The sequence below is a fragment of the Chelonia mydas genome, chromosome 5 (assembly GCF_015237465.2).
Source record: "Chelonia mydas isolate rCheMyd1 chromosome 5, rCheMyd1.pri.v2, whole genome shotgun sequence".
Taxonomy (NCBI): domain Eukaryota; kingdom Metazoa; phylum Chordata; order Testudines; family Cheloniidae; genus Chelonia; species Chelonia mydas.
This window is the reverse complement of record NC_051245.2, coordinates 42,571,159-42,715,337: the sequence shown is the minus strand read 5'-3', so window position 1 is coordinate 42,715,337 and position 144,179 is coordinate 42,571,159. Positions and strand designations below refer to the sequence as shown.

At 41.1% G+C, this 144,179-nt stretch overlaps 1 protein-coding gene across 4 annotated transcripts; it reads right to left on the bottom strand.

Moving 5' to 3' along the window:
• Window positions 1-43,228: 43,228 nt before the first annotated feature.
• On the bottom strand, window positions 43,229-123,023 carry PIK3R1 (phosphoinositide-3-kinase regulatory subunit 1). Of its 4 annotated transcripts, XM_037902934.2 has the most exons (16): window positions 122,904-123,023; window positions 117,369-118,065; window positions 74,692-74,784; window positions 72,652-72,726; window positions 69,463-69,594; window positions 68,366-68,567; window positions 68,115-68,194; window positions 57,440-57,542; window positions 56,652-56,750; window positions 56,347-56,527; window positions 55,744-55,869; window positions 54,673-54,815; window positions 54,251-54,427; window positions 54,083-54,151; window positions 48,132-48,302; window positions 43,229-47,617 (listed from the first exon to the last, which is right to left on the bottom strand). In XM_037902934.2, exons 2-16 carry the CDS (start codon window positions 117,700-117,702, stop codon window positions 47,428-47,430), a joined length of 2,175 nt encoding a protein of 724 aa, XP_037758862.1. In that variant the 5' UTR covers window positions 117,703-118,065; window positions 122,904-123,023; the 3' UTR covers window positions 43,229-47,427. The 4 variants fall into 4 exon arrangements, with proteins under 4 accessions (XP_037758862.1, XP_043402500.1, XP_037758864.1 ...); XM_043546565.1 differs by lacking the exons at window positions 117,369-118,065; window positions 122,904-123,023 and adding an exon at window positions 80,216-80,549; XM_037902936.2 differs by lacking the exons at window positions 68,115-68,194; window positions 68,366-68,567; window positions 69,463-69,594; ... (2 more) ...; window positions 117,369-118,065; window positions 122,904-123,023 and adding an exon at window positions 61,070-61,653.
• Window positions 123,024-144,179: the final 21,156 nt, after the last annotated feature.

Below are 144,179 nucleotides of genomic sequence, written 5' to 3'. Positions count from 1 at the left end.
GGTACGCGACCCCTGGGTTGGCCCTAGACCCCACCTCTACTCCACCCCTTCCTCCAAGGCCCCTTCCTGCCCCCACTCCACACTCATCCCACATCTTCTGCCCCTTTCAGCCCCCTCTCCCCAGTGCGCCAGACCCTCACTCCTCCCAAAGCCTCCTGCACACCGCGAAACAGCTGATTGCAGTGGGCAGGAGGCACCGGGAGGGAAGGGGAGGTGCTGATCAGCGGGGCCGCTGGCAGGTGACAAACACTGTGGGGCAGGGGGGAGCTAATGGGGGGCTGCCGGTGGATGCTCAGCACGCACTATTTTTTCTCCATGCCCCAGAAATGACCAGGCAGTGAATAATTGGCAATTTGAATATTTTTATATGGGCTGGGATTGTCTTTAGCAAAAAGAAGGGAACAAGTTTCCAAAACTCTTTTCCAGGGTTCTGGTACACAAACAATTAAGGCCCTGATCCTGCAAATTAATGTGTATGGGGGGAGCCTCACTGCAACAAATGTAGATCTGCAGGGATAAATGTGCATTATTTTGCAGGACTGGAGCCTTCATGAAACCATGAAGAATCTTCTCACTGGACCCTTTGCAGTTAAGACTGTAGTTCACAGGCAAGTTCTTTGGTGTACAGAGAATGAGAGAAAATTTCATTTAAACTCTTCATACAGCTAATAGATCTCACTACATCTTAACTGTTCTTGGAATGAATCCTTAGCTGAGGGGACTTCGTGGCCCACAAGGGAAAAAATGTCAGATTTCATAATCCTTTTTATCTGCTACTATTCCCTCCTTCCTGAGAAAGTCAAAGCTTCTTCAAACTCCCCTCCTGGTGATGATGATTATGGATTATGCTCATCCAATCAGGGAACAGAAATAATAGCACATGGCCAATTGCAACTAACCAGCATAGATCGCATTTTGCAATCCAATGGCAGCACAGACAAGGAGGCTTAGGGGTAGCAATGAATAAGATTATGTTCCTGAGAATGGGGGTGAGGGACTGTGAGGAGGTACATGGAGGGTGAAAGGGGAACAGACAAAGGGAGTGCTGTTCAGTGGGGGAGTGAGTCATAGAGGAAAATCAGACTTGCAAAATACTTTTTCAGTAAATTCAAATAAAGAATAAATGAGAGGGAATCATGGTCCATGTATGAGTATTCTGTAAGCAGATGAATAGGCTAAATTAATTGGGTCAATTATTAACTGTGCATTATGCACTTGGCCCCAGGATTTAGCAGCATGGTTTATTCTGTTAGTCTATTTTGTATTTCTTTACAGAGCTGTCAGGTAGATGCAGGATATTGTTAGTTAGGTAAGCCTTTTCCATAAAAGACCGAGGTGCACTAGTCAGTTTGCTTACAGTGGCTCCCTGCCCAAGGGCACTTTACAGAGATTACATTACACAAAGACACAATTCAGATATGGCTCTGCAACGACGGCATGGTTTAGAACTCAGCCTTTGCTAGTTAGTATCCTTGTTAATCGTTTACATGTAAATAAAAAGCATGCATTTAATTTTGGCAGGAAGGAAGCTGATATATTCTCCTTGACCTGTTCGCAGAAGGCAGTGTTTAAAACATGTACAAAAAAGTAACACCTGCAGAGACCAGAAGTTTTGCCATTGTCAATTTGAGTTGCAGTCACACACGCAGTGGCACTTTTACTGTACTGTCACACTGGAGATGGACAGCACTAGGTGCCTCTCTCACTGGCTAAAAATATTTCATAAAGATATGGTGAGGAAAGAAAAGCGATGCATCTGGACATTACTACAAATTGTGCAGTGCCTCTTTGGTGCAGGCCCTTACCTGGAGTAAGGATAGGAATAAGCCAAACAAACTGGTTCAGAAAAAACAAGAACCAAAATTCAGTTTGAATCTCAAACTAAAATCCCAATTTGTTCTAGCTTTGAAAAGTTTAGAATTGTCACCTCTTTTCTTTCTGACCCTGTGTAGCCTCTTACCAACCTGACACTGAAAGCCAGTTTGGGGTCACGGTGAGGCTTCTCGTCTGGCTGTTCTCTTGTGTGGGAGCAATGATTCTAGGTCCTCAGACCCAGAAATCCCAGATCTCAGGGAATTCAAGTAAATTAGCCAGCCACAGCCAACAGAGAGTGCTAGATCTGACCTCTCACTCAACACACACCAAGGCATATCCCCGAAGAGAGGGAGCCATTTGGGGCATGGAAAGAGAGTTCCGTGAAGTGGGAGAGCCCACTGGGGAAAAGGGAATCATGATCAGGGAGAAGCTACAGGGTGGTGGTGATGGGGTGCCATGTCAGGCAGAGGTAGCTGAGTCTTAGGAGAATCATTGAAAACAGAAGTTAGGGGAGAAAGAAAGCTCATTAAGAGTCAGGATGAAAGAGTTTAGGTGATTAGATAAAGAGAAAATGAAGAAGAACGATAAATCTGGCTGGGATGAGAGAAACAGGAGGAAAGGCAAACAGACATCAGGAGGATCAGAAAAGCATCCCAATATTTTAAGTGTTTACCTGAAGCAAACCTCTTACGTTTCATCAACATGTAGTTGATGAGCAACCTGAGTGCTCCCACCTCCTTCACTTAACCTTCTGAGTCCTTTCACTGGCACCTGACATGTGCTATATCGAATTCTAACTCCTCTGCCTTACAATGAAGGCTCTGCACAGCTCCACGCGTTTACATTTCATCCCTCATCTTCCACCCTACAGCTGGCCACTTTCCTTCATACTTCTTTTGTATCCTCCCACAAACACTTTTGCCTCTTTCTCCCATGCTGTCCTCTGCTCCTATGCATGGCAAGACCTCACTGATCCTGTATACAATACCTCACTGATCCTGTATACAATACAACATCCTTCTTCTCTTGCAAATCCCTCCTTAAAACTCACTTCTTCGACCATGTTCTCAATATTGATCCAAACTCCTGTTCCAACTTGATGAAAGAAATGCACAAAACCAGGCCTACACTCAAGTAAGGGCACTGTACTCTTTTGCTATAGAACAAATTTCATAAGGTCTAATTCTTTCCCTAGAGAACCATCGATTCAGCTATTATTCCTTATTTCTAATTAACCTTTGAAGTCTTTGCAAGAAAAGATTTTTATGAAAATTGGCAAGGAATTTGCACTCCCCTTCCAAATTGCTGTACAGGCTGATTCCTTCTGGAATTGTGTGTTTCTTCCTGTGCTGAAGGTACTTTCGGCGATACTTCACACACAAACCGTTGTCCAGCAGTTCAGTGCTCGTTCCCATCCTGTGCATTTCTCATTTCTCCTCCCTCCATCATAACAACTACTGTTGGTTAGCATGCTAGTCTTATTTTCCTGGTCCCCAATCACATTTCTTCAGTTTCCCAGCTCTTTTGGCATATATCAGTCTCAGCCCTAGTAAGATTTCTTATCTGGTTATCAAATTATTTAGCATCATACCAAAGGTGCATGACATACGAAGGATGAAGATGACTGCCAATGACTTCTCTATTCTCTAAACTCCTGCCTCCTTGCTTCTCTGTCTCTGTTTCCATTATGCTTCCATCTCTGGTTCTTTATGATCGTTATTATTTATTACCATGGCACCCAGAGTACCCCCATCAGGAACAGCGCCCTGTTGTGCTAGGTACCATATAAAAAAAAGAGGTAGACATAGTCTTTTCCCTGAAGGCCTCTTGAATCCCTTTCTTACTCACAGGTGAAATATTTTCCTTCAGACTTGAACTCTGATGACTATTCTGATTTAGTATTACTGGATTGTGACGGGTTTGCTACATACTACTCAGAAGCGACAGAAAGGCCTAAACTCTGAAGGGGGTTTTCCAATGGGACTCCTGTACCTAAGAATGAGGCTGGTACTTTCCCATGAAGTCAGGCTGTAGTTATGTTTTACATACACTCTTGGAATCTAGAAAGAAGCAGAACCCTTTACTAGGGGAGTCTCTACCATAAAGCTCCGGCTTTCTCTCATTGCCTGTAACTAATATATTTAAGCTCATTCTTGGTAAAGAAGTGGCACTAAGCAATGATGTACTGCAGATCAGAAAGACCATTTTTTCCTCATGCATAGTTTGTTGGAATGTATTTGATTCTGGGGACAACGTATTAGAAAGATTCTTTTCATGTGCCATACCAGGACACTGGATAAACCAAAGCTAAAAAATATCTGAGGCTCCAAGAAATTCTTCCCACATTTCACAGAAGATCTAGTGCATGCTGGGACCAGACTTCCTGTTACTGTAGTTACTGTTGTATATGTGAACCCAAATGGATTGTATTTAATAATATTATTTGTATTGCCATAGTGCTTAGGATCTCTAGTCATGGAGCAGGACTCCATTGTGTTTGGTGCTGTACAAAAACAGAACAAAAAGACGGTCCAAATTTACTACCTCTCATTTACAGAATTAGTGACTTAATTCAAGGTTCCCAGAAATCTGAAACATACAATCTAACTCTCCGTGGCTTACAAGGAAGCAGGTGTATATTGTGCCATTAAATATTTGGGGCATTGCAGTACAGGCAATTTGAGGTGCTATAGGTGGCAGATACCAGTTGGCACAAAGGAGTTTCTAGACAAAAACTGGGTTTGGGGCATGCCATCAAGTTCTAAATCAAATTGTTGCTATTAGAGATTTGAGAGTTTATGGGTGTGGAGCTGTCTGTCATCTTAAAAAAAATATTACGCCAACTTATTGCACTGCCTTTCCTACTGTTGGTTGAGAACAAATTAACCTTGAAAACAAATTAACTTTCTTTAAATGTCACTTTTTGCTTCCAGACATTCTTTAACCATCTTCTCAGCAACACTGAATTATTTTTGCATTGAAATAAGACACAGAAGCATATCTGAAAAGGGTGTTTAGATGGTTATGGTGGGTAAGATGCCTGAGACTCGGAAGATCTGGGGTCAGTTTCCAGATCTGTTACAGACTTCTTGGATGACTGTGAGCAAGTCCCTTAGAAAAATCCGCAGCACCAAGTCTCGGAGCCTCACCGAGTTTTGGAGCCTGGGCTCCAACTCAAGTAGGAACATCTACACTTCTATTTTTAGCCCTGCAAGTCCAAATTAATTGACTTGAGCTCTGAGACTTATCGGCAAGGGTTTTTCTTTGCAGTACAGACATACTCCAGTCTCTTTGTGTCCCATTTCCCCATCTGTAAAATATTAAACAAGATTGTTGTGAGGATAAATTAATTCATATTTAAGTTGGTCAGATACAATAGTGATGGGAGTCATATGTATCTGGAGTTGGATGGGAGCCTGTGGAAAACTGACCAGGTCCGCACAACTATAGACAAATTAGTAGGGTTGTCAATTAATCGCAGTTAACACATACGATTAACTCAAAAAATTAATCCCAATTTAAAAAAGTAATCTCGATTACTCGCACTGTTAAACAGTAGAATACCAATTGAAATTTGTTAAATATTTTTGATGTTTTTTTACATTTTCAAATATATTGATTTCAATTACAACGGAATACAAAGTGTACCATGCTCAATTTATATTATTTATTACAAATATTCGCACTGTCAAAATGATAAACAAAAGAAATAGTATTTTTCAATTCACTTCATACAAGTATTGTAGTGCAATCTCTTTATCATGAAAGTGCAACTTACAAATGTAGATTTTTTTTGTTACATAACTGCGCTCAAAAACAAAACACTGTAAAACTGTAGAGCCTATGTGTCCATTCAGTCCTACTTCTTGTTCAGCCAAGCACTCAGAAAAACAAGTTTGTTTACATTTATGGGAGGTAATGCTTCATACTTATTATTTACAGTGTTACCTGAAAGTGAGAACAGTCGTTCGCATGGCACTTTTGTAATTGGCATTGCAAGGTATTTACATGCCAAGTATGCTAAACATTTGTATGCCCCTACAGCCACAATTCCAGAGGCTATGTTTTCATGCTGATGATGCTTGTTTAAAAAAAACAAACAAACCACGTGATAATTAAATTTGTGACTGAACTCCTTGGGGGAGAATTGCATGTCTCCTGCTCTGTTTTACCTGCATTCTGCCATATATTTCATGTTACTGCAGTCTCGGATGATAATCCAGCACATGTTGTTGTTTATTTTAAGAACACTTCCACTGCAGATTTGACAAAACACAAAGAAGGTACCAATGTGAGATTTCTAAAGATAGCTACAGCACTCAACCCAAGGTTTAAGAATCTGAAGTGCCTTCTAAAATCTGAGGGGGACGAGGTGTGGAGAATGCTTTCAGAAGAGTTAAAAGAGCAACACTCCGATGCGGAAACTACAGAACCCGAACCACCAAAAAAGACAATAAACCTTCTGCTGGTGGCATCTGATTCAGATAATGAAAATGAATTTACTTCAGTCTGCACTGCTTTGGATAGTTACCAAGCAGAACCCATCATCAGCATGGATACATGTCCTCTGGAATGATGGTTGAAGCCTGAAGGGACATAGGAATCTTTAGTGCATCTGGCACGTAAATATCTTGTGACACCAGCAGTGCCATGTGAATGCCTGTTCTTACTTTCAGGTGACATTTTAACCAAGAAGTGGGCAGCATTAGCTCCTGCAAATGTAAACAAACTTGTTTGCCTGAGTAATTGGCTGACCAAGAAGTAGGACTGACTGGACTTGTAGGCTCTACAGTTTTAGGTTTTATTTTTGAGTGCAGGGTTTTTTGGTACATAATTCCACATTTGTCAGTTCAACTTTCATGATAAAGAGATTGCACTACAGTACTTGTATTAGGTGAATTGAAAAATACTATTTTTTTTATAGTGCAAATATTTGTAATAAAAAATAATAAAAAGTGAGCACTAGATGTATTCTGTGTTGTAATTGGAATTAATATATTTGAAAATGTAGGAAATATCCACAAAATATTTAAATTATATTCTATTATTGTTTAACAGTGTGATTAATCGCAATTAATATTTTTAATCGCTTGACAGCCCTACTAATTAGAAACATGTTGATATTTCCTCAACAAATGGGTGGGAGAGGACAGGATTAGTGTCTCTGGAAACATTTTGGCATTTATCAGTCCAGAGCCCTTTTAACACTCATTTTGTTATTAATTTATGCAATATCTATATCTATCTACCTACCTACCACATATATGTAAACTTTTGTCAAATGGTTAAAAAGCAGCAATTAGAACTAATAAAGGCTCAATATGTCTAAAGTCCTTCCTGAAAACTAACAAAACTGGCTCAAAGCCCACCCAGAATTCTGGGGAGCATAAATCAATCCTTCTCTGTTTGCCCTTAGCAGGCAGGCTGCCCATTGTCACACCCCCATCTCCCCAAAACACACCCAAATAGAGGGAATCTGTTTTTCGGGAAACAGAGACATAGAATCTGGGAAAACTCAGTGTGACAGATTTGCAGCTGCCTTGTCATGATTGATTAATACTGTATGTTGATCTGGATGTTGGGATTGTTTATTGTAGGAATATATTGCTTTAGTTCAGTGGGAACTGTCTGAAAAAACAGGCAGGAAGGAAAAGAATGGCTCAAGATAGCCATCTCTCAGCAAACACTTGAGAGTTGTTAAGGGACAATGGCAGAACGATTAGCTTTGATGGTTTTGCCTCTACCTTCAGTTAGCCTACAAAACTGGTTTCAACCAGGCAAAGAACACAGCAGAATAAAATAATTCTGGTACAATTCTGAAGGAACCTTCTCTCAAGAGACAGGCTGTAGTTCTTCAGGGGAACCACACTGAGACACAGGGACCTGTTGCAGTAGTTAGCATAGCTAGGCCTGTCTATGTTACCATAACGGGGCTTTAGGTGAGACAGGCATGAGTGTAAACTGTTTATTGTAAAATCCTTTCCCCCTAAATGCTTTGTTCCTACTGTTAAACAAACAAACTTTGGTTTTAAGAAGGCTGTGTGACAGACTCCTGAAGGGAAGAGCCACAGGTGCATGAACTCAGTCGGATTGGCAGGATAAGAATGAGTGTTACATGGGGTATTGTAGCCCAGGGACTAAGAGTGGGAAAACTGTGATATGCTGCCCCATGAAAGGTAAAGGCATGAGACCTAAGACCTGAGGAGGTGTGCTCAGAGAGACCAGAAGGGAGACAGTGGTACAGGTAGCCCTGTAACTTGTGATGCTCCGAAATATCAGATTCAAAGAAAGATTAGAACAATCAGTAAGTCTGCAGCAGTCCATGCACCTTCCTTCCCACCAGTCTCTGAATCCCTAACAGGGATGATTCCTCAGATACGTCACACCACCCACTACAAAGCCCACTCACAGTGCAGGTCCGTATGTTATAGTGTTCCGGGCACCTAAAAGAAATGCTCTCTGCAGACCTGCCTTTGTTAAAGCTGGGTGCTCACCTTGAGGTTCCACCACCTGATCCAGCTTTGTGATTCAGCTCAGTTTCAATGCGGGGTAATAGGGATCTCACTGAAATCTCAGATTTGTTACTGCCCTGCTGGTCTCTTCTCCCTCAACAGAGGGAAGCAAATTGCATTTAGGACTCTGGAGCAGAGTCCTTGCTACTTAGAGATGAGCTTCTCACCATAAGAAGAGAGTCCTTTGCCCTTTTTTCACAGAGCTCAAACTTCATCTCCCTACCACATTCTAAGTATGAGTCAGTTACGGGGATTCCAAGTGCAACTGGAATTGTGGGTATGTAACATATGTAAATGAAGCTCACGACAGCTGTTCTTTTACATTTCCACCAACAGCGTGAGCAGAGAGCTCCTCCTACTCTGGACCTTCTGACTATAGGCCTAATTCCAAAATATAACAAGCTCAGTCAATTGTGTTAATGTATCCTTTTAGACAAACAATGACAAGTGGGAAAATTATAAGAGGCTCCCCCGCCCTCAAGCTCTGCATTCATATAGTTATTTCATTCTTTAGGAATGTTTGTTGGACCCATCACCTTGGTATCTAATGACATTTAAATGAAATCTATAGTCCTAATGCCTGCTGTCCTTCAGGCAACAGCCAATTCCATAATAATACGAAAATAAACATAAAAACGTCCATACTGGGTCAGACAAAAGGTCCATCTCATCCAGTATCCTGTCTTCCAAGAGTGGCCAGTGCCAGGTGCTTCAGAGGGAATGAACAGAAAAGGTAATCATCATGTGATCCATCGCCTGTTGCCCATTCCCAGCTTCTGGCAAACAGAAGCTAGAGACACTTCAGAGCATGGTTTTGCATCCCTGCCCATCCTGGTTAATAGCCATTGATGGACCTATCCTCCATAAACTTATCTAGTTCTTTTTTGAACCCTGTTACAATTTTGGCCTTCACTACATCCTCTGGCAAAGAGTTCCACAGGTTGACTGTGCATTGTGTGAGGAAATATTTCCTTTTGTTTGTTTTTAAACCTGCTGCCTATTCATTTCATTTGGTGGCCCCCATTTCTTGTGTTATGAGAAGGAGTGAATAACACTTTCTTATTTACTTTCTCCACACCAGTCATGATTTTATAGACCTCTATCATGTCCCCCCTTAGTCTTCTCTTTTCCAAGCTGAAAAGTCCAGTCTTATTAATTTCTCCTCATATGGAAGTTGTTCCATACCCCTAATCATTTTTAATGCCCTTTTCGGTACCTTTTCCACTTCCAGTATATCTTTCTTGAGATGGGGAGACCAAATCTGCATGCAGTATTCAAGATGTGGGCATACCATGGATTTATATAGAGGTAGATATTTTCGGTCTTATTATCTATCCCTTTCTTAATGATTCCCAACAGTCTGTTCACTTTTTTGACTGCTGCTGCACAACCACAATGACTCCAAGATCTCTTTCTTGAGTGGTAACAGCTAATTTAGACCCCATCATTTTATATGTATAGTTCAGATTGTTTTCCAATGTGCATTACTTTGCATTAATCAACATTAAATTTCATCTGCCATTTTGTTGCCCAGTCACTCAGTTTTGTGAGATCCCTTTATAACTCTTTGCAGTCTGCCTGGGACTTAACTATCTTGAGTAGTTTTGTATCATCTGCAAATTTTGCCACCTCACTGTTTATCCCTTTTTCCAGATCATTTATGAACATGCTGAACAGTAGTGGTCTCAGTACAGATCCCTGGAGGACCCTCCCATTTACTTCTTTTAATTCTGAAAACTGACCACTTATTCCTACCCTTTGTTTCCGATCTTTTAACCAGTTACTGATCCATGAGAGGATCTTCCCTCTTCTCCCATGAAAGCCTTTGGTGAGGGACTTTGTCAAAAGCTTTCTAAAAATCTCGGTATACTATCTCCACTGGATTACCCTTGTCCACATGTTTGCTGACCTCCTCAAATAATTCTAGCAGATTGGTGAGGCATGATTTCCTTTTACAAAAACCACGTTGACGCTTCCCCAACAAATTGTGTTCATCTCTGTGTCTGATAATTTTGTTCTTTACTATAGTTTCAACCAATTTGCCTGATACTGAAGTTAGGCTTACTGGCCTGTAATTGACAGGATTGCCTCTGGAGCATTTTTTAAAAATTGGCAGCACATTATCCTCACGTCATCTGGTACAGAAGCTGATCTAAATGATAGGTTATATACCACAATTAGTAGTTTTGCAATTTCACATTTGAGTTCCTTCAGAACTCTTGGGTGAATACCATCTGGTTCTGGTGACGTATTGCTGTTTAATTTATCAATTTGTTCCAAAACCTTTTCTTTTGACACCTCAATCTGGGACAACTCTTCAGATTTGTCACCTAAAAAGAATGGCTCAGGTTTGGGAATCTCCCTCACATCCTCAGATGTGAAGACCGACGCAAAGTATTCATTTTGTTTCCCCTCAATGGCCTTATCTTCCCTGAGTGCTCCTTTAGCATCTCCATTGTCTAGTGGCCCAACTGGTTGCTTAGCAGGCTTCCTGCTTCTGATGTACTTAATTGTTTTGCTGTTACTTGTTGTCTTTGGTTAGTTGTTCTTCAAATTCTTTTTTGGCCTTCCTAATTATATTTTTACACTTCACTTGCCAGTAGGGTGACCAGACTGTCACGATTTTTAGTTCTTTTGTCCCGCGTCCCGACCGATGCACGGTCGGGACGCCATTTGTCCCAATATTGCGGTTTTGGCCGCTCCAGTGGTTGTTTTTTGTTGTTTTTTTTGCTTCCCCCATGTGTCCCGATATTTTGTCCATTTCATCTGGTCACCCTACTTGCCAGAGTTTGTTCCTTTCTATTCTCCTCACTAGGATTTAACTTCCGCTTTTTAAAGGATGCCTTTTTGCAACTAACTGCTTCTTTTACTTTGTTGTTTATCCAGAGTGGCACTTTTTTTGGTCCTCTTACTATGTTTTTTAATTTGGGGTATACATTTAAATTGAGTCTCTATTATGGTGTCTTTAAAAAGTTTTCATGCAGTGTGCAGGGATTTCACTTTTGGCCCTGTACCTTTTAATTTCTGTTTAACTTCCTCATTTTTTTATAGTTCTCTTTTCTGAAATTAAATGCTACCATAGTGGGCTGTTTTGATGTTTCCTCCCCCACAGGGATGTTAAATTTTTTTATGTTATGGTCAGTATAACCAAGCAGTTCAGCTATATTCACCTCTTGGACCAGATCCTGTGCTCCGCTTAGGACTAAATCAAGAATTGTCTCTCCTCTTATGAGTTCCAGGACTAACTGCTCCAAGAAGCAGTCATTTAAGGTGTCAAGAAAACTTTATCTCTGCACCCTGTCCTGAGGTGACATGTACTCAGTCAATATGGGGATAGTTGAAATCCCCCATTATTACTTAGTTTTCTATTTTTATAACCTCCCTAATATCCCTTCGCAGTCACTATCACCATCCTGGTCAGGTGGTCAGTAGTATATCCCTACTGCTATATTCTTATTATTCAAGCACGAATATCCATTGAGAGTCTATTGTACAGTTCGGTTCATTTAAGATTTTTACTTCATTTGCCTCTACGCTTTCTTTCAGAAATGTTATAAGGACATTCCCAAATACCCACTGATACATTGCACTGTTTATTGCAATGGACTGCAGTGCAATGGATTGTTAAATGAGTCTTTTCTTGCAGGCAACACCATTCAAGGTAATAGTAAAATAAAAGTCAAACCTGGAGTTCTGTAAGAAATTGCCTCTACTCACCTTTTATTTATGCCACTTTAATAAATATTCATTTTTTTCAGCCACCCTCACCAGGCCATTACTGATCAGTTTGTTTGCTGTTCTACCAGCTAATATGTACTGATTTCCCCAGATTATTTACTGGGTTTTTAAGACTCACATCCCATTTGCTGCGCCATTGGTTTCAATACCTGTTGGCAACATTTTGTACAAGAGCTGTGCAGGAGATCACCCAGTCCCAAAGCCAGGGTACTGATGGCTTTGGTCAATTTTTCCTTACTTTCCTCTTGGTGCTCAGCGAATGCTTTAAGTGTTGCTGCACTTGCTGCATAGGGCTAAGATCAGGTGACCTGGAATGGGGAGAGCAAACTGATAGTTGAGTAACGAGTGGGGGGCGGGGGAGAGGGAGAGGTTGTTTGTTACTAACTCCAAATAAACATTTTCTCAGCCTGTACGCAGAGACAGCCCGGTACTTGAACTTTTCCTTAACAAACCTTCCCTACCATCCATCTTCCCAGACCCACAGGTGTTGTGGGGAAAGTTTATTATGCTGCAAACTTCAAATAAATACTGCCTTAGCTTTCCCCAGATGCTCGCTATTGAACTGAGAGTTCACAGCTTGATCAAGGTAACTTAGAGAGGTTAGAAACATTAAGGGTAATGTAGAGAGACTAGAAACACAGAGAGAGAGAAACCCATCAAGCTGCTTTTACTTCTACTCATGCTGCAGAGGCTTTGTCACATTATGTACCTCTCTTCTCAATAAATGCAGTGGCTGGACTATTCTTTGAATGATCATCTACATGTAAATGGAGGGAGTAGGGGCTAAGGGTGCCCATTCCTAAAAAAGAATTATGGAGCATATTGCTAGGCATCACAGAATATAAAGTGTTAAAATATATTGAAGGTAGATGTAGAGGGTATTGGCCTACAAGGGATGATTTTAATGTGTATTATAGTGTCTTTGAAAATAGGTTTGAATAGGTGCACAAAACGTACAGCAGTTGCCTTAATTATTTCCCTCTCAGAAGTCCTGCTTCACAATCCCTGGAAAATAAGTGAAAAAAGTTTTCCCAAATGCTTCCAATCACACACCAGAAGAATCTCTTGTCCAGGCATCCTCAGCAGTGGCAATTGAGTTGAAAGGACATCCAAGCAGCACTGTTACTAGCAATAATTCCAGCAGCACTGATTCTCCATCCACAGGTAAAGAAGATCATATGGTCAGGGCTTTGAAATGTGGTCAGTAACCCAGTGTCACACTCCTAGAATCCTAAACTATTTCAGGTGTCAAGATAACCCTGAGCACAATCCTTCGATGGACTGTTCACATTCTGTATGTTTCTCGGTACCCTGGCTTCTAGTGAAATGGCTGAGAGCCAAAGGCAATTTTCATATAATAGGAAATGGCCTTAAGAAAGCCCTCATTACTAATGATATCTACAACCTATTGGCAAAACAAGTTCATTTGGATTGTATCTGTGAGATTAAAGGCTGTCCTCTAAATGTCATGCTAAAGATAATGAATTGAGTGGAGCAAAGAGTGATAAACCTAGCCAACATAGCTTGTCAAAATGTTGTGAAGTAAAGATATTTCATTGAAAAAACGGCCTACTATAAAGATGAAAATGGTCATGAAAACATTGTAATTTTCTCAAAATTCACCAGTTTTGAACAACGTTAGTTGTTGATTGGGATTTGGTGGTATTCATTGCCATTTTCAATTGGTTATCTTAGTCACATGGTGGGAATTCCCTGACCCTGGGGGCTCCCCACAAAAGTACTATGGATGCAAGGATAAGGTACTTCCAGCCTCCCCCACCATATGCAGTGGAATTTGTCCAGGGCACCTGCCCAGCAACATCTGATCTCACCAGCAGGAGCAGCTGACAGGAGTCTTCACAACCTTCTGACATCATGATTCACTAAACTCTGCACCTTGGACTCTGAATGTTCTTTTTTCAGTTGCTCTGCAGCCATTAGCTGTTGGTTCTGCCCATCTTTTACTTCAGCTACCCACCTTAGTATCCCTGCCAAAATGTGCTCCATGCCCTACTTATTTTCTTCCTGACTGCTCTCCTTTCTACCTTCCTCTCCCTTCCGCTATCCCATTTCTATTCCAGTGAATGCTCCTTGAAACATTATTAGAATATAAATATACCCAGTGTATAGATACACAAAGAGCACAACCTATCATAGAACTAACATGATGTGGCTACTTGAAACCCTAACCACTTTATATATATATATATATGAATGAATGACTCACACACACACACACACACACACACCTTTCCTCTGCTCTCCCCCACCTCCCAACTCTTGTCTTTTTAGCCAGAACTGTATGTCCTTTTAGGTTTGCACAGTATCTAATAGACTGTTGGCACGACCATAAGAATAGTAGTAATGAACAGTAATGATGATGACAGTGGTTTTGGATCTAACATGTCACAAGAAAATCAAATCAGGCTGCCATGAACAAAACAAACTGTCATGATTTTGGAACTCTCTGTTAGTTTTGTATCCAAATCGTTAGTTGATTACAACAACTACAATGACTGAATTATCACAGTCTGTATGCTTTTCAGTGCCTCAGCAGTGGTCCTTTCAAATGGACCAAATTAATTTTTGCCAGAAGTAGTATAATTACATAAATGACCTGGCAGGCTTGGTTGGCACACAAATGTCCACTGACTGTTTGAGAACATGCATATCGCCCACTGCCACTAATACAAGCCCTGACAACACGTGTTCGTAAGAGAACAAGGATATTTTTGTAATCCCCTTTACGAAATACTGTGATGTGCTTTCTTTAAAATCCAGTGTCCCCTGTACAGCATTAAGGATGCCAGCTATTCAGTTTGTGCTTATGATCAGTAATAAAAATAAAAATTAGAAAAAAAAGCTCTTGAGATTTGGTTCTGGCCTATCTAACCTCTCTATTCTCATAGGAATCATTAGCTTTTACACTGTAACAATGAGGTAGGAAATATGGCCTTCCTGCCAATAAATAGGAAGACTAAGAGGTGAAGGTGCAGGGGACCAACAGGAAAATTATCTTTGAAAGTCAAGTTGCCGTCAAGTAGATTTAGGTCCAAAATGTAGGTTTTTATAAAATCAAGAGATTAGATTAGACTGCTAGATATAGTACGAAGAAGGGCTGGTAACCATGTTAACAGAGGGAGGCACCTTGAAAGATTTCAATCACTGGGGGGAATATCATCAGTGTGCTCAGTGTGGTTTTGAAGGTTATTTTTTCAGTGCAATCTTAACCTAAATACACTCTCCCTGCTGTTGTAATCTGTATTTGTTGGCCACAGATCCTTCAGTGAAAGAAGATGGAACACTGTTCTCGCCTACATTTCACATTTATTAAAAGATTTCATCTTCTCCTGTGTAATGTTTGCATCACAACACAAATCATCAGCTTGCTTTGACCCTGACACCATTTTATAGGCTTAATAATAATAAATCTATGTCCTGAAATAGTTTCTGCAGATTACAGCAATCAATCAAAATTCAGGGAGCCTTAAACTATTAATGTCATCGGCAATGATCCAGCACCCTGGGAATCCATCTAAATCAGCCATTATTACTGAAAACGCTGCTTAAGATAAAGATAGTATTTGGGAGCATAAATTGCAGTTCTGTATTTATCAGCCATTAAGGGATGATTTTCACAGTTACTTTTTGTATCTGTTTAGAACAAGATGTTGCTGAAACAATACCTTGTCTTGCTACATGCTGCTATTAATATTGTAATAGAAAAATACTTTGACTATATGTTGATGCTTGGAATACTTGTATTAAAATGAGATTAAGTATTTTGTATCTAGAATAGTCTGTAAATCTGTTGAAGGAAAGGGGTAAGGGCCATGAATCCAAGTCCCCCAACTCCAGCTCTGGTATACAAGAACATTTTGAGTTCAAGGCCATGCTCCAAGGAGATGCTGTGCTACTGATGTTTACAGTTTAGAACAGGTTAGGAGTTGTGGATTTGGATAATCATCATAGAGGGCCCAGTGCAAATAAAACTTTCACAACTTTTTGCTGAGTGACAAGTTTATAGGGGACCTTATCCAACATTTCTCTAATCCATATAGGTCTCTATCTATTTTAGAGGTTTATACTGCCACCCATCACCAGTGTATCTGAGTGCCCTCCCCATTAAAAAAAAAAGTCAATAAAAATAGCACAGACCCCCATAGATTTAAAGTCTCTGGTCCTTCTCCCCCAAGCAAAGCTTAACCCTGAAAAGGGAGAATTTGTTGATTTGACTGTTTTAGGTTTTATTAATTTACTTTGGTTTTCGGTTGATTTGTTTCAGGGGTTTCTGGTCAATTGGGTCTTTTTGCACAGAAGAGGTATAAGTGTTGTAAGCGTCATTTGTATGGTGGAAAGTCCTTTTTCAAAGAGAGAGGTTTTGGAGTGTTTCCTAAAGATGGTCAGACTGCATTCACCTTATCTCCTTTGGAAGATTGTTGCATGGCTCCTTGACGGAGAATGCTTTGAACCTAGCTCTCACATGCATTGTCTCAGAGGAGCGCATCTGTCATGGTGGTTCATAGTTCAAAGTTCTATCTTTAATGTAACAAGGGCTTGATCCAGTAATTGCTTTGAAGATTAGAACCAAAGACTTAAATGGCTTTGGAAGCTGACTGGGAGCAGGTGGAAGTACTTGAGCAAGGGCCTGAGGTGCTGGAGACAGCCTAAACCATGGAGAAGACAGGCAGCTGCGTTCTATACTAGCTGGAGTCTCTACATCACTGTCAGGTACAGTGAATTACAGTAATCCAGCCAGGAGGTGACCAGTGCATGCTAGCAAACTGGAAGTGACATAAGGCCATTTTAGATACTGATGCCACCATGATCCTGATGTCCAGCAGGAAATGTAAACCATTTAATTGATCTATGCACTTCTAATGCATTCACCATTGCATGGAAGTTAGCAATGAAGTTCAACATGAAAAATTGCATCGCTTATCCACAGATGCAGTTACAGTCTGCTATTTTTGGTCATGTGTTTTCATAGACAGAGCAAACATGTACTTACTGTCTGGATAAGGTGTCAGATGAAAAGAATCAAAGAAAAGAATACATGCAAAGCGTGCATGAGAGAGTACCGTCTGTGACACTCCCCGCATAGCAGCAGCTGTCTTGAACTAACTCATTGGCAGACAGGCTATTTTACAAATGAGCATGGTCTACATAGGAAAAGAACTGTATGATTCCATAGTAACATTCTTGTCTTACCTGGTGTTACTATATTTCTGAAGTTACTACCGTTCCATGAAGAGTCTGGCTGGTGTTCTGTGAGCATTTTTTCAGTAAGGCTTGTATACAAATTGTCTCTTGCATTGTGCTGTGAAGATGACCAGGTTCAGGGTAGGTCTACACTGCAAAAAGGTGCTTTATTACTTGGGTTAATTAAAATAGCAGTGAAGAGACAGCAACTTGGCCTTTACCAAAGGTACGCTGCTCAAGTTCAAACCCAGGCTCCCATATAGGTTTTAACTAGAGCTGCTAATGTGAAGAATTTCCACAGCTGAGAACCCCCACAGGGTTTAGCGCTTTCTCACTGATTCCAGAAGTTTCTTCCTGGGTTCTGTCCACATTGATCCATATGTTCACCACCTGAAGATCAGTTTATTGAAACTCACTTAGCATGGGGCTGACTGTCAAGACCATACAGAAACTGCAGCTGATACAGCATGCAGTAGCTCACCTCTTGGACAAGGAAGACCCAAGACAGCTCACCATTCTTTCATTAAAGGAAAAAGCAATACCATTTACGGGCGAGAAATGAGCAGGTGCCCCTTTTCTCATTAGTAATGTGAATTAATACCAGGATAACATATGTAAAATCATAATAAAAAAACATGCATCTAAATTATTACATCTTCTCCTCCCCCTCCTGTCTGGCCATTTTCTAAACTGGCACACCTGACCCTTCTTGCCTTTTATATTTGACAGCTAGACTGATATCTTTCAAAAAGAGACACAGAGTTGTGACCTCGGCAATGTCAAATCCTTTTATATACCATGAGATGCACTGTCCTACTACTGCTCTAGCTGAACAATGTGACTGTTAATGGGGTCTACCGCTGTGATCGGCAGTGCAATGAGCTGTAAATGTACTCTTTTATTTTAGTTTTTACTACGTAGGTAAAACCAGTTACTGTAAAAGCTTAGAGCTGTTTGAGAAAATGTGTGACAAAACCATCTGTGAATGATGTGGGCCTTATTGTGGCCGCAGTCTTGCTGTCAAAATGACATTTAAAGAATTGCTCGGTTAACTGGGGGGGCAGGGGAGCAGACCCAGGCCTTAGGAGTTTGGAATGGATAACTAGCTCATGTACCGTATGGAGCGGAACGGCAAGGACTAGCAGCAACGTTCCTATTAAGCTGTCTTTGCGGAAAGTCTTCCAGACTTGCTGAAGCTGAATTGAATTGAAGAGAGAGTGCACACACAAGCAAAGGACTCTCTTCCCATCCACATCTGGCCTGGTTTCATTCTCAAATAAGAATTATGATAACAGTATTTTCGTTTCGGGAGGTAACATGGTCCAGTGGGTAGGGCCCTGGACCAGGAGACCTGGATTCTGTTCCGGCCTCTGCTGCTGATGTGCTATGTGACCTTGAGCAAGTCACCCAGCCTCTCTGCTTATTTATCCCCCTCCCATCGGTAGTCTGTCTTGTCTATTTAGACTGTAAGCGCTTCAGGGGAAAGACTGTCTCACACTGTGCACTTGTGTGGTGTCTAGTGTAAGGAGACCCTGATCTCAATTGGGGGCTTTAGGCATTATTGAAATACAAAGAATAATAATAATATTAAAAGCACTCTAGTGCCTACGAAGGTGCTTGAGATGTTACAGATAGTTAACCTGCAACATAAAGCAGAACACCTCCCACTATCATAGGAAAATGGGCCAGGAGGGAAGTTTGATTCTACACAGGCACCAAAAAAATCAACTAAAATAGAAAATACCTTTGAAAAAAATCAATGTTCAATCCTCTCTTACAAGATGGGCTGAGGTAGAATTCTAGTGGGAGTGAGATCCTTATCTGCAGGTCACCACCGCATAGTTTTGGTGCCCTGGTGATCTATGTGCAATCACGAAACCCCTAAAATATGGGCAGTGTCAGAGATCTGCCAGATAAAAACCTAATCCCCAAATATGGGTAAAACCAACTTCTTTCCAGGTTCCTTTTTACAGAACAAGCAAAGGTCAATGAATCCCTGAGTTCTCCCGACAAGGTTAGTGGAAATTGAATCCCCGAGAGTTTCTGGGAAGAGGAATACCTGTACTTGGAATAGCTGTGTGTGCCCAGAATCCCTGCTCTGACAGTAGGTCCCACAGGAGCATTATCTTATCTGCCCAAAGAGATAAGTGGTCATTTGCTTTGAGTGGTATTGCTATACAGTCCAAACAGGCAGAGTGTATTTCACTGTTGGGACATATCGATGTGTGGCCTGTGTGGTGTGTGGACAATTTGTAGCTCTGTACATTTAAGTCTTTCCCTTGACTTCTGAGTGCCCTGTTGGTACCTTGAGGGTTTTTTCCATTTGATCTGTGAACTCTCATCTTTCACATACGCTGTAGTCTGATACACAGACATGGACACAGTAGATGAAAGAGGCTCTTCCTGAGTGAAGCCCAAAATAAGCAGCTGCATACAGGGTGTCTACGTAGGAAGGGCACCACAACTGGATGGTGTGGTGCTGGCACATAACTTCAGACATGATGGAAATCTCTTGTGGTTCCTGTGAGATTGTACCACTTTGAATAGACTGAGGCTGCATTCAACTGAAATGATCAGTAGTGTTTTTGTTGTATGAATGACAAATGTATCACAGTACATATGTTAGGCCCCAATCCTGCAAACACTTAAACATGGTCAATAAGGAGTTCCATGGGACTCCTCAGAGGTAGTTAGGCATGTGCACAAATGGCTGCACGATTGGGGACAACTTTATAAAATGTGGGTCATCAGTGTCGGGATCAAACCTGGAACCTCTGGAGCTTAATGCATGAGCAAGTGTAGTCATTGCCACTGGGACCTTATGGGATCATGTATCGAAGTGGAGGTGGCCCTTGAAGTTGAGCACAAAAGGAGCTGTTGCCTCCATGGTTGTGTGTGGGAGAGGAGGTATCTTACGAGGCATTAAGATGTTTGAGAACCATTGGATTTGGTGTTGTGAAGATATATAGGTGAATATGGTCCCTGGTCCCAGTAATTTAATATCTAAGAAGGCAACAAGAGAAATAGGTGAGGTGAAATGGGTACTGCACAGAAGCAAGTTTCATTTTCTTTCTTTTTTTTTCAAGTTAAATTTATTGCAGATGTAACAGGGAGCAACCTCAAGAAGTTACTGTACTGAACTGTCTCAAAATTTTTGAGTCAGATAATTTAGAATGTGAAGTTTTTCCTTCTTCTAGATGAAATGTAAAGTGGAAGTGCCATCTTTTCTGCAGATGATGCATTCTGAGCTCAGTGAAGATGCAGAGTACTGTGAATTGCATACTGAAGGGTTACTGAAAACTACCCGCAGTTGTGAGACACTAACTGTATAGCATGCCTGTGCTTGGACTGACACTTGAGTTAGCTACTAGCAGAGATATAACTGAAGAAATATACCATATTCAGAATTTCCTCTCATAGGGACTGATCCTGCCAGGTGCTGAGCACCTCCTGAAAGGTGATGAGCACTCGATTCCCACTGAAGCCAATGGGGTCTGAAAGCTGCTCCGCATTCCTCAGAAGTTGTTTGGCACCTTGTAAGACCAAGTCCTCAAGCTGTTTGGCATAACTTACCAAAGAACTGCACTGGGAACCGTCCATATGACTCCCACTGACTGCAGTGGAAACCTTGAAACTGAAGTCTACAATACCACTTGCAAAATAGAGTGGCTTTTCATTTTGTTTATCTACCTGAATGGTTATAAAGCTATAGTTTTTTAAAAAGTGTTTCACTTTGTTATTTTTGCGAGTATGAGGCAGAGGGTTAGGATAGATGCCCCCAGAACTAGAGAGGAGAGTGTAAGTGGGTAGCGTTCACAGCTGGCTCCTAATACAGTAAATACAGCCTTTGTATGATTAAATCTAGAGATTTGCCAGTATGGTTTTCTTAAACAACACAAAACAATCCCCAGCTTGCTCCTGGCTGTGTGTAGAGTTTTTGCCTGCAGCACCCTTCTGTCCCTGACCCTCAGAGGCCCTCTCTTAACAGATAAAGGGTGTGTGTTTCAGTCATGTTAGCTCAAGTGAATTAGCTTAGAGTGACTGAAAAGCCCCCAATCAAGATGCAGGCAGGCTAACATGTTCAAAGGGGTGTTAGCTGGCTGGCTGTGTTTTCACCTAGTGGGGAGTCTAGGCTTTAACACCACCAGCTAACACCCCTTGAAATGTGTCTTTTGCTCACTACACATTAATATATGAGGAAACCACACAGACATAGTTGGGGTCCAAATAATCATGTTCACAAGTTTCAGAGTAACAGCCATGTTAGTCTGTATTCACAAAAAGAAAAGGAGTACTTGTGGCACCTTAGAGACTAACCAATTTATTTGAGCATAAGCTTTTGTGAGCTACAGCTCACTTCATCGGATGCATACTGTGGAAAATACAGAAGATGTTTTTATACACACAGACCATGAAAAAATGGGTGTTTATCAGTACAGAAGGTTTTCTCTCCCCCCACCCCACTCTCCGGCTGGTAGTAGCTTATCTAAAGTGATCACTCTCCTTACAATGTGTATGATAATCAAGGTGGGCCATTTCCAGCACAAATCCAGGTTTTCTCCCCACCCCACCCCCAAAACCCATTGATTCATTATAAAAAGTAACCTATTTCCCCTTGTTTATTCCTTCACCCTCCCCCCCACACTGTTCCTCAGACGTTCTTGTTAGACCCTGGATTTGTGCTGGAAATGGCCCACCTTGATTATCATACACATTGTAAGGAGAGTGATCACTTTAGATAAGCTATTACCAGCAGGAGAGTGGGGTGGGGGGAGAGAAAACCTTTTGTAGTGATAAACACCCATTTTTTCATGATCTGTGTGTGTATAAAAACATCTTCTGTATTTTCCACTGAATGCATCCGATGAAGTGAGCTGTAGCTCACGAAAGCTTATGCTCAAATAAATTGGCTAGTCTCTAAGGTGCCACAAGTACTCCTTTTCTTCATGTTCACAAGCTATATATAAATATACAAGGCCTAGCTCCATATAGACATGGCTGCTCTAGCAGAGTTCTGGTGCCTTCTGCAGTAGAAGACTAGGAAGCCCACTAGAGGTCTCAGCTCCCAGGTATTCTATCACAAGATGCAAGGTGCTAAGTACTGGTCCAGATCTACTTCAGATTTTCAGAGGACAGATTTCACATATAGCAACTTTCTAATTCAGATCCAGGCTTCCTTGAAGTACAAGTGTACTGTATTTAGATATTGATTGTGATGCCAGTCCATCTCTATTCCCAAGGCCAAAGCAGGATGAGGTTTTTTGCTTCCTCAATCTCTCAGGTAGGGGACAGGGTTCCGTGTTGTTCCCCCCCCTCGACTCCCCCATCTTGTGGTTCAGTTTCCAGCTGCAGCAAACTGCAGTGTACATCAGTGACAATGGGGCTTTTACATTCATTCAAATAATGTCTTATGGAAACAGGACAGATCCCAGTTCCACCAGTGATGTCCCCTTTCCAGCTAGAGATGTTACCATTTGTTGACACTCACTGCTTCCTACTTTTGAGCCTGTCTGTCCCTATCTATTATACCCTTGGACCATGAGTTGCTACCCCTGGCAATGAGGAATCTTATCAAATGCTGTATGAAAATCTAACTACTGAACATTCTCTACATTCCACATTTCTCCCATAGCACTAATTTTTTAAAAAAGCCAAACAATTTATTTCAAGCCAGTCCATCTCATAATTCCATGTTTCTAATCAAATTATGCTTCTGCTGGCTTTCTTTCAGTAATCCTTACAAAATTGTTTCTTAGCTAAGCTGATTTGTAACAAATTCTCCTCCATGGGATCAGTTCTGGGGCCAGAGCTCTTAGTCCCTCCCTTCCAGTTCTGAACTTTTGAGGGTCTCAATCGTTCCTCTTAATGGGGCAGAGGATTGCTTTGACTCAAATTAGACAGGCATAAGTTGTGCCATATTGCTAAGTCATTCCATATGTGAAACCTGCTTCACATGGTTTTGTTGTCAGCTTTACAACAGTACTTGGTTTTCATTTGATTCCAGAGCTCACCACTAAGGTAACTACCGAGGGAAAGACAGGCATCCCCTGTCTGGGACTGAATGTGTTGCTGCCACATATTCTCAGTTCACATTAGCCCAGGGAATGAGAGACCAGGACTAGGATTCAAACCCAGGTCTCCACATGGTACTACAGTACACTATCATTAGGCCATGGGGATTGCCTTTACTCTGTCTTTTAATGGTTCCTTCAGCAAGGCAAAGGAAGGCGTCATCATCCCTGGTTGCTGTGGGGTTTGGTAGTATCATGGGTTTGCTGAGCTTTGCAGTCAGGGCTGACGCTACGCTGTTCTTCTACAAGTGCTGTAGTGCTTGGCATGTCCCTCCTGCACTGGGGACCCCTCTAGCTGTAGCTGATATTTTAGAAGCACCAGAGTGTGTGGGAGCTTCTCCCATTAACTTTCTCATTTGTAACTTCCCATTACGTATGGACTGAGCATTTCCCTCCTCAAATCAGCCGGTGGCAGTGAGCTGAGGAGATAAGACTTTGCTGAGACAGCAAAAAAGAAGGCATGTGACTAATTGCAATGACAAGTTTGCATTGGGTAACTTATCAAGTAGTCAGATGAATTCCCTGCCCACAGCACTAGTCAGCTGTTGCAGCAAGACGCCGTACTTGAACCCACAGAAAAATTCCGGGGACAGAAAAACCCTTTAATATCTCCAAGTTCTACACTACAAACAAAAATAGGCCAAACCCACCACTCCTGTAAGCAGAGATAACTGTATTCGTCAACTGAATTGCGTCCAATTATGCCAGTAGTGAATTTGTTCCAAGATTTGTGCCGATGTTAGCTGTAGGTGTAAGGTCCCTTTTTACCAATCTGGGAGTGACTATTCTAATGATTATGTTAAGCACCTGAGCATGCCCAGTAAATGGTGTTTTTTAGAAATACATGAAGAGGGTTCTGATCTCAGTTCTCACATGGTTAACAAAATGGCTGCACCTTCTCATTAATCATCGCCCTTGAGTCATTACCCACCACTACATCTACTATTCTCTCTCTCTCTCTCTCTCACACACACACACACAACCCCCCCCCCCACCCCAAAATGGTTTGAGGCTGTCAAATGAAATTCAGGTAGCAGAGTGTTTATCAGTTTATCAAATGAAATTAAGTTGAACCACTCCCTTTTGTGATAGATCCTCAATTAATAGCCTGAATTAGTTGCCACAGCTCTCCCCATTCAGGCCACGCAAACATTTAATTGGCAGCCACCCTACTTTGAAATGGGACTAGATCGAAGCAAACTAATAAACTGTTAATACATGTCAACAGGGTGCACATGAACAGTTGGCTCCATAGCAGGCTAGTGCAGGGTAGCGTCACACCTCAGCTTGTAGACAAGCCCTTAGAAACGACCCAGAACAGTTTTGGTTGGGTCCAGATCCGATCTTTCAAAGTCTGGAGGATATTCAGTTCATGCCCAACTCGAGTCTGAAATAAATGATTAGGCAATGCCTAGAGGCTCCAGCAGAGCTTGGGCCCCACTATGCTAGGTGCTGTATGCCTAGTAAGACACAGGCCATGCCCCAAAGAGCTTAAAATCTAAACAAACAAGATAGAAGAAGGATGGGAGAAAATAAGCACCTATAGTTTGCAGATGAGGAAATGAGGTACAGGGAGATTAAGTGATTTGTCCCCTAAACTCAGACAGGAAATTTGTGACAGAACTGAGCTCTGTCTGCATCGAGTGTTCTAGCCACAAGATTAAACTTCCTTCATTGCCAGTCATTGTGCAAGAGGAACACCACCTTCTTTTCTGTCCCCTCCAGATAGTAATTTGGGCTCTCTTTCTGAAATGAATGGGAAAATCCTCCTGGAGTTTTAAGGACTGCAGGCTCAGGACAATAATAATTTTAATAGAGAATGTTATTCCCTTTCAGTTTGAGCCTTGCATACATGGGTAGGCAATTATTCATCTATTACAGGCTTCCACAGACTGGATGACAGCTACTGAACTCTTGGCTTCAGATTGTTTAGATAAAGCAATACCTTAATTCTTCTCCCCCATTCTGTTAATGGGAAGAACAGCAGCTGGGAGGAACATTTGCTGTGGGTAGTGTGTAGGCTGCATTAGGGATCAGGCATTTAAGCACACCATTTCAACATTTATGCAGAACCCATTTAGATTTCAGCTGTGAACATGTTTAATCTTGTTTAAAACCGAGCCTCTTAGAATGTAGCTGCAAAAGCTGAGAAATACTAGAAATTAAGCTTGCATTTACCTTTGAAGCAAAAGGTCACTGCAACTCAGTAAAAACACACCCTTATCTGTTTGTGCTGACAAATAGTGCATTCCTAGCACTTGTAGCTATGGTTGAGCTGGTACTTTTATTGTCTGCCCTTGCAGTCAAAAACTTGTATCTTTCTGGAAAAAATGATGTATGAGATTGAAATTCCTCATGAGCCAGAGATGGAATTTTGCCAAATAAAAAAAAGTGTGTAATTTTATTTATTTACTTATTTGTTTAGTGATGCGTTTGAACCAAAATCCTAAAGAAAACAGAACCCCAAACTTTAGAGGATTCAAAGTCTAAACAAGGACATGGATCTGAATTTTGCAGCTGACCCTAGACACACAATGGACTGAACCAAAAGCCCCTGGACTCAGGAGGAGTTCAGAATCCAGGTGTGAATTTAGCAGCTTAGACCCATCTCTAGTTTGCCGGAAGCTGGAAGTAGACAGCAGGGGATGGATCACTCGATGATTGCCTATTCTGTTCATTCCCTCTGAAGCACCTGGCATTGGCCACTGATGGAAGACAGGATACTGGAGTTGATGGACCAATGGTCCGACCCAGTATGGCCATTCTTATGCTCTTAGTTGTCACCAGTTTTATTTTAAAATTTTTAAATTAGTTCTCAACGAGCACAAGTGCCTTAGCTATATTTGAAGATGTTTGAAACACCTGAAAAATCTTAGGAATTTCTGAACCAATGTGGGTAGTACCTATATGTACACAATCCAGGGCTTCCCACAGGTTTTATGTTTGGTAAGACAACACAGTCGTGTGAAGCTCCAGAACCAGTGGGCCTGCTGTTCAGATCCTTGGAGGCTGTGAAGCAGTGAGTGAGCAATTTTTAGATATTTCCATGTACAAAATAGGTGTGCAGCTGCATGAATTTCAATTATGTATTGAATTATAAAATACACGCTATCAACATGTAAGAATCTACAATTTGTTCCTTTTTGCTAGAGGAAATGGAGACCTCCCTCTGCCCCGACCATCAACAAACCACTTCCTCCACCCACCTAGCCCCGCAAGCAGACTCTTGAGAAAGAGATAACCTTCAGCTGTAAGAAATGTTAGCCAACCTTGACTTGGTTGGGGAAAATGTAATTTGGTCACATGCTATTATAAAAACATACATTACACTAATACAGAATTGTGCATGTGAGCAAGAAGCACAAGTAACATTTGAATGAGACCAATAACTTAGGTTTCCTTACTTTCATTCATATAAAACTTCAAACATATAATATCAATACATTAACCAGAGCTAGCTGAAATACAGAAACACTTGAAAGCTTGTCTCTCTCACCAACAGAAGTTGGTCCAATAAAAAATATTACCTCACCCACCTTGGATTTATAATACTGAAAAATGTCAGTAGAATTAATATTATTGTTACTTGGCAAATACTCTGTTGGTTGAATAGTGTTTGAACAGCTGTTGCTCAAATACACCAAAAAGAGTATTAATTGAATAAAGTATTAATCTAAAAATTCATCCATCAAGCACTTTATCCAACGAATACTCTTCAAAACAATTCTACCGTCAAAGTAGGTTTCTCCATTTAGAGCTCCCATTCAAACAAATGGGAGTCAGATTGAGCCTTTAACATATTGCATATTTCTTTAAGCCTAGAAGGAAAATCGGTGGTTTCTATTACTTACGAATTTAAAATTGCAAATGCCAAGCAAAAAACCAGAAACCAACTGTAAATATATTTACCCAGAAAGTAGACAGGTAGATAAATCACTTTAATTTAACAACAATAAAAACCTTTCAAAACCTGGCTGACATCCAGCCCTGACTATAGGGACTGAAAATAATTTTTATTAGATTGTAGTACAGGGATTTAGGTGGATGCAGTAATCCCAGAGAAATTCCTGTCTCTCTCTCAGCCCCCCACCCCACTTATAATGCATATTAATCCATTTCCAGAGCATGTGTTCATACCAAAGCATATATGATGGGACCACAGGAGTCTGGCATTTTGAGTACTGTTCTCCAGCTAACATCATTAACGACCTTTGTTTTCAGATCTGGCATCTTTAAAGCAGTTTACCACAATCAGTGTTCCACACCACAAAATCCACGATTCCTGGAGCCACTGAGAAAGGCAGAATGGTCCAGAGCCTGGGACTTGTGAAATCTAGGTTCAAATGCCTGCTCTCGTACAAACTTTCCATGTGACCTTGGGCAAGTCACTTAAGCTCTCTGTGCCTCAGTTCCCCGTTTGTACAATGAGATAATAGCACTGCCCTATCTCACAGGGTTGTTTGGAGGATAAATCATAGAATCCATAGAATATCAGGGTTGGAAGGGACCTCAGGAGGTCATCTAGTCCAACCCCCTGCTCAAAGCAGGACCAACCCCAACTAAATCATCCATTAAGGGTTGTGAGATGCTCAGGTAGTAGAGAGAAGGGCCATATAAGAGTACCATGCATTCAGTGGCCTGTTTGTTACCGCTGAATACACCTGCTTTTTATTTCTGATCCAAGAGCTCTAGATATTCAGCTGCTACTTTTTGGTAAATATAAGCCAAAACCAGAACCTTGAATTTTGGTTGGGTCAAGATTCAAAGCTCCAAGTATGAGTAGTCCCTTCTAGTTTGGGTTCTGAGTTAGAATCCAGTCCGGAAGGGCTTATTTTCCTGTTCTGGGTTGGATGCAGCTGAATTCTCCCATGAAATCTCATGATTTCTGCCATCTTATGTCAAAATCTCATGAGAGAAACTGACAAGGTTATGATACCTTAGACTTCAAACCTGAACTCAAAACTGAGCCCTAATTAAATTAGATTAAATTCAGAGATGCCAGGGCCAGAAGAGACCATTGAAATAATCTAGTCTGATCTCCTGTATAGGACAGGCCACAGACGTTCCCCAAAATAATTCTTTTGAACCAGAGCAGATCTTTTAGAAAGACATCCAATTTTGATTTAAACATTTCCAATGACGGAGAATCCCACACAGCCCTTGAGAAATTGTTCCCGTGATTAATTACACTCACTGTTAAAAAAATTACACCTTATTTCCAGTCTGTTTGTTCAGCTTCAACTTCTAGCCATTGGATCATATTATATCTTTGCCTACTAGACTGAAGCGCCCCTTATCAAATATTTGTTCACCATGTAGGTACTTATAGACTGAACAAATCACCCCTTAACCTTCTTTGTGTTGAACTAGATAGACTCCAGGAGCTCAATCTGTCACTATAAGGTATGTTTTCTAATCCTTTAATCATTCTTGTGGCTCTTCCCTGAGCCCTCTCTAATTTAACAAAAACGTCCTTGTTGAATTGTGGACATCAGAACTGGACGCAGTATTCCTGCCGCAGTCACACCAGTGCCAAATACATAGCTAAAATAACCTCACTATTCCTACTCAAGATTTCCAAGGATCACATTAGCCCTTTTGGCTCCATTGTTGCATTGCAAACTCATATTCAGCTGATTATCCACCATGGCACCCAAATCTTTTTGACAGTCAATGTTTCCAAAGGCCTTGAACCTCAACATTAACCTAAAACGAATCCCGATGCAGGTACGACATCTTCAGCCATAACGTTATGTCAAAAGCCAAGGAGTCAAGTTGGTTGGAGAAGAGAATCACAGCACTTTTATTAACAGCATAAGCATACATCTCAGACTGAGCCTGCTTAGGATTTGCAATCACTAGGCCCACCCGAGGCACATTCAATGGGTAACAGAGGTACTAGCATTGTTACCCCCAGATTAGTAATAGGTAAGGCTAAAATTTTGTCACGGGTATTTTTAGTAAAAGTCACAGACAGGTCATGGGCAATAAACAATAAATCATGGGTGCCTGAACCGCATGGCCTGAGGCTGACAGCCTGAACTCGGCTGCCTGGGGCTGATGTCGCAGAGGTCACGTAAAATCATGGGATCCACGACCTCTGTCAAGGTTTCTTCCCCACTCTGAACTCTAGGGTACAGATGTGGGGACCTGCATGAAAAACCCCCTAAGCTTATTTTTACCAGCTCAGGTTAAAACTTCCCCAAGGTACAAACTATTTTACCTTTTGCCCCTGGACTTTATTGCTGACACCACCAAGCGTCTAACAAATATATAACGGGGAAAGAGCCCGCTTGGAAACGTCTTTCCCCCCCAAATCCTCCCAAACCCTACACACCCTTTCCTGGGGAAGGTTTGATAAAAATCCTCACCAATTTGTATAGGTGAACACAGACCCAAACCCTTGGATCTTAAGAACAATGAAAAAAGTAATCAGGTTCTTAAAAGAAGAATTTTAATTGAAGAAAAAGTAAAAGAATCACCTCTGTAACATCAGGATGGTAAATACCTTACAGGGTAATTAGATTCAAAACATAGAAAATCCCTCTAGGCAAAACCTTAAGTTACAAAAAGACACAAAAACAGGAATATACATTCCATTCAGCACAACTTATTTTATCAGCCATTTAAACAAAACAGAATCTAACGCATATCTAACTAGATTGCTGGTTAGCCCTTTACAGGAGTTCTAACCTGCATTCCTGCTCTGGTCCTGGCAAAGAAAAACACACAGACCGAGAGAACCCTTTGTTTTCCCCCCCTCCAGCTTTGAAAGTATCTTGTCTCCTCATTGGTCATTTTGGTCAGATGCCAGCGAGGTTATCTTTAGCTTCTTAACCCTTTACAGGTGAAAGGGTTTTTTCCTCTGGCCAGGAGGGATTTAAAGGTGGTTAGCCTTCCCTTTATATTTATGACAACCTCCGTGACCAACTCACAGCCTTAGTAATAGGATTTGTAACTTTACATCAGTTCTGTTTATCTCATCTCTATTGTTTGGTGTCCTTGATCAGAGCTGAAGTGTATTACTACAAAAAGATAGGAAGTCAGCAACCACAAGTCACTGATTATGCCAAATATTATGCCAAATATATGACTACAGAAATGTCTAATGTACAGAGTCACCTATAACTGTAAACTGATTAAAGATGGTAGTTTGTAAAACAGATCCTTAACAGAGTGTGTGTAATGACTGAGATAACTAAAAAAAAAAAATCCACTCAGACTTTATAAGACGATGTGAGCAGAAAAGTAGCAGCCTCTCCTGTGGAGTGTCCGTTCTTTGCACCCCATTCAAGCAGCTCTCACAGTACACTGAGGTGTAGAAATGGGAGACTTGAACAAAAATGGAAAGTGGAATGCATTCCAACAACTCATATCACCTTCAGTGGAGGAGAACCTTCTCAAGCCTCTAGGACCTAGCAAGATGGGAGCTGGTGGAGAGTTGGTAGGGTTGACAAATCTGTAAGGTACTTACAATCTTTCCTCTGCTGGAGAGCCCACAAATGGCCAGTTCAGTCCCAAAAGTAGATGGCCAAGGGATATGCTGATTCAGCAATTTCTAGTAACCAGAGATTAGGGCTGGAATTTTCAAAGGAGCCTGAGGAAGCTATGTGCTCAACTGCCAATGAAATTCAATGGGAGTTGGTGCGTAGCCCCCTTAGCATTCTTTGAAAACCCAGCCTGAATCTGCCCATCACTAGTGGATAGGGGAAACAGAAGGCACAGTGTGGCCTGCAGAACATTACTGATGATGAGGCATGAGTCAAAGAGAATAGTTTGACTTTTAGATCCCAGACTGAATTTGTGTGGCTGGCAATAAACTGAGAAGGACCTGAAGTGGAAGTCATAGGCATACCATACACATGGAATCCAGACATGCTGTCTCAGACTGGAACTGTACTTTAAAGTCCCTCCAACTAAAATGGCCACGAGTGCATAGATGCACTGTGCTGCTGAACAGGCCCGCGATTGCCTATTTTGCACATGTAGCTTAATCACTCCTTTGTTTAAGTGCCCTGCATTTCTTAGGATTAGAAGGCTCTGGGGTCATCAGTTTTCTTCATTAATGTTCAGCCACTTTAAGAGACAAAGTAATTTAAAAAGAAATGGTGGAAGAAATTTAAAACTTTTTATGGAGCATATTCATCTGGGGAATTTAACGCCAGGTCTAACTTTGTGTGCCCAGACCCATGCTCCTGACTCAGGCAACACTCCCCCTTACTTCAAATGCAGTGTTTCCAGCTTAGAAAGTGCTGGATCATTCCTAAAGTTGCAATCCTGAAATGAGCTCAGCATGAGCATCAATGCCAATGTGATTCTTCAGAATTACAGGAGGACCTACATTTGTTCTTTACTCTGGGGTATACAGTGTGAATGTGATCATGCTGGAGAAGAGTAAACTCTCAAGGCAACCTGAAAAGGGCAAGGGGCATCTGAAATACACTTGTACTATCTCTTGACTCTATTAGTTTTGACAAGATGGGTCTTCTTTCTTCCTGTATATAACATCTGATATTGATGCCTGGCTTATAAAGGGATATTGTTTTTGAATTCATGAAGTTGTGGGAGGTCCGAAGGAGTGAAAAATAAATTATAGGAAAATTGGTTATTTGCAAACTTCACCTGGAAAATTGTCCTCTATAGATATAGATTTTAGATCATAAGTATTTTATTATTATTTGATTTTGTACAATGCTCTTATGGATTTTCCCCACAGGACAAGACAAGAAGTAATGGTCTTAAATTGCAGAAAGGGTTAGTTAAGCACTCAACAAATTATGTAGGGAGGTTGTGGAAGCTCTGTCACTGGAAGTTTTAATAATAGGTTGGACAAAAAACTTGTCAGTGATGGTCTGGATAATACTTAGCCCTGCCTCAGTTCAGTAGACTAGACTAGATGACCTACTGCGGTCCCTTCCAGTCCTACATTTCTATGAAAATAGAAAGTACCAGGCAAGCAGTGGAAAGTAAACTAGATTGTTAAAGTATTTTCAGTTTTAATAACTTAAGGTGTTATTAATAACATAGCTCTGGACATTTAAAACACCAACACAATATAGCATTCCACTTATTAAGCCAATCTGGATTCTTTTTCTGTTTACCCTGCCTTCCTCTAACACTTCCCCCTCCATGACCTGCCCCCGCAAAGAGTTTTTTGCGTTTATCCACCTGTTGTTGTCTTGTAATATATAAACTTCTAGCACAACAGACTGGTAGCTCTAGGCACTACTGTAATACAAATAATAAAACTTGACTTTTAACATCCATTTTAAAAAAAAAGCCATTCCTCTTAATTTTTTTTAAAAAACATCGTAAATTCTTTTATCAAAGTTCAAGTATGAGAAGCCCACTCGCTCTTTTAGGCTTTAGGGATTGTTTTTATTTCAAAATTTACATGTTGCCTAGCACAAAACAATGGCAAACAACACATTCCAAGGATCTTCCACCAATAATTAAAGGAATCCTGGGACTCAAAAGTTATTAGATTTCAAGGAGCTTCAGAAAGTTCAAATTTTTCCTGTGTACACTATCCCTTATCAGTATAAGCAACAGCTGCTTGCAAAATAGCTTTGGCCTGTTTGTCTCAAGCCTTCCTAAGGAACTTCATATATTTTTTCAGTTACCACCCCAACCCCGCAATTCACTCTACCTGCACAGCACCCTGTTGAAGTCAATAAGGCTCTACATGGGCACAACAGTTAATTTCAGGACTGGGGACTTAGCTTTCATTTTACTAGTGGTTTCTTGCAAAGTGACACCCTTGCCTAATGCAATTTAAAGAGTTTTCTCTACTACAAAGTAGAGACCTGCAGCAGGACTGGGATCCCGGGGGTACTGCAGGACCCACTGCCAGAATAGCAGGAGCGGGATTAAAAAAAACAGTTCCGCGCAGGGTTCTACAAAGTGCAGTGTAATTGTAGGATGTGTGTAGTGCTACAGGACCTGCTGTCTTCTTGCATTATCTGGGTAATGGGTGCATGGGACATGTCAGGATGCCTAAGGTAGAGAACAGTCAGGCTGATTGGGGGTTTGACTGCAGAGATTTTCAACATAGTTTTATCTTCATTATCCCCCCAACCCTGTATGCCTGGCAATGGACCCTCTTGACAACAAAGGAAAGCTGGAAAAGCAAGCAGCTTACGTTCCCTTTAGCTAAGGAGGGAAACATCGATGTGGTGAGTAGCAAACTGACGTCACTAGAGAAATTCGGCAGCCTGTCTTCTCATTCATTCATCTTTCCTCAGCTAACCAGGATCACATGATTTAGCAAGAGGCTGTATTATTACTTACAGATAGGCTTGGAAGGGTTAGCTTTTTAATCAGTAAATGTTGGTAAAAATTGATTTCATTGCGCACACATACACAAACAGACAAAAAATATTTCCATTGATAATAATTGAAATTTACAGATACGCAAAGCAAGAAAAATGTTGCTTGAGAACTTAGAGTTTGATTTAAGGCTATTTCCTTTGGCTATTTTGACATGTGATGTTGACAATTTGTGTTTTAGCAGTTATAAAGCTGTGACTTTTTAAATCTCAGGATCTACTGTTATAAATAATTGTTGAACTCCCCACATTATCTCCTCCCACCATAATATCCCACAACTATGAAAATGTATATAAAAATGCTTAAAAAGAAACAGATGTTATCTGTCAGTTATAAAAATACAATTGAATGCTGCCAAGCCTACTTATAGAGCACCACAGATGTGCATGTACATTACACAACAGACAATGATAGAATCCCTGCCCCTAAAAATGTACAGTCCAAAGCCCTGATCAGACATGCCCACGATAATTCCATGGCTTGTTTTGGAATCAAGAATAGAAACAGAGCAGCAAATTCTCCCCTTACAATATTTATCTCCATTAACTTTAATGGAGTCACAGTGATATAACAATGAGGAAAATATGGTCCTGAAAGTTGCAAATATTACCTCCTTCAGCAGTGAAAAATGAACTACAAGAAACACTGATATGAAACGGGCTGACCTTCATGTCACAAACTAATCATGTCTTACACTATATTCTTCATTATAACGATATCACACAACATTTGACAGGGTTAAAGAGAAGTTAGTTTCCTATCCATCGCCACATGTCCCTGAAGTTATCCAAATTTACTGTCTTATCGAAACAAGAGAGGGGGAGAAATCTGTAGAAGTCAAATGAACAGGATTGGATTAAATTCAGACCTTATGTAAGCAGGTGCAACTCCATTTGGCATTAAGAAGAAACCATTACTAAACAGTATAATAACTATCTTTCTTTGCATTTCCAGAATATCTTTCCTCTGAAGATCTATAAGTTCTTTACAACCATTAAGCCTCACAACATGCTAGTGAAGTATGTGGGTGTTCCTCTATGCATTCTCTAGGGTAATAGGTAGGCCTTATCCATCTCTGATAAGTGATATGTCCAGGATCACACAGCAACTCAGTATTAGTCAGGCATAGACTCTTAGAAGGCCTGATTTCTCATCCCCTACTTTGAGTGCTAAACAACACTCCCTTCAGGCATGTCACTGAAACATATGACACTTAGATGATTGAGCTGCACTATTTCCATGTGACCACATCTGCAAAAGATATTGGGGGACTTGTAATGCAAAACTATCTTGATAGATGTGATGAACACAAAGTTTACTACTGTCAGGATCATGATAAGGGCTGTCAGGACTAAGGATCAGAGCAGGGTCAAACCTGAGGCTAAGAGTAGCAGAGGATTTCATAGTCAAGCTCCAGGCTAGGGTTGATACCAAGGATCCAAGTCTGAGTCAGGCTTCAGGGGCCAGAACAGGAGATGAGGTCCAAATTAAGGCAAGGTCAAAGCCAGGCATTCAAGAGCAGAAATGAATGTGGCAGCTACAGAAGATCCCTACTGCTGACTAGACACTTCCTGGATCATCCCTTGGATTTATAAAGGGCAGGGAGCCAATCAGAAGCCATGAGGCTGCTGCCTGACAAACCTCTTGCGGAGGGACATTCTGTGATTTGTGTTTGCCGTGGTCAAGACCATAGACTTGGAACACTGGCTCCCAGGACCACTTTCCTGGCCCACAGCCTTCCTCGCCTACAAGGTACCAGAGCATTTGATTTTTGAGTCCAGCATCTTGTGGACTTCATAATTGTCATGCCCTTGGGCCCACATTGGAGGGGGCAGTGAAGGGTTTTTCAATGTAGGATTTTAGCTAGGATATGTGGAACAGTAGGTGGATTTTGAGGGATCTGGGTCATTGAAGTCTCAAGGTCAGTGTGTTGATTACCTGACAGATGGAATACGGCCCGAGGTATCCGTAATCCAGTTTACAACACAGCCAGTCGATGCAGAGGTATTTGACTGAGAGCCCCACTTTGCCCAATGGTGAATCCCAGGCCTTCCCAGTGCCGGCAGTCTGTAATCTTGTAATCTTCCTTGGCCGTGTCCAGGTGTGCCTTGAGTTCTTATTGGATCTCATGAATCTGGTGCACCCGGTCGGTGGCTGCAGGATTGGTGGAGTTCATAGGTACAGCCAGGTGGAGACGGAGGTGGAAGTCACAGTTTGCATAGAACAGACTCTGCCTGGTGGAGACATGATTGGCATTGTAATAATCAAACTCTGCATGGGGTAGGAGGCTAGACCAGGTGTCCTGATGGAAATTCATGAAGCAATGTGAATATTTTCTATATTTTCTAACACTCAATTCACTCATTTGGATTGACAAGCAGTTTGTGGGTAAGTATGGACCCTGAGCAATCATTGGGTTTCACACCAAGACTGCAACACAAACTGCAGACTCCAATCAGTTGTACTCGCTTCCGGAGTCCATGGAAACAAATTACATGAGTCACCAGGGGCTGAGCCATTTCTTTCGAGGAGGGTAGGTGCACACTGTGGACAAAGTGGACCATTTTTGTCAATTGGTTGACCACAGCGAGGACTACAGTGTACCTGTTAGACACAAGGAGCTTGACTATGAAGTGCTGGGTAATGACTGACCAGGGGTCCAAATGGGCTCTCAGAAGGCGTTAGGGTGCTAAGGGTTTTTTATTCCAGCATCTTGGTGCAGGCGCATGTCCCACAGGAATCAACATACAATTGGATTGTTGTGCTCATTCAGGGCCACCAGCAGGAGCGGATGGTCACACAGAGGGTTGAGATGACCCAGATGTCCTACGAATGGTGAGTCACAACAGCGCCATAGTACCTTTAATTGAAGGAGTCCTGGCAGAACATACAAGCAACCCTTGACATGAAGAAAGCCATCCTGAATCTGGTGTTGCCTCTGGCTTGCTGCCTCAAGTTCCTTGGGAAGCGGTTCCTTCCCTGCAGCTGAGCAGATCAGTGACACGGGGTCTTGGGTAATCGTAGCATCCAGGAAGTTTCAGGGCGTAAGAATGCCTGGGGACTCAGCACGTATTGGCTGGTGAGGTATTCCCCTTTTCAGGACAAGGCACTGGTAGTCTTGTTCTGGGCCCCTGCGGGGTATGTGACGGTGAAATTGAAGCCTGTGAAGAACGGGGCCGAGCACAGTTGCCTCTGGTTCAGTGCCTTGGCTCAGTGGAGGCATTACATTTTTAGGATCTATGTAAACCCGTATTGGGTATCAAGCACCCTGTAAATAGTGGTACCAGTGGTGCCACTCTTTGAAGGCTACTTTGATAGCTAGAAGGTGAGGAGTCGAAGGGGTGTTATCTTCAGGCCATCGGGTTGCCAATTTTGGTTGGACATATTCCTAGAGGTTTCATCACATGACATAATCTTTAATTAAAAATGAATCTTTAATTCATGGAGACTCCAGGACAATCCTGGAGGGTTGGCAACCCTATCAGGCCAACCCACTCTACCAGGCCTGAGTTTCGTTTTTCCTGAACTGAGTCATGCTGGAGCTCATGATGGGCAGTTGGTGAGAGTGTGGCCAGATCCTCCACAATAGAAACAAAGTCTGTGGCAACAACATTGCTCTTTTTCCCCAGGCGGCTGGTAGTATTCAGATGCATTGGTTCAAGGTCCAGGTCAGAGATGAGAACCAAGGGGCACCAATTGGGGGTGCCCTGGACCCACTCCTCTCCTCACATCACTCTTGGAGCTTATTGTCAATGTATAGGACAAGGTCAACCAAGGCATCTAGGTTGGTTGGAGCCTCCACATGAGTTAGCTCATCCTTAATCTCCTTGTGTAGTACCCACCAGAACTTGTTGAGTAGGGCTGCTTTGTTCCAATCAGTGTCAGAGACTAGTTGCTGAAAGTGGGCAGCTTAGGAGGAGGATGGTCCCTGCCTGGCTAGAGTTTACTCAGGGATGTCTCTGCTGAATGGGCATGGGGTTGGGGAGGAATAATCAAATATGGCTCAAAAATGCCTAGAGGAAGCCATCCCAGTCAGACAGAGCCAGGTGAGGCTAATACAGAGTACTACTTTTGCTTGGTCAGTGGGGTAGGACCAGGGGGTGAAGCAGAAACAGTAGGGGGCATTGGTTAATAACTACCCCATAATTTTTGGCGGTTCCTGTTAAAATCTTCTTGGAGGTGGTCTGGGGGCCTTGATCCAGATAGGCAGCTGCAGTGTGTGCCCACATGCAGTGTTCTCATCCTGCAGCTGGGCTACCTGCTCTCACAGCATCAGGTTACCTGCCACATGCTGTGCCATTCAGGCCTGCAGTCCCATATTTTCATCACGGATTGCCAGTGAAGAGCCTAGTTCTTTGTTGTGAGTTGCAATAGTTGGGCTCGAAGAGTGGGAAACTCTTCCTGGGAGCAGGCAGTTCATTCACTTATCTCCAGTACCCTCTGGGGCATGCTGGGCAGGGAGTGGCCCACTGCCTGCCTGGTCCCCCAAGGTAGGCCTTCACCGTAAGCTAGGCAAACTGTCAGGATCCTAACAAGGGCTGTCAGAGTCAAAGAGCAGAGTCAAACAGAGGCTGAGAGTAGCAGAGTTCATGGTCAAGTTCCAGGGGCTCTAAAGATTTTCATTATTGTCACAATACACTGGGATATCTAATGTGAAAAGTTTCTGTGTCCAGCGAAAGATGCTGCAGAGTTCCCACGTCCACAGTTTAAGTGATAAGAGATGAAAATCACTGAAAATACAGCAGCTGTCTGCCCACCAACACCCAAGTGCACAGTGTATGTGTGTGAGAGACGGTTTGAGTCATGTGAGAGTGAGGAGACCTTTGATGTTAGCAATCTTATCTGTATGCGTTATCTTTCTAGATATGATAAGTGGCTGTTGAAGTAGGGGAGTGGCAGAGTTGCCTTGTGGTTGGGGGTTGGGGTTTTGACGGGTTTGCCCTGGGGGGGATGGGGATGCCAGTTTTTTTACATTTCAAAGGATAAAACAATAAGCATTTTGCCAGTTCTGAACACATTACCTGTTTTTTTCCATGATCCTGCAGCTTCAGACTAAAATTAATGACTCGGAAAAGATACATATTCTAATTAAACCTATCATTTTAATTAGCTGAATTTATGTCCAGTGTTATTGTCACTAGCCAGTTACTATGTGTTCAAATGACTAAACGTGGGAGGTTTTAGTGTGCTGCAGTGCGTTAGCCATCAGGTCTTCCTTCTGTATCTATTTGCATGTGCTTAAATTAGTGGCCTAAATTTCATCTAATAATAGGACAAATGTCATCTTGCCAAAATATAAGGAATGAGTGGTAAGAAGTGGAAGGTTCTCCTAATATTGTTCTGGCAATAGCCATGGCTGGGCACGTGCATGGTTAATATTCGTAATTTTTTGAGGAAACCTCAGTGCCTTTCTGATCAGCGGGTTGATGACATCAGTACCCAGTCGGAGAGTAAAGTGCTAGTCTCCATAAAGATCCTCCAAAGTTTGAATAGCGGCTGATCAATCAGTACAGCTGTTTACCTACGGTCAGAAGTGCCCCTGCACAGCTTCTATTTTTGGCACTCCACGTATCTGAGGGCACAGGTCCTTTGAAAGATCAAGACTCAGGACTGTTCTGTACAAGAATTTTATCCCCATCGGGCCTCAATTAATGAACTTTTTTTGTTGTGTCAATATCATTAATACAGGCCTTGTGTCTCTGGTGTGATTAAAGGCTGATTGGGGCCATGTTTAAGCCCACTCTCCTTGACCAGAGGGAATGGACGAATATTTATTGTCCTACTTCTAGCCAGAGAATCTGACAGCACCTTCCTGTATTTACTGATTTCCTTTTCTAGTAGCTTAGATTCTAAATAAGCCCCATATTTGGATGGGCTGGTGGCTACAGCAGAGTACTGAGAGTCAGGCCAGTGGGTTCTAGTCCTGGCTGTGGCACTGACATCCCCTCTGGCCTTCGGCAAGGCGTCCAGCCTCAGAGACTTTAATCCCTTCTGTTCGGTAAAGCACTTGGAGGGCTCTAAATGTACAGTTTTGGAGTAGTACATCATCCTGAGGATGTACTAGCGTGCTGTACTATACTATCATAATGGTTTCTTCTAGCCTGAACATCTATGAATCCTTTAAAGGGAACCCCTGAAATACCAAAAGCATTCCTCATCCTCACAAGGTAGAGGATCCAGGGCAGAAGAGCCAAAGTAAAGCTGTGTCTCCAGCTGAGGCACTTATCAGGCAGCTGCAATTGTATGGCAGGGCCCATAAGTAGGGGCTGTCGTAGAGTTTCCTCAGGGTTGGTCAGTTTAGAATCAGGCAGCTTGGGTTGTGGGGCCCAAAACAGGTTTAATTTACCCGCTGTGATTCGAAGAACCAAACAATCAGGGAGCTAGAAGGAAGGGTGCAGACTGGCCACAAAGAGAATGAAGCTGCTGCTGGACTCGGAGGAGAGGACTCTTCTAATTGGCAAGGAGGATGCTGGGGCGGGGGGGTCATTCCACCAAACTGGGTCTTGACAAGTGTTTAAAACCACTCAAAAAGTAGAGTAATAGCATAAAACACAAGCTGCGACTGCTGCTATCTTTTATTGCTTCCTAGCCATTGATTTCACAACCCCAATTGGCAGCAGCATGACGATGAGTCATACTTGCAGTCAGCCAGCCAGCCACTGGACTGAAGGTAAGTCACAGGTCAGACTGACTAGTGATTACTGTACTTTAAATGTGTTTCAGGAAAAGGAAGGGTGGTCGAGGTCTAACTTTGCTGTTGTGCACATGCAGTACACCCCTCCCCCCATGCTTTCTCATGTAGTCTCTACCTGTTCTTTGGTCCTTTGGCGCCAATTGTTTCGTGTGGAGTGTTGCCGTTTATCTGCACCTTGCTCAGTTGGCATAAATTGCACTATGCCTATCAGTGGCATTGCTGCTTAATGCCCAGTTGATTAATGTTGGCACTTGAGTTACTAGGTCTCTGATTTATGGACTAGAGCAACGTACTGTAGTCCCCTGGTTTTATGAACATCGATCTTATGAAGACTAGTTACATGAGCCATTTTCCTGCCACCAAAGTCATCTTTCTTCCACTGCACGTGACTTCAATCCTTCAACCACTGTTCAGGCAGTTGTACAGATTTGAAAAGAGAGACGTGATAGCAAAGAGAAGATGCAGTTCTCGCAAAGAAAAATCAGGCAGATTATAGACCTTTGTTACCATTCATTTTGTACATCTCCACTGAACAATTAATTAATGGATGCATCTATCTACTGTAATTCTGAGCTGTTCAATTTTATGAACTTTTTGATTTTATGAAGTCCTCAATTCCCAATTAGTTCCTATATAGGGGTTCTACTGTATAGGAAAGAAAATTCACTTTATTGCATCAGTGTTTGACCCATGGGCATACGCAGGTTAGTTTTAGGGAAGGAAAAATGGACAGGAAGAAGCGTTAAGGAGGAGGGACTAGTCCCACAGTATCATCCTTCAGGATGCTTTATTGAGCACGTGCAACTTCCCGAAATCACACTGTGTGTATCTTTTAATCTGAAGGCGGCAACAAATGAAGGGTTTACCGTTTCTCCCTTTTCTGGGTTCATAAACTCAGACAAAGGGACTAGCGTGGAGGACTTGTTCAAGAACCTTATTTTGCACACATTAGACGTATTTTGTGGGGGAGGTACGGTTGGCATTCCATTCAAAATGGAATGGCAACATTTTTGCAAATTTCCATTGTCCGCCAAGGACCGCATCTACACAGTCCAGAAATACACTTAACCAAAATCATTCCAATAGCGGACAATAAAATATTCTGTGGCTCAATGTAACACCATATAAGTTTACATCTTGAAGTTGGATCTTGTGGAAGTTCCTTGTTTAGAAGAGATGCTTGTGTTAACATGTTCTGGTAGAAGAGACAAGTGTGCTATGTTTTCAGCTTTAGCGGAAGGGAACTGCAGTGTGTGTAATCCAGTTTAAAAACCCAACCAGACTTGATATTGAGAGGAATACAAATTTAATAGTAGCCCATAGTAAATATTTTAAATAAGATGTTTGCGATGATTTGGGGAATCTATCTAGATGCAGCTTCTGAATTCTGGTTGACTTGATGATATTGCTGCATCACTGACTACTTCAAAGAAAACGCCCCCAACAGGAGAATAAAGGGAAAGAGATGACAAAGCAGAGGTTTAAAAAGAATAAGGAGGCTTGGGGCAAGGGAGAAGAATAGAGGAGAACCCTTTTCTCCTTTCTGATGGTAAGATCAGCTGAGGAAGTAGGACAGTGAGACAGAAACTCCCGGATTCAGTGGAGAAACAATGTGCAGGATGTGGGATCCTGAATACTCTATAGGACTCTGACCAAATCCCAAACAACCTTCAAAAGTGGAGAGGGAATTGGGGCAGGGAATGACATACAGGTGTTTTATTGTTTTGTCTAGATCCGTATATCGCTTGTGCTAACGTAGACTGTTTTAGAAACCCTTTACGTAGCCTGTGTGTTATGTGCTTCAACTATCCCGTGTCTTTGATGAGAGAAACTGTAAACCAGAGTGCCCACAAGTTTGAGCTCTGCTTAAGCTACTGGAGTGTTTTGGGGGATCACCACAGGTCACCTAGATGCCATGGGCAATTGCATTGCGAGGTATGACTTCTGCGGAGGAATAACAGTCAGTGTCTATGCCCAGGCAGTATTCCAGAGAGGCCAAAGAGATGGTTTGGGTAGGCTCCAGGACTCAGGGAAGGTTATGAGATCATGGGACCCAAACCATGGGACCCTGGTGAGTGTCCAGCAATGGGAGCTCTACTAGGGCTGTGAAAACATTAAGAACCATTATTATGTGCATGCTGTGATTTCTGGAGGCCCCAGTATGCAATTATAATTTGCACTATTTGTGCAAATTCTAGAATGGAGCATTTGCTATGTATAGAACTGGTGCCTGCCCTGCCCAGATAAGGTTATAAGCCTTCAGACGTCTGGATTTGTTTTTTTGTTAGGGGAGATGGAAAGGGAAATCTTGATTGTTTTTCCCAAGTCCACCCTCTTTTAAAAAGTGGGGACAATTAGACATTTCCCACTAGCAAAGTCTGGAAGAAAATAACATTGAGAATGACTTTTTTTTTCTTTTTTTCTCATTGTTTTTTGTAGATGATTGTGTTCATGCTGCTAGGTTAAATTTGGATACAGGGGATGAAATACTGGCCCCACGGAAGTCAATGGAAAAACCCTCATTGACGTCCGTGGAGCCAGGATTACACCTAGAGTCTGAAGTTATAGGGAACAGGCTTATAACATTACATTGATTTTGCAGTGTCACTGATCTAAGAAAACTACCATTGTTGGTGTCATTATATGCACGAGACTACTTCAGAGCTCTTCAATGGCTACTGTCACTTCACTACGTTAAACGAATAACTAAGAATGAGTATAAATCATAAGCTAACTAGCTCCCTTCACCAATATGCACCTTCAATTCTCCTCTACAAAGTGGGGAACAAGCACACTGTAGGAGTCAGTGATGTAACCTGTTGAAGTAACTTCTCAAAAAGTCCTTAGTGAGGCCTCAACAAGTAAAATGCAGTTTCAAAACAATCTTTATTCTGTTTGAAGACCTAGTACAATTTTTAAAGCAACTTAAAAACAAGACACAGCTCCATCAAATCTATAGCTTGAACAAAATTTCAAGGAGGCACATTTTTATTATTGCCTTGTAAAGGCAATTTACAACCCAGCCTACCTTCCATCTCCTCCAAGACCATTTTTTTAAACAAAGTAATTTTAATGTTTTAAAGACATTTAACAGAACAGAGTTTTATTTTTTTAAAACAAGAATACAAAAAATAGCAGCATCTTGGGCAGCTAATGCAGTCTCATAGGGACAAGTGCAATGTAACTATCAACTCACACACCAGTCCAGTTTAGCCTTCTATGATAGTAATATTTCATTTTCTTTTTTGTACAGAATGTTGCATTTTGGAACCTTGTCCCATGGGAGGCATTGTGCGTTGAGCTGCCCATTTCTAAAGTGACCCTGAAGAAAAAATAATATCAGGATTCACTTTCCCAACTGAATACCATGCATAGCAAAAGCACTGTGTTATAACCGGCAGAAGTTTTCCCAATTAGAAGCATCAGAAGGATTTCCCAAGCATTATAGTTCATTGCCAATTACAAGACAAAGCCACTCCTTTTCTACAGAACAGCTGGCATTAAACAGAAGATTTGGCTTTACAGATTTTTTGATAGATAAGTGAACCATCCAGATGAGTTGTTTTTAAAAACAGAACTACACAATCTTCTCACTTTATTTGGAAACAACTTTCACCAAAAAAGGGGTGTGTGTGTGTGTGTGTGTTTGTTTTTAAACAAAGAAATGAGTGACAGTATGTGTTTTGATTGAGCAAAAGGACTGTGTTTGGTGCAAGGTGCACCTAGATTATGATCCATTCACACACATACACACCCACCCCCTCCTGTCCCCAAATCCAAGCTTCAGTTTAAAGAAACAATAATTTGCTTTCTCTCACTTTTCTTGTGGTCACATGTACATCTACCTTTCCGCAGCCTTGTAAAAAGTACTGTGGCAGCTCAGAGACTTAAGTATTCAAAAACTTTAATCATATTAGATGGAAAAATTACCGCTGAAATGACATTAAAAGGACCATGTTTCTTCAGTTATATCAACATACCTTTGTTTCATATGAAGTTTGAGTTTCCAGGTATAGTAAAGCTGGTTTAGTTCAACCAAAGTGAGTGGATCATACAATATATAAAGGGCATAAAACTCAGCAATCAAAAAAGGTGTTTGGCAAAGCTGCAGGACTGTACAACTCACTTTGCAGGGAGCCCACACATGGCCTAGGCACCACATCAAACCAATTAAAGCCCTATTTTGAGGTTTAAATGACCCTTAAGTAGTGCATAGACCTTGTCCAGGCTAAATTTCAACTTAAGATGCCTTAATGAAAAAATCTTCTCAGCTTTGTGCTTGTTTGTCCTTATTTGTGCAAGAGAAGTCAGGGGCCTGATTCTCACATATACTAGTTTTTCTCCACTGTAAGCACAGATCCTCAGGTGGTGTAAATCGGCCTAGCACCACTTAAAGCAATGGAGCAACCCAATGTATCCCAGCTGAGAACTGGGCCCACTGACTTCTGTGGACGTGAGAGGAAAGTCAGGTCCCAAATGTCTAACTACTACATCCTTTCCTGAAAAGTTTTAAGTGACACATCAATCCAGGCTATATACATTTTGCCTAAAGAAAATAAATGTAATACTTTTCCTCCAACATCTTTAATATTTTTAATTTTTGTTTTATCCTTAGAAGGATATTTTGACATACTATGAAGCTTGCTTAATTGCTGAAAACTGGATGGATTTGAATTTCAAGCTCTGTTGAATGACATTAAAAGCAGAATAAATGGTACAGTCAAGGAAAGGCATTAGAAAAAACAAATTCAGATTGTCTCTGAGAAGTCTGCCTGGGAAGGAGAGATGAACTGTAGGCTTGTATAACTGGAAAAAAGTTCAGTTTGATTTTGAAATTGTAATTGTCCTGAGACATTAATGATGGTTGAGCTTTGCTCCCTGATATGTGAAAGATTAGGTTCTGGTAAGATAAAATACATTCCACAGAAAAGCAAAGTCAACAGGCTAAAAAACCAAAACCAAAATAAAAACAAAAACCTCACAGCATCAGAAATGAAGAGGTAATGTAGAAATAAAACACAGGTGACAAACTAATTGACTAACAGTATTTCTAAAAGGTACAGATTTCTAAATAAGTACTTAATACTTCCTTTTAAGAGATGTACATTTTTGAAAGATGGCAATAATCAGAGAACTCAATGGGATTTATTCCTTCCATTGTGCATGCAACTAACTCCCTTTAACAATAAAAGGTGTTCCACTTGTAGTTCAAAGGAAAAACAAATTCATATCTTCACCTGGACTAAAAATCTTCAAGAGTCCTCTCAGACATCACTGCCCTATTAATCTGTAAAATGTGAAGCAGCAGCATGAATTTTTCCAATGTTGTGAGTGGATAACCATGTCAGAAACCCACAGTGAATAACCCTTTACAATTTTGGTAAGCGGGACACTGACATCCTTTGTTTCTTTAACTAACAGAAATCCTGTAACTCTCTGGTACCTAAAATTTATTCTTTCAGATGACATTACCCTTCAGCAAATAAGTTTGTGAAAAACAACAAAAGTTTGTTATGGAAATCCTAATGTTACAAAAGCAAGGGTTTCTCATCTGAATTAACCCTGTCTTGTACCCTATTGTTCAGAACAAACTTGGGAGTCTTTTTCTAGTAATACAAAAAACAAACACATTTTAGAGAAACTTCCTCCTTCATATGAAATGAAAGGTAGCTTGGCATGCTGATAAAAATGATAGGTCAAGATGCTGGATTTGCTTTTTACGATGGATTTACTATGTGGATGGAGCTTGAAATCCAAATGGACTGCTCTAATATCCAGGGTTTCATTTGTTCTTCCGCAGTAATGCTCAGGAGGGGGTTACATTTTTTCCCCTTCCAAATACAAAGACAATCGGGACAGACGTTCAAAATGCGCCAAGAAGCAAATACAGCATGGTACCGTATTCTAAAGATATCCTTGAAACAATATTTTTAGACTCAGTGATACTTTGTAATGCTCATATATTTTTATTGAATAAAGCAGCTTTGAAGCTTATCAGGCACGGCCCAACAAAATATTTAGTCCAGAGGAAAAAAAAAAAAAAGGAACTTTTTAACCTTCTATACAAGGAAACCTGTAAACTATTCATAGTTTTAATTCTGAAGCCAATTTTTACTGGCGTCCTGTACATTTCTTAAAAAAACAAAACAAAACAAAACCCGAACAACAAAATGAATATTAACAAAAAATAATACTCAGGAAAAACATTTTTCAGGCAACAAAAAAAACAGGAAAAAAAGCTTATCCTGTAGGTATATTTGAAAAAGAAATACAACCAAAAGAAAATTCAGTATTGCATAGCACTGTCTAAGGATTCAGCTTTCAGCAAACAGAAAAGAGAAACTAGAAGCAGTTTGGTATTGATAGTTTCCATTGATGATAGTTAGTCATCCACTATGTACATTTTTATATACCATATGCCATTGAAAGTCCCATTCTCTTCAGTCTTAAATATGTTCTTAACACGAGATTTTAAACGTCTAAACAAAACACTTCCTGGCACTTTGCTACTACATCATTTCCTCTGAACAACATACTGTAACCGAAGTCTTTTTAAAGTGTCCCTTATAAGTGAAAGTGCCATTCTGCTACATATCATTCATCAGGAAACGAAAATCCACAATGCTCTGTGCCTGGATCCACTGAGTACAGCAACACCAAATCTGAACCTCGCCATGACCGAGAAATTCCATAAACAGAATTACACAGACCTGTTGCCCCTGGGGTCTGCAGAATCCCACATTCTAGCTGGTAAAGCTTCAAAGAGATCGTAAACAAGCACCATGGTTAAAGGCCTCTATGTTCCTGCAGGGAGATAGGTATAGCATTTCCCTCTCTTGTGTTTTTCTTTTCTCAATAAAAAAGCACTTTAGATTAGAAACATACATTCACAGCTTAATACTGTGATCTCTCCCACTGCAGTTGTCAAGAAAGCTCGAGTCCCATCTGAAGACAGACAGCTTTGATACTGCAGCTGAAATTCACAAATCAGGCTGAAAGGAACCTTCTCTCTCCAGAGGCCTCAGTGTTGTTGATTTTTTTGTTTTAAAACTGAGCATTAAGGTCTTCATCGCCTCTGCTGTGTATATACTGGATAGGCTAGTGTGACATTGAGAGAGTCATTGTGCTGCACGAGTGATGTGTGTTGGTAATGTAGCACCAGTTCTTTAAGAGAGCTGTACAAGTTATATGGCTCTGCAAATCCATACCCAGTAGGGGTTTTGTTTATGACACAGTGCTTTACTTCTCCATCCACCCTAAAGGGAAAAAAATAGAAAGGTTTTTAATTTGTCAAGAAAGCAAAGTTTACGTGTTAAAAAATGGGCTAGGGAATAGCGAATTGACAGTAAATATATAAATGTTGGTAAATATACAAAATGACAGTATTCTACATTGGAATAATTCCATACATCTTACATCTAACTAGAATTCTCAGGGTGTCATGCTTTACACACTGTTTGGGTAGGCAGAAGGTACAAAGAACTTAGTGGATCGGCAGCCAGTAGTTCTATGCTGTCATTCTCCCCCTTCACTCTAAGGTCCGTCTGTGGGAACTTCCCAGGGTTGAACTTTGCAGGAGGCAGAGGAGCAGTAATGAGGGTAGATGATCCTATGCCTGACAGCCCAGTCCCAAGCCTGCTGAAGTCACTGAGATCAGGCCCTAACAGGATTTCTTGCTCATCACCCAGGTAGACTTGCTAGCAACAATTTTTTTTAACCTCATTGTCACTTCTATGCTTTACAACCAAAGCAAAAAATCAGGATACATACACAACAGAGCAGGCATAGCAACCCTGTTTGCTGCTCTCCCGAACAAGGAATGTTCCATCCCGTTTTCCCCGCAGCAGATTTTCAGCTTGGCTTCTGTTGATATTTCCCACATTCCACGTTCGCTCATCATGATGGGGCAAATCCTCATCATCTTCAACCATAGAGTATTGGCTGTACAAATATGAAAAGGATAATCACAGAAATGTAGAGCTTGTCAGGACCTCGAGAAATCATCAAGTCCAGCCCTCAAACACAGCGTTTGCAAGGGCTTGTCCAAGACTTTTTGAACCCGGGTTCTCTCTCTCACCCCAAGCAAGAATCATATGCCTACACCAGCAAGCCACATTCAGTAATGTTACAGAGAAGAAACTAGGTACAGGCAGCAAGACTTGAAAAAACCCACTAGTAGGAAGGTGAGTACAGGGGCCCAAGCCATATAATTCTTCTGACTTCAAGTTTTCATGTAAAAATAAAAATGTTATTTCTAGCATTACTGTGCAGATACCCTTATAAGTATGAAAGAAATATAAATGGAGGCAGTGTTATCTTCCTGAGTCTTCAGAAAGTGCTTCAGTGCTTCTGCTGCTGCTCCTAATTTTGGCAAGCAGCAGGCCCAGCAAACCAAACAGCACCCTAGGTCAGTTTCATTGCTGATGGTCAGAACTCTGTGGTCAGCAGTGAAATGGTCAGGAATCAGGTCAATTTCATGCTGCTGTTTGGGAAAGTTATGTGCAAAAGCAGAGAGGGGCAAGTGAATTATTCATTTTGGGAAAGAGACCCAAAAAAATAAAAGGTCTGGAAAGGGCAGCATAATAGACTTCTCTCTCCTCTCTGCTGCAAACGGGGGGTTCTAAGAAAGGTACAGAATAGAGGCTCTTCCCTCCCCATGCCTTTCGGCAATTAGGATACAGAAAGCTTTTCTCTCTTCCATCAGCCACATGGGATGGAATTTCATAGTTATTCAGACTACTGTAGCTAGATAAAGCCTCCAACCAGGGTCAAAGGACAGCACCTCGACAGTAAACAAGCAGCTGGAGACTGTGGAGAAGTGGAATAACACTACCTCCGCACACCAAGGTATGGCTGCCAGCCTGCACTGGTGGGACCCGGGACCCTCCAAATTTGTCCATCAGTATACTTTTGGCTAGTAGATTTAGACCTCTGGCTAGTAGGTATCTGGTCAGTTTTTCAAGCACTGAGTAAATACGGCTTCTCATTCATCCCCAATTCCTTGATTCTAGTTAGCCTCAATCTGTGCTACAAACATCAGTGTCCACTGTTGGAATTCAGTTTCTTTGGAAGATTCTGGTTTCTCTCACTAATGAACACCATCTACCTTCCTTAGCCTGCCACACCCCATTGCCCTTATTTGTATTTCTACCACTTTAACTCCAGCCATCTCCTAGACAGGGATCCCAGTTGTCTGTTTATTCTCATTTTCAATGTTTATTTTGGCTATATTATTACTTCAGAAAACAATCTGAATGGCGTCAGCATAAATTTGAGCAGAAATCAGATGGCTCATTAGCAAGGAAAGACAAAATAAATAAAAGCTATTTTTTCAATATTTCATTTCATATTTGGATCCTATGTTCCCAAACTGTGGCCTTGTCTGCACTAGCCTTATTTTGGAGCAATCTCCAATTGGCTCTAGCGTTAAGAAGAAAATCACAGAGCCATAGGATTAGAAGGGACTGCACGGGTCATCTAGTCTAATCCCCCTGCCAAGATGCAGGACTAGTTGTGTCTAAATCATCTAAGACAGGTGGCTATCCAGCCTCTTCTTGAAAACCTCCAGTGACGTAGCTTCCACGACTTCCCTAGGCAGCTTCTTCCATTGTACTACTGTTCTTACAGTTAGGAAGTATTTCCTGAGATTTAATCTAAATCTGCTATGCTGTAGTTTGAGCCCATTGCCTCTTGTCCTGCCCTCTGTGACAAGAGGGCAAATTTTTTCTCCATCCTTTTCTATGGTAGCCTTTCAAGTATTTGAAGACCTCTATCATATCCCCCCTTAATCTTTTCCAAACTAAACATACCCAGTTCCTTCAGCCTTTGCCCATATGGCTTGCATTCCATCCCTTTGATCATCTTTGTCGCTTGCCTCTTGATCCTTTCCAGTTTCTCTACATCCCTTCTTTATAGCAGTGACCAAAATTGAACACAATACTCCAACTGAGGCCTAACCAGCGCTAAGTAGAGTGGCACTATCACCTCTAGTGATTTGTAGCACCTTATTGTCTTTGTTGAATTTCATTTTGTTGTCTATAGTCCAGTTCTCCAATTTATCAAGATCCCTCTGAATTTCAGTTCTGTTCTCTAAAGTGTTTGCAGGCCCCGCTCCCCCACCTTAGTGTCATCTGCAAATCTGATCAGTATGCTCTCTAGTCCTACATCCAGGTCATTAATAAAGATGTTAAATAACACCCAGAACAGATTCCTTTGGAAACCCACTTGAGATCTCCTTTCAATCTGACATCACTCTATTCATAGTTACTCTTTGTGGTTATTTAACTAATTATGTATCTGCACTTTGGTGCGGAATTCTTGTCATAACAATGATGGGAGGGCTAATGGAGACTGGCTGCCTACATTTTTACCACCTTATCTTCTACCTGTGCTCTGAAAGGTTAAACAACATGGTTGTAAAAATGCCTGTGCCCTGTCTATCCAATACTTCCACGATTGCCAATCCCAGTGGAGCTGCACCAGTTCTATAGCAATAGAAGACAACTAAGAAAAGCCAAACCACTATTTTAGACAAAGCTAGAGTGGAACCATAGAAAAACACATCACTGACCATGCTGCAGCTACCTCTGACCAAGAAAGGAAGTGTAGAAGGCAAGGACAGGAAGCAACACAGGGTGATAATGTTAAACAGAATATGAATTCCACTGACACCCCTTCTGAAATTCAGGTTTTATTTTTTTTTAAACTATTGATTCATGAAGTTACTCTTTGATTCATGAAGTTTCTGTTGGTTAGATTTGGTTTTAAAGGGAAACTAGAATCCATCACTATAGCCACCTCACCTAGCCTGGAATACTTGACAGTTACATGATCAACACTTTTCAGACCATGATCTGTGTGTGGTGATGGTCCAGTGGCCAAAGCAAGTTAAAAACCTGTATCCAACTCATTTGCTTTAATGACAGAACAATATCTGCCTCTACTCAGACAAGTCATAAACTGGAATATAAAGGCAGAGCAGATCCATGCTCTGGATCATGTCCATCTCTGGTGATGGTTGATACTATACCACCACCAATACTTTGCGCTTGTAGAGAGCCTGTCATCAGAATTTCTCAGAGTGTTTTATTAATATTAATTTTAATAATTTTAATTTTAATTTAATGTTAATTAAAATATTAATTCAGCTACATAATACCCCTCTGAGGAATGTATATCATATGATCCCCATTTTACAGACAGGAGCAGCAAGGTTAGAGTTTTAAGTTCAAGTCTTTCAAGAGGTCAGTGATGGAGTCAAGAGCCGAACCCAGAATCCTAGATTCCAATTCCTCATTATAGTCACCTGACCATATACCTCTCTTAGGGTATGTCTACACTACGGAATAAGGTCGAATTTATAGAAGTCGGTTTTTTAGAAATCGGTTTTATATATTCGAGTGTGTGTGTCCCCACAGAAGTGCATTAAGTGCATTAACTCGGCGGAGTGCTTCCACAGTACCGAGGCTAGAGTCGACTTCCAGAGCGTTGCACTGTGGGTAGCTATCCCACAGTTCCCGCAGTCTCCGCTGCCCATTGGAATTCTGGGTTGAGATCCCAATGCCTGATGGGGCTGAAACATTGTCGCGGGTGGTTCTGGGTACATATCGTCAGTCCCCCCTTCCCTCCCTCCCTCCCTCCGTGAAAGCAAGGGCAGACAATCGTTTCGCGCCTTTTTTCCTGAGTTACCTGTGCGGACGCCATACCACCGCAAGCATGGAGCCCGCTCAGGTAACCGTCACCGTATGTCTCCTGGGTGCTGGCAGACGCGGTACTGCATTGCTACACAGTAGCAGCAACCCATTGCCTTCTGGCAGCAGACGGTACAATACGACTGGTAGCCGCCCTCGTCATGTCCGAGGTGCTCCTGGCCACGTCGGCTGGGAGCGCCTGGGCAGACATGGGCGCAGGGACTAAATTTTTGGTGACTTGACCAGGTCATTCTCTTAAGTCCGGCAGTCAGTCCTATTGAACCGTCTTATGGTGAGCAGGTAGGCAATATGTCCTTCTGCACCGTCTGCTGCCAGCCAAAGATGTAAAAGATAGATGGAGTGGATCAAAACAAGAAATAGACCAGATTTGTTTTGTACTCATTTGCCTCCTCTCCTGTCTAGGGGACTCATTCCTCTAGGTCACACTGCAGTCACTCACAGAGAAGGTGCAGCGAGGTAAATCTAGCCATGTATCAATCAGAGGCCAGGCTAACCTCCTTGTTCCAATAAGAACAATAACTTAGGTGCACCATTTCTTATTGGAACCCTCCGTGAAGTCAACCCTGTAAGCCGTGTCCTCAGTCGCCCCTCCCTGCGTCAGAGCAACGGCAAACAATCGTGCATCTGAGTTGAGAGTGCTGTCCAGAGCAGTCACAATGGAGCACTCTGCTTGGGCTAAAACATTGTCGCGGGTGGTTCTGGGTACATATTGTCCGGCCCCCGTTCCCTCCCTCCCTCCGTGAAGGCAAGGGCAGACAATCGTTTCGCGCCTTTTTTCCTGAGTTACCTGTGCGGACGCCATACCACCGCAAGCATGGAGCCCGCTCGGGTAACCGTCACCATATGTCTCCTGGGTGCTGGCAGACGCGGTACTGCATTGCTACACAGTAGCAGCAACCCATTGCCTTCTGGCAGCAGACGGTGCAGTATGACTGGTAGCCGTCCTCGTCATGTCCGAGGTGCTCCTGGCCACGTCGGCTGGGAGCGCCTGGGCAAACATGGGCGCAGGGACTAAATTTTTGGTGACTTGACCAGGTCATTCTCTTTAGTCCTGCAGTCAGTCCTATTGAACCGTCTTATGGTGATCAGGCAGGCAATACGGATTGCTAGCAGTCGTATTGTACCGTCTTCTGCCGGGCAGGCAAGAGATGACGATGGCTAGCAATCGTATTGTACCATCTTCTGCCGGGCAGGCAAGAGATGAGGATGGCTAGCAGTCATATTGCACCATCTTCTGCCAGGCAGGCAAGAGATGAGGATGGCTAGCAGTCGTACTGTACCATCTTCTGCAGAGCAGCCATGAGATGTGGATGGCATGCAGTCCTTCTGCACTGTCTGCTGCCAGCCAAAGATGTAAAAGATAGATGGAGTGGATCAAAACAAGAAATAGACCAGATTTGTTTTGTACTCATTTGCCTCTTCCCCTGTCTAGGGGACTCATTCCTCTAGGTCACACTGGGTGCAGCGAGGTAAATCTAGCCATGTATCAATCAGAGGCCAGGCTAACCTCCTTGTTCCAATAAGAACAGTAACTTAGGTGCACCATTTCTTATTGGAACCCTCCATGAACTCCTGCCTGAACTACTCCTTGATTTAAAGCCACCCCCTTTGTGGATTTTAGCTCCCTGAAGCCAACCCTGTAAGCCGTGTCGTCAGTCGCCCCTCCCTCCGTCAGAGCAACGGCAGACAATCATTCCGCGCCTTTTTTCTGTGCGGACGCCATACCAAGGCAAGCATGGAGTCCGCTCAGCTCACTTTGGCAATTAGGAGCACATTAAACACCACACGCATTATCCAGCAGTATAGGTATTTATAGAAGAGCAAAGGATAAGACTGGTGCCCTTGCTAATATTCTCAGTAAAACAGGTTGTCAGGTCCAAACCAGTATCAGCTATGCTCAGATGTGCTGTGCCTGAGAGTCTTCCTACAGTCACTGAACTAAACATGCTTAAACTCATTACTGTGTAGCATTATTTGATTTCAGGAGTATTCAATTCCTTAAATACTTACTCTTCTGTATTTTCATTGCCCAGCCATTCATTCAACTTCTTTTGCCGAACACCTTTTTGAGTCAACCACCTGGAAAATAATTAAAAACAGGTTTATATATATTTTTAATCGGCAAAAGTTGGACATTATGGGAAAACTAAATTCTTTGTAATTCATATATGTACTTACATCAAGTACTGGTCTCTTGTCTTTCTCAACTGTATAAGGTCTGGTTTAATGCTGTTCATACGTTTGTCAATCTCTCTATATTCAGCTGCTTGCTTCTTTAAATCCTCTTCTAGTCTACGTCTGCTGTCCACAATTTCACTTATTCGAGACTTCAACTTCTCATAGTTGTGCATTATTCTGAAAAGAAGAATTAGGTTTGTTATACAGTTGTTAGATCCTGGTACATAATCCAGGTTTCCTATTTTCACTTGTAAACATCTAAGAGAAGATTTATTTTTCAAGATTCAGTTGCAAAATTTGTAAGCTGTCACCCACTGCATTTCAGATTTATTCTGTTGACGTTCCTTCTCATGTATGGACTTTGTATTTTTTTACTTTGTCTAAATCACACACATTTTAAACAGATAAGCACTGGTACCAACCTTTGTATTTCTTTTTCATTTCCTTCCCGTTTAAACTTTTCAATATACTCTTTGCTGTATCTTTCTTGTGTCTGGCACTGCTCTTCAAATATTTTTATTGTTTCATTAAATGCTTCAATAGCCGTTCTTTTCATTTGAATTTCCTGAAAATAAAGTAATCATCATTATAGACCCTATAAAACTGAAGGGATGATTTACTGGCCTATATTTCTGGAAAGGTTTAAGTTATTTTGTAGCAAAATGATTGTACTTTAATATCCCTGAAGCAACATGTGAGTCATCTGTAGACCCTTACAATATATGAAAAGCGAGCCTTGTACAACTTGCTACAGTGATGCTGCTTTCCAAGAAAGGCAATAACCATAGGTAGAATTATCTACTACATTTGTTTTATATATTAGTTTTATTTTTACAATGGGAGCCTTTCGAAACTGCCCTCACTTTACCCTTTGTACCCCTACAGGTATAGTTGGGACTCTTGAAATACTAAGCTGATCTGAGTGATTACTTGGTGTTTCACCCACATCTCCAGTATGTTTCAAAATTCCTATCTTTTAGGTATGTTTTTTGCAGGTTCCAGAAAGCACAGTATTCATTCTGTAACTATAAAACAGTGCCACTTCCCTGGCATTCCCAGGCTCTGCTAATTACTGGTAAATATGAGAGAGGTGGGTTGCTATTCATTCCTGCACTGTGTCTAGTTGTCACACCCACGCGCCATACATTTTGTACATGATACCTTTCTCTCGAAAGAAATTCTAAGGCATTGTAGTTTGAATTTGTGCCTTCAAGGCATGGGGATCCAGACCCTACAAATGGTCAATATGCAGAGCTGCTGCCAAGCCAAGAGGAGGGTACCAACCTATGGTTATAGTGCGCAGTGGGTAACAGTGCGCAGACATGAGTAAATGATTCCAACTTACTGAACTATCACATCAAGCAACTTTTGTCTTTTAAAAGAAGAAAAGAAAAAAGTACCTCAAAGTTAACATTAGCAATTTATGTCAATGTCCTTCTAAAACCAAATAAGAAGTCCTGCACTCGTCAAGTCCTGCTTCAAAGATAACTCACCTGAGATGTTCTGGTGTAATCTTCATAGAGTCTGTCATATTCTCGACTCTTTTCTTGGAACTGAGTGTTATATTCATGTAATTTCTTTCCCACTGCTTCAATACTGTCCTCTTTCACAACTTGATCCTGGGAGGATAAGCAGAAGGAAATATATCCAGTAAAGGAGCAGTTACACAGTACAAATTTCATAATAAAATTGGTTAAGAAAAAAGTGACCATTAGAAAGAAATACAATATAAGTTGACATTTCTCTCACAATATGGAGAAGAGATGTACTGAATGCATATAATATGCACATCTGAAATGAAATTAAGCACAAAAGACAATTTTGCACTGCCAGCATGCAGCATTATGCTGAAAATTATATATTTCATCATTAAAATTGTCATAACCTGGTAAGTTTATTTCTTAATGAACTATGTAGAGTATTTAAAGTTTGTATTGTTTGATGTACAATTTGTAGAGTTGCTTTTTTTTTTTTTTTTTTAAGTCTTAGATCCAGTTTATTCGTATCTCAAATATTAACTGAAGAGAGTTTCTCCATATTGAATGGCTCTACACGCTAATAACTTTTCTGTACATAAACAGAATAAAAAATGTTACCTGCTGGTACTTGGATACTGGATAAAGTAATTTTACATCCAGTTTCGGATTATACTGGGCTAGAGACTCATTCCGGTAGTGGTTTATTAGCTCAACCACAGAGTTGAAAGTTAATGGGTCTGAAAAGCCATACTTCCCATCTCGGTGAAATATTTTGATTAATTTGTTATTTCCTCCTTTCCTGTAAATATAGTTTGGAAAACAGTCAGCCATACTTCGGATGCTCTTGCCAAAAGAAAGTAGCATTTTTAAATGCAGCTCTGTAAGAATATATTCCAATATCAGAATCTAGCTGAGTATTTTACCTTAATGTAAGCGTGTAGTCTCCATGCATTTTGGTAGAAGCATCTCGTACCAAAAAGGTACCATCAGCAGTGTCACGAAGCTTCTCATTTACTTCTTCCCTAAAATGAAAGCAAAAGTAAACAATGACTATCTCTTACTAATTTCCTCACTGTAATCTATCATTTCTCCCTCTATCTTTCTTAAAACAGAAATACATCTTTGCTTTTTTCATCAGCCTTCTCTATCTCCTTAAGAACATTACATTAATTTCATAGTTCTACTGGTGAACAAATGGAATATAAAAATGCTGTATCCAATACCCTCCCACTGCTGGAACAGATTTATATTTCTGCAAAGTTCTTCCTACTTGTTCATACAAGCCTGCACAATTGGAGCATCCAGTGACACTCTACTACTGTACCTATATATAGTAAGGTCAAAAATGTTGCTTATACACAGCATTTTTTAGTCTGGTTTATTAACACAACAGTATTGTGCCTCAGAGTTATGGTCTTGGATGCTAGAAGGAGGAAAAATGATGGTTCTCAGTGTTGTCCTTTCATGCTAGTGTTTCATATAGAGGTCTTAAAATAATAGAACAACTTACAAAGAATTATATTTTTGGACATACTGCATTCTAACTGACTGTCAGTCACTTTTTAGTCATCTTTGCAACAAAACCATCTATGGTATGTTTGTGTTGGAAAATGTTCTGAAAATGGTTCTTAATACAACAATCATTCTTCTGTAGTTAAGTAGAAAACAAAAGAGAATATAGCAAATACATACATGCCTTTTGCTGACTTACCTTGAGATATCTCCCCAATACCATTCAGCATCTTGTAAAGACATGTTGTTATTCATACCGTTGTTAATTACAGTATTAGGTTTTGGTGGCTTAGGAGGCAGTGCTGCAGAGGAGGGGGAAAAAAGTTATTTGTAGCCCGGCTGCAAATTAAATAGTACATGCCGCAAAATTCTAATTTGTGCTATGATTTACAACAATCATTATGTTTAAAGAAAGCTAAAATGATTGCAAAACACAGGTTTCTGTTATTGGCAATCTTTGAAAGATACCAAGTAAATCAAGATATTTTACTGGCAACAAACTTAATTACACCATAAGGATGTACTACATCAAAAGATGTATGTTAGTTACTGAAGAATACATTTCAAGCAAAACACAACCAAAAAAGGCATTTTGTGGCAAAAATGTTTAAACTAAAGTTTTTCACCTTTGTCCACCTCCTACAACAAATATCCATCCTGCGATCATTACAAACAACAACACATGTCAAGTTTCATTTTTATTTTTCCTCCCATTTAATTATCCAAGAGGAATTTTGCAACTTTCTAGTACAAGCGCCTCTGTGGGTAATAAAAGCAGCAAAACCACAGCAATACTGTATGTTTTAGGAGGAGGAATTGAGTTTCTCTGATCCTCAGCATTTTGTACAATGATCTGCTAAAAACCCCTTTAAGGAACCCATCTGTGACCCAAATATCCGTAGTGTTAATCTTAGTATTTGACAGGATAAACTGTGTTCCAAATGCCAAGTCTGATTAAAAACCACATCCCCTTTTCTCAATGTCAAAGCTGCATACGTACACCACTGGGTGCCAAAAAAGATACTGCAGCATTTCTGTCTTACTAGCTAGGAGGACAACATTGGAATCAGGATTAAAAAGGAAACAAGGTTTTAAGTTCTATAGTAAATTTTACATAGTTTATGTATATGATTGTATAATATGCTTGACTGCAAAAGACAATGTTTTTATAATAATAAAGAGAGCGTCAGGATAGTATAACAATTCCACTATCAAATGACTAATAGATACAAAGTGAGGAATTAATTTATTGTTAGATTTTAAAATGTTTTCCCCAAGACAATCCTGCATACTGATGTGTAATCACTGTACCAGGAAATACAAGTGTTTTTATAGGATCTCGTCAGTCATAATGTAGAACAGAAATAGCAAAAATAAAGATAAAAATGATGCAACATTTTTAGTATATACTAAACAGAACTAAGACTACACATGAGAGAATAAAATCAAAACTGAAACACCTGAATTCAATTCAATTCCAATTAAAGAAGAAAAAAGGTATTTACTACAGGCTATGATTCTAATTGCTACTTCTATGCATTAAAACCACAATTTAATTCCAAGTTATGAAAAAAATCATTTGCATCAATGACAAAGGAAGTAAATCCTAAACATCTAATGAGATTTTGCAGCAGCTATCATAAAGACCAAAATGAACTAGTCTTTTACAATAAGACTGCAGTATTATTACCTGGTGGATCCATTTCTATGTAAAACATCAAGTCTGTGCCACAATTTATATCTGTCCTGGGATATTCTATATCCAGTTCTTCCATATTCCACACAGTGTTGTACATTTGTATGAGTTTCACTGAGTAAAGCTCAGTTATAAGAAAAAAGAATCAGGCTCTCTTTGTCATGGTGTCTTGGAATTCATTTTAAAACCTATAAGGGGCTGCACTGTAACCTATTACATCATCATCCTCAGCCAATCGTGTCAAAATAATGTCACCAGACCACTCCTGTTTCATCATTTTGTTCTACACTAATCTTAAAACAATTTCAGTTTCAGAAAGACTCTACATTTAAACAGAATTGCAATATATGAATGATGTTATACACAAACAGACTGACTATGTTCTCCTTATGCTGACTTCTCCATTTTATTTTTCTGACCCTTTGCAGCATGGTACATTCCACTGCTGGCAGGTTGACAAAGGCTGATATGCTGCAGCACGTAGCTTTTTTTTTTTTAAAAAAATACATATAGTGGATCTGTGTTTACAGATAGGCAGGTAACTTCTCAGTTTCAGTAGCCCATTCAGTTACCTAAAGATGACCATTCAAGATCCTTTTAGGCCTTTTGTACCTACTTTACATATTAAAAAAAAAAAAAAAAGGGCGGGGGGGGGGGGAATATGCACTCCAAATATGTAATGAACAGAAATTGCATTTCTATACAGTGCCGAGTTTTAAACTTTTAAATGGTCACAATGCCCTGATACGTTTTGCATCATACCAAGTGCCTTATTTCCTTATCATTTTGTAGTGCAATACAATTGTTAAGCATTTTCACTTTAATTTTGAAAGCTAGAAATAAAATATTGCAATCTTATACTAAAGATGTTAATGAGGTTTTTTTTTAAACCAGGGCAGTGAACCAAAATAAGCAAAATCTCAAAAAATGACTCTTCTGAACATACAGAGCCTGTCAGAATAATGATATAGTTTGCCTTTTCCCATTGTTTCTCTGCCCTGCTCTCATCATTTACCATGCTAGTTATTTTCTGAAAGCAGGAGCCATTGTCATTTTCTTCTTTATATATCTGACTTTATATCAACAAAAGCCTCCTGCTATTGAAAAATATTTCTTCTCAACCATACTGAATATGAAAAAAAGATTTTTTGAATATTACTCTTTGAGCCTCCTCTGAAGAATACTATTAACGCAGCAGTAGGCTACTATGCATAGCACTTATGAATACTTTAATATTCACTATCCTCTATCTAGGCAGAAAACTAGATACCAAAAATATAAGTAACTGAAGCAATTAGCAATACAGTCATCTTAAGAAATCTTTTTGACCACTGGATAGCTAAAATCTGCACATACTACGCGAATACTTGTTATACACTTAAAAATGAACAAAATTATTTGCATCTCCTCAATATTGCATCCACATCCCGACCCAAGTATCTTGTTGTAGTTTTATCCTTTTAGACAAGTACTAGCATGCAAGAAAATGGCTATAGTACCAACATCATCAATACTTGTACATGCTGGTTTGCCTGCACATGATCATGCTTAAGCTCCTTTTGAAGTAGCCTCCCTCTCTTCCCCATTTAGGTAGACAAGCACCAAAGATTTGTTCCATTTGCAGAGGGTAACAGGATACATAAGATGCTCCCAGACAAGTCCAAACATTGAACTTGAGGGGTTAGCCCACCTACTCCTCAAACAGTTGAGTTGCAACAGTACATTACTTAAAGTAGGTTATGAGAGATTTCCTGCAAATAATATATTGCTACATTTAGTCTAACAGGAGGTTAGTATGATTTTTATTTAAACTTCCATCAAAAACTGCTATCAGGAAAAAAAATGCTTCCCACCTTTTCTTACCATTGACCAAATTCTAGACAGCCACACTTGTAAAATCAGGTTACTGCTCAGCCCAAACTAGTCTAGCTTGCTGTGACACCATACGGCAAACCAGAACAGACAGGACACAGGTGATTTTCCACTGCCCCAGTTTAACCTGGATAGGTACTGACTTTCACTCAGGCATGTTATGACTGGTGATCAATTATAATAAAGTACTGAAAATATATACACCCTATTTCTGTAAGGACTTGGGAGGGTAAAACTGCATACACATTCAAAACCACTTACTTTGTAAATTATGCATCGCAAATGCTCACCCCAGTAATACTTGTATCCAACAACCTGAAAAGTTCAGATAGCAATTCTTTCACATAGAAAAGTCTTTTCAAAAAATTCCTTTGTTAGGACACTTCTCTGAATGAATTAGGTGAACAGTTCTGAAAAGAGACTCTGTGCTTTCCAATTAACACTCCATAAAATCCACTCAAAAGACCTGTAACATGAAGTCAGAAAATCCAAGTCCCCTCTTCTATTCTAAACAAATTAAACTTCTGTACTGTGCATCGGGTATCCACACATTTCTGGTTCATAATTAAAAAGTGAACAGGATTGTAGTACTCTAAAAAAAACCCTCAGTAGCTTGCACAGCTCTCTCAGATAAAGATCTCAGTTTCATGATTAACTTGGGCAGGTTCAAATATTTGCTGAGCCAGGGATTTCAGATGGGGGAGGGGGGGAGCCAGAGTCAAAGTAAAAGTTGTCATCAGCTAACAAATGGCCAATGCAGGAGTAACTTTCTCATTTCGCCAAGTAAATGAGAAGACCATTGTAAGTGGATTTAAAATAGTCTCCATAACAGGCTGCTCAATGCAGTATTAAAGTAACTGAGTGTCAAGAAAAGCACTATGAGCAGCCAAATACAGGAAGTGGCTGAGTTAGTTCAGAAAAAAATAGAATCAAAGGCTTCCTTGTAAAGTTCTGTACCTCTCAGAACAGCCCAGTGCAAAAGTAGCTTGTTTGCATGCCCTGCACCACCTCCCACATACTTACAGGACCACAACTACAGGTGTTGATTGAAGACCCTTAGAATGAAGTTCTAAACTGTTAGAATAACAGAGAGACAAGGTGGATGAGGTAATATCTTTTATTGGACCAAATTCTGTTGGTGAGAGAGAGAAGCTTTCGAGCTTACACAGACCCGAAGAAGACGCTTGAAAGCTGTGTAAGCTTGAAAGCTTGTCTCTCTCACCAACAGAAGTTGATCCAATAAAAGACATTACCTCAGCCACCTTGCCTCTCTAATATCCTGGGACCAAGATGGCTACAACAACACTGCATAGTCAGATTAATATCATTTTAATCACTAGACAGACACATGTCTATGTCCATGTTGGTTTCTCTTCATTACTTGGTGAGCCAAAGGTAGCTTCATGGGCATGTGGTGCAGGAAGGTCACTGGGACAAATCAATCTTCCTCGTTTTAGCGTCAGGTAGAGTATGCATGCTTGATGAGGGAAGGAAGAGGGAATTAAAGGGTCAGTTTCCCCCTTCACTTACATGGCTTCACTCCTTTACCTTCAAGAGTGAAGACAGTTAAGTAACCACTTCAATTGTTACATGGAAGGAAATCAGGAGTAAGTGAGAGGAGAAACAGGCCTCCTAAAGGGATGGGGCTTAAGACTTCCTGTTTCCTTTACCAAGCCATAACTAGTATTTCTCCTAATTAGCTGTATTCCTTGGGATCCTCTGTGTTTGTCAGAAATGCTACTGCAAGGCCAACTCCTGTCCCCCAAAACAAAACTACACACATACGCACAAACTACACAGAAAAAACCCCCTATACGTGACTTTTAGTTAATTTTCCAATTAAGTGGTTTCACCTACAACAGTTTATTGCTGTTGTTGTTTTTTTCCCTTTGCCTACTAAAGGATTGCCATTTTTACTTGCCCTTTGAATCAGTCTTGTCTGGAAAATAACATGGCATATTTCACGCTTGGATGGTAATCTGTCTTTCCGTACTAATTATCAAACCGTGAGAGAACAGAAAAACCTAGCTTTTGGTAGTAATTGATATGCACTCTACTACAGGATTTAAAAAAAAAATATCTAGCCAGTATGATTTACTAAACAGTGCTGTAGAAGGCTCATAGTTTTGGAGTCATCAGAGAAGTCCTGATCTTAGAGCTGGCACAGACTGTTCACCTGCTGGAGATGCCACTTTCCCTTTTCAAGGGAGTGGCGGTGGGGGGGGGGGAGTACAGCATGCATCAAACAACCTCCATCAACCATCCACAGTACACTATGGTATTCCCACAGGAGATCTGAGGGGGAGGAACAACAGCCAAACCAGCACTGTAATTAGCACACAAACAAGACACAACTGTTGAAATTTCACTGTGGAAAAGCAGTACCAAGTCCAATGTTTGTTTAGGCTCTAATGACCCATGCAAAAATGAATTCCCACTCATCCCCACACATGCGATTCAGGTGTGTGTGTCCACATGAATAAATGAACACACATGCATTTGTGCACTATAGCTGCATCTGAGACTTTACTTATCTTTACAAGTTACATCACCTCAACTGGTATGCACATTTTGTCATCAAACCGATAGCTTTTACAATTGCTGAAAGATCAGATTTCATACTAATTCTTATTACATGATTGCTGCTACTTAAAGTGCTTTACATGCAAGACATACAATATAAGAAGCAGGACTGAGAGCTCGGCATGGGGCTGAGTGGTGTACAGTTAATTGGTACATACTTGTTATAATACAATACATGTGGTTTTACCAATAATTACAAGGCGTTGAGAAACCTAAGCTCTACATAGTGTCAAAATTTAAACAGGACAACCTCGTGTTGCCCAGGCTGGAGATTAGTTAACAATGTATTTTGATTTCGTTAGATAGGTGTAAACCGCATGATTTTTATTAGCTTAGAAGGGGAGCCCTCTGCTGGATGAAAAAGAGAATGTACAACAGCTCTAATTGTGAAAAGTCAAAACAGTCTTAGCATAGGCCACAATATTCACAGGACTATTAACATTTAAAAAATAATGTTGAATTATGATAAACATTTAGACTAAATCTATCACATTGCATATAAAGTACTGACAACTGATAATAGTCTTATTTTTGTAGTGTGTTGTGATACAAAACAAAAATACAGTTATGAACTAGGGGGCAGATTCTGCACCAGTGAAATCAGTGGGAGCTTTGGTACTGATTTCAATGGGAACAGGAGTGAGCCATTATTTTCCTGCTCTGTTTATTACTCCGCTAAACTCACCCGAAACAACTAGCATCAGTTACAGCTTCTGTATATGTCATAACATTTACGCTGGAAATCTCTCTAATGCATTTACAGCTATAAAAACAGAGAATTTGTTTTTCAGCTTTGCCATTGGCATTTATGACCACGCCACCAACCAACATTTCAGCAAGTGACAGTTTGTGTATAAACCAGAAGTGTAAGATAGTCTCATTACCTCATATGTTCTTTTACCTTTGACCCTATAAAAACAGTAAAATCTGACATCTCACACCAAAGTTTGTAACGTTTGTCACAGGAGACGTCTTTCACAAATGTTATTTGCAAACCTGGTATAAATTAGGATAATAGCCTAGATAGAAAAGCCAAGGTCACTGATGGGGGACAGGGTGGGTGAGGTAATATGTTTTATTGGACCAACTTCTGAGGCAAAATTTCCAGCTTACCCAGAGCTCTTCTGCTGTGTAGCTTGAAAGCTTGTCTCTCTCTCCAACAGAAGTTAGTCCATAATAGATATTACCTCACCCACCTTGTCTTTCTAATATCCTGGGACCAACATGGCCACAACTACACTGCTAACATCATTCATGACCTGAAAAATCAGCTGGCTTTTTAGACCTGTAGGAACTTATAGCCCCAACTCCCAAATACTCTTCTTAAAACATGTAAAAGGACATGTTCCTTGATATTTTTTAAACTGCACTATAGTTAAGATACTTTTCTCCTAGCATTGTTGTTTCATATGGCACATATAAGGAACACACACCTTTTTCCGGATGCTATACCCGTCAATTCAATGTCAAAATTCCCAGTGACTTAAACAGTAGAAGCAATCTCTCCCCTCTCTCTCCACCAGCTTGATATTTTGGTTTAGCTGATCAAGTTTGGATGTTAAAAAAAAAAATTGAAAAAATCTGGTAATTCTAGTCAAAAGACTGAACAGCTACACAGAACGAGAGAGGGTCAAGGTAATACAGAAAATGGAACTGGTTAATAATAATTTCTGCGACTAGACTTTTTTTCCTAATCTCTTTGTTCCTGTAACATTACTTTCTCTCCATAGGATTACACAGATATTGACAAAATGTATTTCACTGTGGCATATTTTTGTATGATATTAAACTGTGTCCTCAGTTCATGAACAAAACGTTGTAGGTTTTGGGTTGGACATATTGGCAGGGTAAGGTCAATACACGCTTGTGTTAAAAACATTTCAAAAATGGGCTTAGGATGCTCATCATAATAACTACAGATGAAAAGCTGCACATGGCTCAATTTAACATACAAGTCCTACTTTTCTCACTTTCCATGGCTGCATGGAGAGAAAGAAAGTTTGCATTTAAAAGAAAACAAGCAATTAAAACATCTGCCTCCTGTATATGACACCACTAAAATTCACACAACTCATTTTAGACAGACTTATTTCTTTCCAGGTTAAAGGGTAACAGAAAAGAAAGACAAACAGGCAAAACCAAATCACTTTATGAAGAAGTCAATCTTTTTTTAAAAAGTAAGGTTTTTTTAAAAAAAGTCCTTCCATTTCTCATCTTTGAAATTCTTTTCACTAGGGCGTTGTCACAAACTGCTCAACACCAGGAAAAAGATCGCTGAAAGTTGCCTTTCACTTTTTTAGGAATCTTCCTTTATTTTAACATCTTGCAATATCCCTGGTTGAAGCTCAAGCCCGAGATGTTAAAAGGCCTGATTCATAACTATACTGCACATGAATATTCTGCAACATACCAGATATTAGAAATGAACTTTGACAGTGGGTTTTGCATCTTTTACATACGCTTAAGGTGTTCAATTTTTAGACTTCAGTTATGATGCAATGCACCATAACTATCTAGAAATGACAGCTTTTCCATCCAGAAAGAAAAATGTCCAGCAAATTAAAGATATACAAGAGAAGGAGATACTTTCTTAGAGACAGTCAGAAGCACATGGATGCATTTCTGAAAGTGTCATCTCAAAATATAACACATATAAACCCCAGTTTATTGTACTTTTGTCTGGTAGAACATTTACATTGTTTAGGGTTGATTGGACACTGGGAGCCAGCCTTGTCAAAATAAAGATGTCAACAGTAAACCCCTGCCTCGGTAAATTGCAAATTCCCCTTCCCCACTTATAACCATTACAATTCAGTTAGTGTCAAGATGTTTGTGAAACAATTCAAGTCAGAATTCTCTAGTTTAGCTGCCTAAATGATATAAAGGGCCAAATTTTCATAAGAGCTCAGCTCTAATGTAGGAACCTAAATGCTGTTTCCCCTGAAACAATACGGAGCTGCTGGGGGCTGAGCACTTTTGAAAATCTGTCCCTAAATCTTCGATGTGAGCTGTGGGGACTCTGCACTTCTAAACAGATGTCTCAATTTTTCAGGAGCTCAAGCAGAGATTTGGATCCTAAACCTGCAAAGATTTACTCATATGCTTCTGAAAAATATTCAGGCATGCAAAAGTTAAGCACAAGCGAAAGTCTTTTCAGGAGGCTGCCAAGTTTGAAAATTTTGGCCTAAACCTTTTGGCTACATATTAATGGATGGGCAGATATTGTATTTAACTGAAGAATAATGTACAGTATGGCAATTACTACATAGATTGTCCTTTTGCCAAGTATGGACTTTGAAATATACAGATAAGAATGGAAGTTGTTATAACAGATCCTATCAAAATGCAGAGTTAAAACCTAGTAGGTAAGGCAGGATTAATGAAGAGGCCAATTCGGCATGTTCCTAGGGCCCATATTCATGGAGAGACCAAAAATCATAGGCCACAATCCTTCACTGGCTTCTCTTTGCCCTAACGAGGGGACACAGACCACCTTCAGAGCACCCTTTGCCCTGGCACTGGAACCCTAATCCTGGCCCAGTGTTGCGGGGAGGCACAGAGATGAAGTTGGAAAGCAAGCCCACTGCGCATTCACCCTGCAGCTTGGGGCTAGGCCTGGCTCCCCGCACCTGTCACAGCGCCGGTCTGGTTTGGCCTAGCTGCCCCTCCAGCATAAAGGTGCTGCAACCCTGCATATCAGGTTGCAAGATTACTCACTCAAATCAATGTACGGTGGGTTTGGAAGATACCTTGTTCCAACACTCTGAGAAGTCTGTACCAGCTCTTCCAGTTCTTACCCAATCCTGCAAAACCTTACTGCTGTGGTCTCTTACTGTACTTTAGAAGCAGAGAGGGAGGAACACTAAAACAATGTTCTGTTTCTTTGTTAAAGTACCCTTTGCTAATATTACTGTAAGTCAAGGCTTTCAGCTTCTCTATATCGACATGCGCTTGCTTTGCTGAACTGAGAAATCACGTTGCACAGCAGCACAAGTTCCTTTGCACAAGTCTGGCAACACTGCCTCACCCATACTAAGAAAAGGAGGAACGCTTGATTTCAAATACAATCTGTTGCATAAAGTAGTGCTAAACTTTGCTCTTGGTTGTATGAACTAAATGCTAGCACAGACAGTGAAAACGTGTCAACTAGCTATCCTGAAGCAGTTTTGATTCTGCCTGCACTAATAAGAATGTAGATTTTGACAGACAAATCTTTCCACATACCTGGCTGAAAAATGCACAAAGCTAAACAGAGGACTAAATTTGAGGTCTTTAATCAGTCCCCACTGGGCACAGTTCTTTTGAGGAAATATGCCTAGAAAGGCTTGAGTGAGAGCTAAGAAAGGACTTCATAATTTGTCCGCTTTTAATAGTAAGGAATGCAAAAGTACATATATACTGCTTCACAAGTATCTCACATTCTTGATTTTTCATACAGTGTTCAATAAGAAGCAATACAAATTCTAAGGCTATGGAAAAATCTGCACACATTATTCAATGCAAAATTATTTCAGAGTAAAGAACAGTTCCTTGAAAACAAAAATTAACTTCTGCTGCATATCTACTTACTTCCATAATTTTATTACTTTAATACATTTGTTCAATGAGCTTACTTAATCTGAAGAAAAAAATAATGGACCTTTAATGGCCACCAAACTGATTTTTGAACTATATAAAAATCATCCATAACCAATTACTTTTTAAAATCCAAACTTTTTTTTACCTGGTACAGGCTGTCTCTCATTCCATTCACTTGTGATTAAAACTTCTAGGATTTTTATGAGGTGTTCAGCATTATCAGAGCTGTAAAACAGAATGGAAAAAATTTAAAGGTTTACATTAATGCCTTTAGAAAAGTAATGCAAAGATAACAGCATAAGCACAAGTCCTCTACATTAACTTATTAACTATTTTGAATAACAGAGCCATATATCATGGTTACAATACACTAGATAATTAAGATGTCTCACATACCTTCCTAACTGGAATTTGAAAAGCAGAGGGCTGAAAATTTCAGCTAAGGATCTTGCATTCAAGAGATTTTTGCTGGAGGTTTGACAAAGTCTGAAGAAATGTTTGAGCAAATATTGGAGAGTGAGCCAATACTGGTGAGGTATATTTGGAGACCTGATGAGTTTCTTCAGCAACTGAGCATATTCATCTGAGCTCTGCACTTCTGCAAGCAAACAGAAAGTCTCTTGATATCAGAGCAGAAACATTCAACAAATAAAATGAAACCATTACATGGTTCCCTGGTAAGTATCAATTTTACAGAAAAAATATTCTGTCCTTCAATAGAACCCAGCCTCTTCTTTCTTCTTTTGCAAAAGTGAAAAACTCAAGTGACAGAAGAAAACAACTGTATAAAAGTAAAATGGAAACAGAACATTCGTTTGGTAAAAACCACAATATGTGCAGTGCGTACTGGTAGAAGTCTGTCTTGTGTTTAGCGTCACACATGATTGGGTAATTCTGAGATGCAGTAGATAAGAATCACAGGTGCTTTTCTAACTTTGAAGGTTACCAGCCACAATGTCCTGCCCATGGAACATGCAACAGTACGAGGCCCACATACTGAAAGTTGTCAACTGTACTGTCTGAAATGACCACTGCCAAAGATGAACCTTATATTAACATATTTATTGCTTTATATTCCATAACTGCCAATGGACCTCAGAACACTGTGTTCTCGAATACATTTACTTTGTCAGCACTGATAAAAGGTTAACAATTAGCTCTTTCTGCACACAGATAAGTCCTTGATTTTTTTTAACCGGTACATGCACAGTTATTCTTACTTACTAAATGCACCAAGCTGTGTAATATCTTACAATTTTCATTATATTTATATTGTTAGTAATTTCAGCAGCTTTTATCAAAACCAGCTAATATATAATAAGTGAGGAAAAGACTTATTTTTGTTTTATGAGCACCACCTGTTGCGGTGTACAAAAACCTTCCACATTTTATGTAGGCTGAAACAGTATCACAGCCCCTTCATGCTGGGTACTGCCGATCCTAATAAATCTTTTTTTTCCCCGCTGTGAGTGGAAATACTTTCACATTCATACCTTGAGCTCCTGAAATCATTTCACTGTAAACAGATGCTGGAATGACAGAATTTGGCAGGTCCAGGAGATACCTCTTGAGAGCATCTGCTAAGATCTGCACATCAATTGGCTCAAAATCCATTGAAGAGGCATCTGAAGAAAAAACCCAGACATACGCAATTTAAAAATTTCTGAGGACCTTAAAATTGTCATTTCATACCACACCAGAACAGACAACCTAAATCTGATTTATGAAGAACAATTTGTAAGAAATCTCTGAAGACATCTAAATGAGTCTTTGCTGAAATGTGTTATTTACAAGGTGCAGTGAATTCCCACATTAGATACTAAAATTGTTCAGCAATACACTGTAAAGTTAAGGGGTCAGAAACTTCAATCATGAAGAGATTCTGACTAATAAATGATCAGATGTAAATTATGCACGGGAGTCAATATGCAGTGCAGGAAAATATTTATGTGGAAATGTTATAAGTAACACAAATTCTATTACTCAAGAAATGGCTTTATAGCATGCTTGAAAATTGTCTCATGTCCCCTCTAGTGGCTAATCTACATAGAGACTAACAGCATACTATAGCTGCCACGTGATAGAATTACTACTATAGCTAAAGTGGTGGTGGTTTGTATCTTGGTGATGAAGGTCCTGGGTTCAAACTCTGTAGACGGCCCCTAGTGAAGGTTATTATACTTTCACTGGGATTATTTCTGAAGTGACCAGAGTGTTTAAAAACACCTTGCTTTTTTTATATCCCAACCTTGTAAATTATATAAGGAAGACCCTGGATTCTGCATACTTTTCAAATGTTACTATACAGTTACAAATGATGCTTGTGGCAATATTTGTAATATTGTTATAGGGCTGCAAGGTTACGAGACACCTGGATATTTTTAACAGGTTTATGTTTTACATGTAAATATTTTGTGTAACCCCTACTATAGTAAGGAGCAATCCATAGTTAGTGCTGGGTGCAAATGCAGTATTTCTATTGGTAGCTGATTAGCAACTCAGGCCCTGAACCTGGAAACATTTATGTGAATAAACTGAAGCATGTCTAGATATATTTGCAGAATCGGATCCTTGGTTTCTTAAATAGCAGTTAGAATTTGCACATTTGTAATGGCCCATGGCCTGCTAGTGTAATTACAACTTGGGATAAAGTTCAATAGAATATTCTATCACTTATAGGACTGTCTGTTAACATTGGTGTAGTGAAAAAAAGAAGTCAAAATAAAAAACATAAAATTTTAGAAGTGTTTATTACAAGCCAGACAGGTTTCCTGTCAGACATGAAGCTCTCACAAAAGTTCCAGAATGCTCCCAAATCCAGAAAGTTTCAAAGGGCCCAATAACTTAGGGTGGGAAATAGGGAAGGAAGGGAAATAATTCTTTAAAAACCCAGTCTATCGGTGCAAGAACTCAAACTCCATTAGTCACTGTGGCTTTTATTCTCTATGCTGGATCAAGTCTGGGTTCCATTGGTTCAGTGTCTGTAAGAAACATCCCAAATGACTGGAACGAGAGCTATAGTGAGAGCTGGACCTATTTGATGTATAGCAAGCTATTTGTTGCTGCTGCTGTTGTGACCTTTCTATTTTTGATCACCTTTACTGGCTTGCTCCTGGAAGATTGTGAGCGCTGCTCAATAGGAACGAAGGACAATCAGTTCCTCAAAGGCTAAAGCCTTATTTTCCTGTTTTCCAACCTAATTAAATTTTGAACAAGAATACAGGTAAACCCCAGTTTTACAATGGTCTCAGGATACAGGTGGATCGTGCATAAAACTACATTTCAGATGTGAGATTCTATATTGATTTTGAATAAATTAAGAGATTCAGGTATTTGTGGTTTGGAAAGTCAGTGCTGAAAACAAAAATATTAAGAATAAAGCTTCTGTTGCTAACCCACAGTTCCATACCTTTCTCTACCATCATTCAAGATCATGATAACGGCTAGATTTAAAACATAGTGAACTCAAAAATAATTTCCTCCTCAATTTTAATCTTTAATTACTTTTAATTACTAAAATTGAAAGAGTAGAGAAATTACTTCTCTTTTTAGAGTTTGCATATTTTGTGCCTTTGACAACACGGTGTGTAATCAGTTTCAATTCCTAGCCTCATGCAGTGGTATGATGCCCTGGTACCCTCACGCAATTCTCTGAAAGGGGAAGTCCATACACATACTCTCCTCCACAGCTTGCAGAAGCTTGGGTAATGCTACCACCACAACAGAAGAGCTCTGCTCTTCCACAGTTTGACTGACTGTTGCTCTGGAATTATTTCTCATTTAGATGGTTAGGTTTTATTAAATTTTTAAGAATCTGCTAAAGGAAACTGGAGGCAGGGGTGCTGGGACAATTAATATAGTGGGGTGCTGAGAGCCATTGTACCAAACTGTAAACCAGGTATATAATGGAAACCACTTTAAGCCTGGGGGTGCTGCTACACCCCTAGTTCCAGCACCTATGACTTGAGGCAAGAGGACAAGTAGCTGGGGGGTATCTCCCCACCCCACTAGGCCTACTGCAGGGGCCAGAGAAGGGAGAAGCCAGATGAGTGTCCGAAACCCTAGGACTCTGGCACAGGGGAGGAGAAGAGAGAGATAGGAATTGGGGAAGCATGTTGTACACGGGGGGTGGAGGAATTCTACTGCCCTGATACCTAGATCCCTGCACAGAGTAGCATCATCAGCTAGGTTCTCTTCCTTCACTCTCAGAACCAAAAGAACCAGAACCAGATGGAATATGCAGCAGAGCCAGGAGGCTCCCCTCCAACCCCCTACACTGGGCCAAAGGAAGCAGAGGGCTGAATGTATTAATGTATGCACAAAATTATGTGCAGCTGTACATGCATAAATAAAATTTATTCCACAGCATTATTGGGACAGCGCATCTTTATCTTGCTTCTGAATGAGACTCCTTTCCTCTTCCAGAGCCCTCCTCAAACAGTTAAGGTACTAATAAACATTAAACTAATTATTCTTGGACAGAATACCAGTATAATGGGGACTTGGAGAAAAATATTTATTCCATGAAAGTGGAAAGGTTAATATTATGGCAAATGCAATGGAATAAAAACTATATCAACTAAACATCAAATTATATAGTTTGAATAGGGGGCATAGAAAAAAAATGTTAAAATCTTAATACAAAACCTATTTGGTACTTTAAGAAAAACAGTTGTACCTACCACACTCAAGAATTTGTCTTAATTCTGCAATACTGCTTGACCCTTGTGTTCTGTACAAAGTTGAACATTCCAGACCTTAAAAACACAATAGATTGAATACATGAACTTAATATCCTTTGTGGCTTTATATAGGAAACAACATATTTCTATTGTCCTCAAATAACTATTTACAGTTACAGTATAACTTAGTATACAGTATAAGTTAGTATAATTCTTACACACCATGACAAAATACTGTATGCTATTGCTTTTATAGGGCAACAACATACCCCACAGGAAAATATACCATGCCTGACATGCATGCCTGCAAACTGCTGGGCCAGCAGAAGCTGCCAGCCAAGAAACAGCAGAAATCCAGCCAACCCTCATTCCCCGCTCCCACACTCAACCAAATCGCCAAGCACTGGCTTTAGGAGGCCAACACCAGCAGAAGGAGAAGTGTGTACTTGCCAAGGTAAAGATTTGCCTGCAGTGGAGCAAAGTGAAGTTCAGTAGGAAACACCCAGCCCTTCCCTGCCACTCTATGCACCTTTCCAGCTAAGGAACAGCTGGCCTTAAACCCTCTAGGAACTACTGCTCCCTTGTTCATGTCCTATTGCCCCATCTCTCCCAAGTGCCTTCATAAGGCAAGAAGAGATGGGATACAGGGAGGAGACAGAGAAAATGAAGTGGAGGTGTCCCACCAAAAGAGAGGAGAAGCTCAGGGCCTGCCACCCCAGAAATACAACTTGAGCAGAGACAGCAAACATGGTCTGCCTCAAGAGGAAACAAACAGTTGAAAAGCTGCTTGAGAATAAATAATTCCTTAGATTGTGATAGTTTATGGTACCCAAAGCCGAAGGAGCTATTTTTCCTTTTGGGGGGATACTTTACTGTTCTTATCCTAAAGCCAATCACTATCTGGTTTTCTGCATATTTATTTTATTGACTTCAGACATAGAGAGCACACACAGTACGTAAGCTGTCAGTGCTGGTGGTGTTGCTGCAGACATGTTAAACAGTTGTCCTGTATTAGCCCCATTTCAGTGGTGGAGTTAGTGATCCCTGTGTATACTCTGTAAAGTGCAGACATCCTTCCAAATAAAAGACACCATAATAAATGTAAGATTTTTTGCTCCATATTTTACATTAAAGAGCATGCCCAGGGATACAGGCCACATATGATTTAATAACATCCAGTGTGGTCTCCTAGAAACAGTAGCTGACTATGCTGGTTGCCATTAAACTCTGGCTCTGAGTACTGGCATCAGCAGCCCCTGATCCCAGCCTTCAAAGTGTTGACACTGATAGTAACCAGGCCACAAATCCTGTCTTGCCCTCCGACTCCCAACTACATGACCATTAGGAGAGCAGGGTACAGTGGGCATCTCCTGGCCACATAAGGTTGATGAAGGTGACATCAGCAGAGAAGCTGGGGAAAGAGACAAGGGGGTCAGGAGGCAAGAGATGGACAGAGAATAGGTTATTTAAACAGGAGAGGGAAGAGAAACAAAAGATTGAGAAGGCCAGTAGGGGTAAGGGGGAATGGTATGGGGAGGAGGGGACCAGGACAGAGCGGGACAGCTGGGAGTGTGGGAAGGGAGAAAAGTCAAAGGGCATACAACAAATATGGGCTGATTGAACAGACAGTAGCAATAAAGGACTGCCTCTTTGGAGGGCAAAAAATACCTCCCAAAACTTAGCATTCTGAGATATTTTCCCGTGCTATCTCATGGCAATGCGTTTCTGTGATTACAAATATCAACCGGGTGCAAGAGTATTACATTATTCAAAACCTCAAATTAAAATCTCTGTTTTTGCTCTGTAGCAGGTTACCAGGTGTCAGGTGGTATAAGCTATGTTATTACCTCTATAACCCAAGTAACCTCTGTTGAGCACATACCAACAAGATAAGGCTCTGACTAAATTTGCTTGAATACCAATTGAGCAATGGGATACATTACAAACCCTCGGTAGGGAAATGTACAAACTCTGGGCCTGATCCTGCAGTCCCCATTCACAAACATAACTAAAACACTGGCAGACTGTTCATCATCATACCTTTCTTTTCAATAGCCTCCACTATCTTGATAAGAATTGGTGGAGCGACGTCAGGAGGCAAAAATTGCTCTGTAAGATCTGGAAGTGTAAAAGCTGTTAAAAAAAAAACAACAGTTAAGCTACAGTTACATGCAATTTCAGTTTATGAATGTCATGAGATATAATGCAACTGGTTAATTTTTAAACACTGAACAAATTCATTTTATCAGCTGTGAAAGTCCATGTAGACATTTTGCTTGTCTGTTCTGCATGCAAAATAGAATACTACGCAATTACTTACTGGTTATTTTAGAAAAAACAACTCTCACATGCTAAATATCACTACTATATTTAAACTAAAGACAAACATCCAGTACATAATTAGCAAAATCCTAGTAACTATTCCCCTCATTTGTTTATCTTATTTTTTTTCTTTTTTAATCAAGCAAAGCTGTCTACTTCATGACATTTTGTTCCTCCAAGTATTCTATCCCTTCACCTTTTGTATTTACACAAATCCATTCTCCAGGACTGAATAGTGATGATAAACAATAACAATAACGAAAATGCATTTTTATGGCACCTTCATTCAGAGAATACCAAAAATGCTTTATAAATCATTAATAAATTTTCACTACTCCTGTGAGGAAGGTAAGTAATATAAAGTAAAAAGTGTAGAATCCACACAGAAGCCATATAAAATTCTTAGGGGTGGATAAAAAAAAGAACAGTTTTTTTGGGCCTGAAACATTTTCTCCTATGGTGAACCAGATGAGGGAGCTATATACATATCTCCCTGGAACTGCTAATCTACTGAATGAAACACACTTCTATTGGTATGAACTCTCTGCAGGAACAACCAACATGTCATATTAATGAGAAAGCTTAATAACAGTTGCAGTTTGTTTTAATTTTTATAGGGTCACAATATTGACAATATATGCCTGATGGTGCAAAGAGAGCCTCCTGTTTTGTACAATGATCAATAAATAAAGAATAAAAATAAGATATTCTAAAATGAATCTTTTGCAAACTGAAACAAAGCTGCATACTGATTTTATCCAAAGTCAGTTCTTTATTGAAAGAACAAACTAATACAAAAACGTTCTCGCTCTGATAAATGCATTATTTTTGCCAAAAAGAGTAATTTCAAAATTTAAAAGCAGTCGTGTTTGATTTTTGGAAAGCTAGGATGTTTACAGAAAGATATTCTTACTAAACAGCCACCAGCAACATCTGGCATGACTGACAGATTATGATGGATAAAGATGAATTAATCACTGGATTGGAAATTGGTGGTTGCCTAGGGACCAGTGATCATGACCTGATTACATTCAGTATGGGCAAACAGAGGACAGTCCCAAGCAGTAATATACATACCCTATGCTTTAAAAGGGCTAATTTCACAATGCTGAAAAATATTATGAACAAAATTTAATGGGAAGAAAAATTTAGAAGGAAAAATGCGAATGAAAATTGAGAATTCTTTCAGAAGAGTTTATTAGATGGCTAAAAAGCCATGAATCCACAATCTACAAAAAGGACTATTTGGACTAAAAGCCCATCCTGGTTCAGTGGTGAAGTGAAGACAGAAATTAGAAATAAATGAGTAATATATAACAAATGGAAAAAAGGGAAAACAGATACCAATTGATAGAATTTAGATGTTATGAAGTGCAGAAAACTGATAAGAGAAGCACACATTAAATGGATTAAGAACTGGCTGACAGAGCTCAAAAAATAGAAGGGGTGGTGGACCAATTTGTATAGTGGGGGTGCTGAGAGTCACTGAACCAAAACTAAACCCTGTATACAATGGAAGCCACTTCAAGCCACGGGGTGCTGCAGCACCCCCTGCACTCCTAGTTCTATGAAAAGTCGTTGTCAATGGGAAATCATCATCAAACGGGGGTGTTTCTAGTGGAGTTCCACAGGGAACAGCACCAGGCCTGATACTATTCAACATTTTCATCAGTGAGCTGGAAGTAAATATAAAATCACTGTTGATAAAAATTTGCACCTGAGACAATAGACTGGCAGAGGGGTAAATAATAACAAGGGTAAAGCAGCCAAACAGAGTGATCTGGTTCACTTGATAAGCTGGGCCCATTCAAGCAAAATGCATTTTAATGTAGCCAAATGCAAAGTTTTATACCTAGCAACAAAGAATGCAGATCATATTTACAGAATGGGGGACTGGATCCTTGAAAGCAGTGACTCAGAAAAATATTTAGGGCTCCTAGTAGACAAGCAACTGAACATGAGCTCCCCTCGTGATGCTGTGGCATAAAGGGTCAACACATTCTTTGGTTATATAAACAGGGGAGTAGTGAGTAGAAGGGAGGTGTATACAGCATTGCTTAGACCAATACTGGAATACTGCATACAGTTCTAGTGTCCACCGTTTAAAAAGGATGTTGAAAAATTGGAAAGAGTGAAAAAAAGAGCCCCCAAAATTATTTGAAGGCTGGGGAAAATGACTTACAGTGAGACTTGAAGAGCTTTCTCTGTTTAGCTTATCAAAAAAGAAGTCTGAGAGGTGGCTTGATTGCAGTGTGTAAATACCTTCACGGGGAGAAAATACCACGTACTAAAAAGGCATATGAAGAACCAAATTAGAAACTAGATACAACTTTTATCAGTGAGGGTAGTTAATCACTGGAACAAACTACCAAAGGAAGTGGTGGATTCTCCATTTCTTGACATCTTCAAATCAAGGCTGTACGTCTTTTGAGAAGATATGATTTAGCCAGACAACTAACTGGGCTCAGTGCAGGGGTAAGTGGGTGAAATATCATGGTCTGTATATAGCAGAGATCAGACTAGATGATCTAATGGTCACTTCTGGCCTTAGAATGTATGAATCTGCTATAATAAATGTACATTTATTCAAAGAATATGACAGTGTCAAATCAAAGGCTCTGCCAAGAAAATCCTCAAATTACAAAATACCAATTGCAAGATATAATCTAACACTACTACTACTACTATTAATAAGTCTCATTCTGATGTTTGGAAAGTCAAAGGCATAAAATCCCTCCCAATATCAAGGTGAGAATATGTTTTAAAAATAGAGAGATTAAATTTTTTCCATGATGAAAATAACTTTTTGCTCCGTTAGGCAGTTATTGCATTAATTTTTACTCTCCCACCTCCCTTCTGCCAAGTCATGAAATGCCATGAGCTCTGAGCAGAGATGCTCACCTCATTCTTCTAACCGAAGACAAGATGCAGAGCTATGACACAAAATTGAAAGGAAGGGGAGAGGAAAAAGAGGATGGTAAGGTTAAATGACACCCAGGATGAAAGGCTTGGGGAGAGAGCAGGACAGGGAGGGCCCAGTTACAGATCTTAACCCACTATATACTCTTTGGTTCATACAACAGAAGGAACTAGAGAGCTACACACTATGTCAGATTAAGCGAGTGGTGCCTAGAGACTATGATAATAGGCACATTACAAATGCCTACTTAGAACAATTAACTTGTCTTTAGGAAAAGGAATACCTTTCAACTAATTTCTAACTTGATATTTATTTCTGAAAGTTAAAGGTGTAGTCCAGGCAGACCAAAAATGAAAACCTGTGCATCTGGTGTCCCCTGAAGGCTTTATGTCATAGGAGAAAGCCACTGGGAAGGATAGAGAAGAATCTCAGAAAACATGTTTTCTTTTCAAAAGGGCAAAGATGGAGGGACACTAACAGCCTTCAACTTACTCCAAAATGGAAAGCTTCTCCATACCCTATCTCACTTCCTTTGCTTTTGATTTACATTGTAAGCAGGTGACTTATGGCAACATATGTAAGCATCCATGAAGTGAGAGCAAAATGCAAACAGAGTCCTCGGTCATATCATTCTTCTGGAAACAGAAGCAGATGTTAGGTCTACTACTCATTTTCAAAAATACCCTGAAATGCTAAAGACTCTCTATAAAAAGAAAAGGAGTACTTGTGGCACCTTAGAGACTAACCAATTTATTTGAGCATAAGCTTTCGTGAGCTACAGCTGTAGCTCACGAAAGCTTATGCTCAAATAAATTGGTTAGTCTCTAAGGTGCCACAAGTACTCCTTTTCTTTTTGCGAATACAGACTAACACGGCTGTTACTCTGAAACCTATAATGATATAAAACCCTGTCTAAGACATAAAACCATTCTCTTCCAAAACAAAAGAAACACTCACCCCTCTCCCCAGTCTTTTGCCCTTGAAATCTGTAAAGTTGGTCACCTAAATCCATCTTTGGGCACTTAAGTAGCCTCATTTTTCCCCACAGATCCTAGCTATTGGTGGTGTTCTCAATCAATGGGAGGTGCTGGTGCTTAGCACCTCTGAAAATCAGGCCATGGATTTTCCAGTGCACATGTAAAAGTGCTGATGACGGCCTTTCAACACACATGAAGTATCTGAAGCACATGCCTAATTTACAAGCTATTTAACCTTTGCACAAATCCTCTTTTGGTATATTAGTATTGGATTATAAAGATTTCAATGAAAAGGAAACACTCTCTGGAGTATATATTTACATATATAATATATATATTTAGAGCAAACTTTAATCTTTTTTAAAATTAACGCCCCTCTCCCCGTACTTTTTCCTCAAAAGAAAATGTGTGTTTTAAAGGGGAAATACCATAATATAATAAAATAGAGAGAGCTTGGAGGATTTTGGTTTTATTTTTTCCCCACTGCTACAGATAACTATTACTTCACGGAAACTGATAATTTTGCAAGTACTTAGAATACTTTTGAAACCACTAATACTGTTTCATAACTGTGTAAGTGATAAAATATTTTTGAATTCATGACTATTTGGGCTACAAATCCCCATTTCAGTAATGATATACAACAGAAATAAGGAGTTTATAACAAAAGGCTATAAATATAAAGGAAGTTTTTTAAAACGTAAAGTTGTCTTTTAATACACTGATAAAAGGACAATGCAACTGAACAACATAGATACACAAGTCATCAAAATTGACAAAATGTCAAAATATAAAAGTTTAAGAGATACCATTTAAAAAATAAATTTTTTTAAACAATTCTACAGTTTTCTATTCTCTGCTGCTACTTATGCTATTCAATGTATTTCCTTTATAAAATTCCCATAGCATTATATTGTCACTGGTAATTTAGTCTTTCTACTTTGGCATAAGACAGAAAATTATAGTCATTTCAAGATGAAAGACCTTAGAAAACATATGTCTGCCAGAATAGAGACTTTACACCACTCTCAGAACTAAATGCCAGTTCATAACATTTACACAGAAGAAAGCCAGATTTATGCACAGTGCCCTTCACATTTAAAATACTGAAAGGAAATGGCAGCATTTGAATTGGAAAAAATATGACCAACTCTGGAAAAAGTCTCTGTTTCAACTTCTGAAGCCGTAAAACAAAGTTATCATTAAAGAATGTCCTGAACACGGATTAGATGTTCTAGAGCAAAACACAGCACACATCAGGAGATTTACTGTGGCAGGGAAAAACCCTTTTAAGCATGCCATTTTCAGTGAAAGCACAAAGAATCATGCAACCTTCATTTAGTACCTGATTTTAAAATTATATTTTGTTTTGAAGCATGCTGTAGCACAGCACAGAGGTTTGGAGAACCAAATCCACTCTTAAGAATCTGAGCAACTTTGTAGATTCCTTTGCTACAATCCAATATCAGTTTTTCACTTAAAGTAATCATTTCGCTTTTCACAAAACAAATTCCGTAATTTGTTTTAAAAATCCCACTGTATCCAAAATATCAAGACTCTCACAAGTTGTTATACACTACTACTGCCTTCTTTGCCAGTCATTAAGTCTCAGGAGTAGTATGTATCTCAGATAGTAGTAGTAAGCCTTCTGATGACACATCATAAATGCTGAATTTTCCACTAGATCTATTTTTACCTTGCCACAGTGATAACCAATCGGATGAAACAGAAGTCAGGATTCCCTCCAATCTGAGAGCTCTTCTCTCTCTCACTAATACAGGCAGGCCTGAACAGCTCTAAGGCAACAGCAATGGGTGGGAGACGATAGCATACCTTACGTTTAAGCGCTGCCAACATAGCTACGAAGTGCAAGATGAAACCAGCACACAGCTGCACCTTTTGGAGGAGTTCTCAGTAAAAAGAGATATTTTAGAGTTAGTACCTGGCAAAGCCAAATGGAAATTTAAAGGTGGAATATTGGATCCACAAGTCTCTGAGCCAAATCTTTCATTATTGCTGGAAGAAGCATGAAAGTGGATAGAAAAAAATAAAGCCTGCCCTTTAATATGTAGTAAGATACACTATGGAAAAAAGGTTCATTTAGAAGTCTTTTACAGAGGAGACCATAAATAAACAACTGAATTTAGGTCTGAACCAAAATGATTCCATACAATTTTTGAGATTTTTAGACATGGATATGTGCAATTGTGAACACTTAAACTGCACATGTAAATATCAGAGCGGTGCATGCAAGTCTGGTATATGAAAGTGTATAGGTCCTATTATCTGCATAGCAGGTTATGTGTGCAAAGATACAGTTGAGTGGACAAAATGGGTATCATTCTCCTTATGTCCATCACACACACAAGCTTTGAAAATCTCACACTTCACGTTTGAGTAAGAAAAAGTCTGCCTCATTAGCAGGAGATCCTGATGAACACTAAACTTAAATATATAACAGTAAACGGAGTTATCAAGCAAATTGAGTAATGCTTTCAACATGAGTAGCTAGGAAAATGATTGGGAAACAGTGGATGTCGTCAGGAGCCACTCAATGCATTATTTTCAAACAATATCCTCAAATTAAATTGATGCCCTCAGAATAATTTATGACATTAGAAGAACCTCCAGATAATTTAGCACTCATACTAAGTATTGAAAATTGATGGGAAATAAATTATCTTTCTTAGCTGCTTCACACGTATTTAAATCCAGAAAATAAGCAGATATGTATAATACCTGGTAGGGGGGAAAAATGAAAAAAAAAAAAGTTTCGTTTTACCATCCATATTCCCAAAGGAGCCTCTAAATTTAAATTTAGAATTCGTAATGACCGAGTGCAAATGCTTGTGCAGTAAAAGTTAAATGAAGGTACAAATTAGAGATGAGGCACACCTGACTGTCAAAGGCAGCAAAATAGACTGCTTGACAGTTTACAAAACAAACACCACCACCCAACCACAGACAAACAAAACAAATAAAACTAACCCACCACCACATTACTTTGATTGCGTGGACTTGTTTATCTCCATATGTGTACACAAATCAGGACTCCAAAATACAGAGAAGGTGGGATTCAAAAAGGGAGAAGCACTATACTCCCTCTACTGATACAAAGATCTACTGACACATCTTCAAGATGTGTCGTCCCTATCTGTAGTCCAAATGTGGGTATATATGCACACCGTGTGCCGGAGTCTATAAATTTTTACTAAGTAGTGTCCAGTGGTGTGCACATGCACAATAGATCTCATTGTGCTCTGAATCAACCTTATAAAGCGCAGTGCGGACAGACACCTCTCAGTTCCTAATCTTACCGTGAATATGGTCATGATCCACAGTAGAGGGGACAGAGGTTGGGTAGTGCAATACATATAGGGACCATACATTTAGAAGACCCTCCAGTTACAGATAAGTACACTCAAAGAAAAAAATGAAGCATAGTCCCTTATGTGCATTCAACATGTGGGAGTTGAGTAAGCAGTAGTCAAACACGAGGCAGGTGCAAGGAGGCAGATAGAACAGCTATCCATATTACTGCTGTGTCCATAGCTGTACCTGTGGTAGAAGTCTGGACCAACGAGTAATGTCTCGTAAACGTGTGTGTGGAGTTCCAGGTCACCGCCCTATATATAATATATAATCTAGTGAAGGCATGTCTCAGAGGCTGCTTGAGCTCTGGTGGAATGGGCTCTCTTGGTAACAAAGAATGAGGCAGCTTGAAATCCACTTTGAGAGTCTCTGCACAGACAGAGCTTGACCATTTGATTGCTACATTATGATGATAAAAAGTTTGGATGTTTTTCTAATTGCTTTTGTTCTCTGTTGATAAAAGGCCAGTGCCCAACAGATGTCTAGAAAATGAAGCCTTCTCTCCTCATCAGAGGCAAGCAATTTTGGAAAAAACACCAGTGAGTGAACGGTTTAATTCGTGTGAAATTCCAAAATTACTTTAGAGATGAATTTCACGTGGGGGCAAAGAGAGACTTTCTTTTTATAAAAGATGGTATATGACGGATCTGCCATGAGTTCTCCCAACTTGCTCACGATCCTAGCTGATGTGATGGCAACTAGTAAGGTAACTTTTATGGAGAGATGGGCTAATGGTTCAAAAGGAGGTTTGGTGAGAACTGAAAGTACAAGGCTGATGTCCCACTGAGGTGCTGGCTTCGCCATTGGTGGAAAACTTCTAAGAAGACCCATCAGGAATCTAGTCATTGTGGGGTTAGTAAGGATGGTATGGTCACCAATTGGGGGAAACTGTTGCAAGATGGACCTGCAGGGAACTGACGAGAGGCCCGATGTCTTGGGGGTAAGTAGGTATTCTGGAACAATAGGGATCCTAGTGGATTCTGGAGATAGCTGGCATTCTTGTGACCAAGAGGAGAAGCACTTCCATGGGCCCAAACAGCATCTCCTGGTTGAATCCCTCCTGCTTTGGTGGAGAATGGATTGAACAGCCACTGAACATGAGGGCTCTACATCTGATTCTTATCCAGTCCTTGAGTTGTAGCTGTCCTTGGTTGGCATGCCTCATTGTACCATTGTGTTGTGCCAGAAGATCCAGAAATAGTCAGATTTTGATGGTCAGATGGGTTCATATCCTCAGGAGTTCTGAGATTCAGAACTATGTCAGTCTGTTGGGCATGAGGATGACCCAAGCCCTGTCATGGCAGATTTTTTGCAAGACTTGTAGCATTAGTGAGATTGGAGGGAAGGCATACCTGAGGTGGTCCGTCCAGGGTAGCAGCAAGGTATTGTCCTTTGAGCCATGGCCCAGAGATTCCCTGGAGCAGTATTGGGATAGTTTCTTGTTTCCTTTTGAGGCAAAGAGATCCCAAGATGGTGTTTCCCACTGGTTGAAGATTTGGTTCAGAACAGAATCATAAATCTCCCATTCGTGCTCGGTGGACAAATATCTGCTGAGACTGTCTGCTAGGGAATTCTGCACTCCTGGTGATTAAACTGCTAAGAGGGTTATGTGGTTTCTGATCCACCAATTCCAGAAGTTGACTACTTCTACTCACATGGGAAGGGTTCGCCTCATATGATGATGATAACAGTATTTCCATACCACTACTAAAAAGTTAGATTTCTTAGATCAGTAGGTCTAGATAACTTTCATCCAAGTGTTTTAAAAGAACTGGCTGAGGAGCTTCCTGGACCGTTCATGCTGATTTTCAATAAGCCTTGGAGCACTGGGGAATTTTGAGAAGACATGAAGAAAGCTAATGTGGCAATTTTAAAAATGTTTAAATGGGATGACCTACGTAACTAGAGTCCTTTCAGCCTGACATTGATCCCAGGGAAGATAATGGAGCAGATGATACAGGATTTGATTAATAAAGAACTAAAAGGAGGGTAATCAACATGGGTTTATGGAAACTAGATTCTGTGAAATGAACTTTCTTTTTTTGATGAGATTACATGTTTGGTTGATACAGGTAATAGTGTTGATGTATTATAGACTTCTCTATGGCATTTGACTTAGTTATCACATCACATTTTGATTAAAACTAGAATGATATAAAATTAACATGGCACACATTACATGGATTAAAAACTGTCTAACTGATAGATCTCAAAATGCATCTGTAAATGGGGAATCATCAACGAGTGGGTCTGTTTCCAGTGGGGTCCTACAGGGATCGGTTCTTGGCCGTATACTATTTAACATTTTTATCAGTGACATGAAAGAAAACATAAAATCATCAGTGATAATGTTTGTATATGTTACAAAAATTGGGAGAATGGTAAATAATGAAAAAAGGTCATTGATTCAGAGTGATCTGGATCGCTTGGTAAACTGGGTGCAAGAAAACAAGATGCATTTTAATATGGATAAATGAAAATGTATACGACTAGGATCAAGGACTGTAGGCCATACTTACAGGTTGCGGGACTCTCTCCTGGGAAGCAGTGACTCTCAGAGATTTGGGGGTTGTGGTGGATAATCAGCTGAACACAAGTTCCTACTGTGACGCTATGACCAAAACAGCTAATGCAATCCTAGGATTGCGTATAAGTAGGAAGGTTATTTTACCTCTGTATTTTGCACTGGTGAGACTACTGCTGGAACACTGTATCCAGTTCTGGTGCCCACAAGGATGCTGATAAACTGGAGATGGTACAGAGAAGAGCAATGAGAATGACTAAAGGATTAGAAAACATGCCTTATAGTGATAGACTCAGGAGCTCGATCTATTTAGTTTAACAAAGAGAAGGTTAAGGGGTGACTTAGTAACTGACTGTAAGTATCTATGTGAGGAACAAATATTTAATAATGGGCTCTTCAATCTAGCAGAGAAAGGTATAATATGATCCAATAGCTGGAAGTTGAAGCTAGACTAATACAGACTGGAAATAAGGGGTAAATGTTTAACTGAGAGAATAATTAATCATTGGAACAATTTACCAAGGGTTGTGGTAGATTCTCCATCACTGACAATTTTTAAATCAAGAATGGTTTTTTAAAAGTTATGTTCTAGTAATTATTTTAGGGAAGTTCTATGCCTTTTGTTATATGTGAGGTCACACTACATGATCATAAGGGTCCCTTCTGGCCTTGGAACCTATGACCACAACTTCGTTTTGGGATCAGTAATGATAAAGAGTTTAATGGTATTAGCCAAAGGGGCAAGCAAGCCAGGTTCTGTTAACCAAGGCTTTAACTGGATTATGTATATAAAGAAGGAAGTTGTGCGTAGAGAAAGAGAGAGATGTTAAGTAACAATGCACAGTCTGTCATTAATTAGTCAAGTACTGTAACTGAGAGTAGAAAGTCAAGCTGCTGGGAGGGAAGAAGCAGGCTCTTTCTTAAGGCCCTCATTATCCAAGGAAGCTGGGTTGGCTATATGAAGAATGAAAGTGCCACTCAGCATGGGAGAGAGATCTGTTCCGGGCTCTGGAGACTATTAGGACAGAGCTATCCAACACCTCATTAAGAAGATATTTTAAAAGCCAACATGGTTCCTGGAAAAAAGAGGGGGCTCAAACATCTCTAATCTTGACATGTGTGATTACAGGTGGCTTAATAGGCCTGTTTACTAAATTTGGCTTTTTATTTTTATCTGATGTTATCAACCTGACAGACGGTGCAGATTCAGGTCACCAGGAAAGCCTTGGCAGTAAGGGAGAAATGCAGAATGTCGCTGAGCTAGATACAGAAGCAATTTGGCCTACCTGGACTAAAAGCCTTTTAGACGAATGACCCCTTTTTGTCTGAACAGAGAGAGGTTTGCAAGTCAAGATTTATTGGGCTGTGAACGATTCCAAAGTCCCAAACAATTCTGACAGGAAAAGGAGTAGAAGAAAGAACCACTGCCATTCACCTGGTGTGAAGCAAAGTCCAACTGGGAAACTTGGGAGCACTGGATTTGTGTCTAGAGACCCTTCAGAAATTTCTTCACAATATGCTGCAAATCAAAGATTTTCTTCCAAGTTGTCCCGCTACTGCAACCATAACAGTAGGCTGTGATTATGATATGGAGGATGGGAATGACAACTCCATTTATATGTTCCTTTTGGAGAGAGCTGAATGGCCCAGCAGTACCTTTCCTACAACATCTCTCTCAACGATGCCAATGACCTCTCATGGATACAGAGCACTCTGTTAAGTGCCTTTTTGTTTTTCAAGAAAAAAGTAAAAGAAAGAACCTCTTTTGTTCCTACACCAATGCATAGAATAATGGTAAGAATGCTTTCAAGGAAAAAATAATGCTCTTTCCTAAGAGGGACTGAGAAGTCAAGGGGAGGGGCACGCTTAGTAACTTGAACTTCAACCTACCCATAATATTGCTCAGAATGCTTAGTGAACATCTGTAGAATCCCGTAAATGAGGTAGGTACTTATGACAAAAATGTTCAAGGGAAGCTGCAAAAATATTTTTGTATAATTGTTGAGAGAAAATAACACACACACCTTTAAAATGCACACAATATTTCATACAATAAACCAGGGGGGTTGACTAGATGACCTCCTGAGGTCCCTTCCAACCCTGAGATTCTATGAATAGGAATACAGCTGATTTTCAAGTGGGCAACTAAAAATACGATCCAGTTCGACCGTCCATCTGATCAACAAATATATAAAGAACATAGTGAAAGCTGAATGTACCCTCTTTTTTACCCTGCCTACTCATTATAAAGGGAAATAAGTATACTACAAGTCGAACAGTCGCTTCTAGAAATTAATGCTATAAGTGAGCCGAGTCAAATACTTTGCCTGGATATTTTCAGGACATACCAGTATAGCTATACAAGCAAATGTCAAGCTTCATGTGATGGGGTGTAGGGAATGGGGTTAGACGAGGAGAAAAAAGCAGAAAACAATTCCTGCCCCAGTCAGCATGTACAACACTGAACAAGACTCGGGGCAGGTTTTTTTTTTTTTTTGGGGGGGGGGGGGGTGGGAGGAAGCAGGAGGTGATTGCAGAAGTCAGGGGAGCATGCATGTGGGAAAATTAGCTTGCTATAAAAACTAATGTAGTAGTCACTCCTAGATGATAGACAGGCTTCAGAACTAGACAGAACAATGCTCTGATCTGATATGGCAAGTCATACGTTACTATATATTGACCTTCTGCCCCCCCCCAGCAAAAGAACATGCTAGAACTCCAGCATTAATAATGGAAAAATCCCTCCACAACAAACTTTAGAAAAAAAGCATCTGACTGGAAAAGCTTGGTGTGAATGTCCAAACAAAATAAATCTTAGTGACACTGTGCCATTGGCTTAAAGCCAACAGGTGATATTTTGGGATACTATTTTTCTTCATTAAGAAGTAATACTTAACTGCTGCAAGTTAGGTCCTGCCCCTATTAATTTAATGTTTCATAAAGCGTTGTTTCTATCTTCTGTTGAAAAGGAAGTGATATTGTCTATGGTGGGGAGGAGTCGTGTACATAATGTTCTATCAGATTAGGCCTCAGTAACTTTATGAATTATGAGCCGTCATCCACTTTTTTCATCTGCTATAGAATATACTTCTTAGAAATAGGAGCTATAAATAATCCAACAGATGTTTTTTGTTGGCTTCTATTGGAGCACAGATAATTTTAAAAAAGCAGCAGCCTGAAGTTAAGAGCCTGTTGTAAAGATTGTATTCTGCTTCCCCCTATGAGTCAGTTTTTGCAGTACCCCTTAAAGGTCTAATTGCATTTACGTAAACAGTGTTGTAGCCATGTAGATCTCTTTCGCCAACAGAAGTCGGTCCAGTAAAAAGTACTGCCTCATCCGCCTTGTCTCTGTAATTGCATTTAGTTATTGAAATCATTGCATTAGATTACTAATCAGCACTTTCTACAGAAATATATGCACATGAAAAGAAACAAGAAGTCGCACTCTGGGGAAAAAAAAACATCTGGAAGGCGAACAAGAAAGATATCAGATCTATACAAAATACATTCCATCACAAAGCTACATGCCTTGTTTGTATGAATTTTATTCTATGTTGTAAAAAGCATAAATATGAGTGGAGGAGGTAGAAAGAAAAAAAGCAGTTGTCAGGTATGAGCCAACATATATTTCTATCTAGATTTGTATACCACGCCCCTCACCCTACCTGAGTGACTCTACAGGAGCATAGTATATACCAAGGCTTCCCCAAGTCAATCATTTATTTAAATGACTAATCGGGAAAACTGCTCTCTAAGCTGAAGCAGCCTACATGATCATCAGGGTGAAAATTTAGGACATATTTAGTTGAGGAATATTTGTTGACCACCCCGCTCCTTTGGTTTTGTTGTTTTATTTTTTACACAGAAGCTGCACTCTTCATTTCCTGTTGTCATGTGCATGTTCTGAGGCACACTCTCCCCTTCTCTTTCTTGTTCAGGATGGCAGCTCCAGAATTACAGCAGAGCTGTGCTCCTAAGTATGAATCCTATCCAACTTCCTTCACAGCACGCACTGTGGTTAAGAACTTTGCTGCAGCAGAGTGGCTATGACTTAATGTTCCAGCTTGTGGCAATAGTTTTATAGCTAAAAGCGGGGGTGGGAGAGAAGGTGCTCCACTGAATATTAGAGTGTACCCTGGATAGGCTGTGACCACTACCAGTGTGTTGTACTGAGGGCAACGTCTTGTGACCTACTTACCAGATCCTTGTATAACTTTATAATGCAGCAATCCCTAGTCCAAGCACCATTGTGGAAGGCAAAGCCCTGGCTGGGATGATTTAGTTGGTGTTGGTCCTGCTTTGAGTAGGGGGGCTGGACTAGATGACCTCCTGATGTCTCTTCCAACCCTAATCTTCTCCGAATCTATGATTCTAAGGCACAGTCCAAACACAGTCCCTGCCCCAATGACCTTACAGTTAAGCATGTGACTTGTCAGAATGTTAATCCTTCCATTTAAAACCATGCAATTATTTCTAACACTACTTCTGCATTCCATAGTCCCATTTAAAAACTACACTGTCCAACTTCAGTAAGAACACACTTTATTTTCAACATACCAGGTGTAGGGAGATAATACCGTTTTAGCCATTTACATAGGATTTCACTTATTGTGAACATATTGAAGGGAGCATTAGGAGCAGCAGGGCTCCCTCTAGCGGACATGTGGTATACTACAAGGGATATAATAAATACAAATTACTCTCACACACAAGTTTCAGAGTAACAGCCGTGTTAGTCTGTATTCGTAAAAAGAAAAGGAGTACTTGTGGCATCTTAGAGACTAACCAGTTTATTTGAGCATGAGCTTTCGTGAGCTACAGCTCACTTCATCGGATGAAAAATACCTTACCATAGAAGAACATTAAGGTTGCCAAGCCAAGCACTCAGAAGTGAGGAAATGCCAGAATTAAGGTTGCCTGTGAAATCTTAATTTGCGCCCCCCCCCCCGGTGCATATGTATTATGGTAAGTCTTTAATTACATGGACTATTTTTTCCCCCACAGGATCCCTGCCTCCTTCTGTGTACAGAAAGGACAGCGCTCTTGGGATTAATTGGGGTTAAGAAGCAGAAGAGGCTGTTTTCTTGGGTTCCATTCAGGTTCTGGAAGGGGAGTATCCTCTAGTGGGCACAGACCCTTCTGCCCCTGTTCCCCTTCAAGCCTGACTTTCCTCCACCCAGTAATTCACCCTAGAGGTGCTGGGAAACTTTGTTGTACAACTTGTGTTCTGGATCCATATTCTTAGCCTTATGATGGCAAGTGGGGAAGCACTGGATCACTTGTTTGCAGAGACTGCGAATGCCTTTCTAAGAGACGGCAGGCTGCCTACTGTTCAGAAGGAAGCAACAGTGGAGCCTTTGTTCAAGAAGTCATTTCTTGGAGTTGACAAACTTGGTAATTACTGACCAGCATCACACCTTCCCTGTTTGGGTAAGATTGTGGAGAAGGTTATGGGTCAACTTTCATATAACTAGAGGCCTTCAGTCTCCTTGACCCTTCTCAGTCTGGTCATAGACCTGGCTATGGCATAGAAACCACATTGGTTGACAATCTCCTCCTGGCAATGGATGAAGACCAGGTATCCAGGCTGGTAGTATAAGACCTATCAGCAACCTTCAATACCACTGATCACAAGACATTGCTGACTCATCGCCGGACCCTCACAGGAGTGAATGGGGCTGCTCTGCAGGCTGTTCTCAGCAAGATAACCACCTTATCTTTACCCTCTGAAAATGACAATACCCCAGCAAGGAGGACAACCACCATCTCCTAGTGTTTCCAGCGGGGCTGAAGTCAGGCTGCCCTTAGGGACAATGGTGGTCCCTAAGTCACCACGTGATAGCCCAGCAGGGGACAAGAGAATAGAGAGTACGAGTCTGTGCAAGTAGCAGGAAAGGGAACACGTTAGGAAACTGAACAAGAAACTGTGAGAAAGGTGGGAAAAACAGGAGGCAGACGGGGAGGGGGTGACAGGGAAATGTAGCATGGTATAAAGGGAGAATGTGACAGGTAGGAAAGTGTGAGGGGAAAAGGAGGGTGGGAAAGTATCACGTAGGGAAGTAGATGTAAAGGCAAGTGACTGTGGAGAAGAAAGAAGGGACAATGTGAGTTGGGTAGCTGCCTGTCCTATCTTACTAGGGAGACCAACAGAATGGTAAGTCCCCATAACATGGGGGATAGGAGAAGCTAAGCCAAGTTCCCTGTAAACAGTGAACAAGGGGTTTTAAATTCGTGTGTGTGTGCATTTTGTCCCTGAGATAGTCACACAGACAAGTTTGGGGTACCATCATTCTCAAAATGTGAAGAAAAACCCAAAAGCAGACAAAAACCAACTGATTTTTAAGCTATTTTTGGGGGGGAGAGGGTCTGACTCATGATTTTTCAATGTTTGGAGTTGGTATTGCTGCTCATCTAAGCCTATTTAACTTCTTAGGCTAGACTAACCCTACAATTTAGGGGTGTGAGTCCAGCTCACGTAGACATGCTTGTGCTAGCTCTCATTTGAGTCTGCGCACTAAAAACAGTACTGCAGCCACAGTAGCACAGGCAGCGGCATGAGGGGCTAGCAGACCACAGTACAACCCCCCCGGACCCCTTAGGATACATATTTGGGCAGCTGGCCTGGGCCATCCCTGCTACTGCCTGTGGTTAGACTACCTATTTTTAGCATGCTAGCTCAGAGGAGAGCTACCATGAGTGTGTTTACACAAGCTGGGAATCACAGGTCTAGTTCATAGCGTAGCCATAGTTTTTGATTAACAATTTAATGCTCCAGTTCAGCAAAGCACCTATCATATGCAAAGCGTTTAATCACATGCTTAACTTAAACACATCTGAATTCCTAGTCACTAAAGTGGGACTTAAGTTCATGCTGAAGTGCTTTGCTGAATCAGAGTGTCTCTTAGGCCATGATGTGCTGCTGAAGGGCAAACAGGCTCACAAGGGCTGGAGAGAGAGGGTCCAAATCTCAGAGAACCTTAACAAAATGAAACTAGAGAAAACAAATAATTTTATATAGTAGAGAAAAAGCATCCACAGCTTCTTTCCTACAGTTTCCTCATTTGCTACTATGTACTATTTTTCATAGTAGAAATACTGATCACATAAAAATTCCTCCACAATTATTTTTGCTGGGGAAATTTTTTTAAAATGGAATACTACTTTAACAACACAAACCCCAATTTGTATCACACTCACCCCAGGATTTGCACAACACTTGTACTAAGGCATATGCTATTTTGGCTTGTTTCTGTATTGTATCAAATTGAATATGTACCAACTAATATTGCTGGTGAGCTAATCATTAGTCATGAGTAGGGAAAAAACCTTCAACTACTTTAGAAACTACAGCAAAGCAGAAATCCAGTAGACTTTCAAAAACCATACTTGTCTTAAGGTAAGCTTGTCACTGAGCAGGTTTCAGAACAGATGTTACCGAGCAGGTTTCAGAACAGATGTACTGTGTAACATTGCTCTCTGGACAAAGTAGCATGCAGTGATTTGATATAAAAATAAAACAACTGCAACAGAACCTTGATCCTGTGACAATATCTTCAACTTTAAAGATTAAACACTCCTGCACTGCTTCAATATTTTGTCACAAATTACTTTGCTTTGTCTATTATACAGCAGTAGGTCCTCATCAGAATCACTGAGTTTAAGGCCAGGAAGGACCACCAGCTTGTGCTAGTGCTCGGCTCTAGAGACATCTTTTAAATGATTCTGTTTATTCAATAATTTGAGTGAAAATATGCAACTTTGAGGTAATAAGATGTTTTGTTCAGAAAGAATGAAATTCTGTTTTATCAAGTGACTGCACGAATGTGGAAGTGAAGGAAAAATCAAGTCATTCTCACAGTATCCAGCCAGGCGATTTAGAGAAGTAAAACAATATCTTTGCTTTTTCAATAGAAGAATACTGTGTGCGATTGTGTTAGAGAAGTTAAATTGTTTAGATTTGGAAGATTTACATAAAAACCCTGGCAGAAGCTGATGACAGACAAAAGCCAAAACAACGACTTCATCTTGGGAATTATGGAAAGCATTTATACGTAGCCTTCCAGAGAAATGAGAAAGTTAAAAATGATGAGTGCACAGCAGCAGTCACCCATCAACAAAATCCCAGCATTAGGATGGGTTTTTTACTCTGCAAGTCAACATGTTTCAGCTTAGGTCTCTTTCTTTTCCCTACCCTGGAAGAAAAGGGGAATTGCAGCTCTTATGCTAGGAATTTGAAAGAACAGAGCAATGCTAGAAGTATGATGGCAAATCAGTTAAATGTGAACATTTTTTTTTATTAATTCATGCTGTGGTGAATTCACCATAAACTAAATATGGGCTAATTATACTTTAGAGCCATTAAACTACAGCCTGACCTCACATGAATATATTACTGGTAAGGAACAATAAAGGTCAGAATCAGGAGACTTCCAAAAAATCAGATTGCCTCTTAAATTCACAAACTGGTCCCTGTAGACCAGCAATGGCAAATCTAATGATGATCATCACAATATTTTATTTAAGATACTGAAGATGATGATTCTTACTCAGAATATAAGAAGATCCTTGAACCCTGCCACCCAGCCACCTAGATTCCTTTATGCACCAGTATCAGGGTATGTCTACACTGCAATTAAGAACCTGTGGCTGGCGTGTACCAGCTGACTCAGGCTTACAGGCTTGGGCTAAGGGGCTGTTTAATTGACACTCAGGCTCAGGCTCTAAGACCCTGCAAGTTGTTAGGGCCTCAGAGTTCAGAGCTAGACTGTCTACACTACAATTAAACAGCCCCTTATCCTGAGCCAGAGTCAGCTGGCACAGGCCAGCTGTGGGTTTTTAACTGCAATGTAGACATGTGTGTGTTTTCTCATTTTAATGTGCTTCACGTTCCTCACATATCATACAGGGTGCTGTCCAAATGTCATTCTGAAGAATATGAAGAACTGGCACATATTGCACAGGCGTTCAAAGTAATCTACTCTAGCACCTACATAATCCATTGTAAATTTGTTCAAACTTTACTGTCTGAATGACTGCTAGGAGCTCGACTTATTTTATTCAGGCTTATTTGCTAAGTTAGCAATTGAATTCAAAGCAGTAAGTCTCTGAATTGTACTGTCCATTTAATCTAAACAGGACAGCAACTTGTCTTTCTCTATATATTGCAGAGCAGTGCTCAGTTCAGACACAAACAACACAAAGTATATTTTTGGTAAGAGGGAAAAGATGGAGGACTGGAAAGAACAGCTAGGTTGGAGCTACTGAAAAGCTGGAAGTTACACTATAACTATAACTGCTATAGTATGAATGTCTGTACCCATGGGTGAAATCCTGACCCTAATGAATTTTCCCGTTGATTTTAATGGGACCAGGATTTCACCCTGAATGTTTTGGTGCTGTTAAATTGAAGAGACAATGGGAATAACATGAAGATGCTTTCTCTTTAAGGAAATCCAAATTTTAAACAATTGAGCTTCTGGGACAAGGCTTGACTTCCACTCCATGCAACCCTGATGGTCTCAATGGGCTTGCCTGGGATGTAAATTAAGATAGAATTTAGCCCTTGATAAGTAATGTAATATTTTAAAGGTCAGATTACAGCTCAAACATAACATGTTAAACAAAAGCAGCATGTTCAATTGGGGGGACAGACTATTTAATTCTCCTTTAAACCACTTATGAACGTGAAGGACCCTGGCGGTGCTGAACTGGAGTGCTTGAGGATGGCTGTGCTTAAAACAAAAAAACAAACAAACAAACAAACAGCCACCACACGTATTTGATTAGGAACTGAAGAGGTGTTCCCTGCTAAGCTGATTTCAAGTGTTTGAATCAGCCTCGTTGCTACAGAGAGGAGGTAGGGGGCACTGCTTCTTACTGCTACTCCTGCATTGCCAGGATAGGTGTTACTGAGATAGGGGAGCACTCTGAGCATCTGCTGTCCTTTCCCTGCTGCAGCTGATCAGCAGCTCCCCTGCAAACCAACTGCCATATTGCAGGGGAGGGCAGAGGGAGTAGCTGTGGTGGCTCTGGTGCTTCCCTATCAGACTGTGAGAACCTTAGAGGAGCAGGATAGGAGCTTGAGTCAACTGGCTCCATCTGAGCCTACGGGAGCACTAAATGTACCACTCAGTATGCCAAAAAATACACATCTGCCATACATTTGTTTGAAGTGTTGCAAGCATAAGGCAGATTCCTTTCCCATCTCCACAGATCTGGAAAATCTGACAGCTGCCTCCACCCGTATGTTATCCACTATCTTGACCAGCCCACTGGCCTCTTCAAACATAATTAACAAAAACTCTATAACTAATAAATAGAGGAAGGGCAAAATATTCTAGCTGCTTCTTCGAATATATGATTAATGACTAGTAAAATAACCACAGTTGCACAAGCTATGATAAAAATGTACATGAAAAGGTCTTCCAGCTATGACTCATCAAGACGCAGCCATAAAACGGGTGGAGGTTTGCTGAGTTGAGAGGCTTCTGGCTGGAGAGAGCTTGCCTTCTTCCATGCTGGCTAGTGAGGACTTGGCTCTGGCTGCCCTTATATTAAGAGGCCAGACACTTTCTACTTGTTTTTTGCTACCCTGTGAAAAACGGATCTTTGTTTTTGCTATTGTGCCCAAGAGGAAATCCCTTGGCTTTCTTCTTGCCAAAGGACAGAACCAAAGTTGACTTTCTTTGACCCTACTAAAAGGAGATCTCCCCCGTTTTATTTTCCCTACATACAAGGAGGAATAAAGGGAGCTGCTTATTTGGACCCTGTTGAGGAAGGAACAGAACTTCCTTCCTGCTTACCAAAATTAATTCATTGCAAAACTGTTCCCTGCCCAAAGAAGAGGAAAAACCCGTCTTTTAAGTAGACTTTGTTTTTCTTTAATGGGCTAATGATCCCTTATTCTTGAGTATATTGCAGATGTCCCCATGCAGCTCCAGAACATTCTGTAATCTTTCTATCCATATCCATTTAGTTTTACCTTATTGAACTTGAATGTGAAGCTGGAACTAACTTGTACCCTTTAATTTTTAGAAGTTTCTATAAAGTTGTATGAAGTTGAGCTACTTTAAAAACTGCTGATACGGCAGATACTTATATAAACTACCTTATCCACATATTACCACCACCAGAATTGTGGTTCTTTCAGGATTCAGTCACTTTTTATAATATATTACAAAAATGGGGTTTTTTTGTTGTAGTATTTCATACTAAACTATCGACTGTCTCAATGAGGCCACTAAAAGGAACTCACTTAAGACTACAGCCTTGTTTTAAACAGAAACACTGGATTTCTTACACCAAGAAATTAGATTTTCTCAGAGGAGTCATTCAGTTCTTTTGCTTCTTTTCCTCGCACTTTAGTCAGTTTTGCACTTCATCTCCACCAATGCTTAAATCAGAGGACACTTGGGAAACAAAGCCTAAGGACTGTTCGTTAAGGTTGCAGGTTTATACTACATCACACCCAAGGGTTTGTACTTGGTCTAATGCACAGAAGTGGGTAAATGATGGCTGTATCGATGACATCCAGTTAAGAAAAAATAGTGAAAGGGAATATAATGCTTCTTACCTATGCTGCCTGAAGTTGCTGTGCAAAGTTTTCCAGGAATAGACCAGAATGAGAAAATGTTGGTAAAAGGTGGAGACGTAAAAATTCAACCTGTTTGGCTTCTGTCTCCATGTCAGCTTTAAAGGGGACCAATCCGGTGCTAAACTGGTGTGACTGAATAGGGTATCAATTTACCTGTATAAATTTAAGACATATTGGGAGCTGTCATCACCTCTTACAACCAGTAAAATAGAATCAGAACAAAAACTTAAGGGCCTGTTCCAAAGTCAATTTAAGTCAATGACAGCCTTTCCACTGACTGCAGTGAATCTGGATCAGGCCCAAAGTGAGTTTCCTACTCTTATTTGAGGGGCGAAAACGCAGGCTTCTTTGCAGCCTCAAATGAGAAGTCAAATCACACTAACAGTTAGCAGAATAGAGAGTTCTAGGTTTTCCAGTATATTAACTTGATCTTGAAATAAGAAAGTTTCATCGTTTACTGCTGAACTGCTATCATCTTAAACACAGTAAAACAGACTGGAACCACATTTAATTATACTTTTTCCTGTTCACTTTATAGCTTCCCCACGCTTTAAATACACTACATACACTCGCTCCTTCCTTGGCATTTGGTCCATTTATTTTTCTTTTGGCATTCTGTAATCTTGCCAGCAGACAAGCTTTGCTTTTAATAAGTAGATCTGCCAATTTAAACACCAGTCTCCTACGGCAATCAAATAATGAAACACACATGTATGTACTTGCACGTAATCTGTCAGATGCCTTTACAGCCTAACACAACAATTCCTGTAATTTGGGTTTTTCATAAGAATGTATATTCATACACCCTTGGTTTTCAAAAGTGGAAACATTGTGGTTCTTCGTGAGTCCTGTGCCCGCGCCACACCTCCCCACAGACATTTTCATTTGCACGCACTCTTTCTTTCCATGCCAAAGATCCAGCAAGACATGAGACGTCAAAGGAATGACAACTAGGAGGATTGTGCAAACAATCTCAGAAAGAGAACACGCAGACAGTACTTCCCTGCACCTTGTGCCTGCAGGGATCAGGTGTCACCAGCCCCACTCACTCAACAGCCAGGAGTGTGGGAGCCATCCCCAGGCAGGAACTGTTCAGCAGCAGGGTGACCTCCCCCACGAGCCAGAGACTTGTCCTCCCCCTTTGCAGTCCTGGCAGGGAGCTGGGGGAGGGGAGCGTCTCTGCCCCAGGCCGACTGAAGCCTCCCCACACCTGAGTGGGTGTCACTAGTCCTGTGGCTCTGAGGGAGCCCTCTGCAGCTCTGCTGTCACAGCCCTGCTCCCACACTCCAGCTACACTGGGGCTGCAGAACAGGGCTTGGTACACAGCCACATTGCTGGCACAACGTGCAGGGACAGTTGTACTCCTAGCAGGGCAGAGCAGAGACCCCTAGCACTCCCGTGTGGCAAGTGAGAGAGGGTCTGTGACAGCAGGGCTGCAAAGAGCTCACTTCACTGACACCACAGCCACTGGGCAGTGGGGTGGCCTCCCCGATGGCCAGGGGTCTTCGCTCTGCCCTTCGAGAGCCACAGCTTCTCCCCCGCCACCCCGCACCTTGTGTCCACAGGGATCGGGTGTCTCTGGCCCTGAAGCAGTGCAGGGAGCCCTCTGCAGCTTCACCCTGACGGACCTGCTCCCTCGCTCCTGTGACAGCAGGGCTGCAAAAGGCTCCCTGTGCTACCACAGGGGTGGTGACACCCAGTCTCTGCAGGCACGTCAGCTGTTACTAACTAATATTTTTTCCCCACTGATTTCATTGTCAGCTGAAATCGAGGTTTACCAACAGCTGTCGACTAATATCGAATCCTGCCGAGCCCAATCGCAATGTATACACACAGCAGGGCTAAATTACGATTGCACCGGCAACCTAAGCTCTAGCATTTCTTAACTTCTGAGCGCTTGACTTTGCAACCTTTATGTTTAAAAGAACATTGTCATCTGTGTGGAACACATTCTATGTACAGTACGCACCTACACTAAAATTGTAAAACTGCATGTTTACTCCTGTACAGTACTATTGCTACAGAGTACTAAATTTAAACCGTGGCCATTTCATTTTCTCACTTATAAGAAACCATAGTTACTGCCATACTAGTTACTCAATTGTCACCTAAGAAACAAAGTGTGCTTGCCAGACTATCTAGTTTTATGGATCTCTCTTATTTACATTAGTTAGTGAAGATATCGGAATACAAAGATAGCAAGATGGCTAAACAGAATCTACTTATAAAGTGCTATGTTTTAAGCACCAGCTGTAATTAAGTTAAGTTTGCGGACCATAATTGGTGGCAATTGTACCATGACTCCAGCAAATCTTTATTTGTACAGGAGATATGCATGGTGAAAAAGCTAAACCAACTTCATTAAATGTGTACCACCAAGAGGAGACAGAGGTGACTAAGGGTATGTGTACACTGCAAATAAAAACCTATGCCAGCTGACTTGGGCTCACAGGGCGTGGGCTCAGGGCTGTTTCATTGCAGTGTAGACATTCAGGCTCAGCCTGGAGTCCGGGCTCCAGGACCCTGCAAGGTGGGAGGGACCAGACCTCAGGCTGAGGTCCGAGTCCAAACATCTACACCACAATTAAACAGCCTCTTAGCCTGATCCCAAATCAGCTGGCACAGGCCAGCTACGGGTGCCTAATTGCAGTGTACACATACCCTGAGAGACAGAGAGAGAGAGACTACCCTCAACCAGAAGTTATGGGATTGATACAGAAATTATTGGGTGAAATTCTGTGCCCTCCGCTATGCAGCCCAGACTAGATGATCATAACGGTCCCTTCTGGTTTTAAAGTCTCAGAAAGGACAAAGAATAATTGTTTTCCTTTAAATTATTGTATATAGTGTATTATACACTAATTTGGTATACTGTAAATACGGTGGCTCTACACCACAGAGCTGGCATAATTATGTCTTTGGTGGTCCAAATCCCATAGTACTTCTAAGGCAAAATGTCCATTGATCAAATTAAGGGACTGCAGGATGTGTCCCATTGCTGCTAATCCTTGACTATAAATCAGGTCCTAGTCCCAGTGAAATGAAAGGGGGTTTTGCCGCTGACCTAGGCGGGAGTAGGATCAGGGCCTGCTCTATTTTATATTACTATTCCTTTAAGCAAGCAAAGAACCCAGACCCTGGTTCTCATGGGAGACTTCAATCACCATGATATCTGCTGGGAGAGTAATACAGCGGTGCACAGACAATCCAGGAAGTTTTTGGAAAGTGCAGGGGACAATTTCCTGGCGCAAGTGCTGGAGGAATCAACTAGGGGCAGAGCTCTTCTTGACCTGCTGCTCACAAATAGGGAAGAATTAGTAGGGGAAGCAGAAGTGGATGGGAACCTGGGAGGCAGTGACCATGAGATGGTCGAGTTCAGGATCCTGACAAAGGGAAGAAAGGAGAGCAGCAGAATACGGACCCTGGACTTCAGAAAAGTAGATTTTGACTCCCTCAGGGAACTGATGGGCAGGATCCCCTGGGAGAATAACAGGAGGGGGAAAGGAGTCCAGGAGAATTGGCTGTATTTTAAAGAATCCTTATTGAAGTTACAGGGACAAACCATCCTGATGTGTAGAAAGAATAGTAAATATGGCAGGCGACCAGCTTGGCTTAACAGTGAAATTCTTGCTGATCTTAAACACAAAAAAGAAGCTTACAAGAAGTGGAAGATTGGACAAATGACCAGGGAAGAGTATAAAAATATTGCTCGGGGATGCAGGAGTGAAATCAGGAAGGCCAAACCACACCTGGATATGCAGCTAGCAAGAGGTGTTAAGAGTAACAAGAAGGGTTTCTTCAGGTATGTTAGCAACAAGAAGAAAGTCAAGGAAAGTGTGGGCCCCTTACTGAATGAGGGAGGCAACCTAGTGACAGAGGATGTGGAAAAAGCTAATGTACTCAATGCTTTTTTTGCCTCTGTCTTCATGAACAAGGTCAGCTCCCAGACTACCGCACAGGGCAGCACAGCATGGGGAGGAGGTGACCAGCCCTCTGTGGAGAAAAACGTGGTTCGGGACTATTTAGAAAAGCTGGACGAGCACAAGTCCATGGGGCTGGATGCGCTGCATCCGAGAGTGCTAAAGGAGTTGGCGGATGTGATTGCAGAGCCATTGGCCTTTATCTTTGAAAACTCATGGTGATCGGGGGAAGTCCCAGACGAATGGAAAAATGCTAATGCAGTACCCATCTTTAAAAAAGGGAAGGAGGAGGATCCATGGAACTACAGGCCAGTCAGCCTCACCTCAGTCCCTGGAAAAATCATGGAGCAGGTCCTCAAGGAATCAATTCTGAAGCACTTCGAGGAAAGTGATCAGGAACTGTCAGCATGGATTCACCAAGGGCAACTCATGCCTGACTAATCTAATTGCCTTCTATGACAAGATAACTGGCTTTCTGGATGAGGGGAAAGCAGTGGACGTCTTATTCCTTGACTTTAGCAAAGCTTTTGACATGGTCTCCCACAGTATTCTTGCCAGCAAGTTAAAGACGTATGGGGTGGATGAATGGACTATAAGGTGGATAGAAAGTTGGCTAGATTGTCGGGCTCCACGGGTAGTGATCAATGGCTCCATGTCTAGCTGGCAGCCAGTACCAAGTGGAGTGCCCCAAGGGTCAGTCCTCGGGCCGGTTTTGTTCAATATTTTCATAAATGATCTGCAGGATGGTGTGGATTGCACCCTCAAGTTTGCAGATGACACTAAACTGGGAGGAGAGGTAGATAGGATACAGAGGGACCTAGACAAATTAGAGGACTGGGCCAAAAGAAATCTGATGAGGTTCAACAAGGACAAGTGCAGAGTCCTGCACTTAGGACAGAAGAATCCCATGCACTGCTACAGACTAGGGACCGAATGGCTCGGCAGCAGTTCTGCAGAAAAGGACTTAGGGATTACAGTGGACGAGAAGCTGGATACGAGTCAACAGTGTGCCCTTGTTGCCAAGAAGGCCAATGGCATTGTGGGATGTATAAGTAGGGGCACTGCCAGCAGATCGAGGGACATGATCATTCCCCTCTATTTGACATTGGTGAGGCCTCATCTGGAGTACTATGTCCAGTTTTGGGCCCCACACTACAAGAAGGAGGTGGAAAAATTGGAAAGAGTCCAGTGGAGGGCAACAAAAATGATTAGGGGACTGGAACACATGACTTATGAGGAGAGGCTGAGGGAACTGGGATTGTTTAGTCTGCGGAAGAGAAGAATGAGGGGGGATTTGATAGCTGCTTTCAACTACCTGAAAGGGGGTTCCAAAGAGGATGGATCTAGACTGTTCTCAGTGGTAGCAGATGATAGAACGAGGAGTAATGGTCTCAAGTTGCAGTGGGGGAGGTTTAGGTTGGATATTAGGACAAACTTTTTCACTAGGAGGGTGGTGAAACACTGGAATGCGTTACCTAGGAAGGTGGTGGAATCTCCTTCCTTAGATATTTTTAAGGTCAGGCTTGACAAAGCCCTGGCTGGGATGATTTAGTTAGGGATTGGTCCTGCTTTGAGCAGGGGGTTGGACTAGATGACCTTCTGAGGTCCCTTCCAAACCGGATATTCTATGATTCTAACCCCACCCACCCCCAACTCATGTGCAACATTTACAAGCACTCTAGTACTAAAAAGAACTTTTCATTGCATCTGATAGGATTTTGAATAAAATATTTTATGTCTTAATTTAGAAGAGAACTGCTCACATCTTTTTAACAAGCACATGCATGTTCCAGCTGAACGTTTTGACATACATTGTTTACCACTGTGTTTGACTGACTGGATATTTAGAACAGTAAGATAAGAATCTTCTTTGCTTTCCATTATTTGGTTGGTGTGCCCTTACCGTGTCATAATAAAACCCTAGATATTTGCCTTGGAGGAAACATCTGGAGAAAAACCATACCAGCCTATAACTGTCTTCCCTTTTTCACTAAGCTATAAAAGCTAGTCAAAGTTTCTTATCTTTAATCATCATCGAGATACCAATTTGTTTTTCGCTGTGAGATTTAACATAAGTTTGAAAAACATCTGGTATCTGCAGATCTGATGGTTAAACTAGCATAGTCCAGGACAATAATTAATATTCTATACAACAGATGGGTGCAAAATGTTCCTTTAGCTCTGCAGAGAAACAGAATTCTATAGTCAGCCAATAACCAGCTCAAAAGAAGCCGAGCACCTTAAAATGTTCTGTGGTAAATGCTATTAACCCAGTGATTTACTATACCAAAAAGAAAGTATCCTGCTAAGAATAAGATTAGGAATATTTAGCAGTTTAAATTTTGGACTGCAAATTACACAGATTAAACGAGGACAGGGTTAGTAGATGTCAGCCCTAAATTTGAACCCAAGAGGAAGTTAGAAACACATAAAAGCAGTAGGGAATGCAGGCTAATCCTTCAACTAATGGTAATAAATTACAAATACAGCAGAGCAAAAAGAATTCAACACAACTCCCAGTGCCCTCGAGGACCCCTTACTAAATGAACAGAGGTCCTTTATTTCCAGATATTTGATACAAAGCAAGCTTTTGCTACTTACCATTGTGTAACTGAATATGTATTCCTAAACGCTTTCTCTTGCTAACAGGCCAAAAAGTGAAGACCACAAAGAGAATTTAAGTTTCAGAACAGGCTTATACTGGAAAAAACCCTCGCTAAGCCTTGCTTTTCATAAGAAAATTGCTTATGTAGGCTAATGAGTAACTATGTTATTCTGGCTTTAGAACAATTGACTAGATTTGGATTGGCAGGAACATAGTTTAAATTGAATTCAAACCATTGTACAGAATCCACTCCAAACTACTCAAAATAACTTGCCTCAAAAATGTCAAGAGATGACATTTTCTGAAGTTTCTCTCCAGGGAAAAAGTACATTGCAAACAAGTAAAATAAACATGAAATGAAAAAGGAATGGCCAGATCTTGCCTGTACTGCTGTGAGAGGCACAACGGGGCTGGAAAGTAACCACATCTGGCTAGCTAAGAATTCCCCCAGTGCGGTGGAGCACTCAAATGCTACAAAGTCAACATAGCTGACCCTTGCATCACCCCCTATATCTGGCTCGCATAAGGGGCTGGTTGGGGCAGGGAGAGGACATGGCTGCAGCACAGTACACTCTGCCCCTCCCCAGCCAGTTTACAGTCCCTGGGAGACCTCCAACCCACATCAGCTGGCACTGAAGCCTGTAGGGCCAGCACCAACCAGCTCAGAGAATCAGGGAGCCATAATGCTCTCCCCAATAGCCCTTCCCAAGCTGGAGGCAATCTGGGCCTAACTCTTTAAATAATGTAGACATTTTTACTCCTCCATCTAACACCATCAGGTAGCAACAGAAACCAAAACCTAGCAATGGAGCATTGGGATGCCCTATTGATAGTGCTGTAGGCAATATGAAGGTGGAAAAGTCTGCAAGAATCTTTCACCTTAGCTTCTTATTTCAGAGTTTTTAAAGTTTTGGGGGTATTGTCATGTGATTCAACCTTAATTGTCACGATATGTAGTTTCTCTTTGTTAATTTACTAGTATTTTTATACAGGTTTGGTGGACCTCCAGGGGACAGTTCCCTGGTGTGAGGGAGAGAGCTCTGTGTTCACTGGCCTAACCAAAAACCCAGTGACAGAAGATATCAGAAAGGCTATGACATGCTGCAGTAAAGTCTGGGTGTCTATAACATTTTATCCCTGTTTAAAAGTTACTGGAAGTAAGTGCACCAAGAGCATCCCTCCCTATTTACCAATGATATAACCTGTTAGCTGAGGGGAACCTCTGAAGAAGTTCATATCACTAGAACTAGTTAAAAAAAAAAAGTCCATTTCCCCCTGAAAATTGAGTTTTTACCAAAAATATAAAAAAAACTTAAGTATTTCCACTGAAAGTGGTGCAAGGGTGTCTCATAGCATGGGTGGTATAGTTTGGGGGCATTTTGCTTCCATTCTCCTCTATGGGCCATGCTCTCCAGCTGAACTATAAATCCTGTGATTTACTACCTTCGTGGTGAGGTGTGTCCTCATAGGAGTAGCTGGTTGTGCTGCATCGTGGCAGATGCAGTCTGGCCAGAAAAGCTGGCCAATAGAGGAGAAAGGGCACATAAGGCATCAAAATTACCAGTCCTATGAGGCACTGCATGCCGTTTACAACTGAAATGTTTTGGTTGTCAGCCACAGAGTTTTATGACAAAGTATCAGAATTTTCCTCAGACAGCAAAAACTTTCCATGCTTTTTTTTTTTTTTTTTTTTTTTTAGGTCAAAAGCCCAATTTGATGTCAAAACACATTTTTGACAGAAATTTTTCAATCATCCCAAGTCATCCGTCAGCGACTGAACTAGGGAGCCCCAGAGCTAAAAGAATGTTTTTACCATTTCTGTTGAAGAGCTCTGCTCTCACATTAAGGAGCTGCCACAAACTCAAATTCTCCGTGGATTGAATGGGCACAAAAAAACGAGGCATAACACACAGTGCCATCAATTACACAAGTAGAATGCTTGACAAATTACTGAAATGTGAAACACATTCAAACCATAGTTTACAGATTAGTTTTTAATGTACCAAATATGTTTTAGAGAGGTTCCCCCACTGTGTGAATCACATGCAGTCATATCATCCCCCACCATAGGTCAGCAATAGGTTTTGAACACCCTCACCTCTAGCTCTCTAGTTTAGACCCTTGCTACTTGAGCTACAGTATTCATTACCAGCCCTTGGAACTAGACTTCACACACACTTTCCAGGGGGTTACACAACTGTTTACTAGTCAGCAGTAGAATACCGGTGATCAAGAATCCTGGATTCCACCCTTGTTTCTGGGAGAGGACTGTGCTCAGAGACAGGATGCCCAAAATTAGTATAATGACAGCTAATATGGTGCAGGGAATAAGATTGAGGTTTGTCACATTAGACACCTGCCTGGGTTCTATTCTTGACTGCAGGAAGGGAGTTAGCATACGCGCTTTGCTAACATTTAAAAAATGGAGGTTGAGATTCAGCAGCTCTTGGCCAGCACTTTCCAGAGTTGGAATTCATGGCCTTAGTCAATAGTAAGGGAAGTAAAGTACATGGAAATATAGCCAGTAGCCAGAAGAGATGAGATTTGAACTCTAGGACTCACCATTCCTAGCGCAAGAACTTTCTCCTAGGCTACAGAGGTAGAAGTTTGGTCTTTTCCCCTCCAGCTAAAGTGAGTTAGTGATGGTACCCACATCAGATACATTGGGTTTGGCTTAATGCTCCCATTTGTCATTACTAACCCTCCCCCCCCCCCAAAAAAAGAGATAATAAATATAGCGCTTGTCCATATGGTGTAACTGATATTGGCATAATTGAAAACAGAAGGAGCAAAAATGGAGACAAATGACAGACCCCAGAGTGTTTTAGATTTCTTGTAAAAGAGATAAAAAACAATCTAATAAAAGGCTGCCAAAGGGGGTGATTTTTAAACTCATTCTCCCTCAATCAGTTCATTTTTCAATCAAGCTTCTGTTTATTCAAATTTCACTCAAAGTTTACATTTCTATGTCTTGGTTTTTGCCATTTCAGATGTTTAAAAAAAAAACAAAATAAAGGTTTAAATCTCCAGTGAAGATTGCATTTCAGTTTAACTATGCAAGAGTTTAACTACTTATATCAAGCCTGTGCTCCTACTTATAAACACTTATTACCATCATAATTAATAACTTCTGATACCATCCACTTGTAAAATGATTTTGTAATAACGGTCAAACAATGAAACTGCAGACTAACATATAGGTGCTATTACTCCAGACTGCACTATGGAATCCAAATATCAGTTGTGACAAAGGGAAGTTGAGTTGGTACAAGCATTTGTACTTCCCTGTAATTCATCACAAGACTTCAGGTGACAAGTTATAGCCATATCAACCTTTCCTTGACTATGCCAATTAAAGGTGAAAAAAGTATTTTAACTTTGAAAATAAACAGCAATGATACAGGAAGGCAAATTTAATACATCCATACAAAGTTACAGTTAAAAAGGCATTTTGTAAGTTATGACAGAGTTTTAATAGTTCTTTTTAAAGTAAAATGTACAAACAGAAATCAGTCTTAATAACCAAACAGTGGGATATTAATTTCAATTTACATTACTAAATAAAACCTAAGATTACATTTTTTCTTCCCTTCGGTGTCAAAATAATGTAACTAAGTTCTCAAGTTTAGGGTGATTTCAATATAATGACCAAAGTACTGTAAGTGCTCTGAATACATAAGGCCTCTCACTATTCTTAAGTACTTATCATGCAATTGTCCTTCTCATTCCTAGCTATTAAAATAATGTAATTCGTCAGATTTCAGCCTTCAGGCTGATTTCATGGTAGTTTATCATGGAAACCAGCTTGGGAGAAAGATATACATGTGAAAGATTTGATGGCCAGCTGTATTGCTAACATCTGTGTTCTTTCACACAAGAAAATGTGGATGTGTAATTGGCACCATACAACTATTTAAGAGGGTATGGTCATTTGCTGGTGGTACAGAATTATTTTTTCTTGGCAAGTACTCAACAGCTGTAAGACAGCATGTGTTGCTGAATCTCAAAGTTTTAATTTTCTCATGTACAACCTAAATGAAAAGCATTTACTAGTCTAGCGTCTATTTCAGACAGCCATGAGTTATAGATGGTAGAACAGATTACGATGATCCTGATTAAGATGAGGAGGCCACTTGATATTTGCCAAAGTTTAAATCTGCTGTGTGTGTGTGCGCGACATATGGAGCTATTAAAAGTGGCGAGTGGGTAGTACAAAAGGCTTAAGGTCACTTAAAGATTAGTCAAAATGGTTGTTTTGTACTTTTAAAACACAACTATAATGAGTTAAATAATGGTACAGATTTGACTAAAATAGCATCATTAAAATAACTGCAGAGCCAAACTAACAGGTGAGTATTCCTTACAGCAAAAAACAGGTAGTTTCTTTGTCAGTCTGGGTTTTTGCAGTACTAGCATGTTTACTTCCCTCTACCAGTCAGTGGGGTCAGGCAACAATCATGCACCTCCCCATGTCTTAGTGTTTAACATACAATTTAAGCTAAATTTTACAAATATACCACTATATTTTGTGCAATGCAAATACAACTCGAAAACTAACCAGTTCAGATAAAATCTCTGATCATTAACAATTACCAGCTGCATTAGCATGCACAAACATAAAAATTTATAGATTTCTGGATTTAAGGAAAGGAGTACTTGTGGCACCTTAGAGACTAACAAATTTATTTGAGCATAAGCTTTCGTGAGCTACAGCATCCGATGAAGTGAGCTGTAGCTCAAGAAAGCTTATGCTCAAATAAATTTGTTAGTCTATAAGGTGCCACAAGTACTCCTTTTGTTTTTGCGGATACAGACTAACACGGCTGCTACTCTGAAACCTGGATTTAAGGAGTCATTTTTCTTGTTTTGAATAAAACAAGAACATTGTTAGGATTTTGTGTCCTTACAAGTCTACTAAGGACACAATTTCTATATTCTTTTAAAAATAATATCTAGGCTGTTTGTGAAAAGTGAAGCATGATTACTCTTTGAGCTAACTAAAAAGGGCACTTGAAGACAATGTTCTTTGACAACTATCTGTTCAGCATTCCACATTAACTGCAAGAATGGGTCACAGACAGACTAGAGCTTCCTTCGTGCTAGACATTTGTCTTCATGGTGTTTATTACATTACAGAGCTCATGGCATGTGAAGTAGAGGGCAATTATTCAACAGTGTCCACAAAGAAAATCATTAAGAAGAAAAATCTGCCCTGACTTTAGTGACTTACACCCAATGCAACTGATTGCACACAGAGTGTAAGCCAAGTCAGAATTTGGCACAAGAAGTCATTTAAATCATCATGTAGGCCAAATGCCTTGATCCTATGGAGAAAAGGCTACCAAAAATGCCTATAACTATGGAAAAAATGACATTTTCCCCAGTATTTGTTTTAAAACATTTTGCACAGTAAGGCAACACATATTTGAGGAACAAACAAGATTCAAAAGAGCACTTCAGACTTGGAAGTGGGGAACACACACACACACCCCATACCCTCTGAAAAGCCTTTTTTTAAGACCAGAAGCCAGCAATACAATATGAAAAGTGGCTTTTCAGAACTTGAATTTTGGTGCTTATCTTTTTTAATCTTTACCATAACAGCCAACTGCTTGGCCTTGTTGCTATGTTGCAAGGACCTGACAACTACACTAGCCTTTCTAATTTGCAGATGATCATGACCAAATAAATAAATAAATAAATAATATAAATAAATAAATAAAAGCACCCAAGAGAAGCCTCCCACAATTTTTAGAGTAGAACTGTACTGCAAAATATATAGCTATTTTGTATACTCAGTTAGCATATTTTGTACATTTTGTTTTTAGCAACTCCATCTAAAATCAACAGCCCAGCAAGTGTATCTCACAACAGGTTCCATCTGCAGATGGAGTTCTCCTCAATCATTTTATAAGATAACGGAGGGGATATTTTCACATTGCTTCTTCCTCCAATAAAAACAAAAAAAGAAAAGCAAGAAGATATAAAAGATTCATTGCTATGAAGTTTCAAGGGTCCACATAATTTAATAGTTCAGAAACTAGGCACTTGGCAAGGCAACTTTCTTGTACTATTAAACGCAGCTTTAGAAAACATTAAACTACAACTAACCAAATCTAAATGTGGGTTAATAGTCAAAAGCCGTGGTCAATAAAGTGACACCTTTGTACTCAGGGCAAGCCATTTCCGGTTGTTAGTACTGTAGAGTCACTATAGCTGGGAAAATAAGCTGTGTTCCGTTCTACCTCAGCTAGGTGTAGACTCCAGAATCTTCATTCCCGTTCATGATGTAACAGGTAGTAAACTTGATTTTCAGATACACTGGCTGACCGGGCAGTTAGAAAGTGTTTAGATTTGTAAACTAATGAAGTCACCGATGCACTACCACACTATTGTTTTACTGTCATGTTTCTGGTTACAGCAGCACTGTTAAGTCAAACATTTACTCCTGGGGGAATTCTGCACTAAAAAATTAAAAATTCTAGACACAATATTTTAAAGTTCTGCAAACTTTGTCAAAACAACACTATATAATCATGCCAGTTTCAATTATTTTGTAATTTATTTCAAAATACTTATCAGCAACTGTGTCTAACAATACAGACGAAAAAATTCCCTCAGCTGTAGAGTGTTAAGTAAACTGCTATGACAACCCAGTGTCTGCTTCTCTGCTCCCCCTCCCCCTCGTCCAGCAGATAAGCCAGACACCCAGAACCTAGCTGTGGGCCGCCCCCCCAGCCCAGACACTCACACCCCTGCTCCCCACCTAAGCCCAGGATCCAGAAGGAGAAACAGCCTGATGCTGGGTCCTAGTCTTGTACGGTGTTTCCAGCATGTCGCCTCCTTCCCTCAGGGCGGGCTGGGTACTGCAGCTGCTGGGAACCCTCCAGCTCCTTCCCCATCCCCCAGGCAGCATCTTCTATTTGTGAGCTGGGCTCTGCCAGGTCCAGAGCCCCATAGTGGTGGCCAACAGCTCTGCAGCCCATTTTTGTGGGAAGAAAAGGAAATTCTGTACATAACATTGATTTCTGCACAAATACTGCATTGTAATGCAGTGAACATTTCAGAAATGAAGTTCACAACTCTAAGGTTGTTAATGACCAGTATTAAGGCACCAGCAGCAATCCTGAGAACTTCCTAGAAGCCTTCATCTAACTGGCAAATACATTTACTGAATAAGATAAAGACTCTTCCCTTCTGCTGGCAATTTCCTTCTTTTTCCATCCACGTGGTAGGGTTGCTAGGTGTCCAGTTTTCAACCAAATACCCAGTCAAAAAGGGTCCCTCCCCAGCCTGGTGAAAATGAGCAAGTGAGTGAGGGTGGTGGAGAGCAAGCGACAGAGGGAGTGGGGATGGAGGGAGTGGGTCAGGGCCTCAGAGAAGGGGCAGAGCAAGGGTGTTCAGTTTTGTTCGGTCAGAAAGTTGGCAACCCATAATAGGTTGGGAGGGAACATGATCTATTTCCTCCACACCTTGGAGAGAAGGATGGACTCTCCTCCTCAGAGTGTGTTTGTGTAGGGAAAAAGGAAGGAAAGAAATAATGAGCCCTTGGCATCTCTTCTCCCCACACCACTAGGGTTCATCTGCTCACTCTTCCCTCCACTGCCAGCGGAAAGTGCTGATGTAGTGTTCCCCTCAGTGCAGCAAAGCAAGTGAAGCACCAAATCAACATTACTTCTGAGTAGAGGAATCTTAGAACTATGCAGTCTCACAGCTCATACAGCATCAAGTATAGCTGAGCTTGCATGTCATCAAATAGCCATCACTTCTCTAGGAAGTGATGCTCCAAGCATACTTCTCAAATGCCCCTTATTTTGAAGGACATCACTCATTTCCCAAGTTACCTATATTTCACACAAAGCACCTCCCTTATTGCTACTGTTGAACATTATCTATATTGGAAAGAAATAATTGCATTGAGGTTAATTACAATAAAGGAATGAATCCTACAGCATTTTAATTTTCACGCATAAATAAAGTTTTTAGTCCCCCTCCGTTTCGGCCTTTGCCACACACTGCATCCCACAATTGGTCATCGACGGGTTGAGCAGTATGGGGAAAGGGAGTCCCAACACTTTGGCGCATGCGCCATTGTGGCGGGGCATGCCCCCCACACAGGCCCTGAAGGGGTTAATGTGGGCCTTAGAGGCCAATTATAGTATCTGGCTGTACCTGGAAGGAATACCAAGCTTAACTGAACATGAAGTCCAGGTGGACAGGAGCAAGCTGGTTAGCATAAAGCCAGGAAGTCAAGAGCCAAAGAAGGCTGTAAAGGGGGAGTGTGCCGTCACTCTCTGGGACCATAGATGGGGGAGGAGAAAACCTAAAGGGAGAATAAACCCTGGGATCCTAGCCCTGGAAGAAGGAATTGTGGGGAAAGAATGCCTGAGAGGGCTGAATAGGAGGAGCCCAGATAAACAGCAGCAAGGAGCACAACTGAGCAGATCTTGGCTGCTCATTATTGGATTCCAGCCCAGGGACTCTGTGTAGAGAACAGGCCTGGGTTCCCCTACAGCTAGTCTGGAGGCACTCTGTTACCCTGGGAGGACTATATAACGGCCTGGCCAGATGACTGAGTCACAAAGAGGGAGCACCCTGAGTCGAGGAGAGGGAGAGAGAGAAGGGTCACAGCGTGAGTAACCAATGGAAGAGGGCACCACACCACACAGGAGCTGGTCCCCAGAGGAAGGCACAAGGAGGTGCCCCCTATAATGAGTATACCCCATCACAGCCATCATGTTTGACTTGCTGATTTGTATCTATACAGCAGAATAGAGAAAGGAGGGTTTAAAAATCTAGGCTGAATTTCTGTGATGACGCTGTGATGATGCTCTGCTCATGATTATTAATGCTTTGCATACCCTTTGAGCGAGTTCATTGTTAACAGATGTGACAGTTTTAAATTGTACAGGAAGTAACCAAGCTTTTTAGAACAGTAAAAGTGAAACAAATGGCTAATGTGAAATTCTGGTCTGACTGCCCACCTCATTCTGCAAACTCAGTTTTAAAAACTGAGAACAACTTAGCATATAATATTCAATCTGAAAACATTTCTGTAAATTAATGAAACTTCAGACCCCAGAGTCTAAGATCCACTTTCAGCAAACTGATTCAGATATGCATAAATTATATTCTATGAAGACATTTGGTCAGATGAGCGCCGAGTCAAAAAACCAGGGAACCTAACAGGGCTACAAGTAACCTGTTAATTTTGGATTAAGATAAGGATTTGTAGGGCAGAGGAAGGGAATTGCTCACCTAATAAGTTCATGTTTTACAGCTTATGTCCATTATAGTCACAGGGATGGATTCTCCAGCCTGCTAAGGCTATTTCACATTGTGTAAACTTCAAGAGGCTACAGAAAGCTAAGACAAAATCCCTGCTGTGCTGGGGAACGCTCCCCTGGTGGAAGTGGCTCTGCTATCTATAGTGCCAGCATCCCCATGCCTCCCTTTTTCCTCCATACACGAGGTGCATGTCGGGACAGGAACTCTGTACCAGTGGCACAAGGTAAGGCTGGCTATTTGCAACATAGCCCTGACCAGCTCTGAATCAGTGCCCTGTAGCTCCTCCTCCCACCCTTCCCACAATCATGATCCCACCCAGATGCAGTAGAAAAATCAACCCCATGCAAACCAGACTTGTTCTGAATTCAGAGAAATTAGAAGGAGGAGGGAAGATACTCAGAATGAAAAGTCCTAAAATTTCATGTAACTAACCAGAATTCTGGCCCTCTGCATTCTCCTATAAATAACTTAAATGGGACAGTCAGTTCAAATGGTGCCCAAAAATTATAGTTTATAGATAGTAAAAACTGCTTTTATATAATTTAAGATTGACAAATATTCTAATAGCTTATAAATTTTGAATAATAAAGAGTTCTATGCAGTTTATAAACAAAGGCTTTGATACTGCAAATGTTAGGAGTAATTTTAATTTTACTCGTGCCATTAAATTTAATAGGACTACTAACATGTGCAGTTATTCATCTGGGCCAAAAACTGTAGCTATGATCTAGTGCATGGAAACCTGACAGTGAAGTTAACTAGAAATTGACTAGCATGAGAAAAATACAAAAACAACAAAAACATAAATAGTCAAACATTAGATTATTAAAAATTCTCTCAACTTTAGACACTGACAGACTAAAATTCATTTTAAGCACCTGGTATGGTATATATGGTATAAAGAACTGTCTTTCTGATAAGCTCACTAAAACTATTATCATTGTGTATATATTATACACACACACACAGTTGGCTCAAATTACAGAACAAATAAAAAGCACACAAACTACAGACAGTTACAGTAAAGAAAGATATCATTATTTCCAATTCCTCCACCAGTACTGTCACTTTGATTTACAGCAGTTTCAAATTGTTAAGCAATGAAAATATAAACTTGACCAAATACAGTCAAGCAAGTTTCTCAGCAAGCATTAATATACTCAAAATGCATTCTAGGGGTGTGCAGAGCAATACGTTATCATCCTGGGAAGAATCTTGTTGGCTTGCTGCCATGTTAGTTTGGCTTGTAGACAATACTAACTATTCCATTCCCTGCAGCAATTTTTAAACCAGAACTAGCCATCTGAAAATCAAATGTATTTTTAACTACTCTTATTTTCGTCTGGTACTGTATTTCCCATTTCACCTACAAGTCTCATCCCAGTGACACTTTGCACCTTTTTTTTTTGGTCCAAATTACTTTTTTCTTGTGTTTATATTTAACATTAGTTTATTTCCCCCTTCCCCTCAATCCATCCTCTTTTGTCTCCAGTATTTGGTGCACATACTCTGTACCTTAATTTAAGAAGTTTGTATGGTGTGTTATTTAACAACAAAAAACAGATCCCTTTTCAATCTTTACTCTTTTCTAATTTGTCTCAAGTAAATATACAAGCTTTTAATTCTTCACAGTGCCACTTGGACTTCAAAGTTTTGTGTTTCCCTCACAACTGTGCAGAGAACGCCATTCAATGATCTTTACGTTCTAACTGTATAGTCAGTTACAAGATGCACAGAAACCCCTGAATTCAAACCAGTCTTGGGGAAGTAAAGGATTTTTACCAGGAAGTTACAGGTCTAGGACTGCAAAAATGATTTTTTAAAAGTTTCTGCAAAAACTCACTCTGGCTGTTGGCCAATCTCCTTTCAAATTATTAAATTCTCTGTTAAATTTGGCACGTTTTGCAGTTTAGGTCACCAGACCTTCAAGGTAATCAAAGAATGCTAATCTCACATTTAATTAATACTCTGTATTGAAGCAAGAGCTAGGGGAGATTCTGCCACTGGAGCTCTGGGCACTGTCCCACTCAAAAAGGGAGATACCTATTTTCGTCTGGGATTTTTACCAGCACATTGCACTCATTCATACACAAGCCAACAATGGGCTCTAAGGCAATATCAGAATTTCACTGAACAACCGGAGCCAGAGCTTGCAGAGGTGTCCATAATGAGCACATTCCATAAGGGGCTCAAAAGAATCAACATTAGCTGTGTGACTTCTCTGAAAAGTTTGACAGTCACTATACAGCTCTGAGGGTAACTTTCTAAATTGCCCTCAAGTAAACATGGGGAGACATGTGGAGCTCAGGCAAGTTACTATGCACCACCTAAATTTCTGACTCAGCAATCACTACCTGTTAATGGTGACTGCCTCAGCACATAAGGCAATAAATATATTCCACTCCTAGCCTGCTGTATTTTCAAACAAGCACTGCCTAGTAGAGTGCTCGCTTCTTGTTTTTACTGCCCACCCAAATAAGTTATTCTGCAGGTAACAAGTTTAGAGAAGAAATAACCAATCTTTACCAGACTTGTAGTCGCATCAAAATCAGGGTGTTCCAGTTGCCAAAAAGACAATGAAAGGTTGGGACTTTGAAAAGTACCTAGTTGAGTCAGGAATGTAAAGCCCATTTGCAAAAGTTAGGCAGGCTCTTCCACACTTAAATCCCATTGAAAGCCAATGGGATTTAGGAGGCTGGGGCAGATTAAATGTTTAGATGCCTAAAGATACAGATAGGGTGCCTAATGGGATTTCCAAAAGTGTTTAGACACCCAACTCCCATTGAAATCAATTGGAGTTAGGGCCCAAATCCTTAAAGATATATTGGCATTTATCTGCCTCTTTAGGTGCCCACATTCATCATTTAGGCACCACTGACATTTTCATAGGCACCAGCATCTAAGTACCCATGGCACCTAAGTCAACCTCTGTAAAGCCACCTGAGCGCTGATGCTGTTCCACAGCTAAGCTAGGGCTCCAAGCACCTCTTCAAGTCTAAGCCCCAGAGACACCAAAATAGGATTCTTAAGTACAGTAGGCAGGGGAACACTTATCTCACCAATGGGGCCCAATCCTGTAGGCATGCTCAGAGCCTAATACCTGTTACCTGCCAACCCCTGCATCAGGAGGGTCAGAGGCAGGCTACCAATAGGCGCAGGAGCAGCAAAGCACATGCAGAAAAGGCAACGAGGGCACACGGCAAGTATAAGACGGGTTTCAAGCACAAGCAGGAGATACAGTTCTGGATGCTAGGGCATGGGCTAACTAAGAGGCTGACCCAGCTTAGGTGCCTAACTCCAGGAGAAGATTCACAGCTGATGATCTTGAGTGGAGAGGTGGCTATCTCTGGCCCATCAGCCACATGCCCCAGGTCAGCCAATTAGATGCCTAAGCCCTTCTTCCCACCACTTCATTTCTGAATAGCTTAGGAAAGTTCCTGCCCAGTTGACCAGCTTCTGAAAATCCCTTTCTAACTGCCTAAGCTCTCTTCATGTATTGTATGGGAAACTGGGCGCCTAGTCTGGGGCAGACCACCTAGGGATTAGGCATTACAACAATGAGCAGAGCAAAGCATAAGTACTTTTAAAGGCTTGGGCCTGGGTGATTTGAAAATCCCACTAGCTGACTAAATACTTCGAGTAATTTAAGCACTTAGGGCCAGAGTTTAAAAATGGGATATAGATGCTTTTAAAAATTTTACCCAGGGTCTAAGTCCCTATGATCAAAACACTACGAGTTACAAATAATTCATAAATATTCAAGGTTGAGTTACTGTGAAGAATAAGTCATGTGAGTTCTTTATTAAGCCTCCACCACATTTTAAAGGTGTGTTTTAGAAATTTCCATTTAGTTATGTATGATTTTCTGTATTCCCTTTCCGGTCATTGTAGATTATCAAAGCAGCTATGTTTAAACAGAATCTCTCAAAACCAGCTTCCATCCCACTCCATCTGATTAACTGATGTCATGATTCTGAGTAACACAACCACCTCCACATCCTTGGTAGCACGATGTGATGTCACTGTATATGATGATTGTGCCACCACAGAAACCAGGGTGATTTAAACAAAAATGCTACTATATGTAGTTAATTATTAGTAAAAACAAACAAAACAGAAAAAAAGGAAACTGTTACAGAACAATTACTTAAGTGATTTTTTTTTTAAGCATTTCTGCACCTGAAATAAAGGACTAATGCAAAAAGTGTTCTTTAATTTAAATATCAAAATACTGTCTGCTGGGCTTGCCTGGTTTCTTTTGGTAGACTATGTCTACACTGACCTTACAGTGGCACAGCTGTACTGCTGCAGCTGCACCACTGTAAGGTCTCCCATGTAGCCGCTTGATGCCGGCAAGAGAGAGCTCTCCCGCTTGCATAATTAAGCCACCCCCAATGAGTGGTGGTTGCTATGTAGGCTGGAGACACTCTCCCGCCAACACAGTACTGTCGACACTGGCACTTTTGTGGGTGAAACTTTTGTCAGTCCGCTGTGTGGTTTTTTTTTCCCCCACACCCCTGACCAACAAAAAGGTTTTGCCGACAAAAGTGTTAGTGTAAACATAGCCTAAAAGTTTGAATTTTAGTAGGTAGATTACACAAATCATCTTAAGACAGATATTTACTTACAATTTTCAATTAAAACTCCCTCCAATGTCAGCTACGGACCATAGACCAAATCCTACCTTCATTCTGACCACCATGTTGCAGAAGTTAGGCAAGAATGTGCTTAAATGTAGGAAGTTTTCTCCTTTATACAGAAAAAAAAACTAGACACTTTCTGGACAGGGAACATGGTAAAAGAACTGGAGTTTCTTCTATGATAATTCTATTACTTATTTTATAAATACTTGATCTTACTGTAAGAGAAAATGTTTAACATTAGAAATATTTTCACCTGCGGTTATATCTATCTTTTAAAGACATTAAACAAAAGAATTTTACAGTGGGAATGCAATATTTGCAGAGAACTCCTGCTAGTGAATTGGATGCACCAAAAATGGAAAAACTGCCATCAGCTTTTTCTGCTCATTCTCCATATGAAATCTTTATAGGATTTCTATAAATTGCTGACTACAGTTTTGCCAGTTTTGTCCTATACACAAACATATTTAAATGAAAAACTGTGGAACAGAGAGAAATCTAGTAAGAGAAAAAATGTCACAAGAAAAACAATTATTGAACTAACAGCACTAACCTTGCTGCTCACTGTCTGCTTCAACTTTTGCAGAACTTGGTGCTACAGGAAGGGGTCGAGGAGGACGAGGCTTCGGAGTCGGGGGAGATATTTTTTTTCTTCCAATATATTCTACGTAAGTTCCTGGAAAATCCCCCCTCTCCCCTGTGGTTTCATTACAGCCGTTCAACCAACCAATTTCCTCAGGCTTCGCTTCTTCCCCTTCACTAAATCCAAGTGCTACTAAGGTACCTTTATTCACAGTTAATATATCCCCTAAGTGCAAGTCAATGTCTTCGTCTCGCTCTTTTTTGTAGTCATATAAAGCTCTGTACTGGTATCCTTCTGCACTCATCTTGGCAAATATTTTAACATTCAATAATGTAATTAAACAATAACAAAACTCAAGTTGTCCAGATTAATCTTTATGTACAAACAGATTAAAAATGTACTAAATGGGATAGTTAAAATGTCAATAGCAATTCCTAAAGAATACAATCCTCCAAAGATTCAAAAAGCACCAGGATCTGGTATTATGTTGCTGGTGTGTTCCACTTCAAGTCTAGATCAATATTCTTCCAATTAATTCCTTTTCTGAGTTTCCTGGCACTCCTGGGACCAAGAATTCAAGTTTAGCTGAATTTTACAGCCTGTTACACCTTCTTCTGATGTACTTGCCATAGAACATCCATTATTGAGCTCCGTGCACATGCTGTATCTAGAAAAAGAAAAAAAGATTCATGACATTGTTTCAGTCTTCATTAAGTTTGCAAGACTTCAACTATGTTACATTTAAGTTATATGCAAGACATACTTCTGAAAGCATGGGAGAGGTCATACATTCCCATGGAAAGGCTGAAAAGAGGGTCAAAGTCACACCAAAACTATGGCCATTTACACATGCTAATTTTCCAAAGTCTTATCTGGTCAGAAGAGACCAATTTAAATCCTTCAGTCAAATAGGATGTATGTCCCTCTGAACCACCATGTCTCAAGACATATGGCATACACTATGGATATCGGGGCACCTGCAGAGGGCTAGCTGCTCCATACTTCTTCCCTCAGCACACTCAGCTGTCTAACCTCACAGCAGGACTCCATCTAATGCCTTTCTGCTAGCACATGGCCCCAACCTTTCTTCACAGGAGATATGTCAGGACAGAATGGGAACCCACTAGAATTAGTGATGACATGGTCAGAATTCACATCAAGGGTATTCCCCTGAAGTTTTACCAGAGAATGAGGATGTGCACAGTTGTTTTCCTGTAAGCCCAGGGACCTCCATACATGCTTGCATAGAGGAGCTTACTTGCTGTTTGAGAAACGGGGGGGGGGAGAGGGGGTGACGAATGATGCTACTTTTACTAAGCCTCCCTCCCCCTCCTACAGATTGTTTGGGCCCTTTTAGCACGGTTTCCTTTAATTTTCATACTCTGTGCAACAGAAGTCAGAAGTCATCCTGCCCTCTCTCAATTTTTCTTAAATTATGCTATGTTATATTTTTGGTTAGGTGAGGGTCTTCCCCCTCAATTTTTAATTTGTTTTTCTAGTGGTAAAGTATGTTACTCAGCAACTGAAAATGACACACCCAGACCGCCTAAGAAGGGGCAGTTGAGCAGGGTTGAGAGAGTGGGTGCTTAAGTTACTTAACACAAGAAACTATAGGTCTGAAAGTTCAATCAAGTCTAACTAGAAAGCAATGAGTAAAAACACTGTTGAAAATAACCTTTTAATATATAGTAACAAAGATATACAGAACAACAGAATCCTTTTAAACTGTATTATTTGAATTGTTATTCCTTTGCATCTACTTACGTCCAACCATCAGGATACCTGTGTTGGGATACCAAACTGCTGTGTTGGGATACCAAAGAGTGCGAACTATTCAGTGTCACACTGAAAAACTTTTAAAATGCATCAGAATAAAAGTCTTAAGAGTTATGTAATATGATTAGGCAATAATTTTACTGTATATTGAAGTGCTGTGCAAGTGTAAGAAATGTTCATAAACTAGTTTAATGTAGTAGAAAAAATCCAGACTGAATAGTCCCATATCAAAAAGAACAATGTGAGAACAAAGGGCCCGATTCACTGGTAGGTTAGAAAAATTTTGCACTGCTCAGGTAGCATGAAGCTGCCCTAAGCCAGTTTAACTGGGCACTGCTGGATTCATCCTGAATAGTAGAATCCTCAAGAGAGACAGCACTGCCATAGGGGCTGCTGCATCACTCTCCATCACAGCTACCAAGGGGGGGGGGAGGGGCATAAAATCCTTGCTCCTGGCTAATTTCTGGCTGCTATAAAGGCACCTGGCACACCACTGCAGTTGGACCAGGAAGGAATTATTGAAGCCACGCTTGCACACAACTAGTGGCCCAAACAATGACATAGAAGTTGCAGATAGTATGCTAGAGTAGAGGTGGTATCTACCAGGAATAACGGTTTCTGCAAGGTTAGACCACAACATCAGGCCTGCCTGTCAATTTTGGGTGAGGGGACAGCAGCCATTTTGTCCTGCTAAAGTTCCTCACATAAAGCCCAGTCAGTCTTTATACACTGATGGGCAAATGTGGTTAAAGAGTTTAAAAAACAGCAATAAATGACAGTCTTAGATATTAGTTTAGCTGTATGGCAACGCTCTCTTTAGAAAAATCAACCGTGTCACCAGTTCTTTATTTTGTCCTGTTAAGATGTTATTCCAAATGGAGTTATATTGTCTCTATCTTCAGACATCTGAGTTAAAAATAAATAGCTAAGAGACCGCCTTAATTATTATTCAGCTAGGGGAGTTTAAAATGGGGGGGGGGGGGGAAGGCATACCATTGGCAAGAAACATTGCTATATTTAGGGAGGAAATATGAATGAATAGCCAGGTGGCAGACGGAGTGGAGTAGTGCACAATGGGGTAGAAGGAGGATTGTAAACATACCAAATGCTAATTTGTTCTATTTGCAGCCTAAGGGCTTGATCCTGAGGAGATAGGAGTACTTGTAACCTTATCAATCCTTAATTCTGGGCAGAATTCCACTACGATATGCCTTGTGCTAACACCACTTACTTAAAATTAAACACTAGATTGCTAGAGGCTCCTACACATCATCCCCCACTCAGATTTTTAAGTATTTTCCCCCGTATCCAAAAAATAATGTTCTGGCACCCACACCTGTGGTACCAAAGCATTTCCTCCCACAGCAGCATTCCTCTGTTGACTAACTAAAAAGGAAAATGTATCTGCCTTCCACCCCCATGAATAAATGCTGCTTTCAGTCTTTGCCAGGCTGGAGGGAGACTTGCTTCAATTTGCTCATGTTCACATGTATCCACAAAATACTTCTATATCATCAGAGTAACAAAAATCCACCCCCTCCCCGCCCCCAATAGACTACACACAAGATACAATTGTTCCTATCATACATGCATTCATCTGACCTTTCTTTCCAAAGATTCCCTAATCCACTGTGGGGGAAAAGAAAATTCCTAGAAAAATCTGCCTAGCATAGAAACTTTCCTTCTTTAATTATCACATGAGCTTTGTCAGCAGACCAGATCAACAAATTTAGAGATGCAGTGCAATGCACTGAAAGAACTGAAATAGAAGTTCAACAATGGATATTTGCTTGACTAACTTCTCCCCACTAGGTGTCTACAAGGTGCAATTCAAATTTCAGTTATCGCTACAATGAAAGTGTGATGCTACCATTCTCTAAATAAAAATAAGATAGATAAGTAGCTTGTTTGGATGTTATTTTGCTAAAGAAAAGAAAATTACTATAATAAACCAATGAAATATCATAAAATGTATTGTATATGATTTATCACACCATTTATAATGCCTTATCCTTAGATGAAGCAGTTTAAGCATCTGTGGTTTCCTGCACTGAATTAATTCAAATATTTTTACAAAGACAAACTACACTGATCAATCCCAGATTCCTGCAAAAAATGCCACTCTGAAACTTAAGCAGACATTCCATAAAATTTTATATATACACTGACTGCAAGGCCATGCTGGAGATAAATGACAGCATCTTGAATTTTTTTTTTTTTTTTTTATTTTTACCAATTTATATTGCAGCCAGACCTAAGTGTCTTTCCATCCTATTAAGAGGAAGGATAAGTAATCCCCTCTGGAATCCTCCTCTGACAGGCAGTTAAGAGGTCACCCATAGACTGAAATCACTTCTGCAAGGAAATCAGCTTTCCATCAGTCAGAGGGACAGAATTCTGTTCCCACAGGTGTAGGATTGGGGGACAAACTAACAATTGTCAACACAACATACTGCAAGTACAGCCAATCCATCGCTTGGAGGCAGGGATTTGGCAACCAAGTGTACTTTTTCCTCTCACTTATGGACCAGAATCCTTGAACCATTAGATTGTTTCTACAAACCCAGACAGGAAAGTTGCAATACACTTAACAAAAGCTATTCTTCCTTCAAATACCATCATTAAGATTCAGAAAGCAATGCAGTTTCTCAAAAGTAGTATAAAACGTTCCCATACCAAGCTGCTAAATATCTCCAATGAAAAAAGTTTGTTGTAGAAATCTGTACATAAACTTGCCAAATTGGAAGACATTAGTTATATTACTAAGTAACTCTGAAAGGGTTTTTTTGTTTTGTTTTTTTAAATATATGGGGAAAGTTTTCAGAGATCACATGGAAAGAAAGGCAAAGCATAGTTCTTTCCATAAATCTCCCAACATAAATGCAAGTAAATATTAATTTATTTTTAAAAAGTTTCTAAACACAGTCCATTAAAAAAAAAAGCAGGAATAAATGCATTATGTACATATACCTCTAAGTTCTAATGAAAATAAACCAGCGGGGCAGTTTTTCATGTGAAGTTGTACGGATTGCTCATAGTGGCTATGAACAAGAGATTGAATGCTGACATTTAAATCTAAAGTTGCAATGCTATGAAAGCTTTTCAACAATATAAAGATCTAACATCTTGCTACGCTCCTACACCACACATATCATTGAAGTAGGAAGTGCCGTCCACTCTTTGGTTTGCTAAGTCAGCCAATTCCTTTATTAAAAAAGAATCGCTACTACAGTTTGCGGACACCATGCCTGCTTTGGTTCCTGACGAGAAGTTAATAAACGCTGAAGTTTAAAAGTTGGGAGCGTCCTGCGAGCCTCTCTCCCTTCCCCACGCCCCGGTCTAACAGGGGAGCTGGCTCCCGCAGCAACTGCACAAGACGCTGCACACAAAGGGGAAAGTGGCTCCTGCAAAGAGCCTGGCTGGCTGCACAGGGCAAACCCGGAGCGCTGTCTCTCGCCATCTCGGCCACGGGCAGGACCAACTACGGGCTAAGCTAGGTTTTGAACAGCCCAACGCCCCCCGCCGCGGGGACGCAGGCTGCCTGCAGCACGGGGCAGCGCTTCCTGCCCTCCCTGCCTGCCTGCCACCACCCCCGGCGCGCGGGGCTCAGATCCTGCCCCCGCTCCGAGAGGCCCCGGCCGTGCAGGAAGGAGCCCAGCGCCGAAGCCCCCGGCTCGCTCGGGCAGCTCTTCCCCGGGGCAGGCGGGGCCGGGCGCGTACAGCCCTTACCGTCCGCAGCGGCTCCGCGCCGTCCCTCGCTCCCTGCGGCCGGGAGCCCGCTCCAGCCCCTGCACCCGGCACCGCCGCCGCGTCCCGCTCGGCTCGCCGCCCCAGCGCCCCTCCGCTCGGTGCCCCCTCCCGGCCCGGCGTGCGCCCCGCCTCCCCACGCCCGACCAACCCGCTCCGGCTGCGAGGGCCGGGCGCCGCCCACCCGGCCGCGCTGTCATGCGGCGGGCAGCCTCTGCGCTGGCCGCGGCCCCGGGCGCCTGCTGGGTCCGGCCCGGGTCCTGCGGCCGCCGCGCTTCCCCCCGGGGGCTTCTCCCGGCCGGCCGGGCGCCGCCTTCAGCGGGAGGCCGCCCCCTGGAGCCGCGCTCCCGACCTGCCCGGAGACCCCCAGCAGCCCCGAGAGGGCGGAAATTGGGGCCCTCCGTTGCCCCACCGCCCCGCGGGGGAGCAGAAGGAAATCAAGGCCCGCAGCTGCCCCTCGGTTACCCCGCAGGGACCCCGGGGCCCGCTGGCTTTTCCTGGCCGTGGCAAGTGAGGGGGCTGGGGGGGCAGCCGAGTTGTGACTGTTGTACCTGCCGCCCCGCAGTGTGCGTGGCGCTGTACGCACAGCCCCGGCCCCCAAGGCAGGCCACTGGCCTTGTGAATCCAGCTCAGCGCAGCAAAGGACATCAAGGCACAAAGGGGAAGGAAGGGTAACGGGGGAGGAGAGTTGGGCCAGTGAGAGATCACTCTCCTCTCGGCATCCTGATCCTCTTTGTGTGTTTTGTTTTGTTTTTTAATAATAATGTAATACATGAGGGTCGGGTTGAGAGTGTCCAGAAGACAGGCCTGGCTGTACCCGTATGGGTGTATTATAGGTACCCGCTGCAACGCAGTGTCCTCTTCACTGGTGGCTGCCCCAACAGCATGATGCAACAGGATGGCGTTGTGTCAAAACATCATCCTGTCACAATGTGATGACATTTCCCAAGTCCTCAAACTTGACCATGGGACAGTCCTATTTAAAAAACGAGGCTAGCCTGCAAAATCTGGTACAGATGATAACGAACCCTTGTGCACTGCTCACCTCCATCCAGTGGTACATGCTCTAAGCTGTCGCGAACCCAGAGCTGCGAAGGACCTAAGTGTCACTACTGTGAACAGCCCTGGTTTGGCGGGGGGGTTGGGGGGGGGGAGGATAAAGCAAGAAGCACAGTGAAATGGGAGGCAGTGGGAGCCAAGATATTAGGCAGGTATAATTAATTATCATTTTACAGTGCCAAAGTATGCTAGGCTCCACACAATACAGATTAAAAAGATATAGTCCCTGCTCCAAAAGAATTTACACTCTAAATTGTATATGTGACAACAGTGGGTGTAACAAAAGCACATGGGTTGCAGCAACAGGATCGTGCAGTTAAGGCATATACACATCATGCTAGAACAGGTATTTGATTGTCTGTAAATTAAATAATATGTATACAAATGTTATGATTTACTTGTGGGTGTCAGTGTGCAAGTGGGTCTTGAGGGATTTCAGTGAGAGAGTGGCTTGGCAGGTCAGTTCTGGAAGGACATGTAATGCATAGAGGCCAGCAGCATGGAAAATCATGCAGAGACAGCCATGCAAGAAGCAAACAGGTAATCCAGGCCGTATCATTGGGGGTTGGGTATGAGTGGACAGAGTCACAAGATAAGGGACTAGGCTGGATGTGTAGGCACAGGTGGAATCTTGAAAGCAAGGACAAGAAATGTAAGCTTGATGTGGTGGAACAGGGAGAGCCAGTGGAGGGATTCAGAAGGGCGGGATATTGTAAGATTGACGAGCCAAGAAGATGATTTTAGCAGCTGTGCTTTGTATGGATTGGAGAAAGGTGATGTGAGTGTCGAGGAGGTCAGACAAAAAGCAGTTGCAGTAATCAAGACAGGACATAAGGGCACTGACAAGAGTTTTGCCTATCTGGAAAGCGGGAAAAGGTCAGATCTTTGAAATGTGGTAGAAGAAACAGCAAGACTTAGACTGATAAGGTGATGCAGATGCCCAAAAACGTAGATGGTGTGAAGCCTGATGATTAAGACAAAAGTAAATTTTTTTGTATGGAACTGCCCTGTTTTCAGTGGTTCATTCGTGGAAAAAAAATCTGTTCATCGACTGATTGTAGCCACTTTTGGTAGGGAGCAAAACAGATTCACTTCAGTACAGTCTAATTAGTTTTCACTCTCTCTAAAAGGTTAGTGGATAGTGGGCATGGAGGAAACTAAATATTTTTTGAGTTCTGGCTTACTTTTGATATTTTTCTTTTTAATCAAGGGATTTTTAATCACAAAACTCTGGAAAATCCTGAACTCTATTATTAAACTTTACATTTCTCCTTGGTATGTTAAATTAGTTACTATTGTTATATAGGCCCAATATTAAACAAATGAGTTTTAGGGTAGGGTGTACTTTGCAGCAGGAACATTTTTTCACTGATCTGACTCCACAAGTTTTTAATTAGAACATAAAATCAAACGTATTTTTTTTCAAAGATGTTCTCCTGAGGCAAGTTTTCCCATGATTTCCTTCTAGGGTTCTGTGGACTATTTAATATTTTTTCCTCCTCTCTGAATCCCCAGTCTCATTGCAACCTCTGCCTTTGCATCCAAGGAGAACTGAATGGACTCCCTTTGAACTATTAGCACCACTCCTTCATCAGTTCTTTAGGTTGACTTATCTCAGCACAGGTGTTTTCTGCTTCTGTGTACATCAACAAGCACAACAGGGCTCCAGTCATGATAGGGACCTGCCTAAACATTACTGTAATTTATATATTAAATATAATAAATTGAGGGATGTTGAGGGAACTGCCAGGCCTATCCATCACACATTTGTTAAGGGTTAAAAAATGCAGGACTATAGGCAAAGGTAGAGAAAAGGAAAAAAAAAGGTACCCCTCTTCTTTCCAGACTGCTACTTCTGGGATTTTCTGTAGCTGAGGGCAGAAACCACATGAATTTTGAAGGGGGTTAGAAGGCTGGCCTGGTTGGAAAGCCAGTTCCAGGCATTGGTCAGTCAGTTAAGGATTTAAAGAGACGTCAAGAACCTCTGCAGTTTGGGGCCTTGAACTGTGAGTGTACAGGTGGGGAAAATTCTATTTGTGGGTGCTTCTCCTCTGAGCAGCTGCTTGGAAACAAATACATGACCCAGTCCTGCAAGCCCTCTGCATATAAAGAGGGCATGTATTTCAATGGGAGTTACATTTGTGGAGGACTTGCTTGATCAGGCCCAAAGTTTCTTCTGAAAAATTTCATTAACCAACTGAAAGGCAAAGCCACAATGTAACATAACAAGCAAGGAAAATTGTCAAACCAAGCAATTGGGGAAAAGAATTAAAGACAGAAGTGGGGGAAGGGTGAAATAAAAGAGGACTCAATTCACAAAAACTGGATTAGCAAGGTGCAAGCCACATTCACAGGAGGTGTGTGCTGTAAAGGACATCTTTAATCTTGCATTCATCGGGGCTCCACAGAAGGACGGCTGGTAAAGGCTGCCTAAGGGGGTGCAATAAATCAGTGGAACTCCCATCTACCCTAAGCATACCATTCTCTGGAGCTGGTGCTGATCACTTTGAGGTTAGTGATTGCTGTCTGTTAGCAACTAGGTGAGTTGAGCCAGAATACCAGCATCTTTAAAAATAAAAAATAAATAATTAAAAAGGTGTGCCATCCCCCCTGCCCTCAAAGGAGCCCCAACTGATCAACTCAGCAAGTAGTGTGGAACTATACAAAGTGTCACAGCAAAGTAGAGTTGGAGTTTAAAGAGGCTCCCTGGAGTTTTGTCCTTTGACTCTAAGACATCCTCAGTCCCTGATGCATGTAAGAGCCCTATCTAGGGCAATGCAGCAATGTAACTGGATCAGCACATTTCTCTCCCCTATATTCAGAGGCAATTACTGTGCTGTACTTGAGTGAAATTAGCCCAGGGAGCATATTTCCTTGTTGGAAAGAGGTTCAGCCTGATCTCAAGTTGGAAATCCAAAAAAACAAAAACTGAGGTGAGAGAAAGGAAACCAGGGTTGTATTTGTTTAAAAGATCTGAGATGAGGGCAGTAGCATCCACCAAACAGAATCCATGGGGAAGCCAGATCTCCCACAGCATCAAGTCCCTCACTTCAATTTCACCTGACAAACCCCTTTTGTGCATTCACTGTCAGATTACTTTTTGGGGGCAGGGAAGTTTCAAAATTCTTCTGCTGCTTTTAAAATCTTTTATATTTTAAGTCCAATTCATGTCCGGGTAATTCCATTGACTTCAGTAGATTTGCAGTGGGGATGAATTTGGCCCATTGGGGCAGATTGTAAGGGGTGTCTCTGTGTAGGGAAGTTCTGTTGGAAAGTGCTTTGGGAGGAGTGAAGTGTCTGCATCACTTGTCATCAACTGAATGAGTCCTGTGGACACTTGAGATGATATCATACTATTCTGGAATAGACAGATTTCAACCAGCAGATTTAAATGCAGTTGAGAATTGCTGGTTGAAGATGAGTCCGTGTATGAACTGTAAGATAGACTGTTTATTCCACGTTCCGTGCGTGTGTGTGTGTGTATCTATAGTAAGTCTGTGGCTACACCAGCACAGTTCACATTGTCTTTGCCAAGTTACTTATGTAAAACCCCAAAGGATTAAGCAGAAGTATGTGGAGTCAGGATAAACACAGAAAACCAAGCCAAGTTCATTGCAAACATGAAAGAAGGGAGAAAAAAATCTCAATGAAGAGAAAGAATTAAAGGCTGTGAACTGTGATGTATTCCTGTTATAGCTAGGACAAAGGGCATATAGTATTCCAAAGAATCAAGCTTAATGGATAGCCTTTGGAAGGCAAAACAGTAACATGAAAAGCAAGCTGCTTCTTTGCTTAAAAGTGTTTTTAACATCAATACATTGCCACCCATGACCTACAGAGATGGAGGGGATGCTAAAAATCACACAGGAATGTATAAAAGAAAAAGCCCAAGCTTGCTATCATATTGAGATGCATGGAAGCAAACCCAGCCAAATACATACTTAATAGACTGTAAAGAAGCTGAATGGGCACATGAGTAACAGCCATGCTGCAAGTAAAAGAGGTGAAGAATGGACTAGTTTTATGACTCATACTGATATTAAAGAGAGCAAAGGCTAGCTGCTGTATATCTTTACAATTCCATTAAGATAACAGTCATATGTACTTATAGTCCCTACATATCGCAAATGGAGAGCTTTTGCAGAACCTACTTGCTTTGTTTGATTCAAAGCAAGAATGTTTACAGAGGTAATAATGAGACTTTTGTTCTGCAGTCGACAGAATATGGCTGTGATGACGATATCTCCGAAACTCCCAAGATTTTTCCTCAATCCACCAAGATCACCCTGGCCTGACCAGGCACATAGAAAAAGCACGTGAATATCACTCATCTGACGGAGCCAAAAATCCTGACCAGTCATACTGCTCCACCTTCCTCTTTGGTTAAACTTTTCCACAATACTTAGAATCATTCAGAATGACTCTTAGAGCAATTACCCAACCTCAATACACCCAAAAAAAACCTTACCCCATGAGCAGTTTTTTACAATCAGTAAAAGGAGAAAAGCCAAAGAATTTTTTACATTCACTAGGGACCTTGATGTGCTAATCTATTAACTAGAAGGTGCTCCAATATTATGGTGATGAGCAAACTTACAAAACACTAGAGTGGGCTTGGAAACTATTTTGTTCCTGCAAAAAATGTCAATTGAAATGAATTCTTTTGTTTTTGTCAACAAAATTCTTTGACATTTTTTAGGTTTAATGTCAAAACCCAAACATTGGGGGGGGGGGTTCATTTCTCAGCCACCGGACACTGAATTTTTTATTTTTTTCTAGAAACCCCGGAAGTTTTCAACAAAAACATTTTTCGCAAAAATTTCATTTTGTCAAAAAGCTATTTTCTGTTCAAAACAAAATGCCAGTGGAATGTTTTTGACCAGCACTACAATGCACAGAGAGAAATATTTAATGGTTTTCTTAGCTGCAACATTGCAGAAAGTGGTAAAATAATGTATTACAAACAACATATCTGCAAATGTGACATCTGTGTTTATTTTTCAGCCAAGTAAAATGATATAAACATAGATTCTGCCTCTTATTAAATATGAGTAATTCTTCTGTTGGTGAAGTTCCATTACAACACTTCCCACCATCCTGTACAGATTATTTCATGTTCACGAAAGGTATAGGTCAGATAGCTCTGCAGACTAAAGTGTTCTGTGTAGACAACAAATACATCATGAGTAATAGTCTTACAAGCTTTTACAACTGCTGTATCACTGATGCACCCAGTGTAAGTTAAAACTGTCTTACAGGGACCCCCTAGAAATTAGAGAATGTAATTAAATGTCTATAGCCATCAAATTTATGTCTTTTCTTTTGAGACTATTAATAAAGGTGACAGTTGTGAGATGGGTTTTAATATGGACATCTGAGCTTGGGAGGATTCCGATTCTATGATGAGGGGCACTATGCAAGAAACAGATAGATTTACATAACAGGGTGGTGTGTCCTCTTTAAGGAGTAGTGGGGGGGAAAGGCCAGCCAACCCCGGTTCCATGACATGGGCTCTTTAAGGAAATAGGTGTTCAAGGGAGCAGCAGACAAGATGGGGGATGGGGACCAAGTCTTAATCAGGTAGATAATCATGATAAACACAGCTGCCCAGTGACTCTCAGAAGGGGAGAGAGGGCAGACAGCCTGGAGAAGAGAATTGCAGGGGCATATCGAGTGAGGAGAGAAAGTCCCTGGGATGGGAACCAGAACCAGAAGAGACTGGTGACCTTGGGAAGTCATCTTGAATCACAGTACAGCCCCAAGAAGAAGAGCTGTGGGGCCCCTGAATCAATGGGAAGAACCAACAGGGACCAAGGCAGGAGGAGATCCGTGGAAAAGACTCTCTAGAGAGGCCAGGGGCTGCAGTGAGACTGGCAGAGCTCCCTGACTCAGGAGGAACTGCATCAGATTGGGGAACTTGAAGCCCTGGAATAAGGGTTATATGGAAGCACCAAGAGGGAAGGGTGGGCCTGAAAGGGCCAAAGGAGACTGACTTTTGTAAAGACATAATAAATTAGATCCCCCCAAAAGGGGTTGCTTGAAGTACTCAGGGCTATGAATAAGTTACTCGGAGAACCAGGAGGGAAAAGAGGACAGGTGCCTACAGGACCACATTGGTCCATGAGAGGTTGTGCTCTGGGATGCCACCCTGCCATTTAGATTTAAATGAACTGCAACTCATTTTGTGTAAACTCTCATATGGTAAAGGCTCTCCGGTTTAGTCTATGGACTCCAGTCATCTGAGGCATCCAGTTCCCCGTAAAACAATTATTCGTAGCAGTCAGTGATCACTTTAAATAGTGATATACCTCGTAGATAGGCAGCACCTTCATGTCTTCAAAGCATGCAAAGCACAAGGCCCTGCCATGCAATATTTTCAAGTTGATGGTGAAAGTTTAGGAGCAGGTTGATCTTCCAACTTAAACAGAATTATTTTTGGATGGGGGGGAAAGATATTTCAATATAAATATGAATGATCCAAATTCTGCATGGCAGTAGTATGTACATAAAATGTTCATGCATAAAATTCCTTGAGAGATAGCAGTAGCTTGAAACTAACATGAAATTAGGGCCCTATCCTGTGAAATCAGTGGGAGTTTAAGGTTCATGAGAAATGCAGATCTAATCACTTTCAATCGCTGCTTGGGCTGGGGAAATACCCTGTGCTGAAGCACCAGACAAGAATGATTCTTTGCTGCTACCCTGGACTAGAGTTGTTAGTTTTAAATCTTAGTCCTTTGGGATAAAGTTGTCAAATGATGAATTTGTGCCAACTTGACACCATGTTGAAATCAAGCTACATAGTGACAAAACTTCATAATCTCATGCTGGAATATAATCTCAACACAACGTAGCAGATATTGTTCCATCAGGCCCCAAATGGTGGCACTGACAAAATCAGGGTTGTTTCATAAAACTGAGATAGTAATGGACGCAAGGGAGTGGAAGAGTGTCTCTCACCTTCGCATATGATACTAAACTACAAAAGCAGTGCCTCTATTGTTCCTCCACATAACATTTTTCTGACAGGAGTAGCAGAGTGAAACTTACAATGGTTGTATTAGTTCCACCCCACTGTTGCAGCCAGAGCCATTGGACAAGTGCCCTCATCAGGAGAATCCTCACGGGTAGGTTTGGGGGGGGGGGGCACAAATGAAAATAGCGAAGCATGTCCTCTGACATAAGCATTTTCATGTCTAAAGTTACTCACCTACTTCTGAGACACCAATAGAGGATACTTTTGAAAATTGGGGCCATAATATAAACGTATATACCACTGTTCTCACTGCAGTTGTCCTTTTTTGTAGTGTGTTTCTGCTGTTTGTAGCTGCTATAAAAATTCTATATTATGAAATAATATGCATTACAATAAAATGTTTTTAAGAAAAAAATTAATATCAGTGTAAAACAAACATAATAAAATGATATACAACCTTTTGGGGGGAAAAATTCATTTCAGTCGGCATTGGCAACTTTAAAAGAAATGTTTGCCAGATATAATAAATTGTTACAGAAAGATTTTTTGTACTACTAATGTTTTAATCACCAAAAAAGTGATCAAATAAATTTTAGTTAGTATTTTTAAATATAAACAGAATTGTTGTTTACAAGTTATTTTCTTACAAAAGCAGAAAAAGACAAGGTATCAGCTGTCCAACCTAAAGGGATACTGCAGAGAAGTGTTGTTTTGAAAAAACAGTTATGGGTAGCCGTTTAAGAACAATATATCAAAACAAGTATGCCCAGGACTTTGCTAAATTGGAAATAAAATCCATCAGTTACTAATAGAATGAGAGCAATGCTATCCACATGCTTCAGTTGTCATCTCCCTATTATCAGTGAGCCTCAGAATAACAGAATAATTTAATGTTTTTACTTGCAGCTGAAGTGGTGCAACTCCCTCCCAATTCTCTTTTTAACTGTTAAACCACAAAAAAAAAAAAAAACCCAACCCTAAAAAAAAAACAGCTATACTAAAATGAAGTTGAGAGTTCTGAGGAAAGCATGTAAATTCAAAGATAAGGCTGCTGATATGCAGCCCCTTACTGTTGGAATTGTTCCTTGTTATTGCACGTCTCATGTGAGATGATGATACTGGGCTTTTGTACAACTCCCGCAATTCTAGAGCTTTATTTTAAATGTTGTTTGGAATATAGGCTATCTTCCTGTAATGTTTCAGGTAGGGAAAGAATGCCTGGAATAGAGTTAGTTAATCTATTAAATTCAAGTAATATTTGTTACAAATTTAGTTATTTTTTGGATAGCAAAGGAGGGAGGAGGGTTGGCTAATAGATACCTACAGCATCAGCCCCTCAAAGCCATGTGGAAAGTACAAAAGCTGCATTAGCTTTTCAGCAGCCCTCTACATCAGTGTGCAGAGAGCCTGAAACAAAAGCGCCAAAAGTTGTGAATTGTCCCATCCAATTTCATTCCGCAATCTATGGCTCGGGGAAAGCCTTCACCATGATCATCCCAGCAAAGAACTCTATGGGAGTGGGGGTACTATTGTGGCTTAGTTACATCTCATCATAGTTCTTCTAGGGAAGCAACCCCTGTAAGAGAAGATGTCCCAAGACGGCCTGATACTGAGGCGTCACTCACTAAGGAAAAAGAATTCTGGGAATTGTAGTTTCTCAGAAAGAGTCGTGTGTCTCCGGGATCACCTGACTGCCTGTGAGGGAGCCATATAAGAAGTAGCCTGTGTTCAATACAGAGAGATGAGGGTTGGGAAGGGACCGTATTGGGGCTGTTCCACACTGGCACTGTGGAAAGCCTGGGATGAGAGACCTGGATGGCAGGGGGTTGTGATTCTCTAGAAAGAGCAGCAGCTGATGGAGCCTGGTCTTCTTTTGCATGGCATAAAAACATCAATGTTAGATGTTCAGGTCTAGACTGGTGACGCAATTGATTGCCTCAGGTGATGTACATTGGATGGAAGAGATACCACCAGGATATGATTGTGTGAGACATTGGTTGATGAGGTGTTCCAAGGTTTGAAGTCACAAATAGAATTCACAAAAAGAAAAGGAGTACTTGTGGCACCTTAGAGACTAATAAATTTATTTGAGCATAAGCTTTCGTGAGCTACAGCTCACTTCGTCGGATGCATCCGATGAAGTGAGCTGTAGCTCACGAAAGCTTATGCTCAAATAAATTTGTTATTCTCTAAGGTGCCACAAGTACTCCTTTTCTTTTTGCAAATACAGACTAACACAGCTGCTACTCTGAAACAAATAGGATTGAGTCTCAATCCCTATTTATGAGGGAGGTAGGTGCATCTGCCTTGTGATGTGGACCACATTTTCTACAGGAGTGAAAAGCCAATGGGTTCTTTGGTTGGGTCTTTGATCAGGTGTTTGTTTGGGATGGTGCCATCCTTCCATCTTGCTCACCATTAATCTTCAGGGGAAAACCCTGAGTGTTCAAGCTCTTGAACTCCAAGCTAAAGGTTTTCTGGATTTGTTTAAGAATCTCGATGTTATTTAGGTCTTCACATATTGGAAGACCCTTATTCTCTCTAATATGATGGGATTCACAAAGGATTTTCACATTGTAATGAATGTGAGGTGGGTGGATTTGTGCTAATACAAGAGCCACGGTTGTACATTAATTTTACTGTGAGTTGTGCCGAGGGCTCTAGACTCCTTAATCCAGCTGTGTTTATAACTAGTTCTCTGGCTGCCATTGGTTCCCCAAACGAGAGAACACTTAGGAATGGCATTTCAGACACTGGGCTGTTGAGCTCTGGCTTGAAAAACATGCTTTTTAGGGAACAGACTATTTTTAAAAAGGGCCTATACTTTGTGAAGATTCTGCACTATAGACTAAAACTCCTACACAATTGTCATCTGGAGAGGACCATCTATGTGGCACCTTTTAATAAAGGATGATGTCTCACCTTAACCCTTAAAAGAAGTAGACTTGTACTGCAGTCCATTGAAAAGTGACTGTTTTCAACGATTTATTGTGGGAACAGGATCAGAAGGGCACCATTTATTCTCAGGTTGGATGGATGCCCACTCTATGTAGCTAGGCAGGGCTCAGGTGGGATTTTAGTGAGGCATTGGCTTGCTGCTGGTTCCCTGCACAGGGGTAAATTTTACCTTGTATCTTTAGGGTGTCATGTAAGCTTTGAAAACAAACAGCTGGTTTTTATTTGGGGATGTATAAACAAATACTTTATTTTGCACCCAAATCTCTTTCATGAGACTTTAATATGTACTGAAGATCCCTTCCCCTCCCAACAAAGACATCAGAATTACAAGGCTTAGGCAAAGCCTAGTGTGTAGATCACGGGAGTAGAACTCAGGAGACCTTGGTTCTAGTCCTGGCACTGCTACTGTTGGGCCTTGGGCAAATCACATCCTCTCACTGTGCCTGTTTTCCCAGCTGTAAAATAGGGATAATATTTACCTCCCTTCATAAAGCCCTTTGAGATCTACTGATAGAAAGTGCTATATAACAGCTAAATGCTAGGTGGATTTCTCTCTTCCTCACCACCCCAATCATGAGCACCTGTTTTGAAGGGGAAAGGAGGGGGCAGGGTAGAATTCTTAGCCAGATAGGGCCTTCATTTCCCCAGATGGAAACCTTTTTAAGTTACATCACTTTTTTCATATTGCCCTTTTAAAATCTATTTCCTGTCTGATTCTTTCAGCCACCCAAAGAAGAAGCCACCCCCATGTTAAGACCTTATGAGGGATGCATATGTATGGCATTTGGCAGGCCAGGGTGATTTCAAGGAAGGGGCAAGCTCACTTCTGTTATCTAGTTGCTTCTGAGAGAGAAGCATCCCCTCAGGTGCTGTGCAGAATGGGTTGCCTTCAAAAATGTAGTTGCAGATGTGGCCCACTGCTCTGACCCTTCACAGGCTTATGTCCAGAGGATCTGTGTTGTGCATGGCCCCGTATGCCACAGTCTTGTTTCCTCTCAACATAGGCATGGTAGCACAGGGTCTCTATGGAGATCTGTTTGCTGCGAAGTATAGACATTATGTGGGCCTAATACTTCTCTTGTGTATGCTTGTGTGTAACTCCATTGATTTCCACAGATGCTCTTGGTTACCCTGTCTTAAATAAGAGGAAAATCAGGTTCCTTTTGTGTGCCTTCATACTATTCACTCTCTGGCCTACTGGAAATATGGCTTTGCTGTTGCATCTGGGACCTTATGCTCCCATGTAAGTGTCAATGGGATTTGCAACAATGAACTTGATGTATCCTCACTGATGCAGACAGTTGCAGTTTGTGACTGTAGAGGGGCGCAGGAGCCCTCGGAGGGCTGGACTGCTGCCAGAGGTGCAAATAGCAGTGTGTGTAGTCTAGCTAGCTCACTAAAAATAGCTTTGGTTTGGGCCAGCGGTTTTCAACCTTTTTTTCATTTGCGGACCACTAAACATCTGTCGAATGGAGGTGCAGACCCCTTTGGAAATCTCAGACATAGTTTGCAGACCGCCAGGGGTCAGTGGACCACAGGTTGAAAACCCCTGGGCTTGGGCTTTACAAGCGAGTATGTACCCAGGGGGCTAGATGGGCTCGTACAGCCACTGTGTCCTGACTTCTATTTTTAATGAGCTAGCTAGAGTACCTCTACAAGATCTGCTGTTCGCATGCCCAGCTGCACTGTAGAGGTACTCGAAGAGAGGGTAGCCAAGATCGTGGTCCTGCTGAGTGGGGACCTCCAAAGCTAAAAGTGAGTCTCAACAGCTTGAGTTAAAGAGTCAGGCTTTAGGAAGGGACCGTAACAGATGCAACCTCTGCATGTGACACAGAGGGAGACAAGTAACCCATTAGTCAGTGTGGGTTACATGTGCACCCTGGCTGTCCTTCAGAAGTTTTACTGTGAAAAAGCAGCTTCAAGGTTACTGGCCTCACTGAACCTACTCCAGTGGAGGCTGCAGGCCACCAAGTAGACTGAAATATTACACAAACATGGTTGTACATATGTTCACTCTTTGCATGCTGTCCCCATCCTCCACCTGCTGACAATCAGACCTATGATAACATCAGTGCAGGGTTACTTTGTTGAAGTTCTGCCCCCTACCATACATGCCCATGGGGGATGGACCTTGGCTGTTGAATTCACAATAGTTGCAACTCCAACAGCCCTGCCTTCACCCCAGACTCTGTTTCACCCATTGTTCTGTGTGCTTGGAGCCTTTATAGGGCAGATTCCATGCATATGCTCCCTGCATTCTTGCCCATCTCACCTCCCCACGTACTGGAAGTCCACTGGTTCTGCTGCCCATCAGGGTTTTATACCTACAAAGAGTCTGATGCAATGTTGTGATGGCGCTATTACTCCATCAGTTGATGTTATTTTCATGTAGAAGGAAAAAATATGGGGGTGGGGAGGGAGGAAGCTGTACAGTTTGTTTCTTTTTAAGGTCTTGCTGCAGAGTTGCCTAGTAATATTTCACTGAAATCCTTAGACAGTTTTGTTTATAACATTAGATATGATATTCTGCTAAACTTTCCTTATGGCATCAGGACTCACACTATTTGAGTCCTCAGCGGATGAAAATTGACATATGTCTATTTATACCAGCTGAAGATCTGGGTTCAGTGCAGGTACAAAGGACTGCCCTGGCCAATCTCTTTTGTAGAACTGGGCCTTAACTTTGTCCTGTCCTGTATAAGTATTAATCATTCATGTAATAGATAAGATTTCATTGAATTCTACCATCAGGGTACCGAGCAGGATTGTTAAACACTTGCAAAATTATATAATTATACTCCCTCATGTCAGCTGTCAAGCCTCCAAATATAGGAAAAATGAAAATATACTTTTAACTGATGAGCCATGTACAGTGCAGAAACATTATTAAATATCTCTATCTCTCTCTTTATCACAATATTTGGTGAAATTCCTTATTTGACCACTCTTTGTATTAAGAATTGCACACTCTAAATCTCCATACTAAGTGCTAATATTATGCTTGCTGGAATCCACTTTTTGTTTCAATGAGTAATTTGTTGGTATGGAATGGAATTTTAATCTTTTATGAGAACATCTTGGCTGTGTGTATGTTTATCTCTGAAGAAAGGAGCTGTAATTCTGCACTGGGCAATGGATGAATGTTATCTAATGCAATGTGAGAAGGTGAAAATAATTAAGCAAGGAGCCAGTTACAAACTTCTCTCCTGGATCAAGGATTTTGACCATTAGCTTTCAGAGAGAATAGTTTCCCCGTAAGGGACAGAGGTATCACGTCAGATGCTTGGCTGTTCATTTCGTAATCTGTCACTATTATAAGATTCAAAATGGCATTGATATGAAGAAAGGAAAAATGAGAATTTGGCTCATCCCTTTTTAACTACTTAGTGAATTTAGTTTCTAAAAGGACTAGGGAAAAGCTTTCCTAATCAACAAACAGTCCCACTGTCTCACCAGTATTAAGACCTTGTATAAGAATTTTAAAGGACACAGCTTCCAAGCTAGGATTTAAAATGGGCCAAACATGCTTTCCCATTCTAGGGGATAAACTTTCTAAACAGAAACCTCAATTTGCACCTGCTTTTGACTTTATCCTCCCATTTAAAGGTCAGCAGGATGACTAGAGGTGCAAATGTGGTAGGTGATGGTATGGGTACTCTAATTTACACTTATAGTTCCTTTTGCAAGAGCTAATATGCCAGTTCCAAGGAGATAGATTTATTTATTTATCCATCTTCCCTTTTTGGCATGTGCCATTCGTACATGTAACACTGAAAGTGTAATGTTTCAGGTGACTTGGGTCTTCATTAGTCAGCAGTGCATCCCAGAGCACATCCTATCACACGACTTGATCAGTTTTACAAACAAACAAGAACAAGCCATCTTGATATGGGATCTACAGACAAACTTGTCAGCAAAATCTCATCCTGAGGCTGTAAACTGTGTTGAACCTGCTGAGTCTGCACTTACCTGTTATCCACAAAGCCTTGAGATAGTATCACCGATAAACTGCTGATCAGCACAGATGTTTAATGGTTAGCGAGGGCCCTCTCCCAACTCCCCAGTTCTTTTTTCTTGGCAGGTGGATGCGCCCTTTGGCTGTGCCCATGCAGATTGTTTTAATGTCTGAGTTACGTATTCATTAATGCATTACATCTTAATTTGTCAGGTGCAGCACTGACATAAGACTTTAATTCTTCATAATAAAAACAAGATCAACACTACCATAAAAATATAAAACAAACTTCCCACAAAGTGTGAAATGTAGCTTCTTAGTCAGACATCCCAAGCCTCTGTTCCGATGTTAGCTCTTCTGACATGTGAGAGGTTTAGTCAGCTTCCCCTTTGATTCTGGAGTTTCGCAATCCAGATGATCTCCTACTCATATGTCACTTTTTTGGCCAAGCAAGGGGGTGAGTTGACTAAAGCTATTATCTAACTAAGCAGGTAGCCAATATCGATAACTGTTATGAAATATTCCGTATTCATTTAAATCTTAAATAAAAAAGGACTTGAAACCTGCAATTCTGTAGTTGTTATTAGTCTATGTAACATGTATTTCGATGCTCATCCTCTTTCCCTGAGCCCTCTCAGTTGTCAGTTACTAGATCCTCAGCACCCTCCTCTCATCTTAGGGTTATGTCTCTGTAACCCACACACCTCCTGGGTGTGGTGTTCTGTCCCATCTAGTGGCACCGAGACCACTTAGAAAGAGAAAATGAGTCTGTTCTGCAGCCTTAGCTAAGAGCCAGTTGGCTTTTAGCTCATGTGGTAGAGGCTCATGCACTAAGCTCCAGAGGTCCCCAGTTCGATCCTGCCTGCTGGCACCCGGGTTACATCTGTCGGTGTTACATCTCCACTGCAATCAGAGATGTGACAGCAGCATGGGTAGTCATACCTGCGCTAGCTTTGATCTAGCTAGCTCGAATAAAAGCAGTGAAGCCTTGGCAGCACACGGTAGGCGCTGAAGTACATACACATGGTTCCAAGCGAACTTGTACAGCCCGTGCTGCTGGTATTGTTATTTGAGTTAGATACATCAAAGCTAGTTTGGGCATGTCTAGACATGCTGCAGTCACACCTCTGATTGCAGTGGAGACATACCCTTGGACTGTAAACTCTTTAGAACAGGGATCGGCAACCTTTGGCACGTGGCCCATCAGGGTAATCCTCTGGCGGGCCACGAGACATTTTGTTTACATTGACTGTCGGCAGCCACGGCCCCCCCTGCAGCTCCCAGTGGCTGTTGTTCTCCGTTCCTGGCCAATGGGAGCTGCGGGAAGCAGCGTGGGCCTCAGGGACGTGCTGGCCACCACTTCCCACAGCTCCCATTGGCTGGGAACAGCAAACCGCAGCCACTGGGAGCTGCGGGGGGCCGTGCCAGCAGATGGTCAATGTAAACAAAATGTCTCTCGGCCCGCCAGCAGATTACCTTCATGGGCTGCATGCCGAAGGTTGCCAACCCCTACTTTAGAACATGGATTGCATGTTACTATGGGTTTTTCCAGAACCCAGGACAATCGGGCTTCAGTCGAGATCGGGGCCTCTCAGTGCTATTGTGATACAAATAATCAATTACTGCTATCTTGTTTAATTGTTGGACTTACTCCAATAGTTGAGACAGGCTTCTTCTTTGTCTGCAGTTCTGCATTTCTGCTACAGTGACAAAACCAAGCCTAGGTTATTAATCCCTGGCTTTCTTATGTGATCCTAACATTGGATCTCTCTGCCTATAGTAACTATGAAAAGTCATTTCTTGGCTCTGGTCTTCGTAGTCTTATCCTTTCTCTCGGAAGGTGAGAGGTGTCTGAGAGTCTTCCTGGATTGCTTGGCCCTCTCGTAGAAAGCTTCTTCTCAGATCCAGGTGTGGTCCTCTTCCTATTTGTAGCTAGCCCCCTTTCATCTTAGTCCATGAGCTCTTGTCATTCTTACATGACTGCTATGAAACAACCATGATACCTGGAGATAAGAACCATTATAGAGACAGAAAATCGGGGGCTTAAGGATCAGCAAGGGAAAGGGTGGTTTCCGTGCCCTAGTAACCGTTCAAAGGTGGCCCATGTTTCCCCTCTTCCAGTAACATAACATCCTTCTTTCTATCTTTGCTAGCATTGCCATAACTGTTCACAGCCAGGAGATCCAAGTGTGACAGTGTGACAGGTTGGATCACAGAAACCGCCTGGGAGCTGCCACCTGATGTGCCCAAACTACTTCTGCCCCTGCTTTCCTGCCCTGTCAGCTTCGGACTTCAGTGCCCTGCCTGCGTTGAGCCAGACCCGCTATCCTGCTGCAAACCCAGACCCAGGTCTGAAACACGTCCCCTGACAGCTGTAGGCTTAACTGAAAGCAGCTTACAGAACTGTTCCTGTCCTTGACACTCAGATGCCCAACTCCCAGTGGGGTCCAAACCCTAAATAAATCTGTTTTACCTTGTATAAAGCTTATACAGGGTAAACGCATAAGTTTTTCACCCTCTATAACACTGATAGAGAGATATGCACAGCTGTTCCCCCCCCCCCCCCAGGTATTAATACATACTCTGGGTTAATTAATAAGTAAAAAGTGATTTTATTAAATACGGAAAGTAGGATTTAAGTGGTTCTAAGTAGTACCAGACAGAACAAAGTGAATTACCAAGCAAAACAAAATAAAACACGCAAGTCTAAGTCTAGTAGAGTAATAAAAACTGAATACAGGTAAAATCTCACCCTTAGAGATGTTTCAATAAGTTTCTTTCAGAGACCAGACACCTTTCTAGTCTGGGCAAAATCCTTTCCCTTGGTACAGCCCTTGTTCCAGCTCAGGTGGTAGCTAGGGGATTTCTCATGATGGCTCTCCCTTTGTTCACCCACTTATATATCTTTTGCATAAGGCGGGAATCCTTTGTCCCTCTGGGTTCCCACCCCTCCTTCTCAGTGGAAAAGCACCAGGTTAAAGATGGATTTCAGTTCAGGTGACGTAATCACATGCCACTGTAAGACTTCATTACCCACTTGCCAGCAGACGTATACAGGAAGACCTTACAAGTGAAACAGAGCCATCTACAGACAATTGTCCTGGTTAATGGGAGTCATCAAGATTCCAAACCACCACTAATGGCCCACACTTTGCATAATTACAATAGGCCCTCAGAGTTATATTTTATATGCCTAGTTTCAGATACAAGAGTGATACATTTATACAAATAGGATGACAACACTCAGTAGATTATAAGCTTTGTAATGATACCTTACAAGGACCTTTTGCATGAAGCATATTCCAGTTACATTATATTCACACTCATTAGCATATTTTTATAAAATCATATAGAATGCGTCACAGACAGGTTGGACCCCCCTTTCTGGAATGCCACTTGATGTGCTGGGATTTAACTAAGCCTCCCCTCCTCAATCAGCCTGGGTTCCCTCTTTCTGCTTTGCTGGATTAGGCTCTCCGGCCTCTTGCAGCACACACACACAGGTAGGGCCACACCCCACTGCAGACACAGACTGAAGTCAGCTCTGTGCGAGAGGGCTCCCCCAGCACACACGTGGGTACAAACCCAAAGGTTTTATGAAATTCGCCCCCTCCCTCAATGTGGAGGGAGATATGCACAACTTCTTGCCCCCCAGTTAGAAATTACATAAACTGGGTTATATTATAAACAAGCAATAAGTTTATTAACTACAAAAGGTGAATTTTAAGTGAATATAAGAGATAACAGACAGAACAAAGCAGATTACTGACCAAATAAAGCAAAATATGCAAGCTAAACTCAATATACTTGAGAAACAGGTTACAAAATATAAATTCTCACCCTAAATGTTATTTTAGGCAGGTTGCAAAGTTTCTGTGGTTCAGAGTTCCACTTATATTCCTTTTCAGACTGAACCCCTGTCTCAGTCTGGACACCCCCCACACCCTTGCCTTCCCTTCAGGTGACTTTAGCAGTCTTTCTTCTTGAGCAGACAGGCCATGGAAAGGAGGAACCATGTTTGCCTTCCTCCCCACCCTTAAATAGGATTTAGATAAGGTGGGAATCTTTTGTTTCCAAAATTTGAGCCCGTCCTTTCCTTCCAGTGGAAAGTTATAAGAAGTCCCAGGTAATGTTTAGTATCAGGTGACAAGACCACCTGACCTAGCAGTGTCACAGTTATGTCCCGGGATGTCTCCGAGGAGGGAGAGAGATTAGTATCTTCATGGTTTTGTTGTTCCTTCCTGATGGCTCATCAAATTTGATGGCCTTTCGTCTGGTGGGTATCTTCCCTATACACACCCAGTTGTAATTGTTCCATCGTCCATATCTCTAACTTTAGATACAGAAATGGTATGTGCATACAAATTGGAAAATCACATTCAGTAAATTATAATCTTTCCAAGGACACCTTACAAAATCCATCTTGCATAAAGTACATCTCAGTTATGTCATATCCATATTAGAAGCATATTTCCATAAAGAGTATGGAGTGCAACGTCACACCAAGAACCTGGTTTCTTTTGGTGCTTAGTTAGTGCTGCTCCTTAACTGGCCAGCAAGGATTTTACAGCACTTCCCTTCCCTTCTGAAAGCTGAGAGCACCACCTCTGTAGCCTTCTCAGCCATTACCAAAGGCTTCAATCTTGGTTTCCCGCTTGGTAACAAGAAACATTACCAGCACCTCGAGGCTGCCAGGCTGGCTAATCATAAAGGTCTCATTGTCCTTAACTTCTGTTTTTTTCCCTCTCTTCTCCTGTGGGAAGGTTTATGGCCTTTACTAGAACATCCTTCTTTGGCTTTGACAAATGCAATCTTGCCCAATGCATATTCATTCTCAATGCTGCTGCAAAGATCATTTTCCTAGCCTGTCATTTTGTCCACATTGCCCCTCTCTTTGCATCCCTCTTCTGGCGCCCCCTTCTCTTTAACTTCAAACACAAGCTGCTTGTCTTCATTTTCAGCCCCCTGCCTCCCCTTAATGGTCAAGCCTCACTCTACCTATCAGCTTTCATTCGCTATCAAAATGTGGACTGTTGCCTTCAGGAAACCATGATGCCAGTCTCTATTGCCCACTTGTTACATTTGCAAACAGGCACCTTCACACTTTCTTCCTTGCTGCCCACACACTTGGGAGGCGCTCTGTAAACATCCACAAAGCTGCCTCATTATCCTCCTTCAGATCCCTCCTTAAAACTGTCCTTTTTCTACAATAAGACAAATAATGACTGATTACAGAGTTAGATGCTCTATTGGTATTGAAATTCAATGGGGTTTGGGTGTCTAACTCCCATAGAATCCTTTGAAAATTCCAGCATACATGTATTTAATCTATATGTCAATGCAATTGCTGTAAAACCGGGAAACTGTTGGATAATTGACTGGTTGTTTAACTTCTTTTTGCAGTTTTCATAATAATTCTGCTTCAATGAGTTTAAAATAATAAAAATCCGAGATGAAAAGGGTTTATTAAGTTTTCTTGTTCATGCATACACATCTCCAATGCAGATTTGTTCCACACAAGCTATTCTCAAATGCTTTGACCAATTTCTATATAAGTGACTGACACTTTTGATCTTTCACCATTTCTCTTGGGATATTATTTCACATTCTGAGAGTCTTTGCTATTAGAAAACTTTTCCTGACATTCAGCTTTAATTTTCCCTTGTCCGGCTTTAGTCAGAACTAGTCACGTCCCTTTTTGATCATAGTAAAAATTTTCTCTCCTTCCTTGGGGTTAAAAGAAAATATTCCTGTGATTAGCTTAGCTGGTGCATAATATTGTGCCAAACTAATGCGTAAGGTAGCTGTCAATTCGGCATCTGTGATCTGAAGCAAACCTGAATTCAGACATTAAAAAATTGCTAGAAAACCAGAAGAAGTGGTTATATCAGCTGTGGCAGAATAACCAGCTATTTCTGAATATTCATTCAGCAACATGAAGTCTGCCTACTGACTTCAGAGGTCACTGAAGAGGTTTTGTAAGACCTGATCTTTGTAATTTCTTTCACCTCATCATCTCTTCCAGAACAAGAAAGAAAAATAAATTAGGGGGACGATCAGACACAAGTGGAGGGGAGAAAAGATCAAAGGGAAGAGAAGGCCTGTTAAGAAAAATATAATGGCGGGGAAACTTTTTCATGTGGTGAATTATAATTGTTTCCTGTCTTCTCTCCCTTCCTCCCCGCTCCTTAATTCCATCTTCATATGAGGATGTTTCAGGGTATTGAAGGGCTCTTCCCTGAGGCATGGAGAAGGGCCTTACACTTTATTTTTTTCTTATTGTATTGTGGTGGCCATTCCATTGGAAATC

Excerpts from the sequence above, each read along its gene's own strand:
- PIK3R1 (XM_037902934.2), bottom strand. The coding sequence starts at position 117,702 with ATGAGTGCAGAAGGATACCAGTACAGAGCTTTATATGACTACAAAAAA. Across the intron at positions 69,595-72,651 it reads AAGACAAATTCTTGAGTGTG|ATGCCTCTTCAATGGATTTT; the intron begins GTAGGTACAACT and ends TTTTTTCTTCAG. Across the intron at positions 56,751-57,439 it reads TATTGGGGAGATATCTCAAG|GGAAGAAGTAAATGAGAAGC; the intron begins GTAAGTCAGCAA and ends CTTTCATTTTAG.